The 144,179-nt window shown below is 38.1% G+C and overlaps 5 protein-coding genes across 8 annotated transcripts; 2 read left to right on the plus strand and 3 right to left on the minus strand.

Annotated features, from left to right (window-relative positions):
- Window positions 1-19,866: 19,866 nt before the first annotated feature.
- On the minus strand, window positions 19,867-51,907 carry kdr (kinase insert domain receptor (a type III receptor tyrosine kinase)). 2 transcript variants are annotated; one of them, XM_038280707.1, is made up of 30 exons: window positions 51,615-51,907; window positions 50,356-50,449; window positions 50,063-50,265; window positions 49,740-49,861; window positions 45,110-45,278; window positions 44,766-44,905; window positions 42,293-42,467; window positions 41,033-41,153; window positions 40,718-40,887; window positions 38,765-38,918; window positions 36,844-36,961; window positions 36,614-36,725; window positions 34,548-34,883; window positions 34,276-34,422; window positions 34,038-34,163; window positions 31,245-31,351; window positions 30,750-30,885; window positions 28,801-28,905; window positions 28,569-28,682; window positions 27,443-27,531; window positions 25,904-26,051; window positions 25,722-25,813; window positions 25,493-25,615; window positions 25,293-25,404; window positions 25,119-25,218; window positions 24,931-25,036; window positions 21,869-22,005; window positions 21,699-21,783; window positions 20,946-21,031; window positions 19,867-20,850 (listed from the first exon to the last, which is right to left on the minus strand). In XM_038280707.1, the coding sequence occupies exons 1-30, from the start codon at window positions 51,679-51,681 to the stop codon at window positions 20,634-20,636; spliced, it is 4,011 nt and encodes a 1,336-aa protein (XP_038136635.1). In that variant the 5' UTR covers window positions 51,682-51,907; the 3' UTR covers window positions 19,867-20,633. The 2 variants fall into 2 exon arrangements, with proteins under 2 accessions (XP_038136635.1, XP_038136634.1); XM_038280706.1 differs by having other exon boundaries at window positions 25,722-26,051.
- Window positions 51,908-60,532: 8,625 nt separating this feature from the next.
- srd5a3 (steroid 5 alpha-reductase 3) lies at window positions 60,533-65,919 on the plus strand. Its single transcript, XM_038280690.1, has 5 exons — window positions 60,533-60,802; window positions 60,948-61,099; window positions 61,170-61,355; window positions 61,436-61,561; window positions 63,958-65,919. Exons 1-5 carry the CDS (start codon window positions 60,579-60,581, stop codon window positions 64,215-64,217), a joined length of 948 nt encoding a protein of 315 aa, XP_038136618.1. The 5' UTR covers window positions 60,533-60,578; the 3' UTR covers window positions 64,218-65,919.
- Window positions 65,920-67,798: 1,879 nt separating this feature from the next.
- tmem165 (transmembrane protein 165) lies at window positions 67,799-75,742 on the plus strand. The gene is made up of 5 exons (XM_038280709.1): window positions 67,799-68,068; window positions 68,442-68,667; window positions 68,757-68,932; window positions 72,648-72,936; window positions 74,966-75,742. The coding sequence occupies exons 1-5, from the start codon at window positions 67,928-67,930 to the stop codon at window positions 75,040-75,042; spliced, it is 909 nt and encodes a 302-aa protein (XP_038136637.1). The 5' UTR covers window positions 67,799-67,927; the 3' UTR covers window positions 75,043-75,742.
- Window positions 75,743-80,064: 4,322 nt separating this feature from the next.
- clocka (clock circadian regulator a) lies at window positions 80,065-119,390 on the minus strand. Its single transcript, XM_038280742.1, has 22 exons — window positions 119,207-119,390; window positions 96,825-97,044; window positions 96,634-96,722; window positions 95,114-95,173; window positions 93,130-93,278; window positions 92,955-93,046; window positions 92,781-92,870; window positions 92,560-92,680; window positions 92,372-92,485; window positions 92,163-92,281; window positions 90,687-90,769; window positions 86,757-86,863; window positions 86,517-86,664; window positions 85,870-85,945; window positions 85,646-85,787; window positions 85,462-85,559; window positions 85,267-85,356; window positions 82,196-82,351; window positions 81,905-82,111; window positions 81,616-81,803; window positions 81,230-81,473; window positions 80,065-81,107 (listed from the first exon to the last, which is right to left on the minus strand). The coding sequence occupies exons 3-22, from the start codon at window positions 96,648-96,650 to the stop codon at window positions 80,931-80,933; spliced, it is 2,478 nt and encodes an 825-aa protein (XP_038136670.1). The 5' UTR covers window positions 96,651-96,722; window positions 96,825-97,044; window positions 119,207-119,390; the 3' UTR covers window positions 80,065-80,930.
- Window positions 119,391-125,087: 5,697 nt separating this feature from the next.
- On the minus strand, window positions 125,088-131,066 carry nmu (neuromedin U). Of its 3 annotated transcripts, none has more exons than XM_038280739.1 (9): window positions 130,823-131,066; window positions 130,049-130,104; window positions 129,925-129,972; window positions 129,801-129,854; window positions 129,679-129,708; window positions 127,968-128,045; window positions 125,450-125,503; window positions 125,336-125,376; window positions 125,088-125,256 (listed from the first exon to the last, which is right to left on the minus strand). In XM_038280739.1, the coding sequence occupies exons 1-8, from the start codon at window positions 130,953-130,955 to the stop codon at window positions 125,341-125,343; spliced, it is 489 nt and encodes a 162-aa protein (XP_038136667.1). In that variant the 5' UTR covers window positions 130,956-131,066; the 3' UTR covers window positions 125,088-125,256; window positions 125,336-125,340. The 3 variants fall into 3 exon arrangements, with proteins under 3 accessions (XP_038136667.1, XP_038136668.1, XP_038136669.1); XM_038280740.1 differs by having other exon boundaries at window positions 127,968-128,006; window positions 130,823-131,055; XM_038280741.1 differs by lacking the exon at window positions 127,968-128,045 and having other exon boundaries at window positions 130,823-131,060.
- Window positions 131,067-144,179: the final 13,113 nt, after the last annotated feature.

Consider the following 144,179-nt stretch of genomic DNA (forward strand, 5'->3'; position numbering starts at 1 on the left):
TTTGGTACCTTACTGGCTTGTTTTGTTTGTATGACCGCCATTGTGGAAAATGACTCATGAAGATGGAACAGCTAGAAGAGCGAGGTGTGCGAGAATGCTGGGATCCTCATGTCCCTCTATTGTTTCACAAACTTGCCCCTTGCATTTTTCTTCTTCCTCACCGCATCGACTGTATCCCACAGCTGGTTTGTGATTGTCCCTCTTGTGTTGTGGTGTGGAATAACATAGCACAGACCACGCTTCAAAATTGGGCATAAATCAAAAATATCTGCGTCACATCCACAACAATCTCACTGCGACACACTGCTGCTGGAGTATAACCAGACCTTCTATCTCTAGGGACAGATGTAATGGGGGAAAAGCTTCCTAGAAGTCGCTTTCAGTGCAAAGTCCCGTGAGGAAAGCCAAACTTTCTAAACTGGAGAGTAATGAGGAGCTGGGACCTCTTTCGGCACAGCAAAACAGCAGTTCTGTTCCAGAGTGCGCTGTAGAGCAGAGGATGTGTTTGACACGATATATAACACCTATGATGGGATCCAACAGTCCGGTGACTGAGGAGACTTGAGAACTGTTGGCATATTCTACCCATGGATTATTTTAAAAGAAATTGGGCAGTTTGGAAGGCTGAAGGTAGTTTCTTCAGGGAAACAAAATCACAAGCTTCAGAGAAATGACCTATGACAGAATTCTGATCATACCTTGTGATAACAGAAGTCCAGTGAGGAAATCAAAAGCAATGTAGACCAAAACTGCTTGGGAAATGCCAAAGGCTTTATCAGTCTGACTGGGGAGCAGTCAGATGGCTTGTTATGGCCACAAACAGAGCATGGTGCAACATACAGTACTCTTTAATGTCTATATAAAGATGGCCACCAAAATTTACATGTTATGAGAGAAATTGTTCGACTGGTGTGTCTGGGTGGGCTGAAAATTTAGAAAAGTAAAACCAAGAGATGAGATTGGAAAGGACTGAAGAAGGGACATAGGTTTTCATGGGCGGGCCATTTCCTGAATCTGATTCTGTTCCGAAATCACCAAGGAAGTACTAACATGAAAGAATGACATGTTTGGTATTTTTTTATCTTGGATGGTAGGAAATAGAGAGGTTAAAACTGGAGAAAAACAGAGACCTTATGATCAGTCGAGACTAATACTGGATGCTCTGCTCCCACAAACCAGTAACGTCATTCTTCCAAATCAGCTTTATAGCCAAGAACTTGCAACAGCAATTTCCAACATCATAATTTCTTTCTGCAAGGGACAGTCAGCAAGACAAAAAAGGCACAAGAGTAATATATTGCCTGGTCCAGTGAACTGGGACCACACAGCTCCAACCCCCCGTGTCTTAAGCATCAATCTACATCCAAACCTGCTTGATGGGATCTGGCTGGATCAAAATAGGGGCTTGCGGAAACTTCTCATAGAAAGCCATAGAAGCAAATTCTGCTGCAGTGGTTTAGTGGATGTTAAAGCAGTTAGTGGATGTTAAAGCAGTTTAGTGGATGTTAAAGCAGTTAACAGGGAGATGGTGATCTCTTTTCAGGAAAAATAACCAGAGGTCAAGGTGCATACACAGAGCCTATCTTTAACAGGCTGTAGTTCTTGGTAAATGTCAGTAGAGATTTGGTGAATCCAAAAAATCTTTGTAGCTGTCTACATGATTCAGAACAAGCAAGTCTAGTACAGTCTTTATCTTTTCGGGGTCTGAGCAAACCTTCCCATTCTCAAGGATGTAGCCCTAGAAGGTGACCGAGCATTTATGAAATTTGCCCCTTCCGGCCTTGACGAAAAGTTGATTTTCAAGGAGGTGTTGTAGTACTACGTGGACATGTGTTTCATGTTCTGAGACAAAGTTTGAATAGATCAGCATATCATCAAGATACATGAAAACGAAAACATTAAAAAAGTCCTGAAGGATGTCATTAACCAAAGCCTGGAAAAGATAAGCCAAAAGGCATGACTAGATATGACCAGGCATATACTTCTCCAAGCTTTGACATTCATGACGAGATATATTATATAATCTGATTGAGGGAAGAGGGGCTCCTGTGAGGAGCTTTATAGCACCGACATAGGCTCTATGAGGTGGAAGAGATTGCAGATGGTGCTTACTTAATACTTATTTGAGATTGTGTTATCCATTGGGAACTGATGAGAGGTAGAAGGGATCAATTTCCTCCTGGGATGCCAGTGACTACTTAGGGGAAACTGATGACTGTGAACAGTAAGATAGACATTGTGAAGACTTGAGGCTCATTCCAATCAAGATGGAGATTAGGCTGATTTAGCTAGTTAAATCTAAGTACTATGGATGGGTGAGGAGAGGGAAGCACAAAAAAAAATTTAATGGTTTCACAGTGGTTACCCAAAATCATTAGTTGTACTGGTTTGGTGCATAAGTGATCTTGGGTAATTCCTTTTCATCCAAAGCCGAGACCTTAAGAGGGTTTGGGAATCTGGTGGTTTTAATTTTAGCTTGGGCAACTAAGTTCTGATCTATTGGATTTTGTTCACAGTCCAAGTCATTAAGAACAGATAGGTGCAAGGAATCATAGTTGAACTAGCTGACAGCAGGTAGGGGAAGAGGGGAAGATTTTGAAACAAACTTTTGGCCCATCAGGTATCCCATATCTGTTAACAAGCTCTTTCTTTTAGCCACACTGTGCAGGAAGGAATGAAATGTTAGGATGACTGACTGGACAGACACAGGTTAGCTTCTCTATGTATTTGATGCTCTTCAGGAGTCAATCTGGCTTGGTCCAGTTGCATCGGTTTGGTTTGGTCCGGTTCTTGAGTAGCGTTTGTCTGATCTGTGGTTTTGGAAACGAAAGATGAACTGACGCTTCTGAAAATCTTTCTTTTCGTCTGCTGCCTCTTTCTTTTAGGCAAGCAGTTATCGATTCTAGTGTTTAATGAGATTAATTAATTCAATGTATCTAGTTCTTCTAAAGCGGTTAGTTAATCTTTTAATGATTAATTAAGTGATTGAAACAAGGATGTTTAAAGGGCGCACACATCTAATAATGACAATGTAGCAAGGGTGCGACACTGAACAGAAAATTGCAATGGATCGGGAACCCTGGCTTAAGTTCCAGAATTTGCAGGACAAACTAGTCTGATCTAATTCTTCAAAAAAGATGAGTTAAAAATTATCTACATCTCAAAAAGAGCAACCTAAATGAGTTGGGTGTCTAAAACCTATACTATGCCTAACCTCAGCCAATCTAAGGGCTTTTCCTGATAAGTCCTATGATGTAGGAGATCTTAGCGCCATCATATGGAAATTATTGAAGACTAAAGAACAATCCTCCACAACTTACTTCACAGGAGGGTCTGTCTCGATTACAGGGGGTCATTTCCTAAAAGACTGCAGGTTGATTAATGAGCGGAGGATCAAAAGCATAGACTAAGGCACCTGCTGATGGCTGGGAAGAGAAATTAGAAGACAGATATTGAATTAAGTTACTTAACTTTGCCAGGCATTGGTTTGAGGTTCACTGTTTCTCATGAAGATTTTCAAGCATTTTTCATGAGACTAAATTAGTTTATGTTGTTCAGATCAGTTCTCTTGAGAGCTTCTGCTCTGTCTGAATGGCCTGATTGTTCTGTCATGTTTTATCAAAATGTTTGAGTAACCTGCATAGACCTCACAAGAAACTATCTTGGTTTTAAGCATTTATTTACAGAGAAAATTAATCATCCGATTTTGGAGTTCCAGGAGCTGTCAGGTGGGAGACCCAGGAGGGAGCTGAGGTTCTGGAATTGAGATACAGATGGATTAGTTTGAGCATGAATTGCCAGGAATAGAGATTGACTGGACTTACAAGTGAGTTGGGGTTATCCATCAGGAGAGGAAGAATACAGAGAGGTTCTCAGAATTACGGTGAGGCATTGAGCTGCACAAGCATGGCTGAGAGCAGGCTGGGTTCGGTCAGGGACTTAGAGCCGAGAATGAAGCTGGCTGCCGGTCAAAGGCTTCATCCAGAGGCTTGACATTGTTCCAGGTAACATTTGTCCTTCAATGATCCAGCCAGGAGTACACTGGGAGCAGTGCTAAGGAAACCAGAGACAAATACAATGCAAGAGGTTAATAGGAGGCTCTGGGGGGTGATCTAGGCAAGGTTCAATGGCTTGAAGTTTACCACATTTTGGTTAAACAATCAGGTGCTGAAAGACTGGCAGTAGCTCCTTAAATGCTCCTCCCTGATGAGTCAAACCAGTTGCAGGAGCACCTTAATATGCACTGGAACATCACTGTGCTGTGACTCCTGGTAGTAAAAAAAAAAACAAAACAAAAAAAAAAATACAACCCTACTGCCCACAGTAATTTAGTTTTGGAGCTTATGTTCAGCTGTGTAGAGACAAGTCTTCCATTAATTACGGGCAGTCACTTGTATTACCTCATTGCTGAACATATCTTAATTCAGATTTTTATGCCATGAAAATAAGTTAGGAAGGTTTTAGAAATATTTTTGAAGGCTTTCTTGCACCCTTCTTGAAAAATTGCTTTGTCCTTGAGCTGTAAACTAGAGCAGGGATTCAAAAAGAGGAGATCGGGGGCACCCGGGAGTGGTTGCACAATGGTTTTCACAGTATTGTGATGTGATCTCTGAGGTACCTGAAGGGCCAAAGTATTTGATGAAATACATGATTATGATTGTCCTATGGAATACACTTATGCCGTGTGTAGATTTCCACTGGAGGGAGGGCCAACCTGACATGTGCATACCTGTTTTTCATCTGGTGCAGTACTTATAACTAGCAGCTGGACTACCATTCAACTCCTGATGGTCTGGCTTAGCCTCTTTCCCTGAGTTGTTTTTCCCCAGGCTCCGCTGTTACTTCATCAGCCTGCCCACTCACCATCGGGTGGTCCCCAGCCCGCTTTCCAGCCTCTGAGCCACTCTGAGATCAACTCCTCATCAAGAACAAAGCTAATGATCCATCTGAACCCGAGGTCTGACTTAAGTTCTCATCCCTGAAACGTAAAGATAACTTAATCTTTTGAGTACTGCTGGTGGGCCAGAAAAATCCCCTCAGTTATGTCCCATAAATCTACCATGAAATATTTATTTATTGATCTATTACAAGGTTAAAACATTGACCATACCATCAAATTGTAAAAAAAATTAAGGATGGATTAGATAATTAAATGTCATTTATGACACTTACGACATTTAATGGCTGAAAATACAACAAAAAAGTGTTTTCACATTAAAAATGTTTTGTCTAAACATCCTGTAACACCACATTGTCAGAACTATAAGGTTGAAGACGCTGATGTTAGTGTATGATGCTTTAGATGATGTGCTATGTTAAAAAGATTTTTGTGCACTTTTTCAGGAGTCTGAATGTATTTGATCTACTTTATATTAGAAACGTACATATGTAGATTGTGAGAAACTTAACAGAAAAAGTATTCACAAAACAAGACTTGGTGTAATATTTACAAAACCTTCATTCTAATTTTAAAAGCTAAAAAAAATATAAACATTTTTGGCATCAACAGCAGAAAAGATTGAAGCAAGCCTCAAAGGTAAAATAAAGTAGCAGTTTAAACCTTAAGATAATTAGTTAGCAGTGATTATTCAAATCACTGTATAAAAAGGATTAATCAGTCTTATCTGCTGGACTGTGTGCAGGTTTTGTGTGTCATGCTGTTTGTACTGCCCCTATGTTACCTGATGTAACTTATCATGAGGTACTGTAGTGTAAAATTAGTAGTAGGGCAATAGAGTCACCAGAATGTTCTTTTATCGCCACATTTTCCTGGTTCCTAGCATCCAGTTAGAATCTGTTTTCGGTTCAGTTTAAGTATGTTGCTCCAATTGACAAGCGTGTTGTCTCAAAGTACTTTACACCTTAAATCAAATCATGCAGACATATTGCAAGTCAGTTAAATGAATTCCAGTTCATCTTAGGAATTGAACAATGTAGCTCAGTTTTTATTGAAATAGATTTAAAGTATTTTAGGGAAACCCAGAAGATTACACCAACTTGCTGCATTCTCTCCAGTCAGATGAGCTTGTGGCAGCAGTGGAAAGTCTCATGCATTGTGTTGTTGATTTTGCAGGAATACTTCATACCAAGCCTGTATCAACACCAAAAAAGAAAAGTTGAATTTAACAGAGGCCTATCTCCAATTGAACGAAGCTCACTAAATTTTCCCTGCATGTGAACACTATTATCATTTTTTTGAACACAATGCCTCAAATACAGCATAATTTAAACGTACCTCTTTCAAATCTGCCCTGCAGCTTAAAACTGTCAGATTAGCATGCAAATGATTTCATTCGTTTCTCAAAGGGAAGAAAGAAGTTTATTCTCTAAACAAGGAGGTTTTGAATTACTTGTGGTTTTGGTGTGACCAGCTGGAAGATGAACAGGGCAGAAGAGAGTGAACTCAATATTATCTGTTACCAGCTTTGATGTTTACCCATAAAAGTCTAGCTAGATCAAATGTGATTTCTCCTTAATGATTGCTTTGGAACAGGAGCTTATAGAAGAGTTGAGGTAAAGGTTTTTAAACTAAATCTTGACCTGTAAAACATGTGAATATTTATTTTAAAAAAAGAATAGGATTAGATGTATAAAACAACAGTAAGAGCTTGAAGCAGTTTTGGGGTTTTCTGTGGCAGCTGGATTGCGTTTATCAGAAGTGCTTAAGGTACAGCTAGATACCAAAAGTGGTAAGAAGAAGTTTTTTATGCAACTATCTATAGGATGGTTCAACATATGTATACTATAGTATAGTATATGTATATAGTCCTTATACTGCTCAAAAAAATTAAAGGAACACATCAGATCTCAATGGGGAAAAAAAACATGCTGTTTATTTATACAGATATGGACTGGGTGATGCTATTCAGTAATTTGTATGGCCCCCACATGCATGTATGCATGCCTGACAACATGCTCCTAATGAGACGACGGATGGTGTCCTGAGGTATCTCCTCCCAGATCTGGACCAGGGCATCACTGAGCTCCTGGACAGTCTGAGGTGCAACCTGGCGGCATTCGATGGATCGAAATATATTGTCCCAGAGGTCATCTATTGGATTTAGGTCAGGCGAGCGTGGGGGTCAATCAATGGTATCAATTCCTTCATCCTCCAGGAACTGCCTGCATACTCTCGCCACCTGAGGCCTGGCATTGTCGTGCACCAGGAGGAACCCAGGACCTACTACACCACAATGGGTGCAAGGATTTCATCTCCATACCTAATGGTGCTGTTATCTAGCCTGTATAGGTCTGTGTGTCCCTCCATGGATATGACTCCCCAGATCATCACTGACCCACCACCAAACCAGTCATGCTGAATAATGTTACAGGGAGCATAACGTTCTCCAGACCCTTTCACATCTGTCACATGCGCTCAGGGTGAACATGCTCTCATCTGTGAAAAACACAGGGCGCCAGTGGTGGTTTTGCCAATTCCGGTGTTCTGTGGCAAATGCCAATCGAGCTCCACAGTGCCGGGCAGTAAGCACAGGGCCCACTAGAGGACGTCGGGCCCTCAGGCCACCCTTGTGAAGTCTGTTTCTGATTGTTTGGTCAGAGACATTCACACCAGTGGCCTGCTGGAGGTCATTTTGTAGGGCTCTGGCATTGCTCCTCCTGCTCCTTCTTGCACAAAGGAGCAGATACTGGTCCTGCTTATGGGTTGTAGACCTTCTATGGCCCTGTCCAGCTCTCCTGGAGTAACTGCCTGTCTCCTGCTACCTCCTCCATGCTTTTGAGATTGTGCTGGGAGACACAGCAAACCTTCTGGAATGTCACGTATTGATGTGCTATCCTGGAGGAGTTGGACTGCCTGTGCAACCTCTGTAGGGTCCAGGTAGCTCCTCATGCTAACAGTAGTGACTTAACCCTAGCCAAATGCAAAACTGGTGAAAAAGAGTCAGAAAAGATGCAGAGGTGAAAAAATGTCAGTGGCCTCCACCTGTAAAACCATTCCTGTTTTGATGGTCATGTCGTTGTTTCCCCTCTAGTGCACCTGGTGTTAATTTCATTAACAGCAAAGCAGCTGACACTGATTAACAACTCCCTCTGCTACTTACCTGATAAAATCAATATCCCAGATGTTATACTCTGATTACAAAGTGTTCCTTTTTTTTTTTCAGCAGTGTATATATATATATATATATACCATCCATTAAGGACATTTCATCACAGCGCTGTGTGTCCCGAGCCCGTAATATCATCAAAGACCCCTCACACCCCCACCATGGACTGTTCTCCCTGCTGCCCTCTGGAAAGAGGTTCCGCAGCATCCGCTGCAGATCCACCAGGTTGTGCAACAGCTTCTTCCCCACTGCCATCAGACTGTTGAACCTTTGATCCACAATCCGAACTCTGCACCTATTGCACATTATCGGGCATCAAATGCTGCTGAACTTTTAACTTTTAGCCCTTTAAATTGTTCATCTCATTGTATTTTTCAATAACGCATTTTTTGCACAAATGCCATTTTGCACTGAACCACTGCAACTTGCACACTGTCTCTTATCCTCTGCACTGTTCACACTTTGACCACTGCTGCACTTTTTGTATTTTTCTATAACTCGTGCCATTGTGAAATATCAATGCAACGTTCATAAGCTGTATGTAACGCAATTTCGTTCTGTATGCACCCTGTGCATACAAAATGACTTATAAAGAAGTCTAAGTCTAAGTCTAAGTCTATATATATATATATATATAGAAGTGCAAGGTACAACTTGTGTGATGAAGATAGCATCACATACAGTAGACAAAATATTTAAAATGACACATCTCTGCAGACCTCATGCAACGTGGATGTAAACTGTTTAGACTTTTACCATCAGATCAAAAGATATAACGTACTACTTGCTGAAACCAGCCGCCACAGCGACGGTTTATTCCCTCAGGCTGCATCTATAATGGACTCAATTAATACCTTACCCAGCTAGTTGACTGGGGAAAAACTAAACATACTTGCATTTGTTTCTCACTTCCTTCATTTTTGGCTTTTGACCCACATGCAGACTCAGCAAGCCAAAGGATGGTTGCTGTTTTAACTCTAAACAAAGTTTGGTCTTTTGAGTAGATTCATTGTGAATTTAGCAGTGAAACAGAACTAGACCTGTCTTGACTGGTGTTGAGGTTTTGGCAAATTCAGCATGATATTTTCAGAGCGAAATTGGCTCTAAATCTGAGTTTTCCTGATATGCAAGATAATTTTGTGACATTATTTGTAAATTATGAGTATATACATCCCAGGAGTACACAGTCTTTTTAAATATACATTGCCTTGCAGTAGCATTTAACCCCTTAAAGTTTTTGGATTTTATCTCTCAGATCAAGATAAACTACTGCATAATGTACATTGGAAGGGAGAAAATACTAGGTTTTACACAAAGAATCATTAACAAAATAAAGTTCAGTCTTGTTCAAACCCATTTCCTCTGGTACCAACTTAGGGCAGTTTGCTGCTGCTTTTTCATCTTATAACATTATAACTAGTTTGCTCTCTGTGTCAAACATTTTATGTTGTACGTTGTATGTCTGTGAATGGTGTGGACGGTATAATGTCAATGTCAAATCAATTTATATAGCACTTTAAAAACAGGTATAAAGCTGCACCAAACAAGTTGGGGAGAGAGAGATATGGAGAAAGGTGAGGATATAGAAAAATATCCCAGGCTTAGAAAGCATCACAGCTCTTTTCTAACTGTTATATCAAAATGCTTAATTGAGCACTGTACAACTTCGATTATTTTAAAAGAGTGGTAAGAAGAGAGGCATCTTTAAAACTTAAACATGAAAAGGCAGATTACAACAAGAAATGCGGGGAAAACAGCAAAAATGTAGATGAAGCAACAAATGTGCTCTGATCAGATGAAATCAACCCTAAACTTCTTGGCAGCATAACAGTGAGATGATGCTTCTGTGCAGTGGGGACAGTGAAGAATGTGTGAGGTGATGGAAGACAGAAGAAACAAGTAAGAGGCTTGGGACCTTCCAGCAGAAAAACAACCCTAAACATTCACTTGGACCTACATTTTTAGTATTTTATATCCAGTCAGATTATTGTGTTACACTGACCCAAAGCTCAGATCTAAATCTAATTACAGATCTCTTGCAAGACTCTAAAGTTCACAGATAATCCCCAGCCTGTCTAATTAAGCTTAAACAACATTGTAAAGAAGAAGGCATTTCTAGAAACTGCCAGTTAGATGTGTGAAGACACCCTAAAGCAGCGGTCCCCAACCACCGGGTCATTTGGTACCGGGCCGCACAGAAAAAAGTATATATATATATATATATATATATATATATATATATATATATATATATATATATATATATATATATATATATATATATATATATATATATATATATATATAATTTATCAACGATCAGAGTCTGAGTGATGTGTTATTTTGAAAAATATAAAAAATTGCGGTATTCTCTCCCAGTTACATCAGTCGGTGCATCTGCGCCTCTTGACACAGGTTAATTCAGGTCAAGACGCATCCTATCTATAACATCCTATGTTTGTGAAGTGGGATTTTCTGCGGTTACAGCGACCAAAACAAAGCTACGGAGCAGACTGGACATCAGGAGCACACTTCGTGTGTCATTGTCTCTGTCTATATGATAATATTAGATGAGCTTTATTGATCTCAAAGCGGAGTCATTCGCAGTTTTATTTTTATGCTGTTTGTACTGTATTTGATTTTATGCCAGTCGTATTTTACTTGATCGTATTTAACTGCCCCCCCCGGCCGGTCTGTGAAAATATTGTCTGACATATAGCGGTCCGTGGTGCAAAAAAGGTTGGGGACTGCTGCCCTAAAGGACTTGTAGCTGTGGTTGTAGAAAAAACTGCTTCTCTAACTCTCTGGTTCTTGTCATTTTTTGCACCACCATCATTCAGTCTGTCTTTGGGACATCCATCTCTCTGTGGTCTGGTTCATCTCTACAAAACAGGACAGGTCGAAACTAAACAAACAATTAGGCTTGCATAGAAAAATCATCCAGGCTCAAATTATCTCTATCCACAGACTAAAAAGATCTAAAGGTAAAAGAGAGCAATTGACATCTCTTTCAAATTTATACAACCTGGACATATTTTTTTTTTTTTTTTTTTTACTTTACCTTCACGGAAGCACAACAGAATTAAAAATACACTGACACAGACACAGTTTCTTCCCCAAGGCTGTTTCTTTGTTGACCTGAACGAACACCTTACAGCCATAGTAGTCAGATAGTCTGGTAGAACAATTAGGAGCTTTTTTCACTAACACATCCTGTCTTCCTGGTTTTTGTACAAAAACTTGGCAATTGAAATTTATGATTCAGATAAAATGTTGAGTCATATGAGCTGAATATAAAATAATCCTCGTTGTCTTTAATTAATTTTAATGTTGGTCGGAAAATTTCCTTCAAAAGCTTGCATCTTTGTTACACAGTGTTCTAGTGAAATATAAGACAATTGCGGTGGGAGCATCACAAATGATGAAAAGGTTTATGTGGATTGAATACTTTGGCAAGACACTGTAAACCAATCACAACAGACTGTTAACATTAACTTGTCACATGAAACTATTTTAATCACTTTGGAGCCTGACAGCGAGTGGAAGCTGCGGCCATTATGAAAGTAATGACAGATGAGCAAAGGCTGTCATGAAGAACCACAAAGGGAGAGAGGTTATCCAAAGCAGTCCTTTAAACATCTCTGATGAATTCAATCATGTATTGTTTTTTTAATGCTTGATTTATCTACAAAAATCAGGACTGAGAGCAGCCCGAACCTAACATGCTTAAGAGCCAAAATTTTGAGGGGATGATCCCACGGACCTTCATCCAGCTAAACACAATGTTTCTGTGTGTGCCATCCAGCAGTTATGGTCCTGCAGGGCAGCAGATCAGAGCAACAGGTTCATTTACACCATGCCTAAAGCTTAACCTCACAGGCTTTAACAGATCGTGTTGCCTTACTGCTCCTGCCAGACCACACCCTACTTCCAGATACTTACTGCTGTGAAGCTGAAATCATTGCCTATAGCCTCAGGGAGTGGCACAGAAATCATCCCTTGCACACAACATGTTAATATTTACTCCTGCAGCTGAAGGTTTGTTTGATTAAATCACTTTAGCCTTTGTTTCCACTGACCTTTTATACCAAAGGAGATTCAGTATTTTTTGTAGCATCCTTTTACATTTCCAAATATCAGAGGATTATTTGCTGCTAACTGCTGGATATAATTTGAGTATATCTAGACTTCCTGGAAGTGAATGACAGGTTTGTGGATGTAGCCTTTTAAAAAGCCTCAGGCGCCTGACATACATAATAGATCAAGTTGCACTGAGCCTGTCAATAACAAAAATATATCAGATAAATCTGTATGTGCTCACGTTTCTCCCTTGTAGCTGTGTATAAACAGACAAGTCTTCCTCTGATTTGTTGCTCATTTTCTGTCCAGGCAGGAGTGTTATGCTGAAAGTGACAGTTTAATGACAGTCAGATAAAAATAAACTGCAACTTGCTATCTCCTGGTCACATGGTAATTATGCCTGACAGCTGCCCGAGCTAGTTATTCATTTCTAGACTTTGTGTGTGTGGGTGTGTGTGTGTGTAAATGCAAATTGAATTTTCAGGTAGTTTTATTTGCATTGGGATAATTCATAAGAGCGGGAAAACAAACTAGATGAAAACAGGATCGTTTGTGTCAGTTTTGTTTCTTTAATATTCTCATATCAGCAGCTCATTGGGATGCAGGGTGTATGTTTAAACTACTATGGTGCTCTGTTGATGATCTGCGCCTTATAGTAGTCTAGTGGTCAGCTACTGGTGCTTTACTACCACTTAGTGGTTGAAGTTATAGAAATGGCAGCTTAAGTTAGTGCTGGGCCTTTTCTCTGTAGGAGATCAATGGGAAGTTAAACAAAGTGAAAACTTCTGTAGTCACTTATTGTTCTGTTTCCACTTAAATAATTCCTCATCTTTAATGTCAGGTGTTATCCAACAGCCATATGCTTTTTATTTTTATTCAGTATGACTTCTATTACTTTTTTTTTTATTTCAAACACAGACAATTGTTTTCGAAAAGGCCTTTTTGATGCTTAGTTTGTGTGCAAAAACAATGAATTTGACTTCAGTTCTTAATTGCTTACATCAAAACCAACAGTCCAAACAACAATCTCAGTTTTTAAAAAAGGCCAAAATGACAAAAAAAAAACGCAATGACAACAAAAAAACATTAACAACAGCAGTATGTGCTTTACAAGTGTGCCTGTGAGCCCTTTCTTGTTGTGTTTCAATAACCCATCTCTTATCAGATTTCATAATATTTTACATCTGTCAGGATCCAGAGATCTGCCACCTGATCTCCAGCAGAGAGCGCTGTGGGCCTCCTGAGCTTATTCCTCTACACACCTGGAGATCATCAGCTGATCAGAGGTCCACACTACTTAAGCAGCTGCCAGACCTTCCTTCAACGCCGGAGTGTTGACCTAGTTTGGTTAGCGAACCTGAGCCTCAGAACGTCTGAACTTTACTAGTAGACTCTAGAGAGGAACTAGTCTTCTAATCGCCTTTGTCTTTTGTGCTCACAGGAAACCCTGAAGCTCTGGATGAGCTCCACCTAGAAACCTGCCTGCCTGCTCATGAAAGCCAAACCTGAAGATCTCAGTTTGGATTCCTTCTTCAGCTCTTGGATAGAGCAAGGAACAAACAACCCTAAACAAACAACCCTAAACAAACAACCAGAACAAGCCAGAAACTTTCTAGCTCGGAACTAGACGCTGCTGCTGCTTAAACTCTCTGCCACATTGTTGACTCTGGACCTACGGTATCTCACCTCACGTCTCTGTTACAATCTCCTCAAGGTTCACCAGTACCAGAACCAGATCCAGTATTACGTCGAGAATCAAGAATCCACCTTTCGTATTCCATTTTCAGAGTTTTTTAAAGTGTTTAACAGAGACGTTAGCACCTCGGCGTCGGAGTACACAGAGTGAAGCGAAAAGACTACAACTGTGTAAACAGGCCCCATTTCCGTTTCCGGTGGCAGGGGAATATTGACTATTCCAACAGAACTCAATGGGATTTACAAAATGCTAAATAAAACACTACAGGAACGTTTTTTCTTCACGAAACTTTTTTTGGAACGTCATTGAACAGCGCTGACGACCCGGTGAGTAGCATATTTAAAAAAAAAGAACGTTTAAGGTTGTTTTAAGGACATTATCGGACATGCTCTATGGAAGCCATTCTAAAGCAGCCAAGGGTGGATTCTAAATTAGCCAAAAAGCAGAGACAGGACTAATTGTCAAAATTTTGGTGTCGATCGTTCAATTTCATCCTGGACACTACAGAAAATGGGCTAAAAGTGTTAAAAACCGAACTTCTCCTTTAAGAATGCTGCGGGCTCGATGTAGGCAGCGTTTCTCCTGGATGTGCTCAATGGTGTTTAGTAAAGTTCCAGTGATGTGCAGGGCGGCTTTCGCCACCCGCTGCAGTGCAACAGAACAGCTTCAGGATGCTTTCTATTGCACTGCAATAAAAATTCACCAGGATATAAGATGGTTGTGGTTCGGGAATAAATTATTACAGGATATAGACAAACACTGAGCACAAAGTAAATGATTGAACATATTGAGTAATACAGAGGGGGCAACTGAGAAGGTAATGGACATGACATGTCTCTATTCTGTATTCTGCTGGGCCCCTGGCAGCGCAGAGCGGGACTGAAAAAGACTGAACAAACTAGTGAGAAGGGCCGCTTCTGTCCCAGGCTGCACTCCGGACTCAGTGGAGGAAGTGTCCAAGCTTACATCCATCATGAACAACACATTTCACCCTCTGCACCAGACTGTAGAGGAGCTATGCAGCTCCTTTAGTGAAAGACTTCTACACCCTGTTTGTAAAAAGGAGTGCTACCGCAGATCATTTATCCCTGCTTCAACTAGTCTGTACAATGCAACCCTACAACGGCAATAACTTGTGCAATGTATAATGTGCAATTACTCTTTGATATCCATGTGTAAATTTCTCCACTATGAGATTAATAGTGTCACGGTTTGGTTGGGGGTTGTTTCAGGACCCAAATGCAGAGAGCAGTGAAGCAGAGATGAGTTCTTGTTGGTTTTATGAAAAACTAAGGCAGACATCCAAAAATACAAAATACTAGGAACCAAAAAACCAGAACGCACCAGAGAAAATTCACTTGGGAGGCCAGGGACGAGGAAGCAACTAAACAACAACAAGGAACAACTGAGTGACTGCAGAGGTGGAGTATACAGGTGCTGGTCATAAAATTAGAATATCATGAAAAAGTAGATTGATTTCAGTAATTCCATTTAAAAAGTGAAACTTGTATATTATATTCATACATTACATACAAACTCATATATTTCAGATGTTTATTTTGTTTAATTTTGATGATTACAAATGACAACAAATGAAAATCTCAAATTCATCATATCAGAAAATTAGAATATTACTGAAGACCAATAAAAACAAAGGATTTATAGAAATGTTGGCCAACTGAAAAGTATGAACATGAAAAGTATGAGCATGTACAGCACTCAGTATTTAGTTGGGCCTCCTTTGGCCTGTATTACTGCAGCAATGCGGCGTGGCATGGAGTCGATCAGTCTGTGGCACTGCTCAGGTGTTATGATAGCCCAGGTTGCTCTAATAGTGGCTTTTAGCTCTTCTGAATTGTTGGGTCTGGTGTATTGCATCTTCTTCTTCACAATACCCCATAGATTTTCTATGGGGTTAAGGTCAGGAGAGTTTGCTGGCCAATTAAGAACAGGGATACCATGGTCCTTCAACCAGGTACTGGTAGCTTTGGCACTGTGTGCAGGTGCCAAGTCCTGTTGGAAAATGAAATCTGCATCTCCAAAAAGTTGGTCAGCTGCAGGAAGCATGAAGTGCTCTAAAACTTCCTGGTATGTGGCTGCGTTGACCCTGGACCTCAGAAAACACAATGGACCAACACCAGCAGATGACATGGCACCCCAAACCATCACTGACTGTGGAAACTTTACACTGGACTTCAAGCAACGTGGACGAAGTGCCTCTCTTCTTTTCCTCCAGACTCTGGGACCTTGATTTCCAAAGGAAATGCAAAATTTACTTTCATCAGAGAACATGACTTTGGACCACTCACCAGCAGTCCAGTCCTGTTTCTCTTTAGCCCAGGCAAGACGCTTCTGACGCTGTCTGTGGTTCAAGAGTGGCTTGACACAAGGAATGCGACAGCAGAAACCTATGTCTTTCATACATCTGTGTGTGGTGGTTCTTGAAGCACTCACTCCAGCTGCAGTCCACTCTTTGTGAATCTCCCCCACATTTTTGAATGGGTTTTGTTTCACAATCCTCTCCAGGGTGCGGTTATCTCTCTTGCTTGTACACTTTTTTCGACCACATCTTTTCCTTCCCTTCGCCTCTCTATTAATGTGCTTGGACACTGAGCTCTGTGAACAGCCAGCCTCTTTAGCGATGACCTTTTGTGTCTTGCCCTCCTTGTGCAAGGTGTCGATGGTCGTCTTTTGGACAACTGTCAAGTCAGCAGTCTTCCCCATGATTGTGTAGCCTATAGAACTAGACTGAAAGACCATTTAAAGGCTTTTGCAGGTGGTTTGAGTTAATTAGCTGATTAGAGTGTGGCACCAGGGGCCATCAATTTTGAACCTTTTCACAATATTCTAATTTTCTGATATGATGAATTTGAGATTTTCATTTGTTGTCATTTGTAATCATCAAAATTAAACAAAAATAAACATCTGAAATATATGAGTTTGTATGTAATGTATGAATATAATATACAAGTTTCACTTTTTAAATGGAATTACTGAAATCAATCTACTTTTTCATGATATTCTAATTTTATGACCAGCACCTGTATAAGGGGAACAGAACAAAGTTTAGGCTAATGAGCTGAATGAGAAGCAGGTGTGAGTGGAACTAAGTAGAAGGAAGCCAGGGGGAAAGGAAACAAACACAAGTGTACAACACAGAGTTACTGCTTGAATATAATGGAAAATAAACCAAAGATCAACAACACAGAATAACTAATAACTGAAAACTAAAAACTTAGAGTTCCAAAAGGGGAGAACCATGACAAATATTGTCAATGAATGAATGAATCAATCAATCAATCGATGACTAATTAACAACTAATGAAACTAGAAAACACCTTGCAGTGTGAATATGGCAACAACTAAATGCCATTAATATTGGGTGAAACATTAAGAAAGTGGCTGAAATACTTGAACAGTAAGAAAGTGGCTGAAATACTTGAACCAAATCAAATCTAAATGTAACCTACAGATCATGACAGTTAGTTTATAACGCAGATTATATATCCGAATTATAAATTCCTCTCTCTTCCATTGAAAATCGGTCCAGAAGGCTAAAGCTAATCAGATGGTAGCCACACATTCATCAATCTAAAACCAACTTTAGTTTAAAAACTTTTAACTAATTTAAAAGCTATTTTAAGAATGTTTCAATCTTCTGTTTCCCCATGATGATTATTTACTAATAAGTTAATGGTGATTTACGTGGGAAATGACAGAACCAGCTACTGCATCATGAAAGATTCTCCATTGATAAATCTGCAATGGAACAGTTAGCATGTGATTTACAGAGATGGGAAGTAACGAAGTACAAATACTTCGTTACTGTACTTAAGTAGCTTTTTCTGATATTTTTACTTTACTTTACTACTTATTTTTATGGCGACTTTTTACTTCTACTCCTTACATTTTTACACAAATATCTGTACTTTCTACTCCTTACATTTAAAAAAATTGGCTCGTTACTTTAGTTTTGAATCATTTCAATGGAGTTACCGTTATTATTTCCACGTCATCAATACCAAATTCAATCTAATTGGATGGGAATCTACGTTGCATTTGACGCACCACTACAAGATGAATCGACAGATTCTGCGGTTTTCGTTTGCGGCAAATCATTGCAGCTTGGTGGCGTTAGCATAGTAGCATGGACGACGAGATGATTGAAAATGAGGAGATCTAGTCCTATTGGCAGACATCCATTTAAATGTAGGCAACAGCATGAAAAAAAGTGGTTTCTACTTTTACTTTTATACTTTAAGTACATTTACAAGCCTGTACTTTGGTACTTTTACTTAAGTAAAGAAGTTTAATCAATACTTCCACTTTTACCAGAGTATTTTTTAACACAAGTATCTGTACTTTTACTCAAGTACGGAAAGTGAGTACCTTTGACATCTTTGGTGATTTAGAAGTAAGCTTTCCTTATTATGTTAACAAGAGGACAACTGCTAAAAACACTGGAGAACTCAAAAGGCTCTTCCTATAAAAGAACCTAAAAGAAATGCCAATTTTAAAACCCAAGACAACCTAATCAATTTATTCAGTAAAAGAGGGATAAAGTACATGTTGGCAAAGAGTGGTGCCAAAAGATATTACAAGGCAAACACAATTACCTCTCACTTTATTCAAATAAAATATCTAATTAAATACAAAAACTCTGGACAAATAAAAAAACAGGACCTGAAAAATGCAGTTGTCTCTTTTTAGAGTAGAAGTCTCAGACTTTGCACTTCCTCGTAATCAGAAGTTGATAAAAATCCTGCAGGTGCATTCTTCTATCAGCTTGTTGCCTCTCTTTTATATCTGACTCCATCAAATGAGCTTGTTGACAGAGTGAAACTCAATTTTCTGCTGCAGTGAGAATCTTAATGTCCAAAGACTGTTTCTGAATGCCAAGTAATTTCCTTGCTCTGCAGAGCTCTCCCTGCAGCCTGTTTGCTTCTTCAGGGGAAATTACTCTGAGTTCCTGTGATCAAAGACTTACTGTTCTGGTGCTGTTTCTAGTATCGTGACTGTATTCCACATTAGGGACCAAGAGGTATTTACATTACTACTTAATACTTCCACACAAAGTAAAATGTTTATTGCAAACGTTGCTTTCGCCTTAATGTGTAATTACACTACTAGCACAGTAGAGGACACTGTTGTTTGATTTAAAAAGGAATACATGCACTTGGTGTAATTAATAATGACAATCTTTGATTTCATTAGTAAGGGCGGTTTGATATTGAATTACACAGAACTTTAAAATGTCATGTTAGACTTAAGGCATCCCTCCTACCTTAAAAAACACCTTCTCATACATCAGTGCTCTTACTCTGAATGAGGAAACACTATGATTGGTTATAGAGAGACTCCTGTCTAGTTTGCCCACACAACCCGCTCATCTGGACTCCACAAACAGGAACAGGGAGGGCTTTCTAAATATACCTCCACTATTAGAGGTGGAAGTTTAAAGGAATCCCCCAGAGTCTGTGTGGCTTCCTTTAACATTCCACAATTAGAAAAGCTTCTCCTTGATTGTAGACAAAATACATTTTGTTCTCATGCTCGTCATTCATCAGCTACTCAGACTGGATATACCCCATCAAGCTTTTAAGACTCAACGTCACTGTCTGCAGTAAAATCTCTTTAAATGTTTATTCTTTCACCTGCTAAGGAATGTGCACAATTATTCATACCTCTTTTATGTCTTTCCCAAGTTACAGCTACAAACCTGACGTGGAAGGTAAAAATAATTGATTTGTTTCACTAATTTAATGCAGCCCCTTACTCAGATAAGACATGCATAATGCTGTTGGTCTATTTTATTTTATAATAAGATTGTGAAATGTGATGAGACAAAAAGAAGAATTTCTGAGTAAAATAAATTCTGTGAAAATGTCCAATACATCTGGGAAATCATACTTTCTATTTAGCCCTTATTAAGTTTTTAAGCTTCGTTGCTGTATCCCGACTCATTGGCCTTGGTTTGGTTATTACAGGCATTGTTAGTTCAACACACCTAAAAAAATACCCAAGGTTGACACAACATTGTTCCTTTAATGCATTCAAACACACAGTGAGAAGCCAAGGCTGAGAAAGAATTGTTTACTTTGGGCAAGGCACGTTCGGAGGAAATGAGACATTTATGGTTGAAACAAACGGACAAGACAGACTCAAGTATTATCATAAATAGTAATGGACACTATCCTTCTCAAACAAAAGGCTAATAAAAAAGAAACACTAAAGAACATCAGATGTGAGTACTTAAATTTTATAAAACTAGTTACATTAGATCCAGGTTAAGTAATCTATTTTCAATAAAATACTGCAAAAAAAGTGAAAAGTGAGCTGTACAAATGTGCTCAGGAAACAAACAACAGACTGAGAACTGACCTTTTATTGTGTCAACGAAATGACACACAAAAAAGCATAATGAACAAATGAAAGAATGAAAGAAAGAGCTTCCTGATTTAATTATCTAAAACTCCAGATACGTTTCCTGCAGCAGAGGAAGTTGGTGAATTGTGCCTCAGGAAGTGGGCGTGCTCTCTGGCTTTACATTCTGCGTAAACGTCCTTTGTTCCGGCTGTCCAAAAAAAAAGACCTAGAACAAACGTATCATATGATAAGTTCTCCTTGTTCTCTGCTGACTTCCTGGGTTTCCTTTTAAGAAAATATCTCAACCCCACTGCAATTCCAGTTATGTCTTTTGTCATTGGTCCTGGATTATAATACCTGTGAAAAGTAAATACATTCTGTACAGCAAGGGAAATGGAGGTCAGATAGATGAGGAATACATAGGGTCAGACGGGTGGCGTGCTGTAGCGGATCTCAGTGCTGAACTTTTCCACCATCTTGGGCAAAGGAGGCTTCTTCAGCATGTTGTGCTTCATAATGACCTCCTCATTAGCGTAGATAGGAGTGTCTGTGTCATCAGAGTGGTACCCTGACTGATATCCGCTCGTCTGATTGGATGACTCCGATCCCAGGGACTCTTTGCTTTTGCAGCGTAGCAGTTGACTGACATGACAGGAACACAAATTAGATAGGAAAAGAAAAAATATGTGAACTATATCTCAAAATTCCTATGTTATAGGATTTAATGTATTTCTTACCTGAAACTGGGTGTTGCTGGGAGCTCGTGATTCAAACGCTTGACTTCTTCTGAAGAGAAGCCCATCCCACTGTCTGTGTGACCCTCCTGCAGGAAAACAGTAGCTTTACTTTCTCCATTATAGTATAAAAACAGACAGGTAAAATATAACGGCCACTAACACTAATTAATTCTTCAGCATGTCATCTGTTAGTGTGTGACTGATAATTAGCCTGAAGTCAACATTTCATCCTTGAAATTGATGTGAAAGAAGCAAAAGAACGAAGCACTTGCTAGGATTTAGGCAATCTTTCACAAGAGAAGAATTGGGACAATTGGATTAGAAGATACCGAAACCTCCGCTCTTATGGGGTGTTTGCAGTCACTACGTACCAAAAGTAGTGTAAGTAGCAATACAAGTGAATCAGCAGGGGTTCCCATACTGAAAGTGCCAACTATGGAAAAGTAAACATCAGAGGTCAACAATGGGGCACTGAAAGCAAGCTGTGTGTTAGAAGAAGCTTGGTGCATTGAAGCCCCATGGTCCATTCCCAAAATAATATTAGAAAAGAGGTTATATATCATGCATGATCAGTTTAGGCTTCATTCGCATTCAGCCTTATTTCATTAAAAGATTGCATTTCACAACAAATGTGCAGCTTAGATCAATGCTGAATACATTGCTTTCATTAGTATCTTGCTGCTATACAGTCCCAAAATACTGCACAATATTATAGTTGGTAAATACTTTATATTTCATAAAGTTGTTGCTCACCATTATGCTGCTGTGTGCCAAAGGGATATCTTCAAATGTTTTCACACTGAGAGACCGACTGCACCTCTTGCCCTGCTGGGTCAGTCTGTGCACAAAGGACAGGTCAGTAAAATGCCAAACTGTGTATTTTATCCTGTATTCTTGAGAAATGATGAGAGATTCATGCTGACCCAATGGAGGATGGGATGTCGTAGTGAATTTCGACAGCTTCCCCACTCTGAGGACAGATGTAGGGCCCCTTAAGCTCAGAGGACAGTAAGCGTCCTTCTACTTCACCTGCTGTCAGGGGGATATAGTCCTTCCCATCCTAGAGAACAACAGGATTCAGACATTATAAAGTCAAACAAGCAGATGTTTAACAAATTTTACATGAATAAGTGCAATTTTAGTTATAAACTTTATAGACAAGAAATGTACAGAACTCTTGAGACTAACTTGAAGCTATAAACTAATAACTTGTTGTAGAATTACCAACAACACTGGAGCTCTGGTTATTCCATCCTCTAAACTGAGCAAATACATTTTGGTCTGGGGAGACTTTTTACAATGATCTTCACTAAATGATTTACCATTACTTTGGTTTAAAGCGACTGTACAAATGTATGCCAAACACTTTATTATGCTGTAAAAATAGTATTAGTGAACCTGAAAATGTTTTGTCAGCTGAGTTAAATATGTTTTTTGATTGGATAAAATGAAATAAGATTACTGAACATCTCTAAAACCAATTGATTATCTTGGGAAGAAGTCATTAACTTTCATCTACACCAAAGATGAGTTTGAATTTGTCTGGGGAACCTATAGAACAGGTAGATAAAGTAAAATTATGGGCATGATAACTGATAATCAGTTGTTATGGGAAGGACACATTGATACCATAGTGAGGAATATGGGTTATGGTCTCCTAATAGTGAGGAAATGTCTCTCTTATGTCCCTACAAGCATTGTTGGGCAGTTGGCTGAATCATTAATTGTATGTCACCTGGATTATTGTGCACCTTTATGGTCCACATGGAAACCAAACACCAGACGGACTAAACTTCCCTATATGTAACGTCAGAACAATAAGAAAAAGGTTTAAATATAAAATGTGATAAACAAGAATTAAGTGTGAGAATGGTAAAGGAGTAAAATCCTGAACTGCATGATGGAGAGGCGTGTTGGATTCACTATGTTTACGCACTAATAATTAGACTACTTATATGGTATTTAAAGTAGCTGTTTAGAGTGCATAACAGTTAAAAACATCATGTTTTGTCTTAACAACACAAAAAAATATTTAGTTTTTAGCTTATTACCCTATACTTTGGTCAAACAAAAAAAATAACGGACTTCTGTTAAATAAATACTCAAGATAAATTGGCCATTAACTCAAGGTTCACACACAGTAAGGCATATTGCAAGACTGGTAATAAGGGCCCATTTCTATCCTAAAGGCATTTCTTGGATCCCATTCCATGACTTTAAAACACTACGACTGATTAAAAACATTCCAGGATATGTTCCCTAAATGCAGCAGCCTTGAATGAAGTCTTAAAATGGTTGGTAATTGAGTCTTTCAAAAGGATAACAAAATGGGTCACCAAAGGTCAAATTAATCTTTTTCAAAACCTGTGAGGTGTGCAATAGACAGGAGAGGGTGAGAGAGGGATCTAAGTGATCTACATAGATTTATGCTTTGTCTTTATAAAGGTATGCTCTAATAGAAAAAGATGGATCAACAACGCCCAAAAAAGCACGGACCCCAAAAACTGGGATAAAAGCCAGTAATGATATTGTTACGTATTGTTTTCCAAAAATATATTTATTTTATCACATCTTTTCCAGGAATAAAAATAAATCTGTAAGATGCTCTACACTGGAAATGATGTGCATGCATTATATACTTTATATATTTATGGCTCTTCTTTGCATGTCAAGTCATTATTTTTCTGGCTGAGCTACTGAATCCTTATACATGACTCTATGGCTTTTTTGTTGTTTTTTTGCCACATGTCAATTAAATTGGTTTTAATTTTATTTTACTAACTCTGCTTTTAATCAGCACTTAAAACATAGTAATAGCTACAGCAATTATTCAGAAAAGAGGGAGACCAAGGAAATAAAACTGTTTTAATATTAAACTGAGGTTAAATAGAACGGACTGTTCCCGATCCGATAGCTCTACCATCCAACAAGCAGATTTGATTATGATTTCAGCTACTGGGTCATCCGGTAATCCCAGGACTGGCCACCGGCACTGCTGGGTCCTCAGTCCTGGATTATTGGATGTGGGTGTTATGTGTGAATGGCAGACATGGGCAATGTGGAGTCAACAAGTCATCTCCATGTCATGTATTTAATCTACCCAGCCAATTAACCAGGTGAGTCCAATCTGCACAGGGTAGAACAAATACATGAAATGGAGATGACTTGTTGACTCCACATTGCCCATGTCTGGTGAATGATCCGCCAGTGCATTGGTGGACTCAACATTGGTGGGCACCCCTGGGGCCTCGGGTCCCGGGGGCCCATGGCAGGTTCCACTTTGGGGTGGCTGGCTGCCATACGAGCTTCGGCATTGCGGCGGCTGGGGGATTTCCTCGAGGCCGTCTCTCCTCTTCCTTCAGTGGGGGGGCAGATTTCCTGGCCACTACTGAGCATTTTCCCTTTGGATAAACTTTACATGCACAAGTGCACTCTCACGAACAACAACAGCTGCTTTGCTCCAGGTCCTTAGAGATTCACTTCCATACAGAAAGCCCATATTCTGATCTTCAGCTACCAAAATATATATGTCAGAATAAATAATATGCTTCAGCGATAGTATCAAGGTGCTACTTTATTGTATTTCTTATACTATATCCTTTGGTTGTGCTGTTCTTTTTTTACATCTCTTTGCAGGTGATGAAGCAGACTGAAGACGTTTTATAATGATCTCTCTTTTATATCCTTTCTTTCATCTTTTGTCCTTTTTCCTGTTTTTCCTTTCATGGTCTAATTACATTGCAGTGTTTATATAATCTGTAATACTCCCTGTATGAATTATAATAAAGCTATATACATGCATAAATCAAGCAGAACACTATGGCAATAGCCGTACCGCTCCACTTGTTAAAGCAAAATCTGTTGGGTTCTTTTTTGGCATCAAGACAATTATTCTTATGGCTACATTGCCAGAACAGGACACTATTAAAAAATTTAAATAAAAGAAATAAAATTTCAGGATGTGTTGGTTTTGTTTGGAACAGACCTGTTGTGCACTTGCTTGTAGAAGATTTCCAAGATGTTCAACCAATTCTGCAAATGTGGGTCTGTCTGTAGGGCGATCCATCCAGCAATCCAACATGGTCTGATATCTGTTTGGATCACAAAGAAAGACAGCTTAAAGAGGCATACCTTATTGTCTGCTGTTCTGCAGTAATTTTCAGTTGAACTCACATTTCAGAGTTGGCATATTCCGGAGGTCTCATTCTCGTGCCTTCCTTAAGCCTCCTGCAGAAGGACTCATCAATGCAAACGCCAGGATATGGAGAAGCCCCTGTGAGATAAATGCTGTTTCAATAATAAAGTTATGTAAGAATGTTACCTTGTTATGTGTAGTGTTAGGGGTACCCAAAGAAAAGATCTCCCAGAGGAGAACTCCAAAGGACCAAACATCACTTTGAGTTGTATAAACCCGATCGAAAATAGTCTCTGGGGCCATCCACTTGAGAGGAAGACGGGCCTGTAGTAATAACAACACTTTATGTTTCACTGCACCATTTATAGTATATAAATGATTTAAATTCTAAATATAAGTTTAGCATACGCACATCTCCCTTGCGAACATAGTCTGGGTCTTTGTAGACATCTCTAGCAAGTCCAAAGTCGCATATTTTGACCACGTTATTTTCTGAGAGCAGGATGTTTCTTGCTGCTAGATCCCTGTGAATGCACTACAGACGAAACAGAAGACATTATATTCAAAGCAATTAAAACAGACTTAACTAATCTAGATTTCTCTAAATCATACCAAAAAGACAAGTTCGAGAAGACAGTTACCTTTCGAGAAGACAGGAACTCCATTCCTTTGGCAACTTGGAAGCTATAGCTTATTAGGTCCTCCATGGTGAGATGATCGTCAACAGAGCTCTCTGGAACCAAATTGTAATAAAGAGCAATGTTTAAACTGCCACAGCACGAAATTGGAGAAAAAATGAAAGCATTGTGAGACATTTCACAACCATCTATAGGGTCACTACTGGTCCATGAAGTTTTGTCCTCAGCTGTTCCAGTGCATATATCCAGCTGGGCGACTTTGCCCAATCCAAGATCTCCTTCCGTCACATCTTCATCAGTGGGTGCCCATCTCTGGTTACTGACCTGCTTTTTCTGTTCAACACAGTGAAAGAGGAAAATCAGTTATTTAAATCAAACCAAAGCTGTTGTTCAGGGTTTCTGCAGTGCACATTATTTCCTCTTTTATGCTAATAACATTCTTACTCCATGCTGAAATACATATATACTGTATGTTTGCTAAAACATTATACAGTCATTTTCAATGGATTTCAGTCAAGAAATTATAAATTTAAAGAATATATTGTAATTTGACTGAAAAAATACAGGTAAGCCATTCCTTACTTTGGCTTTTTGGAAAGAGGCCTTCTTTTCCACTACTCATACAGTGAAACACAGCAGTTCATTGCTGTGTGTTTGTGGCAAGTCATGGCTAAATCCAAAGAGCGGCTGAATATTTTGGCAGCTCATATCTCTGGAAAGGGCTGCAAATCTTTCCAATGGCCAGAATACAAGGTGTTGTTACATTTACATCAATGCATGGTGGAAAATCTGAGATGGCATGGAAGAAGCTCCACTGACACCTGCCCTGGCAGGGCTAGCACTGTGAGGGGTAAAGGAACCAAAAATAATCATTAAAAGAGACATCAGGCTGTCTGGAGAAAAAAAAAACTTTGTCCTGGGAATCCCTAGACAGGGGTAGCCAATTAAATATCAGTGGGGTCCAAATAAAGAAAATCAACAACCACTTAAGGTCCGGACACATCTTTAATTATAATCTGTTACTTCTCCTTCTTTCCCGTCGCCCGGCTTGCCACAGGTTTCCCTCCTGTGTCTAAAAGGGGCCTCGCAGCAGCAGCCCGGACTGAGACAGCTCATTGGCTAATTTGTATCGCATGTAGCCTGGTCCCGGATTCTCCGGAGGGCTGTACCATATTAACAGGCGAAGCGACGCAAGTGAAACTAGACACTGTCGTCAGAAAACATGCAATAATTTATAAATGGGTTGGGTCCGGATTAGCCAGCAGGTGGGTCCAGATTCAGACCCTGGTCGGCTAATCCGTGAGCTCTGCTCTAGATGTTTGGACATGGCATTTGTATGTTTAAATATAGACACAACAAATTTAATTATGTTTTACGCACAATGACACCCCTTCTTCAATATTTTATATTCTGCGAATTGTCTGTGTTATCTTAAATCAGTAAACCACTACTTGTTAAATGAAATTGTACCTTTACATCTAAAGCTGACAGGGCTACAAAGAGCTTGACTTTATTTAGCTAACAGCTTGACCCTCTGTGACTAATTCAAAACTGACAGTAATGGTGGTCCTTGGTAAAGTAAGCAATGCTCATACCTACTCTACATAAATGATGTAGTTTATTTTAGAGATGCTTTGAAGTTGGTGTTTAAGGGTTGTGAGGCTACCTCATTTAATTGCTGGGTTTGTTATACTGGTTGCATTTTTTTTTTTCATATCTCTCACCTTATAGGGACTGTACTCTCCACGCTTGCTCTTCAGGTAGCTGGATAGATTACCATGTTTACAGTACTCAACAATGACCATCAGGGGTCCTACAAGAAGAAATGGATTTTATTTTTACAAAGGAATAAGAAAGGTTACCCAAGGGTTCTCCAATAGACTGTTTTTCATCTGTTAAGCCTGTTTAGGTATTACAGAAAAACACTGAGAACAGCGACACAAAAAATAAAACATCCAACATAAAAAATAAATATCAAACAACATTCAAACGCTAAAAGAAACCAAAATAAGTAGATTTTTTTTTTATTACTTTTTATATAAATATTAATTACCATTATCAAAAAAACACAGTGAGAGTATAAACATAATAAAGAAAAGAAAAGAGATATATTTAATACGATAATTAAACATGGAGAAAACCTCTCACTATACTCTTTTCTTTTAGATTCAGGACTTTTTTCTTGTCTAAGCTTAAAGCAACACAAAGTGGAGAAGCAAGATCAATAAAAATTTTGAAAATAAGACAAACATTTAAGTTTGTATTTATGTTTTTTTTTATCAAATGAAAGATTCTTTTGAGAATGCAGAGAAGAAATGTTAATGTTTTTGAAGTAGTATGATTGGCACATGAAACTGATAACAAAACATCTAACTTTTTAGCTCACAATAGCAGCCATCTTTGACATGAAAGCTGCAAGGAGCACCACTCTAAAGTTTAAAATTAACCATGGAGTTCATTTTTCTTTTCTTTTGGGATCCAATGTCTTATTGGTACTTTTTTCATTATTGAACCATCTACATAAATGTAATATTTACCATTAGAGAACAGACACTTTCTCTTCTCTTTAATGTGAAGAGTTAATAATAGGGGGCCAAGGACAGATCCTTGTAGAACAGTTAAAAACAGCCTTAAAGCAGGAAATTGATGAAAATCAATAAATCTTTGTGTATGTCAGGACAATAAAAACTAAACAACCTAGAAACACAAAAGTGTGGGATGGGACTGAGTGAAATGCTTTATTGACATCTAAAAATATGAATCCAACAACACTTTTACATCCCATATGCAAGACAAAGAAAAGCAAAAAGCATCACTGTATACACAAAAAAGAAATAAATCTTGACTCACCTCCGGGCCTGGTGCAAGCTCCCAGCAGGTTGACAACGTTCAGATGATGACCGATGTGGATGAGAATTTTTAGCTCTGACATCAAGGCACGATATTCACTGGAAGTAGCTCCCTCTGTAACAGAAAGGCCAAACTCCTTGTGTTTAAAAATTCTAAATGCAGTAACAGGTTGGGATCTGTTTGCTTTTTGGTAGTTTTAGTTTTTTTTTTAACATTAAGAGAAAATACTGACCCTTCAGCATCTTGACTGCAACAGTGGTGCATGTAGTAGCTTTCTCAATGCCAAAGGCAGCTGCTTCAACAACCTGACCGAATGCCCCTCGTCCCAGTGGTTCACCTATATCAACATTAAGGAATCACAATTAGTAGTCAGCACTATCCTTGCAGTATTTGCAGTATACTGATGGTGGTCAAAGTGGCGCCAGTGTACGGCAGCCCCGCTTCTGTCCCTGAGCCCCAGGGCAGCTGTGGCTACAATGTAGCTTGCCACCATCAGTGTGTGAGTGTGTGCGTGAATGGGTGAATGAATGTAGTGTAAAGCGCTTTGGTCAAGTCTCCCGACTTGAATAAAGGCGCTATATAAGTACATGCCATTTACCATTTACCATTTATTCATCATCTTTGCATGTGTTGAGGACATAAATCAAGACTTGATATGTTTTCAACGCTTTAAGCAGGACTTGCAAGTTTCTTTTTTCATTAAAAGGTATAGTGGGGGATGATTTTTACCCAGTGGTTCATCAAAATATGTAGTCCTCTTAATTGGCAATCATTCTGGTGATATGTTTAAGTAAGGCCGTCCTACATGGCTGTCCCCATTTTCACTTACCGGTGGTGAGTCTGACATAGTGGAAAAATAGAAAATGTTCTTTTTGAAAGTAAGCTTGTATGAGCGATGCAAAGTGCAACTTTTAAACAGTGTGCAGGAAGAGAAACGGGCACTTTTAATATGCGTTCCCTCTCTGGAGGGGGTACAGAAAGTGGTGAGGGTGGGTCTTTTCAAAGATTAGTGAAAATACTCCACTGTCGCTTTAGCAAAAAACAATTAAGGCCCAATTTGAAATTTTGGGATGGACTTGGCATTACAGGAGTCATACAACTTTTTCCTAAGCTTCAGGTTAGATGTAAGAGCCAGAGGTCATAATAAGAAATGCTGATAGACAGGAATTATGGAAAAACCAGGTCACATAGCTATTTCCTCTCTCACAGCATCAGAAAAAGTCCAGCATGTTTCATTTTGGAGATGGCAAATTTTCCCTGTCCATTTTTAATGCCGCCATCTTTTTCCAACAGCCAAAATAATATGCATGCTACAGTAGGTATTGGAAGGTCAATACCTCTCTTATTTGGAAGTATATGCTCATATCTTCTGTGAATCTTAGTTATTGCCATGTGATGCATCTTTAACTAATACAAAACACTGTAGATGTTTACCAACCACACAGACCTCTTTTTCAAACCCTCGTCCTGATCCCTTAATAAGAAAAAGCAAGTATTGAAGATAATTGATATTTATCAATACAGATATAGGCTACTAGAATAAGTTGCAAACCCAATGCAAAAGACCTAGGCCAGAATTTAACTTCAGGATCGTATTGCTGCAAGGCATTGGTGGTACAGACTGAACGGCTCAAGAGTAAGTTTAAAGAAAAATATTTAACATACTTCCTAAATACTAACTGAGTGTCATAAGAAACCAAAGTGAAATGTTTTAACATGAAAAGTCAAGGCAAGCCATGAAAATTACTGTTTTGTATACCACTAAAGTTGTAAAACCCTTAAGATAAGAGAATCTTAAGGGTTAACCGAATATTCTATGAAGACTGAAATTTCTTCAAAGCAGCTTTCTTTCTCTTTCCCTTTTGGAAATCAGGTCATCTTTTATTCACTTGACAACTAACAAAGGAGGAACTTTGGCAAGCAGTTTAATCGCTTTGCCATTTGATTGTGTAAAACATTTTTTCATTGCAGACTGATTATCAACTTCTTCAATGGGTATTGTGTTGGGCTAACAAAGTGAATCATTTGAGTTTGATTCCCGCACACTGCACTGTTTGTCCTAATTTGTAAAATAATGTTCCAACAACATGATGTGATCTTCACGCATAATACACTTTCACTTTGGTGTTAACCAAAACTGGTGGGCAATGCTCTCCAGATTTAATGATAATGGCATCATACCAAGCTTCAGCCTGTCCCGAGGAAACTCCCATTTGTTTGCGTCATATGTGAGCCTTTCACACTGTTCATCCATGGGCATGTCCTCCGAATCCAGAATCATGGACAGGTAGCCAGTCTTTAGGTCTCCTCCAGTTGGCTGAAATTGCATCAAATAAATGTAAAAGTTGAGCAAAGAGGAAAACTAAGAGTTAATAAGCTGCTGTTTGTCTCAAACTGTCCGGGCAGATTTTCAGTGACTCTGTTGCTATTCAGATAAATGGGGCCCAGTTACTGTTGCAGGCTTACGTGATGGGAACTGAGTGTGGACTCGTTGTTCCTGGATACAAAGTAGTGTCCTCTCGGGGCCCAAAGCAGTCGCTTCTAATTAATCATACACCTGTCCTAATTGTGTGTACGTTTGCATATGAGTGTACTCTGCTAATTTGTCCTTATTATATGTTAGAAGAATAGAGTGGCAAATGGGTGATGAACACTGAGAAAGAGGGAATGACTTACTCTCTTTCGTCCACGGATGACGAAGACGATCAAAAGCCAGAAAAACATGGCGATAACCACTGAGCCAATGGGGACAATCAGCTCCACATTAGTCTTCTCCTCTGCACCTAGTATATACACAAAAAGTGCAATATAAATGACAGTTCAAAGGTAAGTATAAAATCACTGTGTTTGAAAAGCAGTCTTTGTGAGAGATAGAATGATGATTAGGATTTCCGTAGTATTTCTTTGCAGCATTGCGTGATACTCAGTACGTTTTTTGTCATTCTAATTGGCTTGTATATGTGTTTATATATTAGTTTTGATTGAAGGAAGGAGACTGTTAGAATCTGGACTGTGAGCAAACTGATATTTCATCCAGTCATAACAAATGATCTGGAGTCATAGAGGAGAGCTTAGGCCAAAAACAACTTGGAAAAGGCCTATCAGACAAACAGTAGGGTCTCACTAGCTACTACAACAGAACATTTCACTTCACAATCACATAGTGTGGAGGGTGTAGAAGAATGTTTTGTTTTTTGGTGTGGGTGTTTGAGACAGGGTCAGGGAGTTATGTGCATTCTTTCTTTTTTCTATGGGAAGGGTAGCCTGGGATATCAGGGGATTTTCCTTCATTCCTGCAAAGAACAATTAATATGTCACTCATATTACTGATTGAATTGACAAAGATTTTTATTCCTATAGCTCTAAGATTGAGGTCACAGTGTTTCTTCTTCCGTCCTTTTCTTAAATAAGTCAGTTAGAGGTTAATGCATGAATTAAATTAATGTAATCCTTAGCTGGCTGAATGATGTGCTCTGTATACAGTGTTTATCATTGTACTATCATTATTTATGTAATATACATATCATTTTTTTATTTGGCTGATTATTATAAATGTTTCATATACTTAAAATGATACTTAAAATTGCACTATAAGTGAAAAGTAAATCAGATCTTGTTATTTATCATTGTCTTCCTGTAGTATGGTTTTCTCTTTTTCACCTTTTGTTACAGAACAATCTCATGCTTCAGTGGACATTTTTGTGACAGATCAAAATGAAGTATAACTTAAATTAAAAACAACAAAAGGGTGTTTTTAGTGTCTACAATCAGTGTCTACATGTAGGTGGTTTAATCACACAGCTGTTTTTGTTAAATTCCCAGATATTTTTGGAGGAGCTTAAGACATTATTTCCCTTAAATCTATCATCAGCTCATAGAAAAAAAAACAGAATGTAACAGCTGTAAACCTACATAAATATACACAATAACTCTAAGCACCGATTGGAAGAGATGTTATGTTCACGGCACAACTTAAGGTCATACACTCCACAAATCCAGCCTTCAAATCATGCCTAACACAAACTGTCTAACCAGCATTGGAAAACACTGCAGCTCTTATCTACTAAAGGTTTGCATGTTCAAAAAACATGTACAAACTTGATAGCTTACCGTACGCAAAACTGAACTACTAATCAGCCACATAGGGGTTTTTGTCTTTTAAATAAGTGGAAAAGCAGGCACCAAAATTTTGAGTTTGCCTTCATGAGGGATGATCATATGCTGATCATCAAACATTTACTGGTGAATTGGTGAAGTACCAGTGCACCACTGGAAATGGTAGTTCCTTTCTAAAACAAAGGTTTGCTCCAGTGATACTCTAAAGGGGAAAGTTAACCAACATCTGTCGAACATGCTTCATATAGATCCAAAAACTGAACAGTCAATACATTTCAGGTTTGATAAATAACGTTGTGGGTGCAAGTTTTTATATTTGCGTAATTTCCTACCAGTATTGTGTACATTTTAATGATAAGCAGAAGCTCTGCATATTATAGAAGGTATACATGCTTTGCCTAATGTTCTACTCATTTTACAGATATAAACCCTCTGTGCACCTGGTTGTTAGAAGATTAGCTCTGCACATGCTATTAAGTTTGTATGTGCCTATGCCTATGTGTGGTAAAAAACAATCCACACCACCCATGGTTGTGTCAAACACCACCCATAATTAAAGCTGTATTAAGAGATGAAAATATGAACTTTTAACTGGGTCTATAGTCTCCTTACGGGTATAGGATCACGTAGGACCTTTTAGTTAGAGCATGTGTTTGTTTTATTGTTTTTGCTCCATCTCTGAGTTTGGGACAGAAAGGCATAGACAACACAGCAGAGGTTGAAGCTGGGGCAGGGCTGGCCTCTCCCTTTGTCCTGTAGTCCCCTCATTGTTTTGGATTTAGAAATTCTCAGGAGGATGTGCGTTAACTGGGCCAACTTCCTGTCACGCAGAAGCAAAGTTATTCTTGCTCTCTTTGATATCAAAAATGTTCTAAGCGTTATGTCGAGTGCAAAAACTTTGATGTCAGCCATTAAAAATAAATCACCTGTGGGCGCATAAAAAAAAAACATAGGTTGAAATCTTTCTCATTACATTTTTCCCACTAGGAGCCATGATTACATCACTGAGCTGACTAACTGGGCACAGGCCCAGATGCCCAATGGGTAAAGGGGCCTCAAAGCTTTTATGCAAAGACATGAAGAACAGAGAATGAAAGCAGCAAACACAAAGAGACAACGAAAGCAATCACAAAAAAGTTGACATACTTGAACAAGAACAGCAAAGGCTCATGCTGACATATTTATGAGATTAATAATGATCAGCTGCTTTTCAGACTTTCAAATGCTCTGTATAGCAAGAGATGCCAGTAAACTCTCTCATTAAACAACCATTAGGACATACAACAACATCGAAAGCACCTTTAAATCCTTCTGTGCAAAAGAAACCACCCACGTTTTCAGTGTTAGACTGACCTTCAACAATCAAATAAGCCTGTGAAGTATCACAGCCGTGTCTGTTGCATGCTTTGCAAGTGTACAGACCGCTGTCCTCCTTCTTCACACGCTGAATAGTCAGGTTGTTCCGGTTCAGAATCACACCTGAAAGATGAATCAGAACAGGTTGTGTCTAACAAATGTTTTGTCTAATAAACTCCTAAGATGGTAAAGCTCAGTAAAGGTGTGTCGGGCAGCAGAGCAGTGCCTGTCCTACCTGAGCCTATTTCCACAGTGTGGTTGTTTTTGGTCCATACTACTTTAGGATTCGGAGTCCCAACAGTATCACAGTGAAAAGTGATAGTTGCACTCACATTCACCTTCTGGTCAGTGAAATTGTTACGTATTCTTGCAGCCTCAAGATCTAAGATAAAAATATGAGATAAAATGTGAGAGAAGACAATAAGTTGCACAACAAACTTTAAAAGATTTTTTTTTTTTATGTCCTGAATCTGATTTACCATGCAGTGTGTTTGATCAATCACTAACCTCTGAGAGACAGGTGGCGCAGAATGCAGGTACTTTTTGCTGTATTGATGTTCTTCACCTGGCAGGCATACAGACCCTCATCCTGACGGGATGCATTGTGCAACATCAGCTCCAGGGTGATGTTGCCATGCAGAATGGACAGTACAGCCTGAGGCAGGGGCTGCAGGGTCAGTGAGCTACAGGGCAGGGTAGACTCAGCCTGCTCTGATGGAGACTGATTTATGACACGGAACCAGGCCAGCTTATTGTACAGCAGATTGTCTGCTTTGCACCGCAGGACCACATCGTCCTGCTCCATGGGCTTATCAGAGGGAGACATGCTCACCTCTATATCACCTAAAGGTGTACAGGTTGCAGGTCAGACAAGTTTTAAATTAATCTTCACCAGTTACATATACAGTCATTTTTTCTAACTACATATTGTTGCTTTTAACTATTTTTGCCCTCATTGCACAGTCTTCATTGGGTTGTTTTTTTTTTTTATCCTCGCTCATTGTTTCTATTTTTATTGCAGTCTTCTTATGTTAAATGCATGTGACTTTGCTGCTGTTGCATGTAAATTTCTCCAATGCAAAACATCCAGAAGGTAACATTCTGTTACCTTCTCTATTGTTTTTCTATTCTATTCAATGCTATATTATTTTGTTTAATGCTATTCTATTCAATTCTGTTCCATTCTACGCTATTCTATTCTAGTCTGTTCTATTCTATTCTGTCCTATTCTACTTTGATCTATTCTATTCTGCTCTATTTTATTCTATTGTTTCAATTTTATTCTATGCTATTCTACTCTCTTCTATTCTTCTGTATTGTTTTTTTTTTATTTTGTGCTAATTTATGCTATTCTATTCCACTAAGATTCCTTATGAAGGTATCTTTAAACAGCAAATTCTAGCTTTTGGGGGGAATTTTTCAGCATGTGAAGCACTGATAAACTAGGAGAAAAAGATAAAAGGCTTTCTATTCAATTCGCAACAAACAAGTTCAAATACATGCTGTGAATTTTGAACATAGTGCATTTTACTCCTTGAAAGAAAAGTAAAAAAAAAAAAATACTAGTGGAAAACATTGCCTTTTGTAGTTGCAAAAAGATGGTTGTTGAAATAAAAAGACCAAAAACAAAGCGATTATTAAAAGACGGTATAAGGAAACTTCAGAGACATGGCCATCATTCTAAACAGACTGGTCAAGCAATGAGAGCCCTTTTTAAAGAGGCAGACCTATGGTGGCTCTGGAGGAGCTACAGAGATCTACAGATTATGCAAAATGTTGTGCAGATTACAACGTTTGATTTAATCGATTAGCAGCAAGGAGAAAGCCACTGCAGACAAATAAGCCATAACATGTCCCATCTTTTGTTTACCATAAGCCATGTGAGGGACAAAACACATAAGCACATGATGCAGCCAAGTAAAATTATTTTAGCCCTCAAAATGAAATGTTAGGGGTAATTTACTATGCTACATATTACCATGGGTAAACATCTCCACTAAAAATTCTGTTTGTGGCAGTAATATTTCTGGTAATATCTTCAACAGAGAATGGAAAATTGATTGATAAAGCTCAATGTCAAATAATATTAGAACAACAATTTACCAGCCCAATCTAAAGTAGTTTAAGCCATCTTGTAAGTAATGATTAGATATGTTTGGCTCTAGATGTGCAACAGAAATTAATAGAAACACATTTTGTTGTCCCACAGTAAGAAAACTTAATTCTGTGAGTGGATAATGGCAGTGAAATCATAAAAGTGGTATGACAAATATTGACACATGGCAGCCAAGTACAAATACATGCCGCACCATTTAGATTTCTACTTATAAAATAATGATAAAACATTGTAAAAAAAAAAAACATTAATGGATTTTATTCCTAATCACAGTTATGCACCACTGCTCTGTGTTGGTCTCTCATAAAGGGGCCAAAAACTTTTATATGTGGCAAAAATTTTAAAACCTTTTATGAATACCTTTTAACGTCACTGTTGATGCTGAAACTGAGTTCAGGACAAAAAAAGAAGATGAACTGAAACAAAAAAAAAAAAAAAAAAAACACACATAGCTTACGTGTGACACGAAAAAAGATGTTCCGCGAATCCTTTCCAACTTTGTTAGATGTATTGCACCTATAAAGGGCATGGGTCTCAGCTTTTTGAATCTTCAATGCACTTATAAATTTCTACGAAAGAAGAAATCTATTTCAGTTTGCAGTTGTTAGCCTGTGTTATTTACAAGTTAGAGTTAAGGATTTATGGGAGACATGAGATGAAAAAGGATACAATTGGTTAATAACTTACATTTTGGGCTCGGTCGATGTTATTTTGGATTTCTGCTTGATTACAGACACCGTTGACAGTGATATTTTTCCAAGCTGTGCAGTTCTTAGACTGGTCCTCTGTGCTGTTTATCACTGGCCTAATATACAGAAAAAATTAGCATACAGGCAAGAATGAAACAAGAATAAATTATATATTTATTTATAACATGTTTGTAAAACTGCAGCTCTAGCTGTTTGGATCACTGGCACAGTGACAAAATGCAAAGACTAAAACAAATATTTAGTTAAACATCTACTCAAGTACTGAGTGACTCATCATAACATCTGATATTAAAATAATGTCAGAAAGACAGCACAAAAGGTAAAAATTATGTTGAAAAATTTAGAATTTGAAGACTATCATAAAATAAGTAAAACAAACAAATCATGTAATTAAATAATAACAGTTTCAGCTAGAAGAAACACTTTTTCAAACCAATTTATTCTTTATACGTATAAAACCCATGAAACTAGTGCCTCCTGTGATAATACGTAGGCCTAATTCTTACTGTAGATTAGCTTGACATTGAAACGTGACAGAGATATAAGAACTTAATGTTTAACCTAAAATATATAAATATACTGATGTTGGTCCCATTCTGCTGCATGTGTCTGCACTAATATTTAAAAATCCAATCTAAAGTCCAAAGTAAGCCAATGTATTGAATATTAAATAGGTGTTATACTGTTGCTTGTTATTAACTTGGCCACAGTATTTTGTATGACTTGTAAAAGTTTCATTGATGCTCATTTATCCAGTGAAAAATGCAATATAATAACTAAGAAGAGACAAACAATAAACAACTTTTTAGTTTAAAGGACAGGAAAACAGGTTTGAGTTAAGCAATCTTCTTATTTGGAGGAAACTAGTTAGAAAATTGGATTTTACATGTGAATCCTATGGATACAGCTTATCAAGCAAGTGTGGTTTAAAAAGTACAAACTGTGCTTTATGTTCTGCAAGGGAACATAAACCAGAACATAAATTAAATTAAAATTACAGCTGTTTTACAGGGGATAGAAGTAGCTCAAAACCATTCAATAAAGAGCTAGAGGTGACTGTCAGAGGTCCAAGCTTATTGATAACAGCATTTGACCAATGATAAGACATTAAACTAATACTATTGAACAATCATTTAATTCTATTTAAATACTTAAATTATGCATTTTTAAGTGTATTTTCAGTCTTTGTTCTTTTCTTTAATGAACTGCTGTCACAAGACAACAAAGAGGTTAAAACTTTATGAGTGTGTTTCCCTACAAGGTGAAATGAATACATGAAAAGGAATGTACCAAGTGGAGATATTGCTTTAGCAGGGACACACACTTTCTGTTTTAAAGTGACTCTGACAGGAACAACAGGAAATGTGGATCTGGACTGAGGAAACACTCAGACATGTAGGCAGAAGATAAGGAACAAGCTGCCGGCCTTCTCTGGTCAAAACCTCATCTCTCAGGCACACAGACTGTCTTCTTTCTATCAACACTTGTCAAATCTCTGCTGTATTCACTAAGGATGTTGTTGTGTAACTGCAAAAAATGTTCAGGATGCATGTGGACAATACTGCCACCTAAACCAGACGAAACTGCAAAAGTTGTTGTGCAGACTCTTGTTTTGAGCACATTCGAGAACATTCTGAGTCTCAATAATTGATGCTGTTCTAAAAATGGACATTGTGATGGAAACAAATCACAATTGCTGATCTGCATCGCGGTCAGAGTGCACTCTTATTGTCCATTCTCATGTTTTCATCAATGTCACGAAAACAGCCATACTAAACCAACAAGCTACTGACAAAGAGTGGCTAAATTTAAAGGAAAAAAATCCCTTTCACTCCAGCCTTTCAACTTCTTTTTCTTTACACATACTTACATTAAAATTATGAAAGGGGGTGACTTACATGAAGGCTCCTGGGCAGTCATCCTTTGACATCCACTGCCACTGGACATACTCAGGTGTTGGTATTCCATGGGCAGTGCACCACAGGGTAGTACTTTTTCCATACTCATATACATCACTGTAGCCACTCCCTTTCTCAATTATTGTAGGGGGCACTGTAGAAGACAGCAAAGTCAGGTTACCTTTTTTTTTTTTTTTTTTTTTTCAGGAAATTGCATTTGCCTTCCTGGAGATTTAGATACTGAAGTAGAAAAGCCACCTTGGACCATCAAACTTCCACCACCATGTTTTACTGCAAGTACATTTTTCTTGCTCAAAAATATCTTGCATGATGTGAAGGTGAGTAAATATAAATGACACTTTAGTCTCATGTTTCCCCAAAGGTCCTTTTTTAAACATATGCAGGCATATCTTTGTGTTCTTGCTGCAAATGACTTCTTATTGGAGTTCTACAATGGAAGCCGTTTTTTGACCTGTCTCTTTGTTTTATTGTTGAATCCTGAACAATGATCTTAACTGGGCCAAGTGAGGTTTGCAGTAACTTTGGATTTACCATTTTTTTCTCCATTTAATATCCCCGATAGGTCCATTATGGGCTTTAGAGGTAATTTTGGTTGGCCAGCCACTTCTAAGAAAGTTCATCACTGTTTTATGTCTTCTTTACTTGTAGGTAATGATTCCCGCTGGCCCATGCGGCAGTCCTAAAGCCTGAAACGCTTACATAAATCCCTTCCCAGACTAACAAATGTCAACGACTGCTAGATGATTGTTCTTCTTATGTTTATGAAATACGTAAGATGAGTTAAAATTTCAACAACCCCTTTTTTCAGACACGATCTGTTTAAAGTTGTAGGGAAAAGGCTGTTCCAACCATTGCATTTCCAAATTCTCCCGAGTGGTGCCAAACTTTACACAAGTGAATAAAGTGAGTGTAATTGGTTGTTTATCAAGGGGGCGGGGTTGTTGTGGCGGAAGGTTTGCCAGCAAGTTTGATTGTGGCCGGTGTCTCGGAAGCATCATGCTGACCAGTTAGCAACTTAGTGCTAGTAGGTTCCCAATGGTAAATTACATTGGGACCAAGTAGCACTAAATTGGTGAATTAGAAACGACACTGTCAAGGAACGCTATGGACAACGGAAACATGCAAGAGGAGGAGAGTTTTGTGTCAGAGGTTGTGGATTAGTCTCCTCCGTCATACATTTTTTATTTAGAGGAGGAAATTGGAGACGAAGTTGTTGTGGAAGAGGACGCCAGGGCAGTAGAAGCTTGATTTGGTGCAGAAGGCTTACAACTGCACATGATGGAGCCCTTGCCTCGCAACGCTGCCAGTTCTGTTAGCTCTATGCCTGCTGAACACACAGACGTCCATCCCTGTGAACACTGATATGTAAACTCAATGGTAAAGTAAATAATTTTTATTTCTTATTTCAACCGTTGCATATATTAGCTGCGACGTATGAATCAAGATGCTATGACCAAAAAAATTTGATTGACAGATGATCCTTCATATATGATTGGCCGAATTTAGTTGTTCAAGCTGATGTATAACTAGCTGGCCTGCATAAAATAACGGAAAAAAAACACAGATTGTAAGACTGGATTTTTTTTTTTATAGAAATTTTGGGACAATATCGTCTGATAAAGAGTATATTTTTATACATTTTTAAGCCAGAATGATTTGACATTCAAACTTCCCTAAGACTTTAAGGAATATCTTTATCATACAAGTCTGACTATTGGTTACCGAAATAAATTTTTAAGAATTGGTTTTCCAGAAAATAAAGGAATGACCATTTTGCTTTGTGCATTTGATCAGTTTGTCTTTCTGTGATATGAAAATGTTAGCCACAAAAAGGCAAAAAAAAAAAAAAAACATAAAAGTGCAATTACTTTTTCATCGGGCTGTGTAGGTTTTCAAGTTCAAGCAGAAATATTGAAGACAAAGATTACCTACCGTTGACCAGCAGTCTGAAGGTGCGCCTCTGTTCATCTTTAGTGATCTTGTTGGTCAGGACCACAGTATAGATGCCTGCATCCTCCTCAGTGGCTCCACGGATTATGAGAAAATCACCCTTGTGCTTTATTCTGTAGTTTTCCTTGGACAGAGGTTGGCCATCTTTTAACCTGAATAAGTAAAGGAAAATAATCTACAATATTTATCAGGTAACAGCTTCACACATTGTAGGGGGCCTACAACAAAATAAGCATATTCAAAGCATAGACTAAACCTTCTTCGGGTACAACTGTTTCTTCTGTGTTGTGGTCATACCATTTTAAGCTGGGCTCTGGGTACGCCGAGTACTTCACAGGGATCTCCGTTGGTTTCTGATCGCCCATGTTAACTTCCCACACTTTTGGCCAGGGTTCTGTCATATCAATAAAAGGCGTTTCTGCAGAAAAAAAGGGAATGAGTAGAATATTATTATCCTCTTTTAATTGATATGCGACTAATCTCACAGATTGAACAGGAAATAATGTTGTTTGAAGAACAAAAAAGTATTTGCTGACAAAATCCTCTGCCAAGTTCATGTGAAGGCTACCAATACTGAATTAAAAATTCTTGTCTGTTAGACAAGTATTTCATGTGACGGATCTAAACAGAGCATCTTAAAATTGAAAAGAAAAACACTAAATTATATATTTTGTTGTTTCTTTTTGGAACTAATAGAAATATGAAAAATGAATGTTTAAGAAATAATCTATCTGACATCTTTAAAACCTATGAAGTCTTCACAGGAGTATCAATACTAAGACTGAATTCCGAACACGGCGTCTCTATTTGCTTTGAAAGATTTTACTGGATATAATATTAAAGGGGTGTGTCAAAATGCAGGTCACAATTTCCCAATGTAGAACATTGTAAAACTTGGTTTCCTTTCTCCTTTACCTTTAAACACACCAGAACCTATGTTATCAAATCCCATTAAAGCAAAATGCAGTTTGTGGTGCAATCCGTGAATTATTCAAAGAAAACTCAACAGGGGCAAGTAATTTTCGAAGCTCTAAGTAGAATTGTATACCTTTTTAAAGCAGAAATTTTAAAAAGACATCTGTAGACTTTTTTCACACGAGTTTATAATGTTATCATTTGTCTGTCAAGCACAGATAATAAAGCGTATATAAAGAGTATTTCTGTTTTATACAAGATTAGCCTTCTTCCAGAGAGATAACATTTATACAAAAAATAAGAGGCACTGATAAAGAATACAGTGTGACGTAAAAGAAGATTAGGGCCCATTAAAGCGTCAGATCGTGGATCAAAAACTTATATGAATTTCACACAAAATTCAAATTCAAATTTTTGGAATGTGGGGATACTATGATAGAAATTTCTATATCTTTTAATCTTCATCAATTGGATTTAAATATTTTTTTTCAGGGATTTCCTAAAGCCTTTTTATAATACAACCACTGTCTTTAAGGGAGCAAAGTCTTCCCATGGTTTTTCAAACTGAGGGATTTCTTACATACCAAGTCCATTTCTTAACACATTTTAAACAAAACAGTTTTTTCTTTTCAGTGCACCAACCAAAAACTGTAAGATGTGCAGAGGCCCTTTTCTCCATCTGTCCGCTGGATGCTGTGCAGGTGAAATCTCCAGAATGATCCACTGTCACGTTCTCCACTATCAGCATGTTGGAAAGCTCCAAAGAGTCCCACAGCTTCTTCTTGTGGGGTATTGTGTGGGAACCACTGCCTAAAATCTAATATAGAAACAAACAGATATTCGGTCTTTTAAAACAGTCAACTCATCTCACTTTTGCTCAATGCCTTCAAGACATACACTCACCGGTCACTTTATTAGGTACACCTGTCCAACTGCTCGTTGACACTTAATTTCTAAGCAGCCAATCACATGGCGGCAACTCAGTGCATTTAGGCATGTAGACATGGTCAAGACAATCTCCTGCAGTTCAAACCGAGCATCAGTATGGGGAAGAAAGGTGATTTGAGTGACTTTGAACGTGGCATGATTGTTGGTGCCAGAAGGGCTGGTTTGAGTATTTCAGAAACTGCTGATCTACTGGGATTTTCACGCACAGCCATCTCTAGGGTTTACAGAGAATGGTCCGAAAAAGAAAGAACATCCAGTGAGCGGCAGTTCTGTGGGCGGAAATGCCTTGTTGATGCCAGAGGTCAGAGGAGAATGGCCAGACTGGTTCGAGCTGATAGAAGGGCAACAGTGACTCAAATAACAACCCGTTATAACCAAGGTGGGCAGAAGAGCATCTCTGAACGCACAGTACGTCGACCTTTGAGGCAGATGGGCTACAGCAGCAGAAGACCACCCCAGGTGCCACTCCTTTCAGCTAAGAACAGGAAACTGAGGCTACAATTTGAACAAGCTCATGGAAATTGGACAATAGAAGATTGGAAAAACGTTGCCTGGTCTGATGAGTCTCGATTTCTGCTGGGACATTCGGATGCTAGGGTCAGAATTTGGCGTCTACAACATGAAAGCATGGATCCATCCTGCCTTGTATCAACAGTTCAGGCTGGTGGTGGTGGTGTCATGGTGTGGGGAATATTTTCTTGGCACTCTTTGGGCCCCTTGGTACCAATTGAGCATCGTTGCAACGCCACAGCCTACCTGAGTATTGTTGCTGACCATGTCCATCCCTTTATGACCACAATGTTTCCAACTTCTGATGGCTACTTTCAGCAGGATAATGCGTCATGTCATAAAGCTGGAATCATCTCAGACTGGTTTCTTGAACATGATAATGAGTTCACTGTACTCAAATGGCCTCGACAGTCACCAGATCTCAATCCAATAGAGCATCTTTGGGATGTGGTGGAACGGGAGATTCGCATCATGGATGTGCAGCCGACAAATCTGCGGCAACTGTGTGATGCCATCATGTCAATATGGACCAAACTGAGGAATGCTTCCAGCACCTTGTTGAATCTATGCCACTAAGAATTGAGGCAGTTCTGAAGGCAAAAGGGGGTCCAACCCGTTACTAGCATGGGGTACCTAATAAAGTGGCCGGTGAGAGTATATTCTCTTTAAATTTTTCACATTATCTGAATTAACAGCCAGAAAATTGAATTGTTTTATTTGGATTTAAACAACAAAATTATAAGTAATGCACAAAAAGCATAATGGATTTTCAGAGTTTATTTTTTCAAACTTCCAAAAATCTAAAAGGCTGTTGCTCTTTTAACTTAATTCCTTTTACCATCATACCTTTACATAAAACATAGAGAAAATAAACCTCCAAGTAATCATTAAAATCAAATTTTAGATTAATCTGAGATCTGTGGTACAAACGTTGACCTTCGTGGACATGATTTTACACCTAAATTGAGAGCCTGCAAGCAACAGGATTACTAGCATACACTCCAAACGTCTGACTCTTATGGAGGAATCACAAGATGTAAGCAAGCATATGAAATAATGTGCTCTGCTCAGACATTCAAAGTGTAAAGTGTAAAAGTAAATCAATTCTGCTCATTATGCTTAAAGACATCATCCTCATTATAAAACACGGTGGTAACAGCAACATGGTCTGGGAATGCTTTTTAGCAGGGAACAGAAAAACTGTTCAAAAATGTTCCAGTATGAATGGAGCAAAATATAGGGGTAACTACCCAGAAATATAGCTGCAAGAGGATCTAAAATAAGAATAAGCATACTGCAGCTCGGACTGTATTTTTGTAGGAAAGGCTGTTGGGAAAAAAAAAATAAGCTACATTCATGTTTAAGAATTACCCTTTCAAAATGCAAACCTAAACCTGAGCTTATGATGTGAATATGCTAACTACATATCTTTATGAGGCTCTTTATTCACTGAGCAGGATAAATAGCACACATGTGGTTACCTTTGACCTGCATGTGCAAAGAGAGACTGATGGATTCCTGAAAGGACGAAGCCACAAATATTTATAAGATAAAGGGAAATAGAGAGGCAGCTCTTCCGTTATCTGTCTGTGATTCCTCCTCAGTGAGTCAAATCAATTCACAACACTTCTGTGGATTTAGAGAGATGTTGACTAACCAGGGGCACTCCAGAGTGGGTCCAGTTGAACTCGATGCCCACGTTGAGCTCTGTGGTGGCAGTGCAGCTTAGCACCAGCCTCTCCCCCACAGACAGCCTCTGATGAGTGGGGGTCAGTTTGAGGTCATAGATCTTGTATCCTGCGGAAAAGGGAGGGAAGGCACGACAGTCGTGGACCTGCTATTGTTCTGCTGAGACTACACACGCTCAGAAACAGTGCAAATCCAGCCAACACAAAGTCTCTACTTACATGTTATCATGCTAATTCTATCCCTGATAGGATCTTAGATCATCATGTTTAGAAATAATATTTGGATCTTTGTCTCTGTCCTTTTTTATCTTACCAACAACGGCAACGATGTAGAGAGGGGACTTGAATGTCTCATTTTCAATACGAGTCTGGCAGGACACTACTCCAGCATAGCTTATCAGATGGGTGGGTAAGATGAAACCTCTCTTGGGATCCCAGAGCGAGTCTTTCCCATCGGGATGGATCTCCTTGATTGGATAGTTCTGAAAAACAGACAAAGTTACCAAATAGACAAATAAAGAAGTGGAAAGCCTTCATTATGCTGTGATACAAACATGGGGAAGCTTCCAGCACCTTAAAAAAGTCCATACACCCCAAATGCTTTTGCCTTGTGTCAGATATAAACCATGGATCACAATCATATTACTGGGATTTTATGTGATAGACCATTATATGAGTCGAGACCAAATTAATTTTAGATTAGTTTTGAACATAAACATTACAACACATGATTTTATGGTTTCATGGTTTTATTAAACCGTTTAAGTGAAGCTCTAACTTGCTTGGTCTGTTGTTCTTTTCAAAGTTTAACTTCCATTTCAATCTCTTAAGTCTGTTACAGCCTCTAAAAGCTTTCTTTTTTTCAGGATTGTGGTGCATTTAGCGCCCCATTTCTTTCTGACTCTAACCAACTCAAGACTAAATGTATTAAAGGTTTGCTGTTGTGCAATATTTGTTCAGATTTAGTTGATGGTTTGAAAACTGGTTTCATGAAGCCCAAGAGCTGGGGTATGTTTTTATGTTTGTATTTGTAAAACTAACCCTTGCTACAATTTTAACAAGTCTATCACAATTCAATTCACTTCAAAACGGTTTACCTGTATAGCGCCAATTCACAACACATATCCTCCCAGCGCACTTTACAGAGACAATTCAACCAGACCATACAGTCAAACTGGTTCAAAATGTTCAACCCAAGGAAAACCAGTTGATTGCATCGACTCATTGACCCAGTTCAATTCTTCACACCAAGCATACTTGTAGTGAGAGTGGAGAGGAAAACTCCCTTTTAACAGGAAGAAACCTCCAGCAGAACCAGGCTCAGTGTGAGCGGCCATCTGCTGAGGCCAATTGGGGTTCAAGGAGACAGAAACAGACATAGAAATCACATTACACAAAAAAAGTCAGACTTGTTTGAAAATAAACCTCTGAAGCATTCAGAGAGCTGCTGTGTTTATGCACAGGCCAATTCACACACAGGTGGATTTTGTTTATATTTCTATTTCTTCTTTTTAGAATTTTAGGGCCATAATATTATATCATATTATCATTGGCTTTCTGTTCTGGTAGTTCGATCTCTGACGTTATGCTTTCTCTGCTTTTTCTCATAGTAGCTTCGCTTTGTCTGTTCCTGTTTGGCTGTGACTCCATCCTGGAGAGTAATATCAGCTGTGCTGATGCCATCAACACCTTTTTTTATAGATGTTCGAGATCAGCCTGTTTTTCAGTGTAGTCCTGTTTCTCTGATTGTGACTTGCTGGATGTGCTTTCTTCATCCTCTGACATGGGAGTTGGCTTGGAGATGTCTGCCTGGCTGTGAGTTTCCTGGATGGGGCCACCTTTTATAGTTGCCTTTTGTATCTCCGCTTCTTTCTCCTTGAACCCCAGTCACACTGAGCCTGGTTCTGCTGGAGGTTTCTTCCGGTTAAAAGGGAGTTTTTCCTCTCCACTGCCGCTACAAGCTTGCTTAGTGTGAGGGATTGCCCTCGAGTCATTGAGTTGATGCAATCGATGCATCTGGTTTTTTCATTAGATCGAAAGCTTTGAATCAATTTGACTGTATGACCTGGTGAACTGTAAAGTGCCTTGAGATGACATGTGTTGTGAATTGGTGCTATATAAAGCAACTGAATTGAATTGAAATTATTAGCACTAAATTTTATTAGAATATTATCATAGACAGGACTAAAAGTAAATACATGACACATTCAGAATTGCATTTGTGAGGAATTTTGAAAACTATGTATCTGTTTTCCCTTAAATATCATAACTATTTACTACTTTGTGGTGTTTAATCAAATAAAATCTCAGGAGCCTCTGCTGAAGCTTTGGAAAATGTAACTTTTAGGTGGTATGAATACTTTTGGAATGCAATGTGCATTTCCCATCAGAAAGCATCAGGACATCTTATTATTAGGTATGTTTTAAAAAGCACAGTAGTGCTAGTCTTACTCTATGTAACGGTATGTGTTTTTCCCTTTGTTTGCTTTCCCCACATAAAACAAGGCTTTTTGTCACTGTGCCAATGATCCAAACAGCTACAGCAGCAGTTTTACAAAGTTTCTCATTCCTTCCAATGCTGTTGGAGACTAAAAATATGTAGGAGGATCCCTGTGTTACAAACAGGGCCCTGGAATTTCTTTAGCATGTATGATCACGAGGTGTCATCTGTCTGCTTTTGACCGCTATTTAAGAATTTGGAGTATTTTGTAAATTACTGCAACACAGAATTTAAGTTGTATTTGTTTTCATCTATGGAAACCACTTTAAATGTCTCAATCTGCTCAATCAATGTGGCAAAACAGGAAAATGTTCTTCTGGATCTATAACATGGTTTGAACTTGTAAGGGGAAAGGGACTATTTTACGTCTTATTTAAAACTTAAAAGACATTTTCCTACAGAGATGTCAATTGCCTTCGCTCTCAAAATGCACAAAAATGTTGTAGAACATAAAAAAATGTAATTTCAATTTGAGACACAGAGAAAATCTAGGTATAGATATCAAACTATAATTAATGATTTCCTTTTTCAGAGGGACAAAAACAAATAATTCTTAGTGAAATCAGGATTCTGTTATGATCTTGGCCCTGATGCCTGGCTTAATTGCTAATTTCATTCACCTGTCCAATTCTGCCTGGTTTCTCATGACCTCTCATCTGATACACCTACTCCTGCCTCTATTTAAGCTGCTGGCATCCAGTTATCAGGGCCAGATTGCTCTCTTGAGCCCTTTAAGTGTTTCTGATTTCCTGTTCTGCCCCTCAACCACTGAGTCTGCCTGTTCCTGTCCTGATCTGTTTCCAGGACCTGTCTTGGGAGTTCAGCTTGTTCCCCCGGGCTGCAGTACCTGGGACACTCTGGGTGGTGCCCGCCACATCTGGTTGGTAGGCCATTTGCTGGATCCTACCTTGTTCTCTGGGCATGGACTGAACTCATAAACCAGGTTAGTGACTTGTGTTTATAATGTTCCTCTGGTAGATTTACTTGGTCAGTAACCTGTTTTTCTTTCTGTACAGTTTCCTGTGATGGAGCTCTAGCTACTGCTACTCTGATCCGAGTTGTGACAGAATATGAGAAAAAACAGCTTTATTGGAATGCGGAGTTTTATTTGACTAGCCTTACTTGGCCTTTATTGCTATAAAAGTGATAGATTCAGCACATAACTTAAATAGAACTTTCTGACCACTTCAAGCGATCCAAAAAAGACAAAATTAAGAACAGATATGAAACAACATTATTGCATGTTATCAGTTTGTAAATGGGTAGAAAAAGACTGCTTAGGAAAATGTGAAAGAGCTGTTAACCTTACCAGGGGAGTCAGGAAGCCTGTATTGGTCTGAAAGAACCCAAAACAACTTGAAAAAACAGACGACCTACCTTCATTGCCGCCATCCACATCTAGTATAAACTAGTGTAATTGCATATGTCATATAACGCAAACACTCATTGATTAGCTATGCGTCAAATTTGTGCTGATGCCAAAGGAAATCATCGGAAGAAAGCAGGTGAAACTGCAAATGCAAATTTTCTATGCCATGCTACAATGTTGGGTTCAGAAAAAGATGTCGAAATGTCTGAAAGGCGAGAGGAGAAGAAGACCAACAAGACCTCCCTCATCCTTGGCCCTATCTCAAAGAATTTTTTGAAATAATTGCAAATTGAGCTTTCAGTTCATATAGTGGCATTTGGCTGTTTTTATAAAGGTTACTTTATACTTTTATACTTTAGGTAGTTTTTGGAGCACATACTTTTTATCTTTTACCTAAGTAAGGAGGTCAAATTGATACTTCAACTTTTACCAGAGTGTTTTTAAACTGGAGTATCTATACTTCTACTTAAGTATCAAATGGGTGTACTTTTGACACCACTGGGTGTACCCCGCCTCTCGCACATAGACAGCACACCACAGAAAATGGATGGATGGTGGTAGTGTAATGGTCTGGGACAGGTTTGCTTCTTCAAAACACAACACTTGTTTTAGTTGATACAACCATGAATCTGCTGTCTACTCGAAAATACTGAAGCAAACATAGAATCATCACTTTTTTACCCTAAGCTACTTCGGTTGTGCAGCAGAAGATGGTGTGACGTGATCTAAAACAGTTTGATCACGACCAAAACTCCTAAATCGCTGAATGAAAGCAATTCTGGAAAGAACAGTTATTGTCTCTTGTTGCTGCGAAGGCTGGAACAACAGCTTGTTAGGTTTAGAGTTCAAGTAAATTTTATGCAGGGAAAAGTTGGCTTTGTTATCTTTTTATCTGTTAATCAAATTTGTTTCATAATGTGAAAACTCCAATTGTGGCAAACAATTGAACCCAATGAAAGCTGTAAGGAAGAAATTCTTTTCTACTGCAGCTTTCACCCTGATAATTGGGCCTCATGCTGTAAATGTCACCAAATTTCAGTTGGAGAGAACAAAGCAGAATGAAATCCTTCTTACGGTGTTGAGCGTAACATTGAGATTCTCCACTGAGCCTCGGCAGGGTATAACCACACGCTCGCCTTCACGAATGAAGACTACCTCATATTCCTTCTCAGAGGGCACAAATGGCACCTTGGAATCTAAAAATGGAGTAAAAATGAACATCAGACATTCATTTTATTATAAATTCAGATTAAGTAAATTATGGAATAGGACATTTTTGGAAAGGTATCTGAAAGGATCTAGCAAATATGTTGTTTGAGCTTTTGAAACTAGTGTAACATTTTCTCAAATTTTAATATAAATGCTGCCCTGAAATTAAGTGAAACCAGGAATTATACCATGAACAAAGACATAGACTCCTGCTGCTGTCTTGCCGTCTTCAGCCTTCAGATCTTTGTAATAACACTGATACTGTCCAGTTTCATTCACAGTTGCGTTTGTAATGGTCAAGGTGGTACAGAAAAGCCCTGATCCACTGCAGTCACTGGTGGAGAGGCGGTTGCTCGTAGGAGGGGTGGACCACAGCAGGAGCTGTCGACCTCTGGCAAAACAAAACAAAAGGTTTTACTGCATATTTCTCCGTTATTTGGTAAATGTTGGAGGTAATAATGGTGAGAAAGGTTTCAAAAACCTGCATGTTAGTTCAAGGTTGTCAGATTTGTTCATCCGGTGAGTGCCGTAGATGTTGAGAGTTGGTGGATCAGGCATAAATCGCAGTTGGATGGCTAGAAGAAAAAGAGGGGGAGTTACTGACAGCAAAGCTTGTTTTAAAATATTATCAGCCTCAAGTAGATAAGCCTGAAAACCCAACAGATGCGCTTTAACGCAACAATGTGATAGAGAAGAGAAAATGCTTCCATTAATGTCAAAATGTGGTATGGGTTGATTAAAAGGGGTTTTAAGAACATAAAAAGAGTCCTAAAGGCTAAAAAGAGTCCTTTTTTGAAGATTGTTTGAGTTATATGAAGACAAGATTGAGCTGGTCCAATGTTGAAACAAAAAAGTGTTTGGAGGGAGGTTGGAGAGAAGGAAGTTGGAGGACAACAACTTTCCATTGTTTTTAAAGGTTTCAAGTTGGTTCTCGAAGCCATTTTTCCACTGCCACAGAAAATGGCGGAGCTGTGTCAAAACAGGAAGCGGGGGAAGATGGGTTGGGTCAAGCTCAATAGTCCAGCACAGTTTGACCTAGGTGGGGGTTCCTGTTACAGAGGATATAGGCCAACCATCGCCTCCCCGTGCGCTCCTAAAGGACAAGTCTTTATCGTATGGAAAATAATCTTTATTAGTGGCCAATCACAAAAACTGCACACTTTTTTTAGTTTGTGTGCAATGTAATCATCTTGGAATTACAATATAAAACAATATTTGACAGAAAAAAAACTAAAATTAGTTTTTAAATAACCACAAATTAATAGATTTGGATTAATAATATACAATATAAATTAGCTGATGCTAAATTTAAACATTTATATTTAGATCTCATTTACACTTATCTTGCTTTCCAATCACGGACATTTGAAAACTTAATGCAACCATTAAATTCCTTTAACAAAGAAGATTTTTCGAAGAGATCAATATTTGTTTGTACATCTATAGCGGTGTTATATTAATGCATAATTTAAAACCATGATCTGTCACAAATATTAGTTTATTACAGTAACACATCTGAAGGTTTGAGAATATCACAAAAACAAAAAGCTGACATGTTCAGGTTAAACAGGAGACAGAATATGTGGATTAATTGCTACTGTACATCCAGATTATTTAAAATCTAGTTCATCTACCTTTTTCTGGTATAATTCACAGCATTTAAAACATATGTAACACTGTTATTATTCATCTCATTGTTATCAAATATTTTCCTAAAATGTTTTTGTTTCATTATCTTACCAGATACACCAGTTATTTGCAGAAAAACGGCCAGCAGTAGAATAGCTGAGATCACCTTCTTCATCATCCAACAAAAATCAAGGACTGAATCCTCATTAAAGTAAAAATAAAAACCTCAGAGAAACAATAAAAGAAAGATATCCAACTGTCGTGTTAGGAACCCATGAGGCACTGAGGTTTAGTTTTCCACTTCAGATAAAGTTTGAAAGTCATGGACTCAGCCAGAGGTCACTGCTCTGTGCAGCGCGTCTCTACGTGCTTCTCTCTGAGCTGCTGCTGCTGAGGATGCAGAGAGGAGCCTCAGTGAGAGGCCCGAAAGGAAGGAGGGGCATTCAAAACTATGTACCACAGACAGCCACACTGCTGAACCTGTTCCTGGGGGGCAGATATTTTCACGTTTCCAGATCAAACTGGAATGTTGGTCTTGTCTGCTAATGTATGAAGGTTTGAGTTGCCTACTTTTGGTGCTGGATTGTCAGAAATGTGATAATCCTGATTTTTACATAACTCTTGTGATGCTAAGCAAATGGGTAGAAAAAAGTGCAGCAATAATTAGTGATAAAGGTATATTTGGCAGATCTGAAAGACAGTTGAAAGTTATGGTTTATTTATCTATACTATAACAACAAATAATATTATCTATGTATTTAGTCATAATGATGGAGTTTTATCCAGCAAAGGTGCTAAAAATCAGAGCATGTCAGTTTGTAGTACCACTGCATCCAGGACATAAAGGTTGTTGGTTCTATTCCCACAAAGCATTTAACTTAAATTTGCTCAGTGAGCTTTGCATTAGTGTATGAATGTGATTTTAACTGAGTAAATGACTAAAAAGTGCTTTAGAAATTCAGACCACTCATAGTGACTTAAAAAAAACTATTGAAATATTGCAGGGCTATATTTAGTTACTAGCTCTTGTTATTTTTATTTTTCTCTATAATTATTTAGTACTTTGTGTGGGTCTGTCATAATATGACAATAAAAGGCAAAGAACAGAGTGATAAAAAGGTTGGAAAAGTGTATTTAGAAGCCACTACACTTCAACTGATCAATTTAAGATGATTTTGCCAAGGAAAAAAATGAACATTCATTTTAAGAAAATATATTCTTTAATTTTGTCTGAAAATATTAATTTGATGAAAGTTATGCTTTCTGTGTCCCTTTTTACCATAAGTAAGTATGTTAATATCATACTATTATGTGAACCCAGGACAATAAAATCTGTGCTTATATTGCAAAAAACTGTTTTTATTCACTGACGTCATTTTTTACAGAGTAAACTTGTCCTCAAATTTGGAAATGTAATCTCTGATCATCATCAGATAAGATGAGACTTTTGTTGTGACCATAGTATGGGTTCAGGTGGAACTTTGGGGTTATCCACATGTTTCCTGGCTTGGTCACTTCTGTAGGGAAAGTCTGCCAGCCTGTCTATGCTACTCTATACCATCACTTCCTGGAGGACACTTTACACCAAATTATGTTCTGGAAAAACTAATAACAGATATATTTTCACAGCTATTTCATTTTGTTCTCTTCTTTCAGCACCATGTGACTGCCCAAAAAATGACCCAGACTCAGACAAAGAAAAACATAAGATAGAACAACAATCAAAAATGATGATGTTTTAAGTCAAGTATCCTTAATCTCACATCAAACTTTTCTTTTAAACTGGAAAACGTCCAACATAAATATAAAAAATTGTTAACAATATTTATTTCAAAACGGAAAAAAAAGAAGGAAAAATATCACAACTAAAGATCTGTAGTCTTCATCCAGCTCTGTCTAAAGAAAGGCTAATTTAAGATTACATGATTTTTATAGCACTGCTTTTAATAGAGAGGTTTTTATAGAGCTATAGAGCCAATACCAAAAAATAAAGGGGGGAAGTTTAGGGGCTGCTAGTGTGCCTGGGCACATTGTTCTTTTCTCATCTTTATTCACTCTACTATTCCAAAGATCCATTAAATATTAGAACAGATTAGCCCCTCCTCCTCCTTTAATCATATTAGGTTGAATATCTTCTAATCTTTACAGTGGTGGGCAAGTACTCAACAGTAGAACATGAGTAAAAGTATTGATATTCATAGTCAAATCTTACTCAATTGCAAGCAGTGCTGTGCCGATGCCATTTGTTGGTCCCTATACTGATACCCGATACCTGGCTGTGCAGTATTGTCCAATACCATACTGATACCATCTGTTTGAAATTGATGTGTGTGTTAGTATATATGAAGAACTGCATACTACCTGGATGTAAAATAATTGCCATCAGGGCTTTGTCAAGCTGCTGCCTACCTTGAATGGGTGACAAAAGATGAATAAATGTTTGGCTCTCTAAATGGTATCGTGCCCTATTTGCTGATACTCGCCGATACCACCATTTTGGTGCTGGATCAGGGCCCCGCCCGATACTGGTTTCCGGATCGGTGCAACACTACTTAAAAGTAAAAGTTAGTCAAAAATTTACTTAAGTTTAAGTATTCAAGTACTCATATTTGTTAATACCTTATTATTCTAAAGTACATGTATTTAAAAGTACTTAAATATTCAAAAATACAGATCAAATTTTACATTTTCTAAATAAAGATTTCAGTGCATTTCTGTATAATTTTCAGAGTAATTCTAAAGAACCTTGTAATTTTCAGAAATCACCTCATGTATTGATGCGTATAACCACTTGCTACAGATTCTACACCATCTGGTAACAACTTCTGCATTAAAATGCTACAAAAACATAAAGAAAGATGTTTTTATTTTTATTTCATATTAAAAAAACAAACAAAAAGAAAACAGGACAGTCTTGATTCTCCTCACACTTTCACTATGAAACAGAGGTTTAAAGTTGAATCTATTACTACAAAGAAACTGCAGCCCTGCTTTGATAACTCATCATACTGAATAACTGGCCCACATAACAATAATTAAAGCTTGATCAAATTTATAAACAACCATTTACATCTGCCCTGAGTTTCTCACAAGTTTGGAATGTCATTAAATCTCTAAAACAGTGGCATCCAAATTCAGAAATTCTTGAAATTGTATTTCAAGAAACAAAAACAGCAACACTGGATTACAAAACTAAGCTGACCAAAAGGAACAAGTAACAGCAGCTTCCTCGAAATGTAATAGAGTGAAAGTGATTAGTACCCCATTCAAGAAATTACTTAAAGGTACACTATGCAACCGGTGTTGATTTTCCAGCGAGGCTCCCCCCAGAGGGCAAAAGTAAAAGTGCACTGTCGTAAATATGCACAGCTGTTCTCCTGGTTTCCCCGTCAAGCCAGGCGCGGTTGTTTTGAGCTTAGCAGATAGGCGAACGCAACGAATGACTAATGCTGCGTTCACACTGGACGCAGCTGGTGCGACAGAAGCAGCGACTTTACATGCAAAGTCAATGGTTGACGCGCATGAAGGCGCAGCAAAAGGTCCCGCGGCGCGTTTTGAGCAGCAGGTGCAGCGCGTCTGAGCTGCTGAAGCAGTGCGTCGGGCGCGTTTAATCATCTGACGCAGGGAGAGAGACACAGCGCTGATGATCAGAGGCTATCATCACTCCTCTTAAACAGTTTATTGACGCCTAAATTAACTTAAAATGCAGAAATCTGCCGGCAGAATATGCAGTTTGGATTATTTAGATGAAAAACACCTACCAGCTGCCGCGGTGAACCACGAGGAGGCGACCCGGCCAGAGGCTGCTGATGAAGGGATTCCTACTGTCGGCGCACCGCTGGTATGTGGGGGTCTGAGCGGCTCCGACAGAAAAAATATTGAAGGCAGGATAATAATCTGAATGAACTGACTGCACTGATTACGTTTTCAGGTGTATTTTCTCACTTAAACACATATTAAAACTACTTTATTCCCACTGATCACAGCAAATATAGCTGCGAGGCAGAGAAAGGATAGTGAAGCTCCGCCCAACGCGCGTCAGACACACTTTTGCACCGCGCAGCAAGGCTGCTTCAGCCGCGCGTCAGAACTAACTGGTACAAGCAGCAAAAATGAAGCAGCAGACGCGATTTTGCTGCGTCCGATGTAAACGTAGCATAACTGCACAAAGATCGCCACTGTGCTAGCAACGAGCATGCTTTTAACTGGGGGCGTGTAGCAGTTCTCGCCGTAAAGCAAGACTGACTCTCGCGAGACTTCTGAGCCTGTGGGTGCGGGTCGGTGCTCCTGCAATTGCAAGTGCGGTATTTCCCCCACAGACCACCAGGGCGGCCGAGAATACCTTTGTTCAACCTGAAATGACTCATTTAATCATCCAAAACGTTATGGAACACATTAATTAACTGAAAAATGTTGCATAGTGTGCCTTTAAGATACTCAAAAACATACTTAATCAAGTAATAAAGTAAATGTGCTTAGTTACTTTCCACCACTGAAAAACATTTTTTTCTTGCTCAGATAGCTCTTCCTACAAAAAAAAGCTATTTCTGACACTTAGCTTATTTTAAAATTCCAGTAGATAATCATGTTTGGGGGGGAAAAAAAAGGAAAAACTGTTGGGATCTGGAGATCTGCCACCTTTCTCCAGCAGAGGGCGTCCCTGGGTCTCCTGAGCTAAAGCCACCAGCACACCTGCGGCTGATCATCTCATCAGGAGACAAGCTTTATAAGCAGCGGCTGAACTTCCCTTCAGTGCCAGAGTGTTAAACAGTTATGGTTAGCAAGCCTGAGCCAAACCTGTTGCCTGAATCTCTGACTGCTCTGAAAGCCAACCTGATTCTAACCTGCCTTTGTCACATTCAAAGACCTGCCTGCCATCTCTGTGAAGCCAAACCTGAAGATCAACAGTCCTTATCTGCAAGCTAGTTCTCACGAGAGAACTAGGAGATCAACTCAAGGTCTGAACCTCTCAAGTCTGAAGTCAGGCCCTGCCGCTGCTAAACCCTCTGCTGAACCCTCAGTCTCTGGACCCTTCTGGTTCTCCAACGCTCAGTCTGAACTACCATCAGGTACAGATCAGTTACAAGTTCTGTCAAGACTCATCTGCTACTTGGCTAATCAAACTGTCCCTCTCTGCAGAGAGCCCTGTGTTTCCAGTCCCGGACCCGTTCCAGTATCAGTGCAAATAACTTTATTGTGTGAATCTCTCAATAAACAGTTGTTAACTTTTACTCTGCCTCCGTGGTGTTCTGCATTTGGGTTGAGCTCCTTAGACCCAACATGACAAAAACATTGTTAGTTCAGCAGAAAATGTGCATTCATGTTAACTTTCTATGTTGTCAGATTATCTAACTGGCCTTATTTGTCAGGTTTGGTTTAGAGATTTAGATATATACAATAGAACAGGTCTTTGAATATCTGACACTTAAGAGGTTTGTAAAGTTTTTTATATTAGAATAAATACATAAATTCAGGATTTGCAAATTATCGAGTGGTTATATGTTCCAGTTATGGTAAAAATGATGTGATTTAATTCTTAAAGTAAACGGGCCATTACCAGATTAATCTTGTCAGTGATATTCAAACCCCATGAACTGTTCCAACTTCTGTCACTTACAGCAACAATAAAGCATTTTGTTGGGACTTAACGTGTTACACACTGATAATTGAATAATTGTTAAAGTGGAAGCAAAGTTATTATGGATTTAATATAGTTAAGTTGTTTTTATTTTCATCATCGTTTAATAAAATCCAGCGAGAGCAGTTAGCTTTTGATGGTAGTTCTGGGTTGATATCTGTCAGCTGTGGCATATAAAGCTCTCTCATTACAATATACTGTACCTGGCTTTACTGAATTTCTGTCACTACCGGAAGTTTTTCCCTCATACTGATTTTTTACAGTTTAAAATCTGCAGTATTGTCTTTCTTTGCTTCCCAATAAAATGCACCCTTTCATTTCCAAGAAGATCAATAAATATAACAAACATTTTTTGCAAAATTCAAACTTTAACAGAATAAGCATTTTGAAAACTTGTGTTGAACAAGGTTTTGTATTTTCCTCACCTCTAATGACTTTTTAGAGCTTTGTTTGGATTTTAAAGGTCAGTGTCCGACAATTGAGTGTAGAAAGAATGGTTATGAAACCCTCTAATGATGAAAGGCAAAAAAGAAATAAAAAACAATTGTATGAAACGTTTACACTGCTGTTTGGAAAACCATAAAATGGGCACAATGGAGAACGAGTCAGGAATAAAACCGCAAGGTTGCAGCACTTTTTTGGCATAAAAAATGCATTAAAAAAAACATATTCAGAATTTTCATATTACTTTAGAAAGTTTTAACATTTACCAGATATAAAGGTAGCTCGATGCATTGATAGTGAGACTGTTTATCCAACAATCTTTAACAGCAGAGATGGTTGAAGGCTGAAATTCAAATAGGGGGCCTTTTATATCCCATTATCCAACCAGCTCAACTGATATCTATTTTATATCCTCTTTTTTTAAATGAGCATTAGATATCTAACATAATCTTTTTTAGGGTTTAAAAGTGTAAAGCTATAAAATCAGGTCAAAGTATTATAGATAGATTTATCAACTAAATGTGTGTTTTTTTAAGTTAGGAGTTACTAACTAAAGATTCAGTTGATCCCTGTTGAGAGAAAAGCTTCGGTTTTCCATTTTTGTTTTCAGCCGTCTAAACTTCTACAGATCAGAACATAATACTGACCACAACCACACCCTCAAAGAGGAGCTGTTTGAGTATGTTCATTTTTGCTGCACCAGAATCTGGCTTTGGCTCAGCAGGTATCCCCACTCCATCCACCTACTCGCCTCTTCTGCTGTCGGTGGGGCTGCTCCTGTCAGTCTGTTTCAGCACCATGTAGCTTTTCACCGTGTGAATGGGTGAATAACTTGCGTTAGGGTGAAGCAGTAAACTTAATGAGAGTGCTTTGTGTTTGCAGGCCAATTACCATTCTGGTAAAATCCTTAGTAAAAATACATTAAAATTCATTTTTGGTTGGTAAGGATTTCTTTTTAGATCGACACTGTTAAGAAACCTTAACTTAACCAACTTAGACATTATCTCTTCTAATTTTACTTAAACATTTTAACTTCAGTTACATCCCACCAGATTATACAGTCTTAGAGAGAAAAAGCAGAAAGAAATAAGGAGATACAACAAATTTAGAAACTCCAACTACTCTTGGATTATTTCTTAAAATATCTGCAGGTATGGTGATACTTGGAAAACTTGTTTATAAAACATTTGGGAAGTACAATAAAAAAAAGAAAAAAACCATTATCAATTCTTTAGGGCCAATTGAGGGACATTTTTGGCTCAGTAAAAAAGAAAAGGACACTGGAAGCTGGAAACGGGAAAGAACAGGAAATGGTCTGCATTTCCTCAGACAGGATACTGTGCTGCTTCTCCAAGAGGCATCCTGGAATCTGCTGTGTCAAATGTCATGCCAAGTTTTTGACTCAAACAAACCAACTGAGATCCACAATGCAGAAAAGAGAACAACACATATGAAGAAGCAACCTGGGGTAACAAAGCTCACTCAAAGCTGGGGTTGTCGATGATTTTTATGTCTATATTTGGTTAGCTGGCCTTTAAAATATGATTTTTCTCCCATCAGTTTAAACGCAAACATGATAATATCAGGGGCTCCTAGTCTGTGAAATAAGTGGCTTAATCAAACCCCCTGATCATTCATGGGATGAGCGATCCATGGGTTTGACCAATCAAAGATTTAGTTGCTGCTGCACAATATTCAAGCCCTATATTAGACTGATGACTGGATTCCACAAAATTGTGCTAGAAACATCAATCTGCTGTGATGCTATTGATGCAAATATCCACAGATTTTGGTCCATTTTGAAGAATTTGCATTCTGTTTATAGCCTGTAATAAAAATACATATTTTATTATCTGTGTACCAGAAGTTATTAGTAGAGAAAGGACACCACTGGGTTGTATCTGAAAATATAACGTTTTTAGTTGAATGCATGTCTGTGAAAACAGGGTAGAAACATTGAAATAGAAAAAGTAGGTCTCCATTGATATGTGGAAGTCCTTTCTTACATCAGAGATACATTTAAAAAATCTCTTGATTTCTTGATCTTATGAAATGCTTTCATAATGTTCATTTTCCAGAAGTCTTGCATTTACCACTAATTTGACATACACCATTTAACAGGCAATGGGATATTATGATATCTCTTATCACAAAATGTGACCATACCATAATTTAAGAGAAATGAAGCTTGGCTGACTTCCCAATTTCACTTGTCTTTCTACTCTAAACAAAACATATTTCATTGCAATATATGTCAATCCAGCTAAAGTTAAGCCCCAAAACTAATTGAGAATTTATATCTAAACATGAAAAGTTAAGTTCTCACATGCTCTCTAATAAAAAGTTATTTTCTGAGACAGATCATCTCAGAAAATGTCCATCGCAGTATGGACCACGCTACAGTGGTAGAAACATAACCAAAAACATTTGTGGCTCTATAAATATATCCATTCAACCCCTTCTGGCCCATTTTCTAGACTTACTCAACATACTACATATATTCATACTTTTCTTGTAAATGTCTCTATCTTCTACGTTGTTTCTAACTACTTTTCTAAAATATGTTCTATTCTTTCATCGGAGTGTTTTACATTGTTTTCCTATAAGCTTCTTTAATTGTTATTTCTGTCTGCATACATGTTTAATCTAAGCAATATTTGTCCTGCTTTCATAATACCAAAAAAATTCTTGAAAAAAAAAGAAAGAAAAACATTTTTTAATGCTGAAATTAAATAAATAAATAAAAACAATTACCCGTTAACTTCACATTCAGCTACTTGTTTTGATGGTTTATCACTAACTATCCAATAAAATACTGCAGTGAAGTATTACTGAAGTAGTACTGAAGTTTTTAGATGCAGAAACAAGAGCGCCTTCTAGAGTCCCAATCTTTGAATTTACAGTGACTGCGGAACCTTCCACACTCTCCGTTTTCCGGTAGGTGTTTTTTCCTTGTTGCACAAAACAATGTCCACGACCAGCTGAGCAGAAACATGACTTGGAGCTCAGACAGCTTCAGTCCGTTAGATGCTTTGTGGTTATGTCTGGCTCTATGTTTCCTCGTAGCTTTTATCATTCACAAAGCCTCAACTCAGCTGCCGGTAGTGAACCGGAAGTCCACTTTGTTTATATTGTTTCAGGACCTCATTCGTTACGGAAAAACCAAGCAGAAGCTAAACCGGTCAAAGTGGTTGACAGTTTTTGACGTTCCTAAACGGTAACAGACAATTAAAAGTGCTACATACATCCGTAAAATGTAGCTTAATTGTAGTTTGCCATAAATAAGCTGGCTGTTTGAAATAAAGATAATTGATTTGCTAATAACAATATAACTCCTACCTAAGCCTGTTTTGTTCATACAGGTGGTTTTGGCACTTTTATGCCATCTCTGTTTGCTGGAATGTCTTCCTTCTGCTGTTATCGTTTAACTGCATGCACCAGCTGCAGCCTTACCCATCATGGCTGACTGGGATGATGGAGATTTTAGCAGGTGTACCTGTCTTTGATGGCCACGGTAAACACACTCTGCTCTCTCAAAGCCTGTGTTTTTTGTCTGACCCTTGCTGATGGTCCCTTCTATGTAGCCCCGCAGCTTTCCACAGTCCTGGTGCAGCTGTTGCTGTGTGTCCACTCCCTCAGGAGGCTCCTGGAGTGTCTGTTTGTCAGCGTGTTTTCAGATGGGTCCATGCATCTGGTGCAGTATTTGTTCGGGCTGGGATATTACATTGTGCTGGGATTGACTGTGCTTTGCTCGGATAAAATGGCAAGAGGTTAGATTATCTTCAAATCCTCTTTGTATCCTGTTTTATGCCCTTCTGCTATGGTGCAAACTCTTATGCTGCTTGTTTAGGTCCAAGCACTCACCTCAATCAGCTAGATTGGATGCAGACGGCTGGGTTTCTTCTCTTCATCGCAGCCTCTCTTGTGCAGCACCAGTCTATGGTCCTGTTCGCAGGGCTCCGAAAAGGAAAATCAGGTCAGTCTGTGATAGTTTATTAAACTCAACCATTACTAACACTTGGGTTGAAAAGACTATAGGTGTCAGTGAAACACAATCATATGTGGGCATAAATGAATATCAGAGACCAATGTTTTGATGACATTGAAAAAAACAAATGAGCACCAATAACTGCTGTGTGACACATCCTCTGTGACATGGTGAGACTTGCAGTATCAGTAGCGCCTGCCCTGCAGGACTAAGGATGTGATTTGTTCATGCTGTGAAACAGGCTTTGCCTCAGTGACAGTGAATTACATTCTAATTCCTGCATAATAAAGCTGAGTGACTCAGCAGCATTTTCAGTACAGTACTGCCTGGTCAATCACCCCATAGCATCAGTCTTCTGTTTGTCAGTTCAATAACTAGTTAAAATGCAAACAAATTATGTCCTGATTAGTGCAGTAACTGTGGATAAGAAAGTGCCATATTTGACTGCAGTGCCGGACCCTCAGGCGCCTTAGCCGAGGTGATCAGTATCTCTTAGCCTGGGCAGGCAAACCCCCACTGAGAGATTCTTAGCGTGAACTGTTAGTTCCCCAAAATTTTAATAACCTAAAGTATGGTGGAGGATTTTTGTGATTTTTTTTAAAAAACCTGCCCTCTCAAATAAAAAAAAAAAATGCTCATGCACAACCCTGTACCCACTCCCAAGAGGGAACCCGTATTAAACACATGTGAGAGCATGCACGAGCCCTTTTCTCCTCGTGCACGCTCTGTTCAAAAGTTGCTGTTGGCATCGCTTTCCAAAAGAAGATTTGCAATTTTTCCACTATTTCAGTTCCACTGAAATAGTGGAAAGTGAAAATAGGGATGAGTAAGTGAAAATAGGGATGAGCACGTAGGACGGCCTTATGATTGACAATTAGGAGGGACCCTTATTTTGATGACTCACCTGGAAAAAGAATATCCTCTACTACATCTTTAAAATAATTTAAAACAAACAAACACCCTGGATAAAAACATGAAAAATTAAATAAATTAAAGAAGATGGTAGATGAAAGCATAAAATAGTTGAGTTTAAGAAACTTTCCATTTCCAAGTGTCCACGGTTACAAAACATTGAGGGGTGGTGTTTGTCGTTGGGCAGAGGCAGACCATTAAGAAAACAGCAATTGCTGCTGCAGAATCGGCATCTGCCTTTTCTAGAAAAGCCACATGCCCTTTGCCATTTTTGGATCTCACCACTGCTGCAACATTATTATCTATAATCAAAGATAATGATTGAAGCAGCCTAGCTGATATTTCCCTTCAGGATGGTGTTCCAGACTAACATGAAGAGACCAGGTGAAGCTATTATGATGAGAAACAGCAGAGAGAACATAAAGTCAGAGGTTGAACTTACAAATGCTGCAGAGTGGGAGAATAGAGAATTATGTAAAGAGGGTCCCTATGTCCTCCAGAAGTCTAAGCCTAAAGCGGTATAACTATAGAGATAGCTCAGGATAACCTGAGCCACTCTGACTATAAGCTTTATCAAAAAGGAACCTTTTAAGCCTAGTCTTAAAAGTAGACAGGGTGTCTGCCTCACGGACTAAAACTGGTAGTTGGTTCCAACGGAGAGGAGCCTGATAACTAAAAGATCTGCCTCCCATTCTATTTTTAGAAATTCTAGTAACCACTAGTAAACCTGCAGATTGAGAGCGAAGTGCTCTGTTAGGAACATAAGGAACAATCAGATCTCTGATATCAGATGGAGCTTGGTTATGTAGGGCTTCATACCTCATTCTGAATATATATATATATATATATATATATATATATATATATATATATATATATATATATATATATATATATATATATATATATATATATATATATATATGGGGGGGGGGTACATTTCACAGGAAGCCAATGAAGAGAAACAGACAGGAGAGATATAAACTTCCTTTTTTAATTTTCATCTGGCTGCAGCATTTTGGATCAGCTGAAAGCTTTTAACTACAGTTTGTGGACTTCCTGATAGTCAAGAATTACAATAGTCCAGCTTGAAGTAACAAATGCATGGACTAGTTTCTCAGCATCACCTCTGGACAGGAGATTTCTAATTTTTGCAATATTCCACAGATGAAAGAAGTAAATTCTAGAAACCTCTTTTATATGGGATTTAAATGACAGGTCCTGATCATAAACAACACCCAAGATTTTTTTTTTTTTTTTATTATCTGGGATCAGTTTAATCCCATCCAAATGAAGTGACTGACTAATCAGCTTCTTTTTCAAGGACTCTGGTCCAAAGACTATAACTTCTTTTTTGTCTGGATTCAGGGGCAGGAATGTAAGAGTCATCCAGGTTTTTATGTCTTCGAGACCTTGTATATTTAAAATGTATGATCTAGACTAACGGTTATACTGTGTGTCTCTCCTTTTAGGAAGGGTCGAGACTCTGGCTCATAGGGTCCCAGAGGGAGGCTGGTTCGAACTGGTTTCATGCCCACATTACTTCGCCGAGCTGCTTATTTACATCTCACTGGGCTTTGTTCTTGGCAGATTCTCCGTCACCTGGTGGCTCGTCGTCCTGTATGTTCTCTTCAACCAGGCACTTGCAGGACAACTTTGTCATGACCTTTACGTCACCAAGTATGAGTCCTACCCTAAGCACAGAAGAGCATTTATTCCTTTTGTGCTCTGAGAGCTATGCAGCAATAAATGGACAGTGGACTTGGATTTATACCTGTTTTATACATGGCCTAACAATTGCTTATTTACAGAAAAGATGTGAAACAACAACCGTTGACCAAAACATCATTAAAACCACAGAGCTTTAAATCATTAAAGCATGAAAGGGGATCATTGAGGGAAAAAAAACAGTCCTCTCTTATAAGAAAAGAAAATAAGGAAAACTGATGGCTAAAAATCATAATGTTGACAATAACATTTTCTAACCTCAGAGACTTGAAACTCATCACTCAAAATAAACCATCTGAAATAACAGTGGAACCTTACAAAAACTTTTCACCAATTATAAGTGCTGGATTACTCTTCTGCCTTTTTTCTTAAAAATGTAGTAGACAATTTTTCTGTTTAATGTTCATATTATCCTTTGGTTGTCCTACATGCCAATCTTTGTTTGTTTCCTCTTGCTGCACATGCACACTTCTGATGTTCATGTATCCCCCGAGATTTGCTTTCAGCCATTCATTGTAGCTCTACTGCTTTAAAAATGTCTGACAGTCACAAGACCTTATCTGTCTTACATGTTTGTGAGAAGAAGAGAAAATCCTCAGTAGAAGATAAGACCAGAGGATATGCGGGAGATTCTTAAACATAATAGAGAAACTGCATGTGCAATTTATTGAAAAAAACAACTTGGTTGTTGCTCACATAGATTTCTGGAAAATGTTTCCACTATTCGTTGTTTCTTGTCCTTACTTTTGTTATATGAATTATTTAAATAAAAAATAGAAAAAAAATGATTTCTGGAAAAGTCTTGATCCATACAAAAAAATGACCTGAAATATTAGAGTAAGTGGGCCAGATCCGAATGCAGAGATTCATGGTCCTGAGAAGTAAACATAAATATATTTTCCCTTAGTATTCTTAAACTAAATCAAATTATCTGAAATTCCATGTTTTGATTTTCTCTTATACCAAACACATGGTATAATGCTGATTTATGTAATACTCCATAATTACATAATAGTGCAATAAGTAAGGCTTAAAAAAGATTCCAAACTTTCAATATAAATCAATATACATTTATTAACTAGTATGCTATTGATCCTAAGCTATTTAGTCTTTTAACTGTATTGAATAAGCTAAAATAATATTTTCGAGAAACTAATGTTTACATTGTGCTGATGACGATTCTCAGTCATCCAGGTCATAGTCATTCTGTAAAAGTTTAAAAAACAATCCACTGGACTTGGTTTCCAAGATTTGAATTAAAATCTTGCAAACCAAGTCCAGTGGATTGTTTCTTAAACTTTTACGGAATAATGTTTACATTAGTACAAGTGACTAGCCTTTTAGAAAATAAAAATATTCAGGCTCAGAGCACACATTTGCTGTTTTAAATAAGATGTCATAAAATGTTCATAGATTTTTGGATCTACAATTTTCAAAAACTCTTGGATCTACAAGTGGGGCAGTGCAATCTGCTCTAGGAGGTGTTCAAGTTTCATTGTCTGAAAAAAAAACAATGAAATGCTGCTGAATGTTCTTAAGATGGAGCTCCGAGACAGCAGGAACAACAGCTTAGGTCTTATGGGTTACAAAAAACTGCTGTCAAAAAGGTGAAACCAGAATACAACTCTTTGATGGCCACAATGCTTCAAATGAAAGGTTAAATACAACTCTTATAAAACTGTGGCTAATAAAAGAGTTTTTTATGAGTTTGGAGTGGATTTCTGTTTAATCTAGACCTGCATACTGTGCTTGACAATACTTGTTTTTAGGTTAAACAGAAAGATATATTTTGGTTCAGTCTCTACAGTGGATCTGCCATTTCATGGATAATGTTAAATCCTAAAATACCTTTTTTTTAAATACAGAAATTCATAAAAATTTCAGGATTCATCAAAGGTATTTTTCAAACTCCACAGATTGTGCTTCTAAGCATGCATTCTGGGTGCATGCAAACCCTTTATTTACACTTCTTCAAAATAAGCCCTAGGTCAGAGAGCTCTTAGTTCATTATCATTGACCTGTCATGTGAAACCGAAGAGTAAACTGGGCTGTCGGGGTCATATAACAGTGACGCTGTAAGAGCTGGTGTATGGAAACAACAGAAGCTGGCCTTTCAGTCCAATCTGTTTGAGCTGCACAAACTATACAGTCTTGGTTGAATCTAAAGAATATCAACATAGGAATCTACAATGTCCTAGAAATATGAATATTGATGCTTACCTATTTAAATGCTATTTCCCTTTAGTAATAAAGGCATTTGATTTATGACAGTAAAGTATAAGATACAGACGTCTTTACAGTCACTAGTAGTATAGACCATATAGAATTTATCAGCATATTTTGGGGTATTTTTTGTTGTGACAACAGTATTTAGAATGTAATTAAGCATGATTTGCCTGTGAATGTTTAATTTATACAATTAGAGCTCTTATAAGCAAAATTCTGTACAAAGAATTCAAAGTGTTTTGCATAAATCAAACAATGAAATAGAAGGAAAATAAAAGAAAAACATAGATAAAAAAACAAACGTGCATAAAACAAAACAGTTGGACCACAGACTAATGACATCTCAGTTAACAGTTTAACGATCAAAAGGAGATTAAAAAAAAAAATGATTTTTTTTTTTTTTTTTTTACTTTGACCTAAAAAAAAACTCAGGCTTTCAGCACTTTTACAGTCTTCTGGGAGTTTGTTCCAGATCAATGGAGCATAGGAACTAAATGCTGCTTCTTCATGTTTGGCTCTAGTTTTGGGTGTACAGAGTAGACTTGAACTAGAATACCTCAGTGGTCTGGGAGGTTGATACAATGACAACAAATCTGTTCTGTACAGAGGAGATGAACCATTCAGTGATTTATAGACTAACAAAGATTTTAAAGTCTATTCTCTAAGCTGAGGGGAGCCAGGGTAGGGACTTCAGAACTGGGATTATGTGCTCTACTATCTTAATTCTAGTAAGAGCAAGACAGCTAATTATCTAATTACAATATGTTGTGAAAAAAGAATTACAATCAAGAAATATTAATACTCCTGAATTTATTATTTTGTAGAGATTGTGTTTATTTTTGCACACGTTTTACGTTATTCTTCAATTTGCACCTATAATTTCTGCCTTACTTGGTTACACATTAGGTTGATCTACTGATCAATTTATGCTAAAGCTTTAATATTCAGGACATGCCTGGTTGTGTCAGTCTAAAACGTTTAATCCGCAGCATATAAGGCTGTCTATAACTTCATTTAACAGTTTTTGCTCTTTGTGATTTAAAAGTCGGTTTTTTAAGAGTGACTTTTCTATAATTATTTTTAGATGTTTTCGTCGTATTTAGAACATCTTAAAATTCAAATATACGCTTTTTCCTATTTGAAATTTGTCCTCGTTTAATTTCTGACAAATTCCCTTTAAATGTGAGCAAATGCGGACAATAAGCGTATCCAATCATAGAACTCTTTACTTAGTTCGCCATCAAATACGTGAAACGTCACTCTTCTGTTTGTCCAATCAGGTGTCGGCTGTGTTAAGCCAGTGTGGAAACGACATTAGTACTTCTATAGAGTACTTCCCTCTTAAATTGGTCCAGTTGGTTTCACCGTGACGTGTTACAGAGGAGTCCGTCAAAATGAACTTTTTTCTTATTGTTTATGATGAAACGAAGTGAATTCTAGGGTAGAAACAGTCCTACAGCTCGTGTCGGCTCGCTTTGAGTAGCAATAATGCCTGTGTTGGTTGGAGGAAGAGATGGAGCGGCTAACAGGAATCTGCCCTTTCTGTTCGCCGCCGTGTTGTTGCTGTCGGTCGGAGTTGCAGCTATTCAGGATGAGCAGAAAGCGATGCAGGATCAGCCCCAACAGGAGGTACAATTCTACTTTATCTAGCCCGATTAAACATGCGAAGGCCGGTGGCAAGGCTCTGAAACTGCTAGCACCTAAAAGCTAGCACATGCTAACCCATAAATATCAACGTTTTCCGGAAGTTATGCCAAGAGAGTGGACAAACCTCTTTTACAGCTTGTTTATAGGTTCAAAAATAAACATTAAAGTTAATTAAATTAAAAAGATTATGGTTGGTTTAAGTTAGTTCCACAAACACACAGTTTCGCGAGTTTTGTTTACTATGTGTTTTCTCATGTAAGCTGATTTTTTATTTATTTTTTTTTTCAATTAAAAAATACTTCATTCATCCCAAATTGTTTTATTTATTTATTTTTTTTCCATGTTTGTTACACAGAAAGCCTCAAGTCCCCATCCAGCAGGGCCGATCGTCACTGAGAATGGCCCCAGTAAAGAAAACCTGGGTTTCATCCATGCCTTTGTGGCCTCCTTTTCTGTCATCATCGTCTCAGAGTTGGGGGATAAGACCTTTTTCATTGCAGCCATCATGGCCATGCGTTATAATCGCCTCACCGTGCTGACAGGGGCCATACTGGCCCTCTGGGTCATGACTTGCCTTTCAGGTTTTTATCACAAACTCTTTAACCATCATGCAGAATGAGAATCATTGAATTGTTTGATGGCAATAAAAAACTGTCCCTTCTTTTTTCAGTATTGTTTGGGTATGCTACTACAATCATCCCTCGAATCTACACATACTATGTGTCGACTGCTTTGTTTGCCATTTTTGGGGTGCGCATGTTGAGGGAGGGACTGAAAATGAGTCCAGATGAAGGGCAGGAAGAGCTTGAGGAGGTGCAAGCAGAGATCAAGAAGAAAGATGAGGAAGTGAGTATGATTTGCCTATTAAAAAAAAGAGAATGCATCCAACACATGCAAATTTTTTTCCAGGAACAGCCACTATTAGGAACATGTTTATGGTTGCTTTCCTGGAATGTTTTTGCTGGTCATTTAATTAATTTTTTATTTAAAAGAGTCTAATCTGTGCTAAAGCTTTTAGTTGCTGACTAGATTTTAGCCGAGGGATTTCTTTGAAAAGTTTCTGCCAGGAGCTTGCATCCATTCATTACAGCAGACTGAAAAATATTGGACATCACTGCTGTGTAAAATTGGAGACCCATTAAAAACAAGGGGGAATAATTTAGAGCAGCCTTTGTCTATGATTACAATACCCACACTCTTATATTCCACTGAATGTACAGTCATAGCCAAAAGTATTGAGAATGACACAAATATCATATTTTCACATGATCTGCTGCCCTCTGGTTTTCATGTGTGTCTATCAGATGTTGTCATCACATACAGAAATACAATTGCAATCATATTATGAGTAACAAAAGCTTTTAATGACAGTTAGAATGAGTTAATGCAGCAAGTCAGTATTTGCAGTGTTGACCCCTCTTCTTTAGGACCTCTCCAATTCTCCCTTGCATGCTCTCAATCAACTTATGGACCAAATCCTGACTGATAGCAGTCCATTCTTGCACAATCAATGCTTGCATTTTGTCAGAATTCCTAAGTTCGTTTGTCCACTCGTCTCTTGATGATTGACCACAAGTTTTCAATAGGATTAAGATCAGGGGAGTTTCCAGACCATGGACCCAAAATCTCTGTTGTGTTCTCTGAGCCAGTTAGATATCACCTTTGCTTTCCAGCATGATGGAGCACTCATGCTGGAAAAGGCATTGTTCATCACCAAACTGCTCTTGGACGGTTGAGAGAAGTTGCTCTCAGAGGACATTCTGGTACCATTCTTTAGTCGTGGTTATGTTTTTAGGTAAGACTGAGAAAGTCGACTCCCTTGGCTGAGAAGTAACCACACACATGAATGGTTTCAGGATGCTTTACGGTTGGCGTGAGACAAGACTGGTGGTAGCGCTCACCTCGTCTTCTCCGAAAAAGCCGTTTTCTAAATGTCCCAAACAATCAGAAAGGGGATTCATCAGAGAAAAAGACTGTACCCCAGTCCTCAGCAGTCCACTCCCTGTACCTTTTGAAGAATATCAGCCGGATCCCGCAGCTGAAACACTTTTAAGAGACTGTCCTGGTGCTTGCTGTTCTTTCTTGGGCACCCTGGAGCCTTTTTGGCAACAATGGAACCTCTCTCCTTGAAGTTCTTGATGATGCAATAGATTGTTGACTGAGGTGCAATCTTTCTAGCTGCGATTCTCTTTCCTGTTAGGCCATTTTTGTGCAGTGCAATGCACGTGTTTCTTTAGAGATGACCATGGTTCACAGGAGAGAAACAATGATGCCAAGCACCAGCCTCTTTTTAAAGTGTCCAGTGATGTCATTCTACTTCTGTATTCTACTTCTATACTTAATCGTGACAGATTATCTCCAGCCCTGTCCTCATCACCACCCACACCTGTGTTAATGGGGCAATCACTGAAACGATGTTAGCTGGTCTTTTTAAGGCAGGGCTTCAATGATGTTGAAATGTGTTTTGGGGGATAAAGTTAATTATCAGGGCAAATATTGATTTTGCAATTAATTGCTGTTACGCTGATCACTCTTTATAACATTCTGGAGTATATGCAAATTGCCATTATAAAAACTGAGGCAGTAGACTTTATAAATATTAACATTTGAATAATTCTCAAAACTTTTAGCCATGACTGTAGAACCTTTTCATTTTGAATATTTAGAAAGGTTGTCAACACTTCCAAGTTTTAAATGGAACCCTTAATAGTCAAGGTGTGAACGCTCTTAAGTACCAGATAGGAGAACCTTCCAGTTACATATTCAGCTGCTTTTGTATCAGAACACAAAACAGCCAGAATATCCAAATAAACTTTTTTATTTACATTAATAATATTGCAGCCTTGCGTGTGAATGATATAATATCAGCTTTATTCATGCGTACCTTGTAGTCCTTGTATTGTAGAGTAAAATATTAGAAAAGAATTCATCAGGTGACATTACTTAAGTAAAGAATAATAGACAAGATAAGGTAATGGAAGGACTGAGCCTTGTTTTTCTATCGGCATGTTAGTTTCTGATATTTTGGATGCAGACATATATATTCCTATATATTTTTTGTTTATATTGGACCAATAATATCTAATATCAGTATTGGATTGGGACATCCCTAGTACATGGAGTTAGAATGAACAATTTATTGATTGGCAGAAATTATCGGTGACCTTTCTCTTGTGGCAGCCTGGAGAAAAGTTTTAACTTTTTATTATATACCTCCTTATTTTCTTGTGTTTTTTTCAAAATTTCCTTTAACCATCCCATGAGTTGCGTTTCCATTACAAATTTGGGCAAAAAACTATACGATATTCTTCTTCATTTGAAAATGGTACGTTTCCCAATTGCGATATTTCCGTTAAATAAGAAATGCAACCAAAATAGCAACATTTTAATACGTTTGTTCGCGCTATAACTAAAAAAAAAAAATGACAGCCGCGGACACATTAGATGTATCTATACTTCAACCACGGCTCTAGTTCTCATCGTGCTCATCGTCGTAAACTAAATGGTAAAAAAATACTGTCGCCTCATTAATTCAAATATGCAGCAGTAAGGGAAAGACCACAGGACTCATGTGATACAAAAAAGGGGTTTTAATTGCATCGTTGCAAAAGATTTCTATTTGACAGAACACCCACCTTATCAATGCATAAAAACTTGGTATTGAAAATTTCCACTTTTTTTTTCTCCCAAAACACAGCTAGTGATATTGAAAACGTATTGCATTGAGTCTTTTTCGCTCTGTAACAGCTTCCACGCTAATGTGTTAGTTTTGTGGTTGGCACCACGATAGGTTAGGACTTTTCTATTTCAGATGGACCTGACCGGAGAGAAGCCAAATATCCTCCCATTACAGTCACCAGCTGATATGTTGGTGAACCTCTACTTATGATATTTAATAAAAACTTTGAATGTTTTGCAAAAAGACAATTAAAGACTCATTTTAAATGTCATGAGCATTCATAATTGTGGCTCAACTATTGAGCGAAGTTCGATTTCTCCAGTCAAAGAGCCTCTAGTCATCAGATTAAGGTTAACAATAGTTAACTTTATTGTCATTACACTGTCACAAGTACAAAGCAAAGAAATAAAGTTTTAACCCATCCCCTCGGGGAGCAGTGGGCTGCCATTGTGTAGCACCCGGGGGGTAGTGTGGGGTTAAGGGTCTTGCTGTGGAGATCGAACCGGGTACTTGCAACCTTCTCAGAGCACATGCTAACTGATACTATTTTACATGATAGGAATTAAATCTTTGCTCTTCTTCTGTTTGCAAACATTTACATAATCCTGCAGGCTGCTTCCTTGGTGATTTGTGTCCTTTTAAAGATGTTGTAAAAAAGCCTCTTTGGCAGGTTTACACACAGAAAACAGTTCAGTTGCTGTTTTGTCAACAAATGGCAACACAAGGCTTGTGTTCCCACCATCCCGCATCTAGTCAAAATCTCAGCAGTTGAAAATCTCTGTAATTACAAAGTTCATGATTAGTTACAGTACAGATGCAGTGTAATGGATTTCCACATTCTGTTGCAGTTGTGGTCTTTATTGTTTTTATTTCTATCTGCAGCTTCAGCGCTCAAAGCTGGCTAATGGAACTCCAGACGTGGAGGCGGGAACAGGAAGCACCGTCCCTCAGTCTAAATGGCCCAAACTAATTTCCCCCATCTTCATCCAAGCCTTCACGCTTACCTTCCTGGCAGAGTGGGGGGATCGTTCACAGCTCACCACCATTATTCTAGCTGCCAGAGAGGATCCATTTGGAGTCGCAGTAGGAGGCACGATTGGGCATTGCTTGTGTACAGGACTGGCCGTAATTGGAGGAAGAATGATCGCTCAGAAAATATCTGTGCGGACGGGTAAGATATTCTACACCACTGTTAGATTTATTTGAGATGCTGCCATGTGGTAACTTCATCTTAATGCTATATTTGCTGAAAAAGAAATTGTTTTTTTCCCCATTTGTTTATGTAAAGGTTAACACCAAAAATGGGTCATTTCTTACCTTTTATGCATCTACAGGTGCTGGTCATAAAATTAGAATATCATGAAAAAGTAGATTGATTTCAGTAATTCCATTTAAAAAGTGAAACTTGTATATTATATTCATACATTACATACAAACTCATATATTTCAGATGTTTATTTTGTTTAATTTTGATGATTACAAATGACAACAAATGAAAATCTCAAATTCATCATATCAGAAAATTAGAATATTACTGAAGACCAATAAAAACAAAGGATTTATCGAAATGTTGGCCAACTGAAAAGTATGAACATGAAAAGTATGAGCATGTACAGCACTCAGTATTTAGTTGGGCCTCCTTTGGCCTGTATTACTGCAGCAATGCGGCGTGGCATGGAGTCGATCAGTCTGTGGCACTGCTCAGGTGTTATGATAGCCCAGGTTGCTCTAATAGTGGCTTTTAGCTCTTCTGAATTGTTGGGTCTGGTGTATTGCATCTTCTTCTTCACAATACCCCATAGATTTTCTATGGGGTTAAGGTCAGGAGAGTTTGCTGGCCAATTAAGAACAGGGATACCATGGTCCTTCAACCAGGTACTGGTAGCTTTGGCACTGTGTGCAGGTGCCAAGTCCTGTTGGAAAATGAAATCTGCATCTCCAAAAAGTTGGTCAGCTGCAGGAAGCATGAAGTGCTCTAAAACTTCCTGGTATGTGGCTGCGTTGACCCTGGACCTCAGAAAACACAATGGACCAACACCAGCAGATGACATGGCATCCCAAACCATCACTGACTGTGGAAACTTTACACTGGACTTCAAGCAACGTGGATGAAGTGCCTCTCTTCTTTTCCTCCAGACTCTGGGACCTTGATTTCCAAAGGAAATGCAAAATTTACTTTCATCAGAGAACATGACTTTGGACCACTCACCAGCAGTCCAGTCCTGTTTCTCTTTAGCCCAGGCAAGACGCTTCTGACGCTGTCTGTGGTTCAAGAGTGGCTTGACACAAGGAATGCGACAGCAGAAACCCATGTCTTTCATACGTCTGTGTGTGGTGGTTCTTGAAGCACTCACTCCAGCTGCAGTCCACTCTTTGTGAATCTCCCCCACATTTTTGAAGGGGTTTTGTTTCACAATCCTCTCCAGGGTGCGGTTATCTCTCTTGCTTGTACACTTTTTTCGACCACATCTTTTCCTTCCCTTCGCCTCTCTATTAATGTGCTTGGACACTGAGCTCTGTGAACAGCCAGCCTCTTTAGCGATGACCTTTTGTGTCTTGCCCTCCTTGTGCAAGGTGTCGATGGTCGTCTTTTGGACAACTGTCAAGTCAGCAGTCTTCCCCATGATTGTGTAGCCTATAGAACTAGACTGAAAGACCATTTAAAGGCTTTTGCAGGTGGTTTGAGTTAATTAGCTGATTAGAGTGTGGCACCAGGGGCCATCAATTTTGAACCTTTTCACAATATTCTAATTTTCTGATATGATGAATTTGAGATTTTCATTTGTTGTCATTTGTAATCATCAAAATTAAACAAAATAAACATCTGAAATATATGAGTTTGTATGTAATGTATGAATATAATATACAAGTTTCACTTTTTAAATGGAATTACTGAAATCAATCTACTTTTTCATGATATTCTAATTTTATGACCAGCACCTGTAGATTCTCAGAATTCTACTAAATATTACTATCCAAAGCCGGGTGATCCCGTCCATTTCTTTTGTTGTTTTTTTTAGTTTTTTAAGCAAAATTTGAAATGGATTGTTCAGATTTCTCTGTAAAACGTTTCTGTAGATTTTTTGGAAGTGAATGAGAACCGGTTTCCTGAGGGGGAAAATTCTTGAAGCAGATTTATTGGTTTTGATTCTCCTGAAGTCTGACTGTCTCCCTAAAACTGTCTTTTTTTGTTTCCACAGTTACGATCATCGGAGGGATTGTATTTCTGGCCTTTGCCTTATCTGCCCTGTTTATCAAGCCAGAAGCTGGATTTTAATTGTTGGAGGGGAAAAAAAGGACATTTTGTAAATAAGTGCAAGATATAAAGAGACTTTAGTTTGACTCTGTACTTAGAGGTCTCTATTTCAGAGTCCCACCAGTTGGGTTTTTTTTCTTTTTCTCCATGTTGATTCTTAGCTATTCAGGTCATGATGGTCGAGGGTATTTCAACAGAAGACAAGACTTCCTAAGAAGAAAGCAAGTCTTGATTTCTTCTGTTTCAACCCCTTGTCTGATGTGTTTCCTAAGATATTTTTTCCCCTTCTGTTTGTGAATCGTAAGCTAGTTCTCTGATTTCCCACGAGTTTAAAAGTGCACACGTCACAGTGAAAGGGGGTGCTGCTGCTCACTTTCAGTACGTTTCATCCCAACTGAAAGTCTGAATTGTTATTAGGAAAGACCCCCTACTTTCAGCTAGTTTTTACTTTGGTGTAACGAACTGCTGGCGGGACAAGCTGCAGCCTGAAGGGGAAGAAGCGCTGTGCTCTCTTTTAAGAGCTTTATTCACATCATAAGGACTTATGAAAAAAGCGGGTGGAAGCCAACGTCTTACTCAACATACACAGCTGTTTCTCAAACAACCTGGTATTAAGGACTTTCCCCACTCTGTACTCTTATAGTTGGCAGCTTTAGCTTTCAGTTGCATGTTACAGTACAGACCTAGGAGCCTGTGTTTATTCTTTATTCATGAATAACTTCTGGTCAAATTCAAAAATACAAAACAGGTTAGAGTATCAACATCAGGGGTACTAATCTACAATAACCCAGCTGTACTGTACCATATTGGGCAGAAAGCAATGAATGTTTTGCTTTTACATGTCAAGTAGAGCATTTTATGTTTGATATGAGCCTCTGTTAAGGACTGTTGAGATATTTATACACATTTACTAGGTACCTCATGTCTGCTTCAGAGTTCCTCTTTTATTTCAAGCTTCCACCGGGAGATTTTTTCTCTATGCATTTAAGTTTATTAAAATTGGAGCCATTGCAAAAAAAACTGTGACAGTAGAACAAGGACATATATTAATGCCTGTTCTAATTAAAAGCTTTTAAATAGACTTAAAATATTTCTAGAGGTGGACCCGGATCACTTGAAGGACCTAAGCACAGTTCTATGGTTTTAACATATTTTTTATTCAGTCCTCAATAAAAAAAACTACATTGCTTCTTCCACAGGTTCATTTTCTGAATAATTCCTGCTGCAGAAAATTGTCAAAATGAGCTGAAGGACGGCCAGTTATCACCACCTCTAGTTGAATTTCCCTTTCATTAATATCACGTTGCAGAAGAGAAATAAAAACATCAGGCAAAGAATCAGTGTTTCTTCAACACAACACAGTTCTGTTCGTTTTACTTAGAATATTTATATAGCTTCATTTCATTTAGTCATGTGCTCTAGATGGAGTGGGAGAGGTTTATTAAGCAGGGTGTGGTTTCCTTTTATTGTTTAACTGAACAGGTTTAAGTTGCACTGTCAATATTTGACAGGCTCTACCTACCTGTAAAATAATTCTGTTGTTTGATTAAATGTCTAAATTTAGGACGATTAGAAGATGTCTTGTCTCATTTCTGGGAAAGCTATAAAGGCCTAACATCAGGTTCCTTGTTGTTCTGGATAGAATATGTGGATCAAAGCAGTACTGATGTCTGTAACTGTAATGAATACATTGCCTTCTTTTTGATTTATTTTCACTTTAGGATGAATTTGAAATAAATTTTGTTTTCCACTGAAACCAATCCTACATCTAGAAAGAAACAGGCTTTGTTTATTTTGAAGATGTCCATGTTCCTATGTCAGCATGCTATTTTAATAAAAAGTCAATAATTGGTTTATATGTTGCTCTGATTGGTGCAGCCAAACCCTGAGATCAGACTTGGATTTCCTTTTGGCCAGGTGGGATGCTTCATGATCTTAAATCTCTATTACTCTTATCATTTTTGAAGAATTATTAAGAATCGCTGTTGTGTTATTGCAGTGCTGCTGCAATAACACAACCTAATAACTAATTGCTGTCTTTTAAAGTAAGTGATTATTATTCATCAGAGCTGAGACAGCAAATTAGATTCTTTAGCATGTCTTTGGATAAAAGTGACCTTTACTGTCTACATGCTGTACTAAAGAAAGAGTAAATTGGTAAGCAGTTATAAAATGGGGGTTATAAAGTTTTTTTAGTGGTTACATTTTTACTCAAATATCTACTTTCAAATTTTCAGGAAAATTAGTTGAGTAGAATCTGACCTGTAAACCTTCCAGCTTACAAGCATCCTCACCCTTTAAACTTCTATTTTCATTCTATATTACCTGGATTTTACATGAAAAGCTCACGTAAAGCAGAGAAATAGTATGCATTATGCAGAGAAAAATTAATTGAGATGACATGTTTGCACCAACTTATTTTTTATGTAGAAAAGTGTTCAACTTCAATTTTGACCATTTTAAATGCATATTAAATTGCATTATGCAGAGAAAATCCTTACATAGATATGGTTATTTTATTTGCTGCCAGATTTATTATTCATCTATAACTTCATTTAAACCAAATTAAGCCTTATAAAAAATATTTAATGCCAAAACCGAAAAATTTGTGACATTTATATTAAAAAATATTTTTGACTAATTTGGCTATAGTAGATCGCAGTCATATTTTCAGGTATGAACTGTCGAATTACCTTTAGTTTGTTTCTTTCTGCCAGAGAGCTGCTTTTTTTCCCCCCTTTTTTGAAAGACATTTCTATTATTCAGATAATCACTCAGTGGGTTTCCTCTGCTTTTCTATTTTACCTTAGTTTTCATTAGTTTGTTGAATGTTTGACCTCTCTTATAAATAAGATCCTGTATTTAGTGTTTTCTGCATACAAATTAAGATCAATGTAAACAGATTTACTTTTGAACCTATGTAAATGTTTTATTTTACTTATTTGATAGTAAATGAAGAGACACGTGCGTAACCTGCCATAATATTGTCCTCATTGAAGTTATTTTGTTTAATTTTTAAGTTTGGAAACAAAGCAGAAGTTTGAAAAGATTCTAAAAAAAAAAAACTGCTGGTATGAAATATGTAATGCCTCAAGGTGAACAGCAGGTGGCAGTAATGGGTTGGAGAGAAAATCTACAAGGTCTGAATAGAAATGTTATACTAAAAAAATAGAGTAACTAAAAAAGAGTAAATTGGTAAGCAGTTATAAAATGGGGGTTAAAAATAGGTTTTTTTAGTGGTTACATTTTTGCTCAAATATCTACTTTCAGTTTTTGAGGAAAACTAGTTGAGTAGAATCTGAGCTTTAAACCTTCCAGCTTTACAATCATCCTCACCCCTTAAACTTCTATTTTCATTCTATATTACCTGGATTTTACATGAAAAGCTCACGTAAAGCAGTCTGTAACTGGGCAAAATACACGGTTCTCTTTGCCTTAATTTCTAAAAGTGTGGATTATTCTTTTAAGGATGCTTGTCATGATGAGAAAGACCAAGAACCACAACAGGGGCTTTTCCCCTTAAAACCCATAAAGAAAAGCATTGAACTATGATAGGATATCCTTTGGTCCAATCATGGAGTTCCTTTTCTACTAAATATTCCAGTCTGCTGTTGGTGGTTTTGTATTTAAAAAAAAGCAACTGTGAACAACAACAGCATAGATGTAGACATTAAATCCCATATTGTTGTCAGTAGGGATAAGATACTCATTGAATGGAGGAAACTGAACGTTTAGAAAGGTCTATCTCTACAGATCTCTAAGCTGCATGTGCCCTCAAGATGAGTTAAAGAAATTGTGCTTCATGAAACCGCCAGATGTGGTGCTTTTGGTAGGACTGTTTTTCAGGGGTTAAGGTTAGTTCCCTTTAATCCAGTGTCTCGGTGCTCTGATAATCTCACCCCCCAAAGTTTGTAAGAACACTTTGGGGTCTGCCTCTTTCTGTTCTATCAAAAAAGATGAGCCGTTTGGTGTGAACGTCCTGATCTTAACCAGAAAGGATAAATGAGGTGTTCCAAACCAACATCAGGGATTGATAAATCACTGAATTCATAAATACAAGAATGGGAAAAATAATCCATGAACTCAACTTGCTCCTCATGTAAAACCCCAAAAGTGTTTAAACCGTCATAGCAGGAAACTAAATCTGGGACCCTTGGCTAAGCTGTTTGCATCTCTCCCTATGGCAGAAGAGGCCACAGAGCGATTTACAAACCATCTGCTAGTGAACAGGATCGGACGGTGTGACATCAAGCCAACAGAGCCAGAATGACTCTGTGTACCCAGGAGGGAAGTCAGTAAATGGCTGTCTACTCATGCCTGATGATTCAAAGTGATGTGAAGGCTTTTAAAGCACTGAATCCACTGCAAATGAAACCACATCCGCCTGGGAAAAAGACGCTGATGACCAACTGGTATCTTTGGGTTTAGGCTTTCTGTAAAATAATGCACCAGGTTAAAATATTTAGCTCCTTTTGGAGCTAATTGTGTCCATGTGCAGGTTTTCAATTGGATGATAGTGGAAGGTTTAGCAGCTTAGCAGCTAAAAATAAAGTATTGGTTTTAACACAAGCTCTTAAAATTCTGAGTATATTGTTAGATGTTTAAAGTCATGCTTCACTAGTTATTGTTGAATTTAATGGACCAAATCTGAAATAAAGAACAAGGTTTATCAGATGATGCTGGATTTGCTGGACAATATGCAGAGTTGCTAAGGGAAACTATCAGGCAAACATTTTCATTTATTTACTAATTATTTTTTTCATTCTTTTGAGCATTGTTTATCTAATGATGAGCCAAGGAGCTTGTGTTCATTTATCCTGAATGAAAAACATCTATTTGAAGCCTGCAGCTGTGCCTCTTTCTCAGCCTGCTCCATGTTTAGCTCCATTTTCCACCTCAGCTCTCACCTGGGTTGTGTTTATGTAAAGATGCAGGTTCTTTGAGACCTAAATTGTTGTTTGGCAATAACTGATTATGTAAAAAAAAAAAAAAAATGAGTAAAGAGAAAATATTTCCATTAGCAAAAAACAACAACAGAGCAGATTTCCATTTAAATATTTCTCTCTTTTTTTATATAAATGTGAAGTAGAGCATCTTGAAGAATTATACAGACAGAAATGGGAGATTGAAAGATATTCAGAAAAGGAGACAAATAAATTAAGATATGAATGACTGAGATGACAATTCTTCCATTTAGCTTCATCTTGGTAGTAGGTAGTTTCCATTTCATGAACAATATCTGAGGGTTTTCACTGCTTGGACGTTTAGCACACCTTTTAAAAAAGACCAGAAATGTGTCCAATCATTTAGACAGTTGTAATTAATAGTATTTAAATAAAGGGTAACAAAAAGTGGGACAATAACATCAGCCCTGTCTGCTATGCAGACACACAAACACATCCCTGCAAGAGAGAGCAAGTTAAAAAAAATCAGCCACTGAGCATTAAGATCTTTTTGTCTTAAAATCCTTGGGGGAAAAAACATAATCAAAGCTGCAAAGAACAACAATGCATTTCATGCATCATATAAAATATTAGCCATTTCTTTTTCTGTATATATACATAATATATTACACATGATATTCTGTACAGTTAAACTGTAATCTACACCACATTCATAAAAATATTTTCTGACCCATGATTATTTTTATACAGAAAACAAAAACTAAACGGCCTGATCCTCCGACAGTTCAGCTTGACAAAGTTAAAGATAACATCCTGACTCCGCTGTGGTCCAAATCTAAAGGCGGAGTCCTGGTTCTCTGCTCAACTCTTCCCATTAGCAGTCTTGTTTAATAGAAAAGACCCTTGAGAGAAGGAGGACTGCCAATCAGGCTCTTTTCTGCCTCGGAGGCGGGATCAACGGTTACAGCTTTGCATGTCTGAGTTTGGCCGGTCTTACTTTGTCAGCTACTGCGGCTGAGTAGATGGGCGCTCAGATCGGTCTGATCGGTGAGCAGCCAGCTGCTGCTGCTGTTTCTGCTGCGGATGCTGGGCTGCAGCAGTGAAGTTACTGTGCTGCTGGAAAGGAAATGCTGCTTGGAGAATAAGGGGGGTGGGCTGGTTTCCATGAAGGAGCCGAGGAGCCTGGAGTGAAACATTTCGATTAGTATGAAAAAGCTTCCTGTCAACATTGAGAAACAGAAAAAGATGTGCAGAAAATTAGGTAATATGAACTGAAATGTTTAATGGTTAGCTGCCAGTAATACCTGCAGGAACTGTGTCTGTTGCTGGGCTAGTGGAGCAGGTCCTGCTTGTAGGGCTGAGCCCTGGGACTGTGCCTGTACATGCTGATGCTGCTCCTGCTGAGAAATGCTGAAGGTCTGAGTCTGGCCCGGCTGAGGAGCAAAGGCCGTCACCACCTGACCCATAATCATGCTTGTGGGAACCATGACCCCACATGGAATCTGTCCTGTGACCAGTTTGGTGAGTAAATGAGGAGCTGTAGGAAACCTGTGAAGGGGAGGGCAGATCAGCTAGTTAGCTTGATAAAAAAAAAGGGTCAATATTTTCTCTTGCAACTGCAGCAGAAGCAATAATCAGAAGGACTGAGCCTGAAAGAAGAAAACTACAATATAAGGAGTGGGTTCGACACCTTATCTGAGCAGCGTGGTCCTGTGCAAATGTTGCAACAGCAGGAGTGCTGGATACTGTGTTTTGTGCCAGGCTTGTGGAAATCTGAACCATGTTAGCCGGGTTTTGCTGAGGGATCATCATAGTATTGTAGATGGACCCTGGGAGAAGATTCTGTTGAGGCTGCAGAGTCAGTGTCGAGTGTTGAGACTGAAAGACCAAGGAGCCTGAATCAGTACTTTAAGTTAGAAAAATCTTTAAAATCAATGGGAGCCAGTGTTTAATACATCCATTTATTTTGTTTCCCTGACCTGTGATTGCACTGTGCTCTGGTCCCTTAGAAGTGTTTGTTGCTGGGACTGAGCTTGGACTGCCTGCTGCTGAATGCTGTTCTGCAGAGGCACCGCTGGGACCACCTGGTTTTGAATGCTCAGCTGCCCCACCTGCTGGCCAGAGCTGCTATGCAGGGCCTGAGCAGAGCTGGGGTTAAGTCCTTCGTCTACTTTCTGTTGAGGCATCTGAGGGTCGACATCTCAAAATTAGATATGAAGTTTAAGTAAAACGATCATTCAAACATTCAATGAGGAACAATCAAGCAGCACCTGCAGACTCTGCCCCTGCACCCTCTGGAGCTCCACTTGGATCTGATGCAACTCATCCAGTTGCCGCTGAATGTTATCCTCAATAATCCTGGTCTTCTTCTCCAGCTGCTTCTTCAGATTCTGCATGGCTTCTAGCTGGTTAGAGTACTGCGCTGACTGTCGAACACATGAACACAGGTAAACATAGCAGAGAGACGTGGGTGCAAGGTCTGCTGTCTGCACAGAAAAATGCAGTAAAATGTTGGGTCTTTCCTTTACACATCATGCCACAAACTGAAAACACCACTTCTTCTTTCTGTAAACAAGTTAATTCTTATCACCACTTTTTTTTAAAGACCAGATTTGCATATTGCTTGAAAATTAGTGAAATGAAATATCAATTACTATATTTTGTTTTGATTAAACTGTGCTCTTTAAGGTAAGCTAAGATTATGTTTTTTATGGCCATGTCTGCAGCCAATGTTTCCCAGTTAGAGACCTGCTGCTATTCCTTGGTCTTCATAATGTTGTTTGTTCTTTATTATTCTCTGTGAGGCCCTTAAAAAATATCTGGATTCAAATTATGGCTGGGCAATACAGCTTAAAAACTCCAGTCTCTGATTTTTTTCCTACCAAATTAAAATTTATTGGTTTGTTTCTCTTAAATTTCATGATAAAAAAGCATCAAATAACATACATTTCTTTAAAAAACTAGCTTTTCCTTCAATCTTCTACTCAGGGAGGTGACCTTAAAGGGGAACGCCGTTTTTTTGACATTTGGCCCTTGATTTTACATTATCACATCATGTTCTACTCACCCATATGAGTTTTGTGTCATTTGGAGCTGTTCTGAAGATATTCTGTTAGTTTATATCCAAGTAACGTCTTTCTATGGGCAAACAAATTGAAGGCACAAACTAAACTGTTCATAATTTATAATTTATGGTACGCCAGCATTCATAACATGTAGGCGAATCACTGTCCAACAGACATCCACAGATATATATTTTATATTTGCGTTTTCTTTTTAAAACAAAGCAGAGTGTGTATGACATCATCCATCCGTCATCAAGGGCCCAATGTAAAAAAAACAGCGTTCCCCATTAATTTAAAAGGCAATGAAATTCAAGTTTTGAAACATGACTGTTATACATGCCTCACGACAAATAAGGAAAATATAACTAAATGTTTTCAGCTGGTAGTATTAAACAATGAGCTAGTTTAGTTGGAAGCAGATAAGATGATGAAAGTGATGAACTGATGCTATGGAAGCCATAGAATTGGTGAAAATAATCAAGATTTTCTAAAAGTAAATTATTTATTAAAAAAAAAGGAAATTCAATTAATCCATAAAAAGGATAAATCCCCAAGTCATAATTTGACCTGAAGTTAAATGACGACCTGAACATGACTGGTAGAAGTGGATTGTATTTCAACAAGCATTTAAAAACCCACAATTGTGGTTCAGTTTTCATCTAGTTTAAAACCATCCACTAATTGTTTTTGTTATATTAGCCAAAATGTCTACAAAACACAATACAGTTTGTGGCTGAAACCTTTTAGGGATATTAATGCTTATTTAAAAACACTACACCATATATTTCAAAGACTTTCTCTCCATCTAAGCAGAATTTAAATTATGATGTAAGAAATTTAGGGCTGAAACAATCAGATTAATCGGTTATTGAAATAATTGTCCACTAATTTAGTAATCGATTAATCGTTAACTGGAGTATAGAGACAAAAAACATGCCATTAGCTGACAGAGCAACACACTTAGAGCAGTAATTATTATTATTGTAAAAAATATATAAAAACATTTTAAATTTATTATAAAAAAAAAAAAAAAACATTTCCGTCTCTCAATATGCTTTATCCAGAACTCCTCAAGTCGAAAAGTTTTAGTGTCACCTGGTTCATTTTAGTAAAAAATCTTCTTTAAGGAACCTTTTGCTGTCCGATTACCGTATTTTCACGACCATAAGGCGCACCGGACTATAGGGTGCGGGTTTTATATACAGGTACATGTCCTCTACTACGTTTAAATACCTCTACCGCGTATTTAAAAATAGAGCGGGAGCAAAACTGAGCATGATTGTGCTTTATTCATGTATTTATTACAAAGTATTAATCAAACCCATCAAAGTCATCATCCTCTGTTTCTGAATTAAACAGCTGCGCTAAATCAGACATGCCAGTTTCCCCTTCTTCGCTGTCAGAGTCACTTTCCGTGCCGTGCAGCTCTTCAGAAATTATGCCGGCTTTTGCGAAAGCTTGAACAACAGTGCCAGCAGACACGTTAGTCCAAGCATCTACAATCCATCCGCAAACGGTGGCGTAACTTGCCCAGCGCTGCCTTCCACTTTTCGTGAAACTGTGGTCTCCGTTGTTCATCCATCGCTCCCACGCCGCTCGCAGCCTTACTTTGAACGGCCGGTTCACACCGATGTCGAGCGGTTGAAGTTCCTTTGTCAGACCCCCGGGATAACAGCGAGCACAGCGTTTATTTGTTTCACCATGTTTTTCACATCGGCTGTGAGATGGGCACGCATGGAGTCACAGATTAACAGCGATGGTGATGCGTGGAAAAAAACACCTGGTCTCCTTACATACTCCCTCAGCCACTCTTTCATCATCTCCTCATCCATCCAGCTCTTTTCATTTGCCTTAATAACGACTCCAGCTGGAAAAGTCTCTTTAGGCAAAGTCTCTTTGCCATTTTCAGGGTTGTTAAGGCAACAATGTTCTGCATAAAGAACATACCTGTTCTTTTATACACAATCCACGCCCACACTTCCCCCTTTAACGTTCTCATGGTGGTCTCAACAACGTCCGCAGTAACAACACACATAGGGCGCACCGCACTATAGGGAGCGCCGCACATTTTGAAGGAAGAAAAAGACGTTTATATGCGCCTTATAGTCGTGAAGATACGATATTATTATCCATTATTAATTGTTTAACCAACAGATTCATGGATTTGCAAAATAATCGTCAGCGGCAGCCCTAAAGAAGTTCCTAAGCTGTTCCCTGAAAACATGAATCCCTCTAACAGCAGGGAGCTAATGCTCTATGCTGGTGAAGTTTCTTACTTGGTTGTTCTGAAGTTGTTGTTGAGGCTGCTGTTGTGAAACTATGGGGGGCGCCACATTCTGACATGTGTTCTGTGAGGTCATCGATAACTAAGGAAACACAACAGGCACAAATCAGTAAAAAATACAAAATCTTGTCACTCAGGTCAGACCACGAGAGGTTAAAAGAGGGAATGTTGGCTCCTTTGTGCTGACCTGACTGCTGCCCGATGATCCTCGTTGTGATGTCATTTCCACAGAGACAGGCTGTTGACCCAGGTTACTTGTATCTCCCTGAATCTTCTGATGTGAAGCTGAAGCAGAAATACGGTGAGACAAACATTCAGACATCTTTTTGGAGATCTTCGACTATGAAAGCAGCGCTGTTAAAGGTGCTTACAGGCGGAGTCGGAAACGGCAGTGTGGGAGGATTTTCGTGAGCTGCGTGACGAGGCTGATGGTGTTCGGCTGTGGTCAAACTGCTCCAGGGGTTCATTCAGGCTGAAGGCGTTGAGGCGATACTCGGAACCTGAATCCTGGGACTGCCGTTCCAAAGTATCGTCAACCATCTTTAGTCGTCTTTATCAGTGACAGAATGTAACAAACATTAAGCAAACGTCTCACCTTCTCAGCTTTGACCTCAGGGGGAGAATCTTCAATTCCAAGCTCCCTGCGCCGTTCTGCTCGTACTTCAGCATAGCTGTAGAGGAGAGACATTGGATAGAGCTGTAGGTATGTATTCACATTTCTTTAGGTTACAACCACAACCTCAAATGTGTTTAGTTGACCATAACATCATTTTAAAATGCAAATCTGAAAAGCTATTTGCTGAGCGGCAATAACCTGCTGGAAGCTAAAGCTCCTCCAGCTTCAGGTCTTACAGTCTCTAAGATTGATTTTCTTTTTGAGACTCCTTGTATTCTGCTCCATCCATTGTTCAACCAATTCTGACTAAGAGTTGCTGAAGAAAAGCCTCTCCACAGAATAATACTGCCACTGTCGTGTGTTAAACAAGAAGCTGGTTGGTTCAGGTGATCAGCTACATATACTAATAAAAAAATTATTCTGGTGTGAACTGGCTACATTTCAGCATTTAAACTGGATCTGATGCTTTTGCCAAATGCCTTAAAACAATATTTGTTGTAAATGGGTGCTATACAAATAATATATATACAATATCTTCAATATATTTATTAGTCTCTTGTAAATTGAGTTGTCCTATTTCTGCAGTACATTGTACAAACTGTTAATACATATGTACTGACACATACCTGACAACAGTGTGTGTGCAGACAATAAACTCTGGTCTGGAGTTCCACTGATGGTAAGTGATGTAGTAATGTGTCTGCAGCCAAATCCACTGCTGTCCTTTAGTGAGGAACCTGTAATAGCAGGACTTTCCTTTCCCATATTGCATCACTACACAGAAACAAAAACATGGCACCATTTTAGCACTTGAGAAGAAGACAACAATAAGCCATCAATATACTTGCAGGAAGAGCAGCACTCACAGTGTTCATGACATTTGGCCAGAGTCTCCAGGTCATCAACATGGTAGTAGTCATATCCTGAAGTACCCAGAACTTCAAATGGGAGGTACCCTATGATGGGAGGTGCTCTGGACAAACCAGGGCAGTCGAATCGTTACTGAGAGGAGTAAACCTTTACACACATCTAAACCCAACTCACTGGTCCAACAACTCCCTATTGTCAGTCAGAGGCCATTGTTCAGGGAGTTTTACCAACAAAGGTTTAGGGAAAATAAAGTACACCCTAGAGTTACACATAACAGGGCATAATTAAAAAAGGAATTTGTTTCACCATGTAGTAAAATAATCTACATATTCACCAAAACACACATTATAAATACTAAGTATGCCCAATTATTTCAACACCATTTACCAGTAATAACTTTAGCTTGTTTTCTGTTTATCTGTTTCTAGGCTATTTCAGAGCTGCATCATAGATGACCGTTGTCTATGTAGGTTCATCTCTTTCTCTTTTACTTGCTGTTGGCAAACATTACATGTTTGCCTAACAATCTTTAATGTATTCATTTAATTCAAAGCAGCATAGAAACCTATAAACATATTTTTGAAACAACAAAAAAAAGATTATTTCTAAAAATATATTCTGAAAGCAGCGATTTAGGAGGGTCCTATAAGTAAGCATGTCAAAGTTCTAGTTCCGTTTTAAAACATTTATGCTTTAAACCAATTTGCTATTCTATTTGGTGTAGATTAAGGAAATCTATGTGAAACAGTAAGTGAATACGCAGAAGAACACATTTAAAACTGTAGTCTGATTTAAACTCTTATCTAATAAGTTAATGAAAGACTGTGATGTCTATTTGTGAATATACATAGAATCTTCCAGTTATGTAAAACTGAATACCTTTTGTTTCTTTGTCATAGGTATATACAGCTTAAATATCCTATTAATAGGATGACTAAATCATTTCCAGATAATCCGTCCACATTTCTTTGTTTTTCTTTTTCTTTATGAGTGTTGAAACTATGAACAGACAGCAAGGGTCAAATGTAAACTTTTAGCCCTAAATCCCTCAGAGCATGAGATGTGTTCAAATCTTCAACTTAACTGTTCAACTGACTGTATTCTGTTATTTAAATACACTATATTGCCAAAAGTATTTGCTCACCTGCCTTGACTCACATATGAGCTTAAGTGACATCCCGTTCCTAATCCATAGGGTTCAATATGACGTCGGTCCACCCTTTGCAGCTAGAACAGCTTCAACTCTTCTGGGAAGGCTGTCCACAAGGTTTAGGAGTGTGTTTATGGGAATTTTTGACCATTCTTCCAGAAGCGCATTTGTGAGGTCGCACACTGATGTTGGACGAGAAGGCCTGGCTCTCAGTCTCCGCTCTAATTCATCCCAAAGGTGTTCTATCGGGTTGAGGTCAGGACTCTGTGCAGGCCAGTCAAGTTCATCCACACCAGACTCTGTCATCCATGTCTTTATGGACCTTGCTTTGTGCACTGGTGCACAGTCATGTTGGAAGAGGAAGGGGCCAGCTCCAAACTGTTCCCACAAAGTTGGGAGCATGGAATTGTCCAAAATGTCTTGGTATGCTGAAGCATTCAGAGTTCCTTTCACTGGAACTAAGGGGCCAAGCCCAGCTCCTGAAAAACAACCCCACACCATAATCCCCCCTCCACCAAACTTTACACTTGGCACAATGCAGTCAGACAAGTACCGTTCTCCTGGCAACCGCCAAACCCAGACCCGTCCATCAGATTGCCAGATGGAGAAGCGCGATTCGTCACTCCAGAGAACGCGTCTCCACTGCTCTAGAGTCCAGTGGCGGCGTGCTTTACACCACCGCATCCGACGCTTTGCATTGCACTTGGTGATGTATGGCTTGGATGCAGCTGCTCGACCATGGAAACCCATTCCATGAAGCCCTCTGCGCACTGTTCTTGAGCTAATCTGAAGGCCACATGAAGTTTGGAGGTCTGTAGTGATTGACTCTGCAGAAAGTTGGCGACCTCTTCGCACTATGCGCGTCAGCATCCGCTGACCCCGCTCCGTCAGTTTACGTGGCCTACCACTTCGTGGCTGAGTTGCTGTCGTTCCCAAACACTTCCATTTTCTTATAATACAGCTGACAGTTGACTGTGGAATATTTAGGAGCGAGGAAATTTCACGACTGGATTTGTTGCACAGGTGGCATCCTATCACAGTTCAACGCTGGAATTCACTGAGCTCCTGAGAGCGACCCATTCTTTCACAAATGTTTGTAAAAACAGTCTGCATGCCTAGGTGCTTGAATTTATACACCTGTGGCCATGGAAGTGATTGGAACACCTGATTCCAATAATTTGGATGGGTGAGCAAATACTTTTGGCAATATAGTGTATATCTAAAAATACAAAAAACTAGTTTGACTTTTTTTTTTTTTTTACCATTTCATCTTTTTAAAACCTTTTGAAAATGTCCAGTTATCAAAGGTCCAATATTTTGCTTTGTTTGAAAAGTATTCCTCTTACCTTTCCTATGATGTCATAAGGGGAAATAAGCTGTCTAAAGAGGTCTGTAGCAGCCTAATGGTCTAGCCACAGCCTTCTTCGCCATCTTTACTAACTCTGACTGGTTGTCATGGCTGCGGGTTGTTGGGGGCGCAGCCTTCGGGAGGACGGGGCGTCGGGAGGACAGGGGCGTTGAAAGCCAAAAGACTGTCTGCCTAATCTTAAAAGAAATTTTCTTGCACATTCTTAAATGTAGCATTATTGGGAGCTTTAACGACATTTGGAGATCTGCTGCATGTAATTTTACTTTGGAGTTTAAATTTATATAATATTGTCAGCTTATAAAGACAACATCTTAACAGCTAGAGGCTTAGAAGAGAAAAAAAAATGCCCTTTCTTGTTAACATAACTGTACTACACCAATTTTTGGTTATCTGGAATGGCTGCTGGTCTGCATATTATACGTATAAGAAATAAAAAAAACTCAGATATAAGGCTGCCTGATGGAAAAAACACAAAAAAGGGGTGAAGAGGGAGTCAAACACAAAAAGGCTCACATTTTGAATCGTGAGCCTTTGGCTGCTCAGTTTTGGTGAGGTTTTTGTGCATCAGCACCACAGCATGAATCACTTTAGGAAAATATTCATGACTGATTGCAGGTCAAGCTGACCCTGCTGTTCTGTAACAGACTAAATTGGGTTAATCGGAAAAACAACATGTACAGGCTCAGTGGTCGCCATGAAACTGGACTTGGTTGTGTCGGTGGCAGAGAGAAGGACTATGGACAAACTGCTGAGCATCCTGAGCAATGCAAATCACCTTCTACACACCGTCGTCAGTGACCATAAGAGCCTGTTCAGTGACGGCTGCTTCTTCCTCAGAGCAGGACCATCAGACATAAAAGTCCTTTGTCCAACTAGCCATCTGACTGTACAACTCCTCTTTGGGGGAGAGGAGGAGTAGCAGGAGGACAGAGGGTGATGTGGACCAATAATGGCAGCAGTAGTTCATTAAGTTATCAGTTTGTGGACTATTAGTCTGTTGAGGTGCACTATTAATCACTGAATATATTGTGCTATATTGTATCAACACACCTCAATACACCACACTCCCCAAGCACACAGCACATTTATTGACAATATATTGAATGTTATTGTTCTGTATTCTTACATATATTTTTTTATCTCATTTTATTCTTTCTTGTATCTTTTTGTATTCATTGTAATTTTTTTTATCACAATCTTATTTATTTGATCTGTACTTTTTTTATTGCTGCTCCCTTCCCAGAGGGAGGGAGTGAGGGATCTATCCATCCGTTTATCTATTTGCATGTATTAAAAAATAGATGCCAAAGGTTGTAGTTTAGGGTGAAAATGTGCCTCATGTACAAAAGAAAATACTAAAGTCTGATAGTGAGCATAAATTAAAAACAGGAAAAAGTTCCCTCGTACCTGTGGTCCAAGAAGAGAAATTTCCACTCTAAACTGTGCCTAGAGGTAAATTCCTCATTAGGCTCCTCAACTGTGCACATCTCCTGTTAAAAAGAAGAATAGGTCACCAAATGTAGAGCCCTTTATAAGCAGAATTAGCCCTGAAGATAAAGTATTAAATGATTTCATGACCTCTAGTGGAAACAAGAAAGAAAGAGGGAGACATCAAAACAGGTAAGGATGCTTGATTCTCTTTTAAAAGTCCAAAAACATAAGTAATGCTCTTAAAAAGAACCCATTATGTAGTTTGCTATTTAGAAAACCAGGGAGGCATTTAAACATACCGGTACCTTTATTCCAAGTATCTTAATATGTATTGATGGTATTCTCCAAAAACGTGGAAAAACAAGTAAAAGTTTTTGTTTTTAGGGTTTTCAAACATTAAAGATTACAGTTGTCACCATAAGTCTAGATTGTTATCATAGTAAATGTTTTTTGTGATAAACAATTCTATAACTGTCCATCCCTACCAGTATGCATAGTTCATAGGAAAGACAGAATCCATTGTACTAAATTTTATTAATTTTCTTTAAAAAAAAAACAAAGATCACAAACCTGCATTCAAATGAGCTGGCTTTATACATTTTCTTAACAGATTGGCATTGTGTCATAAGAAAAACTGGACCAATATTTATAACCAAAGTCGTTACCATTTGTGTTTTTGTTTCTATAGTTTGCCATGACGTGTTTGTTAGTTGTTGCAGCACAGGAGTGTACGGTGTTTAAAGCAGAGAGGTAATGTCAAAGGTGTTTATTTAGGGGCGACAGTGGCGTTGGATGTAGGAGTTTGCCCTGAAATCGAAGGGTTGACGGTTCAAGCCCCGACTTTCATTGTCGTTGTGTCCTTGGGCAAGACACTTCACCTGCATTGTCTACTGATGGTGGTTAGAGGGCCCGGTGGCGCCAGTGTACGGCAGCCTCGCTTCTGTCAGTGAGCCCCAGGGCAGCTGTGGCTACAATGTAGCTTGCCACCATCAGTGTGTGAGTGTGTGCGTGAATGGGTGAATGAATGTAGTGTAAAGCGCTTTGGTCAAGTCTCCTAACTTGAATAAAGGCGCTATATAAGTACATGGCATTTACCATTTATTTCACTGCGTTAAAGGGGTAGAGAATATAATCTATATTATGTATTTATTATAGTTCATAGGCCACAGGATTATTATGAGAGGCAATATTATCCTGAATTTTCATATCCGTTCATAATTATCAGGAATTATTTCAATATTCTGAATCATTTTTAGTGTTAAATAGACAAAGAGAATAATCCTTTATAAAAATTTAAGAGCCTGTTTTGCTGAGTGTTGCCGAGAGTTTTGCAGAGCAGCTTCCTTGAATGGCAGATGCTAAATTGTTCCTTACAGATAGCTAAATTCAAGAGTCCTTCTTGTGGAAAACACTACAGTAGCTAAAGTAATGAATTGAAAAGACAATTCTCACCTTGAGGAACTGTGGTTTGGCCAGCCTTACGGTCGCAATTAGACACACTGAGTCCTTAAATGTAGAGTGAAGCGATCGCTGGATCACTCCATCAAAACCGTTTCTGTTACAGTTAGGCACTGTTTACAACAAGAAAGAAAAGCTAAAACTCAAGAGGAATAAAAAAACATCAAAACTGCTAGAAGCAACCCTGTGCAACATCATCTTACCATTATTGAGCGATTTGAAGTTTCCAATGAATTTAACATATTCATACACAGGAGGCCCTTTGGGATCGATTGTCCCTCGAAGCATATGGCAACAGAACTCAAGCTGATTCTTTGCTAATGAGAGAAAAAAAGGTTTGAGTAAAAAAAAAAAATATTGAAGAAAAGTTATTAAGCAAAAGATTACTTACTTTTAAGATACTCCGGCGTTAGAGTCTCTCCCTCTGTGACATGTGAGGACAGAGTTTTGTACACGTCAGATTGCTCCCCCGGGGGCAGAAAATTTATAAGGTTCTGATCCACAAGATCAGCCTGAAAGACACAAGATGTGTCAGGTCGAAATAAAGTGAATTTTAGTCAAAATAAAGTAAAAGGCAAAGACTTATTGAAAATCTGAACAGGGAGTACTCACAGGTAAATGCTCTAATAGAGAAGTCACATTCTCAGAAACATAGATTATATTCCCATCAGTCATGATAGCGAGGAAAAATCCATCCAAGGCCTGAAAGATGAAGCATTTGGCTTTATACAGAAAATTCCTTTTCTGTTAAATGAAAAAACTAAACAAGCACAAAGTAAGCATCACCTCCAACATCAGCTGGGTGAACTCTTCATTACTAAGAAACAGAGGCTTCCAGTCTTGTCTGATCTCAGTTGTTTCCGACTGAGCAGCATTCTCTGTTCAGGAGACAAAAGAGAGAAGTTAAGCTCAGAGAAGCTCCGGGCTAAACAGCTTTCTCAGCATTCTGAGTGTTTTCTACCTTTGTGTTTGTGCAGGAAGTCAATGCTTTTCTGCAAAATAGTAGACTTGTCCATCTTACGGGTGTTGCCTGGCAACATGGTACCCAGCTCCTTAATGAGGACATTGAACTGGTCTCTGCGTTTCTTCTCAGACTTGTTACGGGAAACTCTATTAATTAAGGAACAAGAAAAAAGATTTTAGAATTATAATAAGATGTGACTGTTGTTTAAAGCAGTCAATTCTGACCTATTATATAAAGCTGCCCCCCTCTTATGAAAACTGTGTCTCCAAAACATTCATCAAAAAAACATTTAATAGCTTGACTGAATATGTAATTCAGATATCTTAAATGTAATGATGTCACATTTTCCATGCATGTGTATTGAGCTTTTATTTCCAGATATCTAAAATATTCTGACAATAAATAAATCTAATTTCAGATCTCCATAATCCAGATACTACTTATCATAATGACAACCTCAGATATCAAAAATGATTATAACATTCTAGATATCCAGAAATCCTACTCTTGACATCAAATTGTATTTCTACTAGTAGTATTGTTATTACAGACATTTACTACTTGAGTGGTTAAAATAGAATTCCAGATATCTGAATTTTGATTACCGTATGTCTATCCAAAATGCAGTTTAAGATACTTTCAAAAGAAAATAGGAAGGCTGACCAGTCCCATTTCTATTATAGATAGCACTAAAGCGTGGTACATACTCACAATTATACCACTCCTGGTCAGAATTGTAATAGAGATATCAATAGTTACATTTTTGCCAGTAGAAAATACCTTTTAAGTAATCTGATATAACATTTCTACTAGTAAGAACTACATTTCAGATATCTACAAATCTTTACTTATTTCCAGTGGCCGTTTTTACAAACATTTGCATCTGTATTTCAGATCTTAAATAGTATTCTTCCTATCTAAAATGAAAATCTCAGATATTTGAAATGTAATTCATACAAATTATGTCACTTTTCCCCATTCATGTGTATTGGGCTGTTACTTTCAGCTATCCAAAATAATATTACTCCAATTTAAAATAAACATTCTGGGTGTTTAAAAAAAGAGTTTCAGATCTCTGTAATCCAGTCGTTACTGGTAATAAATTTTCTCATAAGAATCATCTCAAACAGGTCTGTAGATAAGAGAGGAAGACTTTGAACTGTAAATGACAGCAGGGATATTTAACCACCCAAAAAACAAACACCAAGTACTTAGCAAAGCTGTACTGTGGATACTATAATTGCAGATGGTTTAATCTTGATGAAGATGTTTTTTCCTACATACAAAAGGAAATAACCTAAGCCATCCTCAGCAACAGCTAACAATTGCCAAGAGCTAATGCTAAGTAAACATTCCAATGTGTAACTTGGTGCGCTGTGTCCCCAGGTGAAAATATACATTTGTTCCAGACTTAGAAATAGGAGTGTACTGTTGAGAGAGTGACAAAATAATGAAAAAAAAACTGCTAGAAATAATGTTCGTCTTTAAAGAAAGATTGAGAGCTAAAGAATTTGCTGATGATACAAAATGTTCCTGCTCTTACGATTATGTAACAAATGTTTATTACATGGGGGGTATACTATTCCTCTATTTTAGTGGTTTCTCCATTTATCTTTTTAATTGTGTTTCTCTGTAGTTTAGGAGAATATTTAATCCTTAAGCATGCTTAGGTATTTATTCATTTATTAAATATGGATTGAATTAGACACAAGTTTGTAGAAATGTATGAAGGACAATGTACTAAGAAATGCCTACTGGCTGCTTAACTCAATAATGTATTTTTCTTTTCCAGCTATTCATTTCTGTAGGAAAATAAGAGATCTTATTGTCTTTTTATTTTAAATATATGTATATCTATTTTACTAATTATGTATATCAAATTTTACAAAACGACAGACAAACAATGTCTGTCACTTTGGCAACCCTTAACCAGAGCTATTCACTAGACAGGATGAAACACAGTAGTGTGATGGAGTTTTACCGTTTGGCTTTGTCCTTTTCATCTTCTTCCATTAACCCATCAAAAATGCTGTTGTCATCTCTAAACAGTGAACAAAACACCAATTTAAACACTAAAATTAACAGAAGCCTAAATAAGGTGTTTCAGTTGACATTGGGCACAATAACACAGCTATCATTGTTAATATTTTAGTTTTCTAATATTCTGTGCACATCCTACAGTTCTACATACACTGATGACCACATTAAATACAAAAGTCTCATCTGCACAGATCAGATAAGTTTATGAGCCCAGAGTTTGGATTCACATGTGGATCTTAGAAGACAGAGGACATTAGGTGAGATATGCAGTACAGAGTCATTAGGGGGTCTCCCTTTAAAGCAATCTAAGGTTGTTGTTTTCTGTTTCTATTAATTTCAGCTCAGTAATCACTATACTGTACATATGATAAATATTATTTTGGTAACCTTGTTGAAACAACAAATGATGCTCTGATCTCAGGGAAGGGACCAACTATCTGCACTGGAACACGAACAAGATATCAACAACATCGCCGATACATATACATAACAAATATGAAAAATAATTATGTTTTTGAAGGTACGTCTTTAGACGGACTTTTTTCAGCTAAGAATTTGATCAAAAGCAAACCATTTTTATCTCCATAGTTTAAGGCTCGGCTACAGTAATGCTCTGTATACAGAAATAAGCCAGTCCATCGTCTTTAACTTTCAACTAATTCAAAACAGAGCTGCTTAGTTTCTTTCAAATGTTCATAAACACGCCCAATTTACCCCCATTCTCTCCTCTCTCCATTGGCTCCCAGTTTGCGTTAGAATAGACTTTAAAGTTATGCTGTTTCAGCATATCTGTCTGAACTTTTAACTGTTCACCACAATCAGAGTCCATAACCATGCTTGTCTCAAGGACGAGGTGGCTGTTCTTTTGCTGTTATTGCTCTTAAGCTGAGGATCACTTTACCCCAGAGCTATGATCCTTCACTGAACTTGGAGTTTTTAAATCCAGCTAAAATCACATCTATTCAGACAGACCTTTCATTTGTAGCTGTTTAACTGTGGATAACGTCTTCCTTTGTTTATTCTATTGTTTAATTTCTATTTATATAAATCTGTTTTGAATATGTTTTATCTTCTTATTTTTCTATACGTCTTTATACTTTATCTATTTTGTCTCTGCATCTTTTTGTTTTATATCAGCTTTTAAAGCACTTTGTGCACCTGACTGGATTGTTATAAAGTGCTGCATAAACAAACTATAAAACAACTTTGAAAATAATACAAACTGAGGTATTTTATTTTTTCTTGAATTGAGGAGGTAAGCGAGACACTTTGCCAATTGAAAAAGACAATTTAAAACAAGAAAAATAATTGCATTTTTTTATTTCAAGTGAAAATTATCCAATTATATAAAAAAAACTCACTCCATAGGCAGATCATCTTATTTTCCTACTCAAATTAAGGGTAATCTAAGAAATTTTTCTTTCTTTCTATTTCATTATGGCAGTGTAGAAAATATCTCACCGATCAATGGAGCTCATGTTGAAGCCTGTTCAAGGTTGTCGAGTTGGAGTGTAGTCTTTTATTCGTGAGGTAGACATTTGTGGATGAACCTTAAAAAGATAGAGAAATAAAACCCTTTAAAGCCTCACCTTAAATATTTAAAGCCGTTGCCAAATATATCACATCAACACATAGCACAATCATGTCCTCACCAAAAATAAAGCCAGTCCAGTGAGAGGAAAGCGTGTTTGGATGAGTGGAAGGTCTCAGTGGGTGGGCTAGAGCAGTGGTTGATGTTGGACTTCAGTCTAGGAGGAGAGTCACTGAACGTTTCTACAATGAGGGAGCTGAAAGTGTGCAAAAGGTCTTCAGTCAGATGAGTTTCTGCTCTCCTTTGGATGCCAGTGTTGAACATGGCAGCAACATCTGTTTCTAGAAGAGAGAAAGACAGACCATACATGAGGCCAGACATAAACTCCAAGAAGATATACAACAGCTGATGGTCGGGTGTGACAGATTTGGAAAATATATTAACTTTATAAAATAAAATAGAGCCTGAAAGTAAGCTGAATGTTTTAGGAATAAAAAATTTAACCATAGTATAAATAGAGAGTAGTTTAATTCAATTATAACATGTCTCGCCTTCTCTTTCTCAAAGCTTTATTTATTTTGCAGTAAAGCAGCAGCAATCAGTAATAATGGGTGTGCAATAATTAAAAAAAAAATCTATAATAAAGTGGAACTTGAAAAAAAGGACACATTTCTAATTCCCTATCAATAGCAAAAATCTTTGGTAAGCATTCATCTCAATCTGCCAGGGGTAAGAATAATTTGGAAGAATAATTTGGACATCACTCTATAATCTCTCAAAGTTTGCTTGTAGAAGCAAAAGATCTAGTGCAAGTCTTCAAATACTTGTGGAAAACAGAAAGATTAGCCTACAGTATAACCATGGATTGATGGAGACCATGTTATTTTTGTGACGGGAAAATAATAACCTGAGAGACTCATATATAAACGGCAGCTGGTCACTAAGTGTTTGCATCTGTGGAGCAATGTTTTAAAAACAAAGATAATTCTGCCCATGATTCAAGAGGAGGAACTGCCTAAATGAAGAGACTAAAAATAGCAGAAGAGAAAATGTCAATATTTGAAATAAAATTTAAAGCCTGATAATGTAATTACTAATCTCAACCTTTTTAATTGACTGAGATCCCAACAATCTGTATCATCTCATTAACCCTGATTTAATTACCCACCTCTGAATATTTAGTTACACTTCTTTTGATTTATGTATGTATTTTGGTTCCAGAAACAGACAGAGTGAATACACACAGTGAAAAACAGTCACAATACATTCTAATATTTACAATAAAGCTAAGAAAGCGACATGATGAAAGTCTTTAAAAGCTTCCACTGATCCCCCTAGATGAGAAAATGAGACTTTAATTAAAATGAAAATATAATTACCCTAAAAGGCTAATGTTTTCGCTTTTGTCTCTGAAAATGTTGATCTAAAATTGATCCCATTTTATTCATAGTCACTTATTCGTTTCATTCAGTGTTTGCCTCAGCCAACTGTAAAATTAAGTGACATTTAATAACCTAACTAAACTGATTTATGTAGTTTTGGATTAGGGGATTTTTGAAATTATTTCTAAGAGTCAATTCATAGTTTTAAACATATTTAGGGTTTTAATAATTTTTTGACTTGCCAAAATTGATATTGCTCTCTCTCCTATGTGCTGCATCAAAGCAAGGATCTCTGCATTCTGATGTAGATGAATAGAAAAAGTAAAATAAAGGTGCCAAAGGAAATAAAATTCATTTTTAGTTCAAGCCTGTCAGTAGTTCTGGTATCAGAAGTCTCCTGTGGATGCCATTTTTGGCCCCATCTTTTCCTTTTCTTTAAATCTTAAACACCGATATCAGCTGACGAGAGGCAGATCTAAAGTACTTTAGATTTTGTTCCCGTTGTTTTTTTTTTGACCTTCTGGGTGGTTGCAGATTTCAGCTCTCAGCTTGGTTCACTGGAGTTTCTAAGTCTTAGAAATGGCTTTGTGACCCATTCCAAAACTGAAAAGACATATATTTTTTTCTGTTGTATTGCACTTTTCAGGCCACCAAAGAGGCTCTTTTTAAATTATTTAACATGTCTGCAGGCCAGGTAATTATCAATGACTTGAAAAATCTTGCTCAGCGTCCTAAGAATGTAGTTTCATTAAAGCTAATTAACAAGTCAGCAAAGCAGGAAATTACTGTCTTCCACAAAGTCTGGTTGGATTGCTCTTTTCATAGTGTGAAAACTGCTTAAATATTTATTCAGGCCATCTTAATCCTGTATCAAAACCAGTTTTAAGATCTGAAAAGTCTGTGAGGATTCAAGAACTCCCAGAACTGTACAAGAAAGAAAAGTGACAATCAGGAGAGACAAAAGAGAGAAAAATGTATTTTAGGTACACAGCTTTGCTAAACATAACATGACTGTTGGCACAGATTGTGAGAAACTTATCCTAGAACTGCTCTGTCAACAAAAAACACAGTAAAACCATAACAAGAAAAGGTCATAAAAATATCTATGAAATCAGGTTCTCCTGCAAACAGAAGCAAGCAGCTCTTGGCTTTAATTTTAAAGCGACTCAGAGTAAAAGCAGCCAAGCTGACTAGATCAAAAAACATCACAAAAATAAACGAACAAACTTACATGGATGAAAATCATATAAATCAGAGGTGACCTGAGATAAAAAAAAAAAGGGATGCTAGTAGAATTTTAAACATTCTTTTCAGCAATCTTTTCACTGCTGAGCGAGTGTTGTGCAACTAGAAGAGCAGGGCTTGTATAACCATGATGTCATCTGTGATTCACTGACCTGCTGGCCCATTGACCTACTTTCCTACTCCTCCTCTTCCTCCTCCGATCTAACTTAATTACAGCTCCACAGGCAACTCCATTAACGTTTTTAACCAAAAACACAGCAGGTTCTCACAATGAAGAGCATAAAGCGCTACAAATTACCTGCTAGTACCATTACACATCCTGCATCCTGTTGTCGTTAAAATCACACCACATACAAAGACTTCCTGATCTCTTAAAGCCCCACCAGGAACAGATGGTCAGGTAAGTTAGGATGTGCAAAAGAATCAAGTAATGGACGTCAACAGTCAAATAATCCCAAATGACCAGAAATATTCTTCGTCACGAAGGAAAAAACAGACTTATCTATCTTTTTTAATGCTCAGAGAGCAATGTGGGATGCTTCAAATGTGTTTGCATGTATGTGGGTGGGTTAAAGCCTGTTCAGATTTAGGGCAGCAGAGCTCTGAGGATATGAGTCACAGAAGTGGATCTATGGGCGACCCTCGTCACGCACCGCACCACACCCAGCACCGGGATGCCAGCACAGCAACTGTGCCAATGGGTAACACCACAGCAACTGGCCTCGCTGCGCAGAGTAAAAATAACCTTGATGAATTCCTTCTCAGCTGATTTTCCCTCTGTCATGTAGGGAAAAATGAACCGATCACAGCGATCACCACTCCATTATGAACTTGAGTCACTAAAGACTAAATATTGGGGCGCTGCAGTGGCATGCCTCCTGGAAAACAGCCTTACAGTATATTCTGTAAAACAAAAAATTATTTTGCATCATCTAAAACAGGGGTCACCAACCTTTTTAAGGCTAAGGACAATTCAAGGGTACCGAGACGTAGGAAGGGCAACCATTGCTGTCCCATGAGCTGCAAGGGTTAGCGTTAGCCTAAACTTTTGTTCATTATCAACATATTTTTATTGTTTCTGTTAATTTCTAAGTTTATTTAGACATTGTCATTTTGAAATCTCTATAAATGATTAAAAAGAAGAGCAACAGAATAAAATTTCAAACTTAGCCCACTGGTGGGTTGTTCTTTATTTAGAAGACTCTGAGGGCCCCCCATGTGGTCATGGAGGGCACCTTGGTGCCCATGGGCACCGCGTTGGTGACTCCTGATCTAAAATAACCGATGCCCTAGCACAATCATAAATAGGGGTGTGCAAAATAATCGTGATGATGATGCATCGTGATTCTAATTTTCGTGATCTACTGCATCGATTCTTGATGCCAAGAATCGATTATTAATTTAAAAAAATGAATAAATAAAATTGCATGAATGGTTGGCGAACATCAGCCAAAAACAAGTGTAATACAACTTCCAGTCCAGTAGATGTCGCTGCAAATGTGTTGACGCACGCTGCCTTGTGTCACAAGCATTTCCGGCCGCGGGATACTGTGCCGAGTCATTCAAAAACAAAACATGGAGGAGAAAATATTGCAATGCATCGCAATAATTCAAGTATCGTGATGCATCGTGATAGAATCGCATCGTGGCCTGTGAATCGTGATTCGAATCGAATCGTGACTTCTTTGGCAATACCCACCCCTAATCATAAAGCACTTTCTTTGAGAGCGGATGTTTTTTATGCCTAAGAAAGCCGTCTGTAAGGTCATTATTAGAAAGAACTTATAAAACTTCAACAATTGAAAGAATACAAAGGCAGATTCTGTAGAATGTCCTAAATTTGTATTGTGTTGATTACACAGTATTGAGTTGTTTTCGTCAACGATGATGATGATGATGACGAAATTATTTTGTTGAACCAACTTCCATGACAATAACGATAACAGACAAGCTAACTCATGGGTTAGCTCATGGGTGTGAGTTTTCGTTGACGAGACTAAATAAAGACTAAATAAAAAACAGATGTATCATAGCAGCAGCGTCAGGGGAGAAAGTAGGCTGGAATGGTCCGGTACTGCGCATTGAACGCTGACAAACTCTGCTCTTCCATGTGTGCTTGTACAGAAATGCATCTTTGCGAGCGCTTATCTCAGAGTCTGTGCTTCACGCTGCAAACTGATGGTTTGCTCTCAGGAGCATGGCTCTTCCTACCCTTGTTAATCCTCTTCCAAGCCTAAAAAATCCTTGTTTAACTAGTAAAATTATTATTTATTCCAGCTCACAAGAGGTGATGCAAAACCTTCTTTAGTTTCAACCAAAAGAAATTCCTAAATTATATCCAAAGCAAGTATTTAACTGCATGCTGTTTATTTTTGGATAAAGACTCAGATGAAAAGGTACATAGATCTTTGAATATTTTTCTCTCATAGTTTTTATTTCTATCTATTAGAATATTTTTAAACATTGTAGTTCAAATATTTTTTTAATTTAGGTCTGGATTGGCATGGCATTACAAGTAGTGTTGCACCGATACCGATACCAGTAACGGACGGGGCCCCAATACTGCCCTAAAATGGTGTTATCGGTATCGGCGAGTACCAACAAATAGGGCACCGATACCATTTTGAGAGCCATAAGTTTATTCAACTATTGTCACCCACTCCTAGTAGGAGATAAAAAGTTCTACTGGATTCTCTTTGTACAAAGGTAGGCAGCAGCTTGACAAAGCCATGATGGCAATTATTTTACATTATTATGGTATCGGCCAGTACTGCACAGCCAGGTATCAGGTATCGGTATCGGGGCCAAAAAATGGCATTGGTGCATAGGGCTGGGTACCGAACTTCGGTACTTTTATGGTACTGACCGAAATGATTTGGTTCTACAGAGTATCGAAACATGCCTCGTCTTTCGGTACCAAGTTTCGGTGATTGGCTGGAACACTTAAGGTGATTGCGTCATCCAGGAAAAATACACAGGTGGTCACGCCTACAGCCAGGGTTCATGTGTATCTTTTGTGAACTGGTTGCAGCGTCGCGGAACCCCTTTAAAATGCCCCCCAGGTCAAAAGTGCGGCTTCACTTTATTAAGACTGATGCTAATAGTGCACAATGCAATACATCGTGCACGGAAATAATTTAAGAGCAGAAAGTCGCTCTGTGTTTGACTGCAAGAAGAGCGGACCGCAGCCAGCGCGACCATCCTCCTCTCAGCAGCCCGTGGGCAGAGCAAAGCCAGAGCGGAGTGAATCATGCTGCTTTCAAACTGGACGCAGCAAGAGCAGCAAAATCTCGTCTGCTGCTTCATTTTTGCTGCTTGTACCAGCTTCTGACGCGCTGCTGAAGAAGCTTTGCTGCTCTGGCTGCGCGGTCGCAAAGTGGGTCAGACGCGCGTTGGGCGGAGCTACTCTATCCTTTATTTGCCTTGCAGCTATATTTGCTGTGATCAGTGGGAATAAAGTAGTTTTATTATGTTTTTAAGTGGGAAAATCCACCTGAAAACGTAATCAGTGCAGTCAGTTCATCCTGCCTTCAATATTTCTGTCGGAGCCGCTCAGACCCCCCCCATACCAGCGGTGCGCTGTCAGTAGGATCCCATTCAGCGGGCTTGTTTGTCAGACATGGTAATTTTTCTAAAGGAAAACTGCTAAGTAAAAAGGTCCTCACAATGTAACAGTGAATATTAGACACTGAATTATTTATTTTTTTATGTAAGAGGAAAAATGTAAATGGAAAAACAGAGCTTAAAATAAAACTCAAGATTTGTACTTTTTTATGTTGTGTAATTTTCTTTTTTTTCGAATTGATATTATAAAACTGGTATCGAAAAAAGTATCGTTCAGGAACCGGTATCGAAGTGAAGGTATCGGTATTGGTACCGGAACCGAATTTTTTTTAACAATACCCAGCCCTATTGGTGCAACATTAATTACAAGGCAATTATGTAGGTTCTCTGTGTATTTTTCTTATATTAGACCATTAGATTAGATAATTAATTTAATTGATTCCTGTGTTGTTACACAGCTATATAATTAGTAAACTATTTGTGCATTTGCCTTAAATTCAAGATGAACTTTAAATTATTACTTGCCTGAACCCAGATATTGTGGTTTTATTAAACTGCCACATTTCACCCCTTATTAATAAGTAACAATTTTCACTTCAGTAATTAACTGCAGAGAGATGTTTTTGTTTGGTAGCACAGCAACCCGTATGTTCTCTCCATGACACATGTCACTTCATGCTACCTGAGACATAGGGATTGGTGACCTTTCAGTGAACTGAAAGGGAACAAAACAAACCAAAACCCAGCATCTAAAAAGTAAAACCTTGAAACGTGCTGATAAACATCTTCCTCCAAGCAGATTTAACTGTATATATCCTAGATAAATAACTGTACTTATAACAACCTGCAGTCACGGAAGATCACAGTTATGAAAAATCTTACTAATAAAGCACTTTATAAATGAGGTCATGTAAGAAGAAGATTCAAGCTTCACACATCATTATAGCATCTATTGATACATAGCTAATGCTGTGGTTCCTTCAGCTAAAAAATAAAAATAACTATACATCTAGTAATGTTTTACCTATGTCTTTTTTGTTATAAAAGTTACAAATTTTATATACTTTAGACCAACCTAAGTGTTAACAGTGGGCAGCCAGCTGTGTTTCCACTCACACCACACACCTCCGCATGCCCAGAAATACAAGAGCAGCCTTTGTTTTGCATTTTGACTCAGCAGCATACAGAGACGCCAGCAGCACTGACTGGCAAACGCCCCTCGACGGTTGTTGGCTGCCTGCTTCAGAGTAGCAGGACGTCCTCCAGGGGCGTCATCCAGATGCCAAGTGGGTCAGTGGAGTTCAGAAAGGTGACTGGCTGCACGTGGGAAATCAATAACGACTCTGCTGCTAGAATCACTCATGAAAGGTGGAGATTAAAAGCTCAAAAATATAAAACAAGGCAACTTGTTGTGATATGCTGAGTCGTCCTGTGATCTGGTGAAGATGGCTCAGAAAAAAAAATCTGTTTGCTGCTCATCAAAATCAAGGAGACCTCCACCAGGCACAACTTTTTGATCACTAAAAAGTTGGGTTCCAAACAACTAAAACTTTCAAAGTGCAAAAAGGAGCAGAAAAGTAACATGACCAGTAGCCCCTGAAGTCTAGCTCCCTGCTTCAGTGGCCTGAACTAACATTCATTAGTGGGGGGAAAAAAAAAAACAATTCTTTTAAAGAGCTTCAAACATATTTTGTGCTTCCTCTGACTTTGACCCATTACAAAAGCAAAAACAGGAATTATAAATTCCACTCTCAAGCCTTCCACATCCAAAACTGTTGTCTATGCGACTGTGTGTAACAAGTATTGGATCTACACATGAAATTCTTGCTAAAATATGTTTCATAATTGTCCTGTGATGGGTGGTTTTTGGCGCCCCCAACTGGTTGCCCATAAATACGAAGGGAAGCCAAAAATTCCACAGTCTGTTGAGAGCTCTGCTGATGCAACCCAGTCTCATGGGAAAATGTACCCCCACTACGTTGGTCCACACTGCAAAACGTAGTGGAGGTACATTAATGGCCATTTTTTTGTGGTACTGTTACGTTTCTTCTACCTATACGCTTTCTATTGTTTTACGTCCTAGTCACGGGACTTTCAAGATTCCAGCTGGGAGAAGAAAAAAAATAAATATATGGCCGACATTCGCTCATTTTTTTGTGGAAAGATTAATGACTTGAGTTTGTTTTTGCATTAAAATGAGTTTTGATTATATTTCTAGTGAGAAATGTTTAGTTTGTTGCCAGAATATTTACTCAGGGAATGTACATATTCACTTGCTTGTTCGTTTCTTGCAAAGATTTTTCAAGATAATGTGAAACTGTAACATTTTGGTATAAACATGGCTGAGATTTCTCAAACTTTTAGTGGGAAAATCAATAATTTCAATCAGTTTCTGCATTTAAATGGGTTTTGATCACATTTATAGCGAGAAGTGTAGGGTTTATTTACATAATATTTACTTAGTGAACATACATAATCACCCGCTTGCTAGTTTTTGCTACGTTTTTCGGATCTCGTCAGGATTATGTGAAATTGCAACGTTTTGGCTGCTACCCATCGCCTAGCATTTAGCTGCCGCCCCCATTCAACATTGAATTCTTTGTGATTTAACTCCATCTGACGGATCAAACCCTCGCCACTGCGGCGTTGCGTCTGAGGTTGATTTTCAGATCAATGCATTACGTCGTGGCATACGGGAGAAACTAATTAAACTAGTTTAAAAAAAGGATCATGGGTTAAGATCGGATGTGTTTTATTTGGAAATCTACCGGATCCTTTGTGCATTTCACTTCCTGTTTGGTGCGATCTCATTGATGGGTTTTGACCAGATTTTGACCAAAGAGGAACTAAAAAAAAAATAAAAAACAATTTAAATACACAACCAGCATATCTGGAATCAATGACAGAGAGCATACATAATCACCCGCTTGCTAGTTTTTGCTACGGTTTTTCGGATCTCGTCAGGATTATGTGAAATTGCAACGTTTTGGCTGCTACCCATCGCCTAGCATTTAGCTGCCGCCCCGATTCAACATTGAATTCTTTGTGATTTAACTCCATCTGACGGATCAAACCCTCGCCACTGCGGCGTTGCGTCTGAGGTGGATTTTCAGATCAATGCATTACGTCGTGGCATACGGGAGAAACTAATTAAACTAGTAAAAAAAAAGGATCATGGGTTAAGATCGAATGTGTTTTATTTGGAAATCTACCGGATCCTTTGTGCAATTAACTTCCTGTTTGGTGCGATCTCATTGATGGGTTTTGACCAGATTTTGACCAAAGAGGAACTAAAAAAAAAAAAAAAAAAAAAACAATCTGAATACACAACCAGCATATCTGGAATCTGTGACAGAGAGCGACTGGGACCAGAAGTTTATTAATTTCTCCCCGTTGATTTCCATTCAAAATGTTTTCAATCCCACCGGGCTCTAGGGAAGGGGCGGGCATACCGCCACCTACTGTTCATGAGTTTGTAGCAACATTGTTTTACATCTATTAAATTCTATTTTTTTATTTTGTATTCTGAAGATAAATAAATAATGCTTTCCTTAATCTATAAATATCTTTTATATTTCCTTTATTTCCCAATAATCCTTTAAGACTCCATTCTTGGCCTGTCCTCTTTTCAATTTCTTCCTTTCAGGTTCATATGTTTTGCAGTTCATCAATACATCTGCATTTTCTATCTCTCCACATCCTTCACATTTATCATTATTTTTCCTCCCTATTAAGTATAAATTGTTATTTAAATAAGTATGACCTACTCTTAATCTGATCATTATTATTTCTTCCCTTCGGTTTCTCTCATTAATATTTCTATTTAATACTGACTTTTGTACTTTATATAACCTTCTTCCTTTTTATCTTCATTCCACCTTTTTTTGCCATTTTTCAATTTCTTTCCTCTTAATAAATGATTTTCCTTCCCCTTTCCCTAAAGGAATTGTAATTGTTATTTGTCTACTTTTCATTCCAGCTAACTTTCCATTAATTAGCTTGAAAACAGCACTTTGTAGGCACCCAGTTTCTCTAACAATGGCCCTTTTTGGGTTACCCTCCATGCATTGGGTGTCAGTTCAGTGGCAGTTCCAGAACATTTTCTTAGGGTTGACCAGGCAGCACAATAATGTGCATGTGGCCAAAAAGTAATAGGGATCAAATTTGGTTCAGAATCAAGCTATTGGGATCAGGCATCAGGTTCAATTTGCATATTTTCCTAGCCAAAACAAGGATTTGTTGGGCTACTGTAATTTTGAATTGAAAAACGTTCTGAATGGGAAGTCTTCAAACTTGAAAAACAAAGTCCAAAGTTTTTTTTTTTTTTTGTTTTTTTTTGGAATGATTATGACCTGGATGTCTAAGAATCTTCACCAGCTTATCAGGGAAATGAATGCCCACAATGTCTATATTCTCCAAAAGAGAATAACAGAACAGACCTTCATGAGGCCCTTGTTAAAGCTATGCATATATTTATGCATCTATGCTCTTCAAATAACTTTCTGGTTCGATGCAACATTTACATTAAATGGGTTGAGAGGTTGTTCTTTACCAGTGAATACATAAAAGATTCCCAGATGACTGCCGATGCAAACTCTCCCCTATAAAACCTGAAACTAATTCTTATAAGAGAGTAAAATCTGTATTAGTCTTCATTAAATGTAGCATATTGTTGTAAATAATCGATTGCTTTATTTTTGGTGTCAGCTTTTGGTCAATATGCTAACCTTAAAAGGTCAAAGTGGGAAAATGTAGTAGTAGTAGACAAATTAGCAATTAGAGGAGGCAATAACAATTACAATTCCTTTAGGGAAAGGAAAATCATTTATTAAGAGGAAAGAAATTGAAAAATGGCAAAAAAAAGGTGGAATGAAGATAAAAAGGAAGAAGGTTATATAAAGTACAAAAGTCAGTATTAAATAGAAATATTAATGAGAGAAACCGAAGGGAAGAAATAATAATGATCAGATTAAGAGTAAGTCATACTTATTTAAATGACAATTTATACTTAATAGGGAGGAAAAATAATGATAAATGTGAAGGATGTGGAGAGATAGAAAATGCAGATGTATTGATGAACTGCAAAACATATGAACCTGAAAGGAAGAAATTGAAAAGAGGACAGGCCAAGAATGGAGTCTTAAAGGATTATTGGGAAATAAAGGAAATATAAAAGATATTTATAGATTAAGGAAAGCATTATTTATTTATCTTCAGAATACAAAATTAAAAAATAGAATTTAATAGATGTAAAACAATGTTGCTACAAACTCATGAACAGTAGGTGGCGGTATGCCCGCCCCTTCCCTAGAGCCCGGTGGGACCGAAAACATTTTGAATGGAAATCAGTGGGGAGAAATTAATAAACTTCTGGTCCCAGTCGCTCTCTGTCACTGATTCCAGATATGCTGGTTGTGTATTCAAATTTTTTTTTTTTTTTTTAGTTCCTCTTTGGTCAAAATCTGGTCAAAACCCATCAATGAGATCGCACCAAACAGGAAGTTAATTGCACAAAGGATCCGGTAGATTTCCAAATAAAACACATCCGATCTTAACCCATGATCATTTTTTTTAACTAGTTTAATTAGTTTCTCCCGTATGCCACGACGTAATGCATTGATCTGAAAATCCACCTCAGACGCAACGCCGCAGTGGCGAGGGTTTGATCCGTCAGATGGAGTTAAATCACAAAGAATTCAATGTTGAATCGGGGCGGCAGCTAAATGCTAGGCGATGGGTAGCAGCCAAAACGTTGCAATTTCACATAATCCTGACGAGATCCGAAAAACCGTAGCAAAAACTAGCAAGCGGGTGATTATGTATGCTCTCTGCCATTGATTCCAGATATGCTGGTTGTGTATTTAAATTGTTTTTTTTTTTGTTTTTTTGTTCCTCTTTGGTCAAAATCTGGTCAAAACCCATCAATGAGATCGCACCAAACAGGAAGTGAAATGCACAAAGGATCCGGTAGATTTCCAAATAAAACACATCCGATCTTAACCCATGATCCTTCTTTTAACTAGTTTAATTAGTTTCTCCCGTATGCCACGACGTAATGCATTGATCTGAAAATCAACCTCAGACGCAACGCACGCAGTGGCGAGGGTTTGATCCGTCAGATGGAGTTAAATCACAAAGGATTCAATGTTGAATCGGGGCGGCAGCTAAATGCTAGGCGATGGGTAGCAGCCAAAACGTTGCAATTTCACATAATCCTGACGAGATCCGAAAAACGTAGCAAAAACTAGCAAGCGGGTGATTATGTATGTTCACTAAGTAAATATTATGTAAATAAACCCTACACTTCTCGCTATAAATGTGATCAAAACCCATTTAAATGCAGAAACTGATTGAAATTATTGATTTTCCCACTAAAAGTTTGAGAAATCTCAGCCATGTTTATACCAAAATGTTACAGTTTCACATTATCTTGAAAAATCTTTGCAAGAAACGAACAAGCAAGTGAATATGTACATTCCCTGAGTAAATATTCTGGCAACAAACTATACATTTCTCACTAGAAATGTAATCAAAACTCATTTTAATGCAAAAACAAACTCAAGTCATTAATCTTTCCACAAAAAATGAGCGAATGTCGGCCATATATTTATTTTTTTTTTGTTCTCCCAGCTGGAATCTTGAAAGTCACGTGACTAGGACGTAAAACAATAGAAAGCGTATAGGCAGAAGAAACGTAACAGTACCACAAAAAAATGGCCATTAATGTACCTCCACTACGCTTTGCAGTGTGGACCAACGTAGTGGGGGTACATTTTCCCATGAGACTGGGTTGGCTGATGTAATCCATCAAATCCGGTTCTCTTCTGAGTAATATTGGCTGTTATGTTCAAATGCTAACTTAGAATTTTGTTACAGTACACACTGACTAAAGGACCAGTAGGGAAGCTCACTGCATTTATCAAGTCTTGTTGATAGATGTTGGAGATCGGCCTGTTTTCCAGTGTTGTCCTGTTTCTCTGACTGTGACTGGCTGGATGTGCTCTCTTCATCCTCTGATATGGGAGCTGGCTCGGTGCTCATCTGCCTAGCTGTGTGTTTCCTGGAAGAGGCCGCATTTTACAGCTGCTTTTTGTATCTCCTTCTGTCTCCTTGAACCCCAGTTGGCCTCAGCAGATGGCAGCTAACACTGAGCCTGGTTCTGCTGGAGGTTTCTTCCTGTTAAAAGGTAGTTTTTCATCTGCACTGTCGCTACAAGCATGCTTAGAGTGAGGGATTGGATTCGAGTCAATGAGTCGATGCAATCAACTGGTTTTCCTTAGATAGAAAACTTTGAATCAATTTGACTGTATGATCTGTTGAACTGTAAAGTGCCTTGAGATGACATGTTGTGAATTGGCGCTATATAAATAAACTGAATTGAATTCAATTATGAAACATATTTTTGCAAGAATTTCATATATATATCCAATACCCGTTACACGTGTAACTAGAGCTGGGCCATATCATATCATTCACAATAATACCAGTAAAAATAAATTGCCCGGGAAAATAAATCATATCATGATATGCTAATATCATGGAGTGAATATGTTACACTACTACCAATCAGAGGATTACGCTCACTAGGGTCATGCATGCAGAAGTGTTTATGTTGTAAAGGTGTATGCAAACATACTGCAGACGACTTAATTCCCAAGAAGTAATATGCAAGGAATACAAGAGGCCTGTACTTTTGAAAGGGGGAAATACATCTAAATAATTTCACCATATCAGGCATCAGCATCCAAATACTTACGAAAGTCCAGGAAGGTGGTTCGGTAGCTAAAACTTAACTAAAACTACGTAATCTAGTTCAGAACAGCATAGCCGAGACACTCGCTAGCTGTATCCTGTATGATAAATCAAGCACGCACTGGAAACATATAACTCAAGCTGCTGCAATTTTTCTGCCGAAAGATATGATGCCAATCCAAACAGTAGAGAAAGAGGGCTACAATCATCTAGTTAGACCTGCACTACACCCTCCCTAAAAGAAAATATTTTTCCAAGATGGTACTCCCAGACAGGTATGAAGAATGCTGTAAAAACGTTCAAGCGCTGGTGTCATCTGCGGATTACAATGCATCAACCACAGAGCCTCGTTTGAGTCTGGGTTTTCCGACTGGGAACTATTCTGCTAAAACCTTAAAACCAGCTACTTTCCTGGGCATCACACAGGGGAGAATATTGTGACTGGCTTAAAAGAGTTACACCAGTCTTGGCACCTCAGTGTAGTAAAACAGGTGTTCACAACTACAGATAGGAGTGCTAATGTTGTCAAAGCTCTCAGACTGAATAACTGGACTCGAATGTTCTGTACAGACATCGTCTTCATATTGCCATTGGTGAGTTTCCTTCATTTAGTCCACGACTATATAAAATATAAGATGATAAAATTAAGGAAAGGTGCATCACAATAAGTTAGGTTATGGAAGAGTTATTTTGTTTAACTAAGGCTATTCACTATGTGAAACACATTATATGGATATTTCCTAACAGACTGGCATTTATTTCAGTTTACTATTATGATTGATGATTATTGTTCAAGCCTTGTGCTCGTGAATAAGAATCTGAAACTTAAAGAATGATGATGAAATAGATAAACCTACATTCTGCAAATCCTAGTAGGCACACAAACAGACATGTAGGAAGACTAGTATAAAATCTAGGGGTGCAAGTAATGATTATTTAATTCAGTTAACAATTAATCGATTATTAGGGATGCACGATATTTGGATTTTTGCCGATATCCGATATGCCGATATTTTAAAACTCATGTAGCCTATAACCGATATCGATACCGATGTTAAAGCTGGACAAAAATAAGTAGTCATTGAAAATAGCAGCTTTGTTATCCATTTCTGACACTTAGAAAAATAATATACTCAAATATATTTTCATATGCTGATATGAAATTTTTCAAAACGCGGTATTGATCTATTTTACTTTCAAAATCTCGTGAAATTTCATCGTTCTGTTACAAACTCTCGTGATATTTGCAAATTCTTGTGAGATTTTGTTTGTAAAATAGATCGATGCTGCGTCAATATATCAACATATAAAAATATGGCAACATTTCGTGAATTTTCGGAGGATTTCGTAGCATAACGATGACATATAGCAATATCTCATTAGTAAAAGAGATTGATATGGTGTTTTTAAATGGCAATATATCAGCATATGAAGATATTGGGATATTTTAATGTATCAATATTTTTTCCCTCATCTTTAGAAGAGTTTAAGTCTGTAAAAAAGAAGTTTTTGAGGAAGCAGAAGAAGTAGTATTTTTTTTTTTTTTTAGACTTTAGAAACTCAGAAGCTGATCAAATATCGGGTTAAATATCGGTGGGGTGGCCGATGTCCGATATTCAGTTTTATAAGGCCGATACAGGCCGATACCGATAGGGGGCCGATTATATCGTGCATCCCTATCGATTACTAAATGAGTTTATGATTATTTCAATAATTGATTATTCACGGTTAATCAAAATAATTTTCTCAGCCCAATTAAATTCTACAAATCTGTTTAGGTCAAGGAAAGTTCATCTCAAATGTATTCGTACCACATATGGATTCCAAGTTAAAGTTTGTTTTGTTTTTGTTTTTTTGTCAAAATTTTACTCTAACTTAATAAGAAACATTTTGGCCAGAGTCTTAATGTCAGTTCCAAAGTATGTCTGTGGATGGAGTTAAAGATTAGGGTGATGGCAAAGAGCCTCAGAGATCTGGAGCTAATCACAAAAGATAGCTAATCAGAGATACCAGTGGAAACATGAAGAAAGCTTATCAGCCGTTATAAAAAGCACTTCATACCTGCAGCTTTTCTACTGATTATGGGCCATTGTAAAAATGATTTTTCTTTTTTTTTTTGTACACAAAACAGATTTTTTTGAACACCGTGTTTTACATGTAATTGAACACATTTTATTTTTCTTTGAATAAAATTATTTGAAAACTAAATCAGGATTTCCAACTTTGAGCCTGTTGTACCAACCATTTCACACCCATGCTGCATTACAGTGGTGTGATGTTGGAATGTTCAACCAACAAGTAAGACGTTTCAACTGGAATGCTGGAGTTACAAGTCAGTAATTCGGAGCAACACAACAACACCTCACTTTCCATTTAAAGATGGCTGCTACTTAAATCAACAGTAGGAAAACGGTCTTTGTTTTCTAGCAGTTCCTTAAAATAAGTCATTTTCAATATTTAATAGACGAGATGTTTCTACAATAATGTGTACGAGATATCACATAGAATAGTTCTTGTTGTAAAAGTTGCCATAGAGGATATACACAAGGAATAAAAGATACAAGCATGTATGCTTTTTTTTTCAGCTTTCTGGCGAGGACGAAGCTGGACATTACCTCACGGCATTTCTAAGCTCTGATTTCTGTGGTAAATAAAATGCAGCTATAGCCTGGAAAAAGGTGACCGTTTTTTACGAAAACACAGAATAGTCACTTTCTTTCATCCTCAAAATTTTTTTAGTAAACATATTCAAATTGTATCATTTATTAACAACTCCTTCTGTATAAACCCGTCTGGTGTTCAACATTAAACATCTAAGGAATGATTTACATCGAGGGAATGTAGATAGATGCCCCAAAAGAGACAATCCAACATCCTGAAAAGTCTGGGTTTCTTTAAAAAATCCATTGCTACCAAATGCTATGCAGATTTTCTCCATTTTCTTTGCTATATTTTTATTCTATTAATCATCAAGTATCTGTTATCAGTACCTTAAAGTTCAAGGGCAGGTTCACTTTGTTGTCATGCAAGTCAAATTAAGTGCAAAGATTACACAAAGAAAGCACAGTACAAGGGCTGTGCTAAAACTGTGCCATAAAGTGCTGCTAATGCTTGAGTTTCACTGTTGGCAAAATAACAACATGTCATAAAATCATAAAATAAAACTACAACCCAAGTTAAAAATTCTGAAATCAATAATATCCAACACTGATAACATGGCCCATATTAATCATGTGTTTGCCTTATCAGAACACTTTTTTGTCAGTTTCACTTATATAATTTTAAATTTTTTGCATTATTTCCACAAGATATTCCTGCTCTCAGCAAGTAATATAATCCTAAGGTGAAGCCACCTACCCCTATTAAATCTCACTATTTATAAAAGTCTTATGACTTTTTTGAATAACCTAGCAAAAACAAAAACAAACAGCTGAAACAAGCAAGTAATACTAGTTCTAGATTACCATCAACATTTTTTCAGCACATGCAATCATAGAAAACTGACATATTTTGAAGGTTTTTTAAACAAGAAAACATTTGGAAGCATGTAACTCAGTCAACATTTTTCTTGGATTTATATACCGGTATTTGTTTTTGTAAAACGACAGATTGTGGAGCAAAAATAGAGCACAATGGATGAATGGCGCTTTGCCACCACGCTTGATGAATTAGGTTCTAACAGCTTCATTAGCACGGACTGAGGATCCTCTGAAAATAATCTCTTTCCACTCGCCACCCTTGCAACCAACAGCCCAACCCGGTACGTTATAGCTTAACAGCTAACCTTCACACCTAAAGACTAATTACTGTGGTGAGTTTTCCTTAGACTTAAAAGAGCTCAATATAATAATCAGAGCAGAGGCACTAGTATTACTGAATCAGATACAAAACATCTGGGTCAACATGAAGCTCTTGCAGTATGACAAAAGAGGTACACCTCTGAGCCTTAAATGATGCTCACATATATCTCAAAGCTGAACTACAACCACTAATAAGAGCTTGTTATGTTATCATATGGAAGTTCTTGTAAGCTGGCTAAAGATATTATGATGAGTGTGTGAAATTATAAAAATTAGGAATATTTATACCCATTGCAATAACCTTTAGATTATCCCTTAAGAGCTCAACAACAGTGATTCCTCTGAGATTAAATTAACTTCTATATTGGTAGCTCATGTTTTATAAGCAGTAAAATGGATCATTTGATTAAGTGGAATAACGAAGCCTGGTAAAGCAATGCTGAATTTATAGTGATCGAAGTTACTTAATCATTAAAGCGACAGTATTTTCCATTTAGCCTCTAGTGGGGGACCTTTGACTTTGAGGTTAAACACCCATGAAAGTAACTGTCAACACAACACTAAAGCAAAATTAAAGTCTCCCCCCGTGTTTTCAGATAGCAAACTACTTTAGACCAGCACTTTGAGAAGTCACGGAGTCACTAGTAAAGAGGAGGCCACATTCACTCCTCTAGATGAAATCTGCCATCAGAGAACCGAAAATATGTCTGATCAGGTAAGCATATCATGTGCTCTGGGTCATATGACTCATCTAGTGACAGATCAGACCCTCTCAAGTTACGTTGCCTAGTTTTTGAGAAGGGCAGCCTGCAGGGAACATCAATATGCGCCAAGTGCAATCATTTAATGCATCTCAAATTAAGCTAATAAGTGGGTCAAAAGTGATGCTTCAAGAAAGTATTTAGCTGCATCTTTGTGCACTGGAAAAACAATCTAGAAACAGGTAAATAATTTCTTAAATGAAGTGTATTTACCCATAATTTGAGTATGTAATTGAGATAGTTTACCAATGGAAATAAGAGATTTAGATAATATGCACTTGAAATAAGACAATGCAATTGTGTTTTCTTATTTTAAGTGTAAATTGTCTTGTTCCATGGTCAAAATGTCTCTTTTACCTCCTCAATCCAAGAACAAATGCACTTATTTTAGGAAAAAAATTACTTATCTAGATTTAAATTTTTTTCTAGTGTGGTAATCTCTTTAGACAGGAAAATGACTCTAGTCTGTACTATTACAGGCTTCTTAATGTTTACAATAACCTTATTTCCAAAGGTTAAAGTATGCATTTAAAGGAGAAGTTCGGTTTTTAACACTTTTAGCCCATTTTCTGTAGTGTCCAGGATGAAATCGAATGATCGACACCAAAATTTTGACAATTGGTCCTGTCTCTGCTTTTTGGCTCATTTAGAATCACCCCTTGGCTGCTTTAGAATGGCTTCCATAGAGCATGTCCGATAATGTCCTTAAAACAACCTTAAACGTTCTTTTTTTTAAATATGCTACTCACCGGGTCGTCAGCGCTGTTCAATGACGTTCCAAAAAAAGTTTCGTGAAGAAAAAACGTTCCTGTAGTGTTTTATTTAGCATTTTGTAAATCCCATTGAGTTCTGTTGGAATAGTCAATATTCCCCTGCCACCGGAAATGGAAATGGGGCCTGTTTACACAGTTGTAGTCTTTTCGCTTCACTCTGTGTACTCCGACGTCGAGGTGCTAACGTCTCTGTTAAACACTTTAAAAAACTCTGAAAATGGAATACGAAAGGTGGATTCTTGATTCTCGACGTCGGAGTACACAGAGTGAAGCGAAAAGACTACAACTGTGTAAACAGGCCCCATTTCCGTTTCCGGTGGCAGGGGAATATTGACTATTCCAACAGAACTCAATGGGATTTACAAAATGCTAAATAAAACACTACAGGAACGTTTTTTCTTTATGAAACTTTTTTTGGAACGTCATTGAACAGCTCTGACGACCCGGTGAGTAGCATATTTTAAAAAAAGAACGTTTAAGGTTGTTTTAAGGACATTATCGGACATGCTCTATGGAAGCCATTCTAAAGCAGCCAGGGGTGGATTCTAAATGAGCCAAAAAGCAGAGACAGGACCAATTGTCAAAATTTTGGTGTCGATCATTCGATTTCATGCTGGACACTACAGAAAATGGGCTAAAAGTGTTAAAAGCCGAACTTCTCCTTTAAATAGGGCTGGGGTTATAAGTTGAAATTTTCCTTGGTCCTTATTTTCTAATAAGCAAGGAAACATGAATTAATAATGATCCATTTCCACCTACATGAAAAGCTTACAGCATGATGCATTTTTTAGTTGTATTGCAAAGCCTTACTAGTAAAATGTAGTCAAACAGAAGGCAAACAGTTTTACAGAAGAGCATTTCCACCATTTTTAAAATTAGTACGGTATATTGATAACCTGAACATACAGAAAAACAGACTTTAAATTTTTCGTTTAGCACTGAATTGCTGACTTGTTGCTACATTGAGAATAATGAGTCTTTTTTCCCATTTACCTTGACTGTTAGGAAATAATAGCTGACTAAGTAATTAAGTCAGACTTGTTATGTCTTCAAGATCAAGAAGATACCCTTAGCTCTTAGAAAAATGTCAGCGTGACACAACCAGTCCTGTGTGACAAAGGGTGTTCCCTGCTGCTCAAGTCAATGTCAGGTGATAAATTCCTCTGAGAATGTTAGGACATACACAACAGGAACGCTTAGAATGTAATACTAAACTCTTCTTGCCATATCGCAAACGTAATTATTTTCAATCAACTTTTAAAAATATTTTGGCCTTTTAACTTCCTTTGGTTGAAAGTTAGCTGGCATATTAAAAGCTTTAAATGTTTCCCATAGCCATTATAAGATTTTTAACTACCAATGGCCTAGTATATTAGCAAACTTAGCATTTATTTAAGGGTTCCTCAGGTGGAAAGGTTTACCATTCGTTTTTCTATCATCAATTTCAGATCAGTTTTCAGAGCAGTATAATCAAACTGGAAAGACTTTGATCCAATAAACATTTTTTGTAAAGGCTTTACAAGTATTTGCTTTGGTGCAGTAATCTGAAAGGCAAGGTGTATTAGATAAAGCAATGTTGACAAGATAAAGAAACAAAAAAACAATTAATCTTTAATTCAATTGCTTTAGATGTTTCTTTGAAAATCAAAGTGAATTCTGTTTAAAAATCCCTATCCTCTTCTCCGGTGGCTCCTATACCGTTTAGCTTCCTAGCCAGAAAATAAAAATGGCAACACAAACGTAACTGACAACCAGGATGGCTTCTTTATTGCTTTTACCTATTTTTCAGTGCTTTTTTTTTTTTAGCTAAACTAAATTTAAAATTTCTAACATACAATTGGTTTATCAGTAAATATTGTTGGTGTCTATATCACTTTATTAAAAAACATTGATCCCATCCCAACATTAAAAACACCTGAGGTCAATGAATGAGGGATTAACAGGCATATTCAACACCTATCATGCTGAGAAGGGAATAAATTCATTTAAATGAATTCACTGGAGAATAGATGTCTGAAGCATGATGAAGAGAGGGTGTTGATAACCAAGATTGAGAGCATCTGTGTTAAAAGAAATATAAAAAATAAACTAAAAAAAAGGTAAAATCTCATGGTTTATGCATTCAACGACCAAAAGCACAAGGAATTCTGACTTTAAATGAATTTACTCTTTAAGGTGCTACTATTCAGTTGTTTATACTTAAAATTATACATTTCCAGATTACATTTTCAGTGTTAATCATGCACTTCTTCTATGTAGATTCAAACCTTAAAATCAAGCTGAAGTAAATAAATGTATCAGAGTATGGCAGAATCGAATTATAACAAAACATGTAGACATGTAAATTATTAAGGTTTTAACATGGCTAATAAGAAGGAGGGGTGTTGCACTGAGGTTATTTAGGCTGGCAGATGGAACCAATTTATTTGTTTTGGGGCAAATACAGATTTGAAGCGGTCTTAAAAGCCCCCATTAAGCAGGTGAACCATTAAATCAGGGACCAAACAGGACAGGTTAAACATCCTGACCACCAGGATACTCATTAACTGTCTTTAGAAAAACAGAAATTTGACTTTGAGAGTAAAAAGGTAAAAAAAAAAAAAAAGAAGAAGAAGTTGTACATTAATTAGTATGAGGAAGAACTAGCATGCATTTTAAAACTATAAATGTAAATATTTATATGAAATCGGAATGATCATCGATAGAGCAAAAATGGCTTGTATCTGTTCTGCGAGTTTGCGATGTTTGAGCAGCAGATGTATCCGTCCATGCCCTGATGCCGGCCGGCTCCACCGGGGAGACACCGCCGGAGGGCGGCTGTCGCCACCTAGCTTACCGGCTAGAGTCACCAACCAAAACAATAGCTTTATATTTCAAAACACTGCGATATGTGACGCGCACAAGTTTGTAATGCTGCGTAATAATAGTGAAACAGTGTTTTTTCTTTAAAAACCCGTAGGTAACTTTAACATGTAAAAGATGCCTGCATTTAAGTGGTCCGTAAAAGGTGGTGTGTGCGGCAGTTAACCCAGTTTTAGCCGAAGCTAGCTAGCTAACGTGCCACATTAGATAAGAATGTGGGTCACTGGGCCTTCACTGTTATTAAACGGCTATTACCTGGGCTATCATTGTAGTCCATCCGAGTCTGATTAAAGTGTTCACGGAGCTTGTCGACAAAGATGCCACAGTTAGAAAACGGCTACAGGGTTGAAAGAGTGACGCTTACCTCCGTGGAGTCCAGTCTTTCGTCAGGATATTCCTGCACCCGGTGGCGCTGCTGGCGGTTAACTGCGCAGACTGACTGAGGAGGCAGATTGACTGACTGACTAAGGAGGCAGAATCACTGAGGAGGGAGGCAGCCAGAGGAGGCAGCTTGACTGACTGACAGCGGGAGAATGACTGAGGAGGCTGACTGACTGACTGAGGAGGGAGGCAGACTGACTGACTGACTGACTGAGGAGGGAGGCAGACTGACTGACTGACCGAGGAGGGAGGCAGACTGAGGACGCAGACTTACTGACTGACTGAGGAGGCAGACTGACTGACTGACTGACTGACTGACTGACTGAGGAGGGAGGCAGACTGACTGACTGACTGAGGAGGGAGGCAGACTGAGGACGCAGACTTACTGACTGACTGAGGAGGCAGAATCACTGAGGAGGGAGGCAGCCAGAGGAGGCAGCTTGACTGACTGACAGCGGCAGAATGACTGACTGAGGAGGGGGGCAGACTGACTGACTGAGGAGGCAGATTGACTGACTGACTAAGGAGGCAGAATCACTGAGGAGGGAGGCAGCCAGAGGAGGCAGCTTGACTGACTGACAGCGGGAGAATGACTGAGGAGGCTGACTGACTGACTGAGGAGGGAGGCAGACTGACTGACTGACTGACTGAGGAGGGAGGCAGACTGACTGACTGACCGAGGAGGGAGGCAGACTGAGGACGCAGACTTACTGACTGACTGAGGAGGCAGACTGACTGACTGACTGACTGACTGAGGAGGGAGGCAGACTGACTGACTGACTGAGGAGGGAGGCAGACTGAGGACGCAGACTTACTGACTGACTGAGGAGGCAGAATCACTGAGGAGGGAGGCAGCCAGAGGAGGCAGCTTGACTGACTGACAGCGGCAGAATGACTGACTGAGGAGGGGGGCAGACTGACTGACTGAGGAGGGAGGCAGACTGACTGATTGACTGAGGAGGGAGGCAGACTGAGGACGCAGACTTACTGACTGACTGAGGAGGCAGACTGACTGACTGACTGACTGACTGACTGACTGACTGGGGAGGGAGGCAGACTGAGGACGCAGACTTACTGACTGACTGAGGAGGCAGACTGACTGACTGAGGAGGGAGGCAGACTGAGGGAGGCAGACTGACTGACTGACTGAGGAGGCAGACTGACTGGCTGACTGACTGAGGAGGGAGACAGACTGAGGAGGCAGACTGACTGACTGAAGAGCCAGACTGACTGACAGAGGCAGACTGACTGACTGAGGAGGGAGGCAGACTGAGGACGCAGACTTACTGACTGACTGAGGAGGCAGACTGACTGGCTGACTGACTGAGGAGGGAGACAGACTGAGGAGGCAGACTGACTGACTGAAGAGCCAGACTGACTGACAGAGGCAGACTGACTGACTGAGGAGGTAGACTGACTAACTGGGGAGGCAAACTGACTGATGGAGCAGACATATACACTCGAGTTTGAACTGCAGTCAAAACAGCCTGCCGCTGTTTTCCAGAAGACACACACTCCCCTGCGAAGATTTATACATGGTGTATACACGCTGATACATCTTATACACACATATATATATATATATATATATATATATATATATATATATATATATATATATATATATATATATATATATATATATATATATATATATATATATATATATATATATATATATATATATATTATATTATATTATATTATATATTATATATATTATATTATATATATTTTTTAGTTGTTTAGCTTTAGCTAAAACTATTAACTTTGTTTCTTTTCGTTTTCATCCTTAATCACAGTGAAAAGTCATGTATCAAAAATGTACAAATAGGATATTCCCTTATATTCAGTAACACTAAAGTGATTTCTAAAATAAAAATGAAAAAAATTATTTTATATTTTTACACTGAACCTAGGTTAGGTTTGATTAATTTGGCTATTAAACTGTATTTTGAATTTTTCACCATCTTTAGCCTGGTACCCATTACCATGGCAACAAGCAAAGTGCAGCTGCAGTACTCTGTTTGACCACCAAATTTTGGGGATGGAGAATTCCCTTCAAGGATTTTCTTCTATTTCTATTCAATTATTCATAAATATAAAAACATACACACACGCACACACTTCAAATCCATACATCCATCTTCTAATATGCTTAATCCCAAGTGGGGTCGTGAGGGTTGCTGGTGCCTATCTCCAGCTGTCAATTGGCAATTGGGTGCACAGCATGCATTTGGCCTTCACTTTGCCTCATATATGTGGAAATCCAACAAATGATACCTTATAAATCTTTAAAGCAAAATACAACTATTGCCATTAAAATAATTGGGTCTTGCAATTTTCAATACAATGCAAAAGAAAGTACAACATGCCATTAATCGTCAGAATGTACTCTAAAAATGTTATTTTCCTATTCATTGTTGCTCTTTGCTCTTGATTCTTTAAACTGTCCCTACTAAACATGTCTGTAAAACAACACAGTATTTTTCTAAAATTCTAAAAAAAAACAAAAAATGAAATTACATAAATGAAGTGTCTAAATAAATGTACATGCCAAAGTAGCAAAATTAGTCAATACATCCAAAGGAACAAAATACAAGACACACTGAAACAGGTTCTTTTTTGAGCATCCAGATATCTTACAATTCCTATTTTGGTTTTTATTTTGTCCTTGGACTATGATGTCAAAACTCATGCTTCTTTATCATCCTGAGCTTTAAGCACCTTTATCAACCTCAGCTTTTTCTGCTCCACTCTCACCCTTCCTAACAAACATTTGCTGCATTTAAAAGCTGAAGGTCTTAATTTCAGCTTTGCACATCAAGTTACTTATAATGCATCAAACCTCAATGTTCAATTTCTATACCGAAAATCTCAGAACAATATTTTGTTCATTGTAACACCTGGATGTATTAAGATCTAACAATCTAATTGCAATAATTTAAATACCCTCTGAGCTGGGAAGTCATAGTGACATAATCTCAGAGGTGATGGCATTCTAGTTTCTTTGTTTATGTGGCCAATATGGACAATGTTAAAACAACACATGACAAAACAAAATCTGTTCTACACTGTATTTTTTGAACATATTAACAGCTTTGTAATACCTAATCTTTCTAACAGCTAAAAGTGTGCGTGAATTATTTAGTATAACAACTGTTGATGTGAATAGCTGCCATCTTAAATGTGTAAGGTTGGTATGGCTGCATCACCCCAACTCTCTGACTCATAATTACAACTTTTGGGGTATTCAGGTTTACATTTCCTAGTTGGAGGCCAAAGGAAATAGTAACTGATGGGGTGTTCCAGTTGAAATGTGCTACTAGGAGGCTGAAAGTTCCAGCTAGTGAACACTTATAGAGCTACTTAGAGCTGTTGTCCGGCTGTTCAGTGATCATCCTCAACTATCTCAAGTCTTAAAAATCTCTAACAGACTGTATTCTTGGAAAAGCACTGTATTTAGTGCCATTATCCCCATTACCTTTCCAGCTTCCCTGTCTCTGTTGAAAAAAGAGAAAATGAAAGGTTCCCACAGCATGATGCTGCCAGCATCATATTTCACTGTAAGTATTGTCTGTTCATAAGAATTTGCCGCAACATATTGTATTGTGCATGTAATCTAAAAAGCTGTTTTCTGTTTACCCTGCATAGACTGTTGCAAATTGCAGAGGAGAATTTTGAAACCACCTTGTATTAAACTTGCATAAGGAACAATAGAGTAAAGAAAGCTTATAATGCACATCAAAGATCTCTTTTCTTTATCCCTGTTCTTTATTTCTAATGTTCTTTCCGCTCCACTGTACAATTTTCTGGTTTGTCGATTAACAAAAACATAAAACACATTTGATCTCATGGTTGTAATATGACAAAAAGCGCAAGGGATACAAATTTTTCCAAAGTATTTGCATATATGAGTTCTTCCTTTCCTGAGAGAAATTTAAAGAATCTCACAAGATATAAACCACATTACTCGAATTCTGCGGAAAGGTCCTAGTTATAGATGTATTCTCAGCCTTACAAAATCCCAAATCAGTTCACTATATATAACGATACCAGTATTGGGCGGGGGCCCTGATACTGCACTAAAATAGAATTAGCATTGAGTTTGAAGCTTTATATGGTAGCCCAAAAACTTGTTTTGGATTAGAAAACATTTGAATTGAACCAGAAGAACGGGTCTATGCCTCTGAAAGGGGGGGGGTCATTAGGGCCAATTGTTGGCTTGGCTGCCCAGGAGAGATGTTTTGTCCACTAAGGGCTAATATTTGTAGCGCCACTAACTGTAGCGCTGCATTGTAGGTTTTTGAGAACTGAAACCTGAGATTTTTCTTTCTTAACATAAAGGGCTTCCTTCACACCCCTTTCAAACCACCTGTCTTCCTTGTCCAAAATGAACGTTATGGTCATCAAATGTGTGTCCCTTTTCCACAAGGTGCAAGTGGACAGCAGAATCCTGTCCGGAGGAGGTAGCTCTTCTGTGTTGAGCCATGCTTCTGTGGAGAGGTTATTTGGTTTCTTTTTAACTTTTTTGGAATGACTGTGAAATGGATGACTAAGAATCTTCATCAGCATTGTGTGAACATGTTTTCTGTTTGGCCAGTAGATGGCAGTCTAAGTCTGGTTGGGTTTACCTGTTCTCTCTTTCAGGTGCCATCAGAGATTTTGATTAGAGCTCAGGTTAGACAGTTATCATGGCCACTCTATTTTACAAAAATTCTTATGAAACTGGCTCATTATTGACCTCAAGATGTGAGTTTATTTTCTTGTTTGAAGCAGTGACCATCCAAAGTTTAATTTCCATTCTGATAGCAGGCGAATTTCAGGGCCTCTTCATACTTGATCTAATCCACCCTGTTTAAGTTTTTTTTTGTCACAAACGACTGTGTCTAATCAGACCTAGAACATCACAAAATCACTGCCATGTTTCATTGTAGTAATGGATCTGACTAAAACCTAAAGGCCTAAAATGTACATATTGGGATCATCAATCTACAGAAAAGAATCCAAAACTTCTCCTGGTTACTTATATTGTTGTAAACTGATTTCAGAAGACTTTTTTTTTCCTTGTATACATTTGTGTCAGTATTGGAGGTCAGGAGTAGTTCTCTTTAGCTTTTAGTATTAGATGACTAGTGGAACCTGAAACCTCAGTGTCTGTTGCAAAACAAGTTTTGGTCCAGGTATTTGCAGTCATTCCAGTATTTTTTTGACTATCTGCTTCCTCAGGAATTAGCACACAAACATATCAAAGTTCCTCCTCTTGCCACACCCAGGCACCATTGCCACTGCTACCTCCAACGGTATCTCCACACTCTAACACAGTGAAATATTACAGTCAGCCCATATGTTAGAGTTGTTCTATCTAAAACAAAGTAAAAGCTACTTATAAAGTTCTTTATTGATTAAAAAAAAACATGATTTGAAAATCTGGGCACATTTGAAGAACTATTCTCAGTTTGTTGAATCCTTTCAAACCTGTAATACACTTCAAAACTATGATTGAATGCCAAATCTGCATCAAGTGTAATATTAATTTCAAAATTTCAGACAGATAGAAAAAAGTGAGCAATTTTGAATTTTCCTGGTGGGTGCTGAATAAGCACAACTGAAGCCATTATACATGAAGTTAATGGAGCAGTGGCGGCATCTACTGCTGATAATAATAACTGCATATCTCACTTAAAAAGTCTGCTGATACTAATGTTTATTAAAATAATGAAAACAGAATGCAAATGAGTCTATATTAAGATGCTTTTTATCCTAGAGTGTATAATTGATATATTTTGTCCATTTGCAACTTACATCTTTGAAATACAAATACCATGCCTAATATGTCAGGAAGAAAAATTACACTACCTCAATAAATCACAAAAATGAATGTTAGTTTAATTAGTATTCATTGTAAAGATTCAAGCATCAGTGTACAGCAAAGGCAAAGGGCTGTGGTTGGATTCTGGGTCACTCAGTCATCGTGAAGCGGCTCGGGTCTCAGGGGTCCGTGTTGTCTCTGTACACTTGCAGGTTCTGTTTCTGCAGCATTTCCACACACAGAATCATTTTTCAGTCACAAAAATAATCAACACAGTTAACTCCTAACATGTATTGTTACCTTTTTTATTCATATTCTAAGGACCGTCTTCCGTTTCGTGGCTGCAAGTGCAAGAAGAGTAATCAGTTTTGTTGTACCACCTTTACTTCCTGTTAAAACCTGACATAAACACACCCGATAGAGGAAGTAGCCCCTGCTTTCAATTCCACCAGGTCCCTGGAGTTCAGCCTGTATGGACACAAAAAGCAACAGGATTTATCTTTCCACTCAAATGATGATGGATTTTGTTGACGTAGAAAAAGTGTTTCTCTCCCAGCAGAGGTAAGGGCATATACCCACTTATAAAGTCACTCGAAAACAAACCGTCTCCATATTTCTCATCCACATTTGCACTTTATCTGATTTGTTTGATAGCAAAGAAGGATGTGTTCCCCTTACAGCAGCACTCATTTTTAGACCATAATTACTCTCAGCTTGGAAAATACGACTAATGCAGACTGAACATTACCGACTCGTGAGCTAAGGACGGGGAAAACGTGTTCAAGTCCACAGTGGAATGAAGCACATGTGTTTCAGTATCAACATCTCCTGCCAGTGCATGCTTTACCTCTAACCAGCTCTAAGTTATTGTCTAAATCTCAAGATCTGAAACAGCTCTGGTGAAAGTCACTAATGATATTCTCATGGCCTCAGATAATGGACTTGTATCTGTGCTCGTCCTGTTGGATCTTAGTGCTGCATTTGATACAGTTGACCATAATATTCTTTTAGAAAGACTTGAACATTTTGTTGGAATTAAAGGAACAGCATTAGACTGGTTTAAATCTTATCTATCTGATCGATTTCAGTTTGTTCATGTTAATGATAGATCTTCAACATGCTCAAAGGTTACCTGTGGAGTACCACAGGGATCAGTGCTAGGACCAATTCTATTTACTTTATACATGCTCCCAATTGGTAGAATTATTAGACAGCATGGGATTAATTTTCACTGTTATGCTGATGATACCCAGCTATATCTGTCTATAAATCCAGATGAAGCTAACCCATTACATAGATTACAGGCATGTCTTGAAGACATAAAAACCTGGATGACTCTTAACTTTCTGCTTCTGAATGCAGACAAAACAGAAGTTATAGTCTTTGGACCAGAGTCTTTGAAAAATAAGCTGATTAGTCAGTCACTTCATTTGGATGGGATTAAACTGATTTCAGATAATAAAGTAAAAAATCTTGGTGTTGTTTTTGATCAGGACCTGTCATTTAAATCCCATATCAAAGAGGTTTCTAGAATTTCCTTCTTTCATCTGAGGAACATTGCAAAAATTAGAAATCTCCTGTCCAGGGGTGATGCTGAGAAACTAGTCCATGCATTTGTTACTTCAAGGCTGGACTATTGTAATTCTTTACTATCAGGAAGTCCACAAACTGTAGTTAAGAGTCTTCAGCTGATCCAAAATGCTGCAGCCAGAGTTCTGATGAAAATTAAAAAGAGAGATCACATCTCTCCTATCCTGGCTTCTCTTCATTGGCTTCCTGTTAAATCAAGAATAGAATTTAAAATCCTCCTTCTCACATATAAAGCCTTAAATGGCCAAGCTCCATCTTATATCAGAGATCTGATTGTTCCTTATGTTCCTAACAGAGCACTTCGCTCTCAATCTGCAGGTTTACTAGTGGTTCCTAGAATTTCTAAAAGTAGAATGGGAGGCAGATCTTTTAGTTATCAGGCTCCTCTCCTGTGGAACCAACTACCAGTTTTAGTCCGTGAGGCAGACACCCTGTCTACTTTTAAGGCTAGGCTTAAAACTTTCCTTTTTGATAAAGCTTATAGTTAGAGTGGCTCAGGTTATCCTGAGCTATCTCTATAGTTATGCTGCTATAGGCTTAGACTGCTGGAGGACATAGGGACCCCCATTTCATCATTCTGCTTCATTCTCTTTCTATTCTCCTATTCTGCAGAATCTGTTAGTTCAATCTCTAACCTTCTGCTCTATCTGCTTTTCCTCAGAGTAGCTTTGCCTTGTCTGTTCCTGTTTGGCTGTGACGTCATCCTGGAAAGAAACATCAGCTGTGCTGTGACTGGGTGGATGTGCTTTCTTCGTCCTCTGACATGGGAGCTGGCTCGGAGCTCGTCTGCCTGGCTGTGTGTTTCCTGGACGGGGCCGCCTATTACAGCTGCTTTTGTGTCTCTGCTTCCGTCTTCTTGAACCCAGTCGGCCTCGGCAGATGGCCGCTCACACTGAGCCTGGTTCTGCTGGAGGTTTCTTCCTGTTTAAAGGGAGTTTTTCCTCTCCACTGTCGCTACAAGCATGCTTAGTGTGAGGGATTGTATTGAGTCAATGAGTCGATGCAATCAACTGGTTTTCCTTAGATGGAGAACTTTGTATCAATTTGACTTTATGATCTGGTTGAACTGTGAAGTGCCTTGAGATGACATGTGTTGTGAATTTGGCGCTATATAAATAAACTGAATTGAATTGAATTGAATCTCTAAATTTCTTCTTTTTGTTCTGAACACATCATAAAATGTGTTGCAAGGTAAATAGAGCAGTTTTTTATCTATGGTTGCATTTGGTCTCTGCATGCAAAACACAAAATTTGTATTTTTCTTTTGAAGTTGGTATTTGATTTAGCCAATGATCATATTATTAAAAAAGAATAAAAATGAAGTAATGTGAATGGTACGTACGCTCATTACGAGTCCTCTCTCTTTTCTGGATGGATGGAGCTGAGGAACGAGATGCAGAAGAGGGTGCAACTGAAAGGTCTGATCATCACACATACGCACACACAAACACAGAGAGACAGATGCAGACGCACAAACAACAGAGTGGAATGCACAGTTTCGCTCCTGTCTGCGTAGCATTACCGATGCATCTAGTCTACAGTCACATCCGATTGACTGCCAGGGTGTGCTCTTTATGTAGCTTTAACTAGTTTTATTGATTTGAAAGAGACAAGTGATTATGTGAATGTATATTAGATGGCCATGATTCCTTATTGGTTTAGATTGGTGGATTATTTATGAGTAAAACATGTGACAGCTAAACAAAATGGAATAGCTCTTACATCCCTGTTCATAAAAATAAATTCATACTTGTTGAAAAATCCATTATATCACCTATTGAATCTAATTATTTTACTGTCTTTTAATTTTCTCTCAGTGTGAATAAAGAGATGTGGCTAAACCCACTGAAACTAGAAGGCCTTAAGGGACATCATTTGCAAAATAATTATATATTTACATTTTAGATGATCAAATTAGATTAAAATAGATGCATCAAGAAGGTAAAGAAATTTGTCAGAAAAAATGTTGTCAGACATTATTTAAAATCCTATAATTGTTATCATAATTTTAAATTACATTTAATAAACTCTGTCAGCATTTGCAATAAAAATCAGAAGGTTTCCTTACACTGTTATTGTAAAGTGAAAATGGTCTGAGGTTGACGTTTAGTGAGGTTAGATCATAGACCAAATCTATAGTTCTATAGACTAAGAATACTAATTAATACATACTGTAAACAAGTTTTAAAGACACAAGCAACAATTTACTTATGTAAGGTTAGAGATGATGTTGTTGAGGCAAATTAAAGTGAAATAATGATTTTTTAAAAAGGCCTCATCATCCATTGTCTATATAAACGTATTCATATAGAATGTTGAGGAAGCCAGCCCAGTTAATCACAGGGAAACACACCAACACAAAGAAAAAGCAACCAAACACTCACACACTGGCACCTGAAGTTGTGTGAGTCAATATGGAGCAACTGATACATCAATATATTGATTGTTTTTCCTTTCACTGTGGTAAGTAGCCAAACCAACCCAATAAATAATTAAAAAGTAGAGCATGCAAACTTTACACAAAGTGCAATGTACAAACCTGGGGTCATCTTGGTGCAAGGTTAATTCCTGAGAAAGTGGCTAATTTTTCATGTAACTAAGGCATTTGGCGTTTTTGGAGGTATGGTGAATAAATGGTGTCCAACATGCATAGAACTAACAAAAAATAACAGCGTTTAATTTACAGTCTGTGCATATTAGTACTGTGAATGTTTGCCCATGCGTTCTGCAGCTATACTTTCATACACTACAGAAATATGAGGGACATGAAAACATGCAACTATATTATGAGCATCAGTAAAATATTATTAATTTCAATGGGTTTAAAAAAGAAGTGCAGGTCCCATATAATTTAATTTTATCTTTTAACTTACCACCCTGTGTGACAAGACTGAGCCCTGTGGTCTAGAATAGTGAAATAAAAACTGCAAATACAGCACAGTATGCCAAACATCACAAGAAAAGCACATGCAAACCCATAGCCAACAAATTATTTGGTTAGGACAAATTTGAGGTGAAAGAAAATCAGTTCAGCATAAAAAATATCAACTTACCCTTTTACTATTGTCTTGAAGTCTTAGTTCCTAAAAATGTTAAATTTATCTGATTAATGACAATTATAAGTTTTAGAAAAGCAGTTTGCGAAGACGAGAATCCATTATTTGATGTAAAATACCTTTGACTTCTGAACCAGCATCAAGATACAGAGTTCTCCTATGACATCCGATGTCTGAAAAAATATATATGTAAGCTGTTAAAAATAACCCTGATACATCTAAGCTGTTTCAGACTGCACTCACCCAGTACTTCATATCTTCAGAGAGGTATGATGAGCAAACAGTGTCTATCTGTGGAGATGCACAATTGATGATGGAGGGCGGTACCAAGAAAAAAGTTTAGAGAATGCAACAAAGCAAAGTGTACCTGGTGAAGTAGCTGCCTCTGATCTGTTATGGCCTGTTGAAGATTGACTGGCGCACCTTTCATTTCACAATAAAACATAAAAACACACATTTAACATGACTGGAGAGTCTATATCATCCCAGTGTCCATATCCAAAACTGATAGTGTGCTTTTTATCCAGAGAGCTAAACAATTGCATTAGGGGTGTGTGGATCGTGCAGGTGGAGTAGCGACAACCAACAATGTTTTTTTCCAGTACGCTTTGACATGATTGCAGTGAAGGTCCATTAGCAGGATAATAGCTGTACTGTCAAATGCAAAGCAGGATAGTGCTCAAATTATACCTGCTTTGATAGAAAGATTGCTTAAAATCAAGGAATAGCATTTTAGATTTTATTCATATAAAAAAAAAACACACCACTCCAATGTTGACACTGATGGTAAATCCTAAAATCTTATAGACAAATACAAAGGTCTGATTGATAGGTTATGATAAAGTGTCAGTCTACATCTGTGCTCGCTTCAGTCATTGTTTTGCTTTATGTCAGTGTCAGTGTTGTCTTGTTTGTTTGTTTGCTTGTTTGTTTAGATAAGATAGATAGATAGATAGATAGATAGATAGATAGATAGATAGATAGATAGATAGATAGATAGATACAGACAAATTTCCAAACTGTATAAACATTAAATTGTAATACTTTGAATCTCATGTACATTGTGGCAACCAGAAATTTAAATAAATGCAAAAACATAGTTGTTGCATCTAATAATAAATACAAATATATGTCAACCTACTGGTACAGGCAGATATGGTGAGGATGAACAGCACTGCCAGGGTGAGGGGACCCATAGCGCTGCTGCTGATGCTGTGCAGACTGCTGAGGGCTCCGCGCTGCTCGGGTTGGCTCTGGCTCTTGAAAGTCTTCATCTCCTTCTCTGAGTGGCCCTTCTTTTACTCTTGTGTTTTTTTTCCCTCCCACTTCAAGCTCTTCTGACACTTTATGCTTGGCGTCAGACAATTATGAAGCCTCGCGCGCCCCACACCCTCCATTGAGGGACGTGGCTGCGTCATTGGGAAGGACCCCGCGCGCGTGTTCAATTATAAGCCAGGAACTACAAGCAGGATGAAATGCTTATGTAAACTATGAGCAATGCGGTAAAGAAGGAAAAATATTGAGTAAATAAGAAGTAGGAAGCAGTAAGAGAAGTTTAACCAAAAGTTCAAACATTGTTTTGTTTCCACTTTGCCACTGGCAGTTTATGGGATGTCGTTTGTTAAGTTACTTTGTCAAATAATTGCAGCAGTATTTCGGTCATTTTGCCTTAAATAAGATAAAACAATATCTCAAATTTATAAAACATTTAATTAACAAGTTAAATATTTATTATACAAAGTAAATATTTAACATGCTAATCAAACATTTGTTTAGCAAGGTAAATATTTAGCAATAAACTAAAATAAATATTAAGATTGCAAACTAAATGTTAAGCTTTCAGTTAGCCTAAATATTAATTTCCAAACCAAATGTTTAAGTTCAGTTTAAATATTGATTCTGTAAACTAAATATTTATTTTTCAAATGAAACCTTTAGTTTTTAAAAAGATATTTCTTGTGAAATAGATATTTATTTCAGACACTAAATATATAGTTTGGAAATGTAATATTTACAAATGGATGTATAATGTGGTAATTGTATGACTTTTAATATGACCCCATTTTACCCTCATTCTACCAAAGAATAAGATCTAGTCTCGTTGCCCCACTGGGCTTCAGCTGCATTTCACTAAATGATATTTGGTAAATATTGTATTATTTATTTTGTCCAATTTTACAGCTCCTTATATCAGAAACGTAGAGATACTGTGGCAAACGTAAGTTTCTAATTTTGTATAATAATTTTTCCATGAAAATCACAATTTTTACATAAGAGAGTTATTTAAAAAAATATGAATATTTTGATGGCAAAACTCAAAGTCAATGTAATAATAAGAAATTGTCATTTGCTCCAATATGTTAAAAATGACAAAGGAGCTTCAATAAAAAAAAAAAAGAAAAACACTCACAAAGTGAAAGAAACATAATTTTTGCTACAATATAACTTTAGAGCATTAAAGGAATAGTACACCCAAAACATGATTAGCCTTCATTTTCTACTCACCCCCATGCTGAACAACACTTTCGCACTTTCATCTGGTTTGGTCTGCCGCGGTTTCCGTAGACTCGTGAACGCGCTTTTAGGAAATCCTATACACTACTGTTTAGGCTCTAAAAGATTCTAAATGACTTTGTTTCAAGTAAATTATGGACGCTACCCACTCAGGACACTTGGAATACATTGGACGAACAGTATGGAGGAATATTGACACGTTTTTTGTGGACTTTTATGGACCTTTCTGCCTCGGGCACCATAGACCTCCATTATTTGAATGTCAGCAGACAGCAAGAAGCCTCCCAGATCTCCAGATGCATTTGAGATATCAAAAAAGTACTCCAGAGTGTTGTTCAGCATGGGGGTGAGTAGAAAATGAAGGCTAATCATGTTTTGGGTGTACTATTCCTTTAATGTTGATACAGGCACTTACATTATTTAAGTTTTTTATCTTACCTTATTGACTTTTTTTTAGCTTTATCTTTTAACTTTTCTAATAGCTTTTTAACTTTCCAGTTAGCTTCTTACCTTTTTGACTTAACTTATTAACTTTTCCCAGCTTAATTTACAATAGGTAACATATTCAATGTATCTAATTGCTCAAATGCAAAAATCTGTTGCCATGTAGCAGTATCTTTGCTGATTAGCTAGACCTCACTGACAGGTGTGGGGGACTTCCTTTGTAAGGGTTATGTAAGTGATCAAAACCAGTAACTTGCCCCATAAAAAGTATTAATAAGGGTCAGAATGCTGGTAACTGGACTAATTGGTCCTCTCTAATATTCTTGTTTGCTGAGACAGTGAATTGTTATCTGTAAGCCATAATCATCCCATATAATAAAAAAGGCTTAAAATGTATATATGTATATATATTTCTTTGTGTAATCAATCTAAATGATAGTGTCCCAATCTAAAATTGATATTGGAAATCGACCAGATATCAGCCAAAAAAAGAATATCGTAATTTGTCAGTCTGCCTCTCAAATAGCTGATATTAGAAAGCTTTTGTTTGAACTCTATGTAACTCTTTGGTTACATAGATCCATCTAGACTTGGTCAGTTGTTCTCATTCCTTGATGCTTTTAGTATTGTTCTGTGTTTCACAAATATCACTTGATCAGCCTTTTCTATCATTCCATACTATAGAATAAGCAATAAAACTATGATTCATGTTGATATCATATCATGTTTTTATTATCAACATTAGCTTCCAGTGAGAGGTTACTGTCCTCATTAAGAGGATTTCAAACATCAGTGTTTCAGGGTTAGCTAGTGGTGGTACTGTAATTATGCAGCACCATTCAGTATTTTTTTCTGTCCATCTTCATCATATAAAAAGCTCTCCTGATTTCTGGCTGTTCTCGCCATAGCAGATTTTAAAACTTTGAGCATTGCCTCGTGGTTTTGGTTGGCTTAGCAGCTGCAGCAAGGATGTCAAACTGAAGTCCTTGAGAGCCAATATCCTGCAACTTTTAGACATTTCCCTGGTTCCACACATCTAAAGTAAATGGCCTAACTATCCCCTCAGTTGAAGTCAAATCCAGCAAATGGCCCTAATAATTCGATTGATGTGTGTTAAGGCAGGCATGCATCTAGAAGTTGTAGGGTGCTGGCCCTCAAAGACTTTAGTTTGACATTCATGGACTACAGGAAGTAAAGGGGCAGAGGGTCTGTGTTCTGGCAGCACTGCTGCCAAAACAAGTAGCACAATCTGGGCTAAAGAGAATGTCTATTTGAAAAGACTTAAACATTTTATATCTTTTCGATAACCCATTTAGTATCGCTTCTATGAAAATATCGATTATTTTTACAATCCTACTCTACAGAAGTGGAATGTGGTCATATTCTCTATAAACATCTCATCATCATGGTAATAAGATGTGTGCTTTCCTAATGTAAGAAGATATTTATTTATTATATTTATTAAATAATGATGAAAAACGATTTCTCCAGAAAATTAGATATTATGTTATCCTTTCATGATGCAAGATCCTTTTTTTAAGATAATGGATTCTTATAGCTTATTTCTTTAAAACAAATTATCAATTTCTCAGTGAGGTTACTTGCCAAAAATCGACTCAAGCTAAAAAATGTCAGACCATAAAGAACCCACACTTTACTTCTCTCAATTTCTAACACAGGCTGAAATTGCAGTTTGCCAACCCTTCAGCAGAACCCTTAAAACAAACCAACCTATCTTAAGAAGGCTGTATACCAAGTATTCTTTCCCTACAATCATCTCTTTTGTTCTAGTATACCTTCTTACTTTCTTGTATACATAGTTTGGGTATTTGACACAGTGTCCGTAATTTTTCTTAGGTTTTCTTCTGGAAAATCTCTTTCCCTTGAAACTTAGAGAAACTGGTCCTGTCATGATCTTGGTACTGATGACTGGCTCAATAGTTCATTCCACTCACCTGCCTAGCACCTCCCAGTTTCTCATTACTGTTCATCTTTTCCACCTGCTCCTGCCTCTATTTAAGATGCTTGCTCCCAGTCATCAGTGCCAGATTATTCAAGGCTTTAGTGAGAGTTCTCTAGCATACCCTGTGTGTTGTTCTAATTGCCTGATCCTGTCAAGTTCTGCCCTTTTGACCTCTGAGCCTGCTTGTTCCCATTCTGATCTGTTTGCCTGACCTTTCTTCGGACTCCTGCTGGATTCTGCCTGCTTACTACTATGGATCTGTCTCCTCAAATCGACTTGAATTTCCCTTCGGTACCTCTTCGGATCTGTGATCTTCTGGCCTGGACTCCTCTTTACCTGATCGATCCCAGCTTTGGCTTCGCCCTCTGGAAACTCCTGCCTGCTTCTGCTCGTCAGCCAGTTCAGCAGCCTTCTTTGCTTCAGCTCCTGGAACGCTCTGGGCAGCATCTGCCGCATGCTCTGAGAAATCATCCAGCTGGATTCCCCTCCTTCTGCTGGGCATGGACTGAACTTTAAAACCAGAGATTCTGGCCTTTTCCACCCTAGCTGCTGGGTTGCAGATTCGATGTTTGTCAATAAATGCTTTTATAAATTACATCAGTCTATCTGCCTTAAATTCTGGGTCCAACGTTCTGAGTTCTGACTGGTCCATAGTGCTTTGGGAAGATACAACAAACAAAAGAATGCATGTTAATCACTGTCAAATTATTTTTTTCTTAGATTCTTTACACTACAGACTTTGAAGGTTGTCCAGTTCTGATACACTCTTATTAGCAATGGAGGACGCCTCTCAAAGATGCTGTACCAAAATATGAGTTACTCCTGACTGGGAACATCATACTTCCAGCGTTATCTAGTTAAACGTTTATTTTCCCAGAGTTAAAATTATAATATTTCTTCTAGGTAAGAATTGGGGAGAGTAAGCTCCCCATATACATATACCTTTCTTTACAACGGGTAAGTCATACTGAGAAAATCCGTCTCCTTTATATACATTTTTACTTATCTTTAAATCTTCCTCTTAAGTTTGCGATCCAGAAACTAAGGTACTAACTATTTACATAAGTTGAGTTTCTGGCAAAGGGGTATCCATTTGTATTGCCCTTTTGATGCAAGCTAAAGAGGTTTATTTCAAGACTGATCCATTTTTGAAAGTGACTACCTCTCCAAAACAAAGGGGAGCACATCTAAAACCATTTATGTAGAAAATGATAGAATAGCTCACAAAACCAATTACCAACCATCGACATGGTATCATCATTGTTTACCTATCACTTATTCACAGAATTATGCCAACATGACATAACATAAACTTATAAGTAGTGTCTTGTTGTGGTGTTATGCCTTTAAAGGATGCAACAGCACATACACAAATCATCATTATAGAGATCATGTAATGCATCCTCTCATCACAGCATAATGGTCTTTGTTTTTTTAAGATAAAGAGATAATTAACTTGTTATCTCAAAAAAATAATTGGGAAAAACTATAGGAGGAGAATATCTGCTCTCGCCTTTTGTTTTACTCTGGAGTTGAAATGGCAAAGTTATTTAGGGAAACAGCTAAAATCAAACTCATATTTAACTAAACATCAACCTTGACAAAGTATTGCCCTAGTGATTACATCATGGAGGCTGAGAACTTATTGTATAGCAGTGATCTGAATTCAGAAAGTATTGGCCCTCTCATTTAAGGGCAGACCACCAAACAACTATTCAAAAATCTAATCACATTCTACTTTTGTTAAACTTGTAATATATTTAAATTACTTCATTGTATAGAGAGTCATTATCAGTCATTTTGGAATTACCTTATCTCGTAGCACTCAGGTAATTTGTTTGCCTTTGTGAGGCCATATGTGAAAGCAGAGACTCTTCCCAATAGATCTTTTTATCTGGACATTTGACAATCAAGATCAAAAAACATAATTATATATATTTAAAAAACAAAGCTACACCAATATGAGGGTGTTCCCTGCAAGAAGAAACATTGAAAAATGATGAATTGATAGATGAATGAAAAGTGAGGAGGATTAACTTTCAGTGAAAGGGACTTCTTGACTATAAGATATTTAGCATCTGAGTAATATCTGATAAAGTAAAAGAGTCAGGGAGATATCTTGCCCCAATTTCCCCATTGTGGAAAAATAAAGGGATTATCTATTCTAAGAAGGACACATGCAGCAAAATCTCCAGGATAGGGGAATTCGAGTGGGATTTTGTATCCATTACCATAAGGTTTGTTGTCAGATTAACTTATGAATTTAATATAATGTTTTGAACAACCAATTTCTTTGCCTCCTTGCATAGAAAGCAAGGAAATAAGTTCCAAAAAGCAAGCATTAAAGTAGTCAGTCTAAAAACACAACAGGGTTAACAGAGAAAGGCTGTCATCAGACCTCCTCCCATATTAGCTGTAGTTACAGCATCTGATTCATCTCCACCCTTGTCGTCCTCCTACACTAATCCCTCTGTCATAAATTAAGTCCAAACTGTGGGTCGAAGGGGCAGGCATTAACAGCAGCTCAACAAGATACTTGCTTTTCACAGGTCATTAACCAGATACATGCATTTTTTAAGTAAAGGAACTGTTTGTTGGTGTCTTCATATCATAAGATTGCTCTCCTTCTAAAAGCTCAGGAGAAGGCTATCATTTTGTCCATTATTCTGAATAACACTTGAAATGTCATGACCTTTAAAGAGTTACGTTGTTTTAAAGTTGTTTGGCATTTCCATATATAGCTCTAATTAGATTTATATTGTCATGAATCATTGAGTAATTAAAACCTAAAAGGTAGCCTCCAATGGGAAGGTGATATACCAATGACTGAGACACTATTACAATATGAAACCACAGCACAGATTATGAGCTTCACAGTTATCCGTTTCTAATCCACTTTCAAAGTCCAGAAACAAAAATAAACTTCTGCTGCATTGCTAAAGCCAGATTTTCTTTACTATCCCCATAATTAATCTCTTCATGCATCATTCCTAACACTTTTTCTAAACTGTAAAAAGCTGAAAACAGAAAAAAAAATATTGCAAATCATGATAATTAAAGCAAGATTTAGTTTATTTTCTTCATTTTGACTCATTTCTGTTTGCATTTTGATCGTTTTATGTACTTTTTTTGTTTTGAAAGGCTTTCTCATCTTCAGTTGTTATTACTATTAGGGTTATCCTCAGCTTTCCCTCTATTCTTCAGTCTATACATTTGGATTACTCTCTTGCTTTAGTTTGAGTCATTTTCCCATTTGTTTTGTAATAGCCTGTTTGCCATGGGAGACCCTGCCAGGAACATTTCAGCCTTAGACAGCATCGACTTGGAGATCATCTGAGAACTAAAGCCCCCTCTATCATGCTAATTTATTCACAGAATAGCTGAAATCCTATCTCAGCTCATCTTAGAAACTCAAAAAACCTCATTAGTGTCATGTTGTTAGGTAAATATTTAACCCACATGCAGAACACAAGGAAGAAGACTGGTAAAGATTCTGTAAATGGACAGCAATCCAGGATCAGATTTGGCACAGGGATAATCTGGAAGAGATGTTCAGTTAGAAGGAGTTGTATGTGGTTTAAGTTAGGTTTTGTCCATAAAGATTGTTTACAGGTATGTGTCAAAAAGTTAGTCAGGGTGATGACTGTCAGGGTCCGATAGTATATTTTCTAAGCAAACTTGGGAAGTCTACCAGAAGGAGTTTGTTGACTTGAACCTGGAAGCTAAGAGCAACAGACTGACTTGGTCCTTGACATGTCTTAAAGGTGCTTGATGGGAGGTGGACAGAGCTTGATTCTTGAGATATGTGGTGTCAAACAAAGGCTACATTCACACTGCAGCTTGAAGTGACCCAAATCCAATTTTTTTGGCCCATATGCGACCTGGATCTGATCTTGTCATGGCTGTCTGAACAACACAGAGCCGATTTTTTCCAATCCAACCCAGGCCACTTGGCTATGTGGTCCTGAATCCGATACGAATCTGATCCTTTTAAATGCGACCTGTATCTGAACAGCCAGGTCGGATTCATCTGACCTGAACATCATTAATACCCGACAAAGGTCACTATTCTGCGTCTTGCTAAGCAGAAGCGGCAAGAAAAACAACAACCATGGCAGATGATGATGCGGAGAGCAGTCTCACATTGCTAAACAAGACATCCTATAGCACCTGCAGCTGGTCTATAGGATGTCTTGTTGTGGGTGCAAAGAGAACAGTTGAGCACATAATCTTTAACATCCTTGTGCAAGGGTGGCCATCAGAATCATCTTGAAATTAAGGAAACTGGACGGCTAGATCCTGGATGATGTGAAAATTGGGTAGTGTGAAACCACTGGATGATCCGACTTAAGGTGGTACGTAGAGCTTTTCAGGTGGGGTATCACTTAGTGCCAGTTCATTCAGAAGAGCTTGGTTGACTAGATTTTCAATTTCCCAAGGGTTCCGACTTAGTGGGAGAATCATACCTAACTCCTTCTCTGAGTCGTCAGATGAATACTGGAGGATACAGCATCAGTTCTAAAGAATAAGGCCAAACAAGACATTTGTGAAATGAAGCCTTGGATGACTAAAGTTAAAGGTATAGAGGACAGTCTTTTATTTCCGGGTGGATCATCTCAATTAGTGGTCCTCCTAATTGTCAATCATTCTGGTGATTTGATTACATAAGGCCTACGTGCTTGTCCTATTAGCTATATTTTTCTTCGCATGCACACTTTCAGGCGTATATCTGTGGTGAGCTACGGTTTCAGATGGTCATTGAAGCTAACCTTTCTCACTGTGATTCTTTGAAAATGGTTGAGAGTCAAAAGAGAAAAAGTGTCTGTGAAGTGTGTGAGAAGATAAGAAAGGCCTCAGAAGAGGCAGATATATCCCAGAATTCTTTGCGCAGAGAGCTCTCCTTGCAAAGCATTATGGGATTTGCTGCCACAACCCTATAGCTAATGCTACATTTCGCCAATAGAAACAAAGGGCTCTGCCTTAATGGAAACTCCTCTGAGACTGTTCCCAGGCTATCTTCAGAATCTAGAAGTGATGCACAGCCCTCTGCAGGTGAAAATGAGGAGAGCTTCTAGATGCTTCCCTGCCAAATGCTGAAACATCCCCAGTCGGCTCCTCCCTGCCAGACCCAGCTTCCACACCTTCTCTATCATTGTTTGTTGCTGCTAAACCTGCCAATGACACCAGTGCTGCTTCAACCACATCAACAACAACTCATGGTGAAGCCCAGGCAACAGGCCCCTAATGCTCCAGCATCAGATCCTCTTCCACCAGGATAAAAATCCCATTTGGATGCTAAGATCCTATCAAGACCTGTCTGACACTGCTGCCAAGCAAACATGAATGATGGGCATTCCATAACTAGATATAGTGACCTAATATCACAGTGTTTTGTTTTGTTTTTTTATCGCTGCTGCTTGCTGTCATGGTTTTAAGGTTATTGACCCAAATGCAGACACAATCAGAGAACAAGGAGCAGTTAAAGAAGTTTATTTTAAGCTACAGACAGGCAGGAAGGATCACTACATGAGCTAAGTTAAAGTGGGGAGCATGCCAGGTATGGATCTATCTGCAACTCCCTTCCTTGCAATGAGAGGAGATGGCTGAGTGACAGGTGGGCCAGTGGATGGGACATGGGCGCGAGCCCGGGTAGCACCTCAGCAGAGGCAGGTTCAAGGAGCAGCTGAAGGAACCAGAGTGAATCCAGGAAGGGCGTACTCTTGTCCGGCTCAGTAGCACTGAGGGGGCTTGAGGGAAACACCAGAGCAGAATCTGAGCATCAGGGATTCAGGAACCAGTCCTCAGGGCATGGAGACTGACGGGTGAGTAATCCAGAGCACAATGACACTTGTCAATGACAACCACCTGTGAAAGAGAGTGAGCAGAGCACAGGATCCTGACACTTGCCTTGTCAAGGTTGCACTTTAAAGGATGAGATTGTCTTTAGAGCTGTTCTGAATGAAATATCTTTTTGTTTACACTTGTGTATACAAAATTTTGTGTATACAAAATCTGTCTAAGTCTAAGTATAAAAAGCAGTGACCAACTGGCCAAACGGTCAGATTATGATCCTGCTTTCAAATATAATTTTGCTGTAGGACCAGCTCTTAACCTCCGTACACGGGTGGTGCGCTGTCACTACAAATCCCCCAGCAACAGCTGCCTCTTGCCCGGTCACCTCTTTGGGGTTTTCTGCTACTGTCCATGGTGGCTTGAAGGAGATGTTAGCGGTTATAAAGTACGTAATCCAAGCTGCACACACCAGCATAATAAAAGCAAATATAATTTGCCAGCAGGTTTCGACAATCTGTCAATGTAGGCATTAATAAACTGTTTCAGGGGAGTGATAATAGTTCTCTGCATCAGCAGTGCTGTGTCTGTCTCCTAACAGCTCCGAGATCAGGTTCTCTGATTGGTTGAAGTGGCATGTCGAGCAGCAAAAATTCTATTTTTTTAACTCCAATAGCTGTTGCTTGTGAAGCGTGTCATACATGTCAGATGCACATGAGGCGCTGCTTCAGATGCGTCAGGATGCACAGCTCCCTATTCTTGAAATTAGCTGCAGGACCTTTTAATGTGCGTCAACCATATCTTATTCTTTGCACTTAAACCAGCTGCTTTTGCTGCCTCTATCGTGTGCGGTCTGAACGTAGCAGAAGTCACAAAGCTTTACTTTTTGCTGAATACCCCTTTCAAATTTTGATAGTCCTCAGGAAAGAGAGTAAGGTCTACAGGGTCTGCCTCATGCTGGTTCGCCGGGGTCCGCCCGAGAGTAAGCGCAGTCTGTAAACAAGAAGACATGCAATGAGGGGATCAATACTGTATATGGTTCACCATCCAGTTGAGTTGAGGATTGTGTTGTTTCAGCCATTGAAATCCATTCAGAATTCAATAGCAAATTCAGTAATTACGAACAATTCACTCAAGAATCTCTGCTACATATATTTGTTGGAAATTGTATTCATATTACAACTTAAAAGGGATGCAATGTTTTTTGTTGAAACATCAATAATAATGCCTTCACGGTTGTTTGCTAAATCTGGCATAAACTCATAGAGGGTACATTTACATGTTTAGTACAAAATAATGGAAAGCATAAAATATTTACGTTTATGATTGCATTAGCTGGCTGCAGTCTAGAATTTGGATACCCGTCTTCAGGCATTTTTTTAGCTGATATATAGAACTGTTTTCTATAAAGTATTTTCCTTGTTTTGTTGTTTTCAATCTGGCAAACCTCAAAAGCAAAATAAATCACTTTAATATTCAATCATCAGTTCTAATGTCATCATTTCAGATACAGAGTCAGATCCACCAAATCACATCCATGATGTACATGATTGGAAAATGAGCAGGATGAGTAACTCATTAACAAGTCTCATTCTCCTCCCAACACTGTTTGTTAGCTTTCTAACATATATGCCTCCTTCCTCAGTGTTTTGGTAACATGGAAGCATCTTAGACTATTTATTTCATTAGCAGCTGAATTATATCACCTAAATGTTGTAATAAACTGTTTTACTTATAAAGTATTTTTTTATATTAATTTTCTGTATTTTTCTTTATAGGGAAACATGTGTACTAAAAGGTTTATACATTTTATTTTGTTCATGATTTTATAAATAGAAGCAGCAGCTTTCAGTAAAGTCTTGCATTTAAGTGTTTTTTTTTTCTTTCGTGCCACTGATAAGTATGTTCTGTCAGCTGGATGGATGAAAGCCGTGTAGAAGCAATCCCTCACACACATAAACATGATCTGCACAATACAGAGAACTGACAGCAGTTTTTTCTTCTAGATTCCTGTCAAATACAATAAAATCACTCTTTTGCTAAGATCTGGGAGAAGCTTATACAAACATGTATGGTGATATATGATCATCAAGACAATATTCTAATTATTTTCTATCTGCATGAAGGACAGCAACCTATATTTACCAGACCAAGAGCTCTGAGAACTACAGTGTGCGGTAAAATCGCATTTATGTGAATAGTTATCTCTTAACCATTGTAAGTTGATGTACATTTACAACGAACAATCTCACGCTCTGTTTTATGAAGCACCAGATTTGCTGATTTGCTGACCATCATACAGTCTATTACATGCATGTAATGTATGACACATGTTTCATTAGATGAAGGCTCTGTTAGTTAACTAAAGTGCTGCATGTTCGCTCTTTTACGCAGCACAAGGCAAAGTAGTGGTAATATTTCTGACAGAAATAATATGCTCCTTTTTGTAGTCATTGCATTTTGCCTGATGTTTTATCCTAGCGTGGAGAGATTTGAGGATCTAGATAACAGCTTATTACAATACTAGACAATTCTCACCTGGGTAAATAGAAACAAGAGTTTTGCCTGCTGACGTTTTCTCAGTCCAAGCTTGTAAAAGCAACACAAAACCTCCTTCATATTATTCCATCATCTGGCAGGAAAACTGAGGTGGGGTTCCAAGCATGGGTGAGGCCACTAGATAAGTTATTCCAACCCGGAGAGATTCACAAGGAGGCAATTAGAGACTTTTGACATGTTTTAGTATATTTTTGGTGCTCAGACACCAGCAGAAGACATGTAGCTGAGCTTTCCCAATAATAATAGTATGAACAGATTTATGATAATGGAAATGTCTACACCATGGGGCCCGGACACTGGGGGTAGACTAGAAGATGAAGCAGGAGGGAGCTGAGTTAATCAGGAGGCAGACCAGGGTGGTGGGGGTTTGGAGCTTTTGCAGACAGGAACCTGATCCTGATGAGGCAGCTTCTGAAGGAGAGTCTTCATTGGTTTATGAGGAGGGTTTAAGAGTTTAGAAGAACATTGGCAGAGATAAATCAAGATGACATGGCACTCTGGATGTGCAGGTAAGACCTACCAGAATCTTCTAGTCTGTACATGTAAATACACCTTGGCTTCATTTTATAAAGTCACAATCTCACTCTACAGACATGCATATCCCCTTACTGCCAAAGCTGGGGTCTGAGATTGGATGGTGCTAGTTTTAGTTTGACTCTTCTATCCTGTTTGAGGTTTGCAGAAAAACACTGAGCTGTTTTGAGGATACCTCAAACTTCTGGCTGAGCGTAGGGTTGTTGTAACTTTGAAGTAGGTTGTTTTTCCCTGTTTTCTTTATATTTGTGCCAAAAAGTGATACAGTCAAGGGCAATTCTCTTCTTCAAGTGTAGAAGTTCAGGTATACTTCTAGCTTTTCATGAGAGCCTCCAATACTATCCCAGATACAGGTGGCTGAAATGGCCCTAAACCATCACAACCACTAATGATCCTCCATGGTTAAAAAAGAGTCAGGCTTGATCTGAACAACTCAAATTAATCCAGACAGCATTCAGCCTTAAGGACGATTAGGGAACACACTGAAGGATAAATTGGAAGTATAGTGTTCTGGAAAAGAATTACAAAAAAACAAAAGTTACACAAATGTACCAAACAGCTAAATACCTCCATTATAAAACTCCAAACATATAAAGGTGCGTACGTTAGCATATGTCACACAGAGTTTACGTAAAGAAATTATGTATGTTTATTACACTCTGTGAGGTGGGCTAAGCATATAGGCATGGACGAA

This window comes from Cyprinodon tularosa, unplaced genomic scaffold (genome assembly GCF_016077235.1).
Source record: "Cyprinodon tularosa strain WSP-4 unplaced genomic scaffold, ASM1607723v1 ctg163, whole genome shotgun sequence".
Taxonomy (NCBI): domain Eukaryota; kingdom Metazoa; phylum Chordata; class Actinopteri; order Cyprinodontiformes; family Cyprinodontidae; genus Cyprinodon; species Cyprinodon tularosa.

Coding starts and splice junctions, on each gene's coding strand:
- clocka (XM_038280742.1), bottom strand. Junction 92,681..92,780: donor CTCTATTAGAGCATTTACCT/GTGAGTACTCCC, acceptor TGTGTCTTTCAG/GCTGATCTTGTGGATCAGAA. Junction 85,357..85,461: donor GATCATCGGGCAGCAGTCAG/GTCAGCACAAAG, acceptor GTGTTTCCTTAG/TTATCGATGACCTCACAGAA.
- srd5a3 (XM_038280690.1), top strand. CDS start 60,579: ATGACTTGGAGCTCAGACAGCTTCAGTCCGTTAGATGCTTTGTGGTTA. Junction 61,100..61,169: donor ACCTGTCTTTGATGGCCACG/GTAAACACACTC, acceptor CCTTCTATGTAG/CCCCGCAGCTTTCCACAGTC. Junction 61,356..61,435: donor CTCGGATAAAATGGCAAGAG/GTTAGATTATCT, acceptor CTGCTTGTTTAG/GTCCAAGCACTCACCTCAAT.
- nmu (XM_038280739.1), bottom strand. CDS start 130,955: ATGAAGACTTTCAAGAGCCAGAGCCAACCCGAGCAGCGCGGAGCCCTC. Junction 130,105..130,822: donor CACCATATCTGCCTGTACCA/GTAGGTTGACAT, acceptor GTGAAATGAAAG/GTGCGCCAGTCAATCTTCAA. Junction 129,709..129,800: donor TGCTGGTTCAGAAGTCAAAG/GTATTTTACATC, acceptor TAACATTTTTAG/GAACTAAGACTTCAAGACAA.
- tmem165 (XM_038280709.1), top strand. CDS start 67,928: ATGCCTGTGTTGGTTGGAGGAAGAGATGGAGCGGCTAACAGGAATCTG. Junction 68,668..68,756: donor GGTCATGACTTGCCTTTCAG/GTTTTTATCACA, acceptor TTCTTTTTTCAG/TATTGTTTGGGTATGCTACT. Junction 72,937..74,965: donor GAAAATATCTGTGCGGACGG/GTAAGATATTCT, acceptor TTGTTTCCACAG/TTACGATCATCGGAGGGATT.
- kdr (XM_038280706.1), bottom strand. CDS start 51,681: ATGATGAAGAAGGTGATCTCAGCTATTCTACTGCTGGCCGTTTTTCTG. Junction 25,616..25,721: donor AGTTCCTGTCTTCTCGAAAG/GTAACTGTCTTC, acceptor TTTCGTCTGTAG/TGCATTCACAGGGATCTAGC. Junction 22,006..24,930: donor TACAAGCAAGTGCACAACAG/GTCTGTTCCAAA, acceptor GTTGTTCTCTAG/GATGGGAAGGACTATATCCC.